Below are 102,844 nucleotides of genomic sequence, written 5' to 3' on the forward strand. Positions count from 1 at the left end.
ACGTTTTTCTCATTCCTCCTTGTCAAGCCAAAATAAACTATAAAATGATAGTAACACAGTACATTGTAATATTCACTTTTTCCACGGTATCATGTCATTGTAAATTACTTATGTGAATTTGTAGTGGCGTGCGACTTTCAAACCGGAGGTCACGGGTTCGAACCCCGGCCCGTGCAAGTGAGTTTTTGTAAGTAGGGACCTTTTTTAACTTTTCGTATTATTGAAATAAAATATTTTATTCAAACAAACTTAATAATATAATAATTAAAACGAATAATATCAATTAGTTTTTAATATTTATTCAATTATTTTAAATTATTTGAGCATGAAACATACTAGATTTATTTTTATCATTACAATAGAAAAAAAGCAAAAAATATATTCTTATAGATATTTTATTTTCAAACAAAAATAAAGCAAAAAGTTACGGTTAGATTCTGATGGCTAAATACCAAACAGCTACCGATACATTTCAATATCTGTCGAAATTTCCTAACCCGTTGTAACTGACAAAGAGTATAGATTTCGACGTAGCATGACGTAGCCTAGCAAACACGCACACATGCGTAACGTATAGGCCTGTAAGAAGGCACCATCATAGGTTTACCTCCGATTCCGTTACTACTCAATGGAGTTACGACTCAACGTTTATTGGATATTAAAATTTTACGTAATTCGGAGAGCGGCGCGAAGTGACATAGGTCTTACCTCTTTGAGGCACGACGGCCATCTAACATTACTGGCATAAAGGATGCATTTATGACTTTGACGCATGACAGAATGAGAAACCGAACTGCGTAAAATGGGCGTTTGCTGTTGAATTCATAAAATCAAAAATCGATAATAAATCCATCGGTAAAGGATAATAAGTTAATATTTAGTTCTTTGAAAGTTAAGACGAGATGAAAACCTTTGCTGTAAGGTGGGTTGTGCTGGATATGGATGTGTTTTCTAGTTGCACGAAGCTAAAACCGAAAAATGAACACGTAAGTTTGGATTTATTTTCTATCGAGAAAATTTTAAGCATTCGTGTTTCGACTACTACGAAATCTCTTATCATATAGTCAAGAAACATATATCCGAAAATCACTACTGTTTGTTTCCGGGGCTAGCCACTGCCACCTTTCTAAGATCCTGTTATTTTTCGATGCACGGCCTTAAGTCTTAAGCTATTTGGAGTTCAAGCTTATTTGGTTATTAAATACCTTACGTAACGAAAGGTCCAATGTAAAGTAACCCCTGACTGGATCAACAATTAAAGTTCGTATCTTTACCTACCTATTACACACTGTCTATGGTAAATTTGAACCCTATAATTACTTATTAATTTAAATTTTATTGCAAATAAAATATTAAGTACAAATTTGTATACCCTATCTCAATTTACTGTTGAAAGAGACCCAAATAAATATAACTAAATAAAACATTAAATATATAAAAAAACTCAAAATACATTAACTCTTATACTGACTAAACTCTCTCATATAACAAAAAGGCAAGGCTACAAGTCATTTAACAAATGTTTGTATTTCATTTCATAACTATATATTTATTAAAATTTTACATAAGTATGTATAAGCTTTAACAATACATGCCTAGTCTAACATCGGCACGCTACTCGCTCTTAATATCATGGCAAAAAAAATACATACAGTCATATTTAAAAATTACAAAATATTAAGCGTCGAAACCAATACTTATAGTAGGGTTTGTTACAGAATTGATGTAGTACATACCTTATCCTTTGCCATCGTATTTTATCGGAAACGTTCGTATTCTATTTGTCATGCTACTTCAGTCAACATCACTACTTTATATTCTAAGACTGACTGAAATAGCATTACACGTTCATGCGTTTCCGCGAAAATACCATGGTAAAGGATTATGCACTACATCTTCAGTCGTATACCTCAAAATAATTAATTCCTTGCGTTTTATCGGGAACAAAATACCTACGCATTTTGTTGTAGCATGTTAATTACATCGGTAGTATATTTTGTTACTTGTTTTTAATTTCTTCATTATATCCTGCCACCCTGCCCGTTTATCTGGAAGAGATTGTTTATATCAGTAAGACCGCCTGTTGCCACCTTTATTTACATTATAAATTTGTTTTGTCCTTTTAGCCAAGCTGCACTTTTTGCCCGGTAGGAAATTTATTGTATTACCTCCACTACATTATAGCTAGCTCTAGCTATAAGGTAGCTAGCCGCTAGAACAGCCTATAAATCGCCTAATGGGCAGAGTGTTGCCAAATAATTCACACGCGAAGTGCTGTAATGGCCGAGAGAGTGCGCATAAACAATAAAAAATCGGACAAGATTGCTCCATGGTAGGGGTCGGGTTCCGTGATACCTAAAAAGTACCAGTTTCAGCTAGTCGCTGCAGGGTTTCCGAGAAGTCCTGTTAGATAGTTTGACACATTTATGTAACAACTGACACTGTGATCGATTGATCGTGCACTTGTACCTAATGTGTGTAGAAATACCAAAAAAAGGTGTGTGTGTGTCTCAACTCCGACGCACGACAGGAGTTTATTCCTTACGGGCGATTATAAAATAACAATTATAAAATGTAAAATCAAAACTCCGAAAATTTACAGTTGTTGGTAATAATAAGTACAAGTAAGTACCCAGGTATATATTTAGTTTTTTATTTTAAGATTAGTTTTACTTATTTTTAGATTTAGTTTTTAAGTTTTATTAGTATTTAGTGATTTGATACCAACATGCTATCAATCTCAGGCCGTTGATCTTGCACCACTAAACGTTCCCTGCTCCGTACACCAAAAAAAGCATCAGTTCAATTCAATTTATTCTAAAATGATAAATATGTCGGAGCGAGACACCAGAAAGACGTATTGCAGCATTACAGTTCATAGTTAGACGCCCGTATAAAGTCGATTAGCAATGTTTGGCGACGTATTATTTGCTTGTAACGAAATAATGAAGCTGCGTAGTGAGTAACGCCACCATCTATTGGCGTATTATTGAACTAAGATGACAGGTAGAAGGCTTTGGAACGTCAAGAGGTATATCTTGAGTGAACGTAGGCACGAGTGGGCATTTTTGTCGTTATTTTGGTAGACTGGTCAGGCAGGTTTACCAACTTGAATTGGAGGCGGGAGCGGTTGGCTCCGCCGCTGGAACTGGCTTCCTTCTTCTTGATCGGACCACGCTAGAGATCGGACGTTATCGTTAGCCATACCTCGTGCCTAATTCGCTACGTTCCTGAAGGCTTATACCTGAAGGATTATTCTGAAAGCTTATAGATTCTCACGTTCTTTAACCGTTTAGCTAAGTGTTTTATTCCAAGTGTTATTTTGATTTCTTATGTGCCATTAGAAGCTTACTTTTGTAAAATAAAGATTTAAACGATTTCATGTGATCTTTTTATTTTAAATCAAATCATTTTGAAATAGTGATTGGTCGTTTTGATTATTTAGTACTAAAATATAGTAGGCACTAGTATGGGTAACGAGTCTGAATGTTTATTTCATGCGTTGGTAGCATACCTACTATTTTGGCTGTGAAGTAATACATCTAGGTACTACCCCCACGCGCCCACCGCCATTAGGACCATCCTTCTCCGATAAATATAACTTTTTTTTTTGCTAAAATATTATTGTTATTGAACAACAACATAAACAACATAAAGTAACAATAAAATAACCTAAATAAAATTAAAACTACCTACAAAACTAAAACTACTACTTAAAAAAGGAAAACTAAAAATCTAAATCAGAAGAGGGCCCCTGGGGCATAGTACCAAAGATACTGGCAGCATTTCCTCGCTGAATTGCAACGCTTATTCGTTGAGCGAGGAAGCTGCCAGCTCTTTTGTCCCCAGTGACCTCAACCAGCCGTTTGGCCAAATATTTAAATACATTTAGCTCCCGGAGCCCAGGGACCGAGGGTCTCGACACCGAAAGGAACAAAGTTGTAATTGGCGTCGAGACCCCCATATTTCCGCCTCTTGAGCGTCTCGGCAGCTTCGGCAGCAGCACCCGCTTTCTTGGTAGTAAGTATATAACATTTGAGTAGATTATTTAAAAATGCGGACTCATGATTTCTAGGTTAACTGAGTTTAGGAATGTATTTGGGTACAATGAAGATAATGGAATATGTTTAGCAATACGAGTATTTCAGACCACTAGGTTGATGGTACTATGCTTTGCAGGATGCTATGATTCCATTTGGTTTTGTTAGTTATTAATGTTATGATAGAAATCCGATATTAAGTATTTAAACATCACTGCGGAACCCAGGGCCAAGTACATTACGTGAACCAATTCTAGCGAACACGTGTCTGATGGTTTTTGCAACGCGTTTTCCTATCATCCTGCTAACATTAACCGGTAACCGACCTCTTTATACACACAACAATCCTAAAGACTTAGTGGGTCTATTTTATTTTCAATTTATAGTAAATACCTACCTTTTTAATTTGTATATAGTCAAATACGAGACACGTTTATCCTACAAATTTAATTTTGATAAAATCTCAACCGCGTTATTTTCCAGCTTATTTTCAGAAAATACTCCAAATTATATTCAGGGCTCGATTCGGATTTTGAACTAGATATCTATTAGACATCACCAAGATATCTCAGTGTCAAACAAGTGTCAAAAGTGATGTTTTTGTTTGAAGAAACGTCACTTTTGACACTTGTTTGACACTGACATATATTGGTGATGTCTAATAGATATCTAATATTGGACGTATCTTAAAGTTCGAATATGGCTGTCATTTGGGTTATCTTGGCAAATGCGGGATTCGCTTATCTCACTTAACCTGTTACGGCTAAATAGGTTATGCTCTACGTGTGCTACGGCGTAGATACCGCTACGGAGCTACGCCGGTAACGGCTGCGACGCCGCAAAGGGAAGGATATATTTTATGGGCCGTGGTAACTGGAGACTGCAGGCATGGCGCGATTAAATATGACCAAACACAAATGTGGTACAGAATTTCATATCTTATATGAAATTTTGTAAAGAAATAATAAAATAAATTAATGTAGAGAACTATAGAAGAGGTACATTAAGAAATGATAGTAACATAGAAGATAAGAAGACAAAGACGTATGGAAAGAAACTGGTACAAAATGCGTCGAACAACTATGTATATGGGACAAGGGCCAGCGATGGCAATGGAAATTCATAAAAGATAATAAAATCCCGATCGAGATCTAATTACATATTAAAATCCGAATACGCCTGATGTTCTTTCCCAGCTAATTTTTAGGGTTCCGTACCTCAAAAGGAAAAAACGGAACTTATAGGATCAGTCGTGCGTCTGTCTGTATGTCCGTCTGTCACAGCCTATGTTCTCCGAAACTACTGGACCAATTAAGTTGAAATTTGGTACACATATGTAAGTTTGTGACCCAAAGACGGATATGTAACGTAAACAAATGACGCAAACAATTATTTATATTTTTTTCGAATTCCTATTTTTGAAAGAATTTATAAAATTTAATAAAATCGCCGCATTACCACCTTAAAACACATCCCGTCAGCCTAATCTTGTGTGTGTATATTTCCTCATACATTTCAATAATTCTGTTTGCGTCCATATGAACAGCTTAAACATTGTTTAATGTAAGCCGGTACAAAATACGCTTGCATTCTGGCAGTTATGAAAGTTTTGTTTGTATTCAATTCCCGCGCACGGATGTAATAAAGCGAAAAATACTTGGAGTCGTATAAAGTTTTGAGCAGTTTTCTACATACGAATTGAGTAGCTAGTATACGTCATAGACTAAGAGTACGCCACGGAAAATGGTATATGATAATGAGAGCAACGTCTCTAGTTAGTAAAAGCTAGGTGGTAAAAAAGCCGATTTCATGTTATTTTTATTTATTCCGTTACAGATAATTTTGAAACAATGTCAAGTAATGCAGAAGAATTATAAAAAAAGATCCAATATAATGCATCTTTAATTAATTATAGTTTTTCCCTAATTTTCATTTTCCTATTGAGCCGTATACTGTGCCATTTTAAAAATTACCCTGCTTCCCAGTTACTCCAATGCACCAAGAAATAAATATTGCCAACAAGAGTTTAAAAAAATGTGTTAACTAAGTAGGTACCTACAGTTGAATGTACCTACATATACTATAGATCTTTACCGTAAGGTCGGGGTACTTTAGCCCTTACAAGGTTACTTTGTCCACCCATGAAAACCCATTTACTGAAATAATATATTCTTAAAAACGACACTAGACGCTTCCACAAAAACATATTAATCACATAATGCCGTTTTTAATAGTTTATCAAAACAATAAAATAGGTTTTCATGGGTGAACAAAGTAACCTTGGGGAGCTAAAGTACCCCGACCCTACGGTATATAAATATATATTATATATTGACGATTATGTAGGTCAGGGAGGGTACAGTTTCTCGGAGGGAACAGTCGCTCGAATGAGTGCATTCGAGCGACTGTTCCACAGTGGTGCTGGAAAGGGAAAGAGCTTTATATCTGTCCTCTACGGCAATGAGAAGCGTTCGACGCGCGAACATGTATGAACTAATCCGTGAGCCGCTCTGGCGCCGTGCGGTTGTGGAATGACGTGTTCCGTTTTTTACCCGGCCGAATTTACATTTTCACGTAATTTTCACTTCGTTTTTTAACTAAACTTGTGTGAGACTCTTGATTACTGTTGTTATTGTCGAAAAGTGTGTCTAATTTACTTAGTATTGACTGATAATTCAATGCTCTAGGTCTATGCGTTTGCTTCTAGTTTGATCTTGATTCCAAAATTGCGTCAGGGTCAACAGTAGCTCGTTTCGGAGAAGTACACACTGGCTCGCGAGCCATTGTGTACGTATGAACTTATAAAAATAATACCGACAAAGTTTATTTTAATAAAAGTCGAATAAAATATTGTTGTTAATTGTTCTTAGAACTTCCAAATTAAAACCAAATGACTGCTAATAAAATAAAAGTGAAAACTTGTACCTACCTATTTACAGAATGCCGCGACGAAATAGATCGCCCTCAGTGCCCAGGAAAATAGGCAACCATACGGCGGAGGAGATCAAAGCAGGGCGGCGGAGGAAAAAAAACCTGATACGAAGTGGTACATCCATTAAGCAAGCTGCTAAAACTACTGGAATTCCATTTACAACATTAAAATCGTAGCCACTGTGTACTGCATACAGGCAACTGTTAGAGCAACTGTGTACTAGGGGGTACTAGTCACTGTGTACCTATAGTAGTACACAGTGGCTAGATTCCCATTTTTTTAAAAAAGGTCGTTATCTCTTTTTTGGTGAAAGTAATTGGAAATCTATTTACTACATATAAAAGTTAAATAATGAACGCTACTTTGTGCCTACAAAAATATTTCAGGCACTAAATACTTTTCATGCTATAGCCCGTTGAAAATATCCTAGCGACTGTACCCTCCTTGACATCTTTAGTTTTGTTGTCCAGTTTCGCCAACATTTTCGTCGCTAAATATGTCTAAAGAATCCACCTTCTGCGCCAAATTTTTGAAATTCGCGATTTTCTACTGACTTATTCCTTCGATCACTAACCCCGAAGATCCATCTCTGTAAACCTACTTAGCGGTATTCACCGCATGCTCTGTTTGCAGCCTCGCACTTCGCCGATAAAAGCCTCTTTGTGAAGCCACACGGCCCGGAATAACTCTTTCAGCTACGAGTGATATGCGTTTCAGGTGGTAGTCTAGGTGCTGATTTTAGCAGATTTGAGGTTAGGACTTAGTTTTTAATTTATTTCCTTACTCAATGAAGATATCATTGCTTGATGTGATAACCTTTTGGTTATAATTGTTACAAATGTTTTAGTTAAAATTGACTAAATAACAAACATCTATTTAATAACGCAACGCGCAATGCACATTGCATACAGACACAACTAGAGTACTGAATTTCACTGTACATCCAGCATCAGATAAATAGTGACGGCCAAAGTAGCCAAATAATATCGGAACACATCCAAAATTTGATAACAAAGGTGTGTTACGATATATTTGCTACATTGGCCATCTTTTTGATACTAACTGTATTTTTGTGTCTGTGTACTTAAATAGTTTACGTTCGTTCGCATGCTAACCGACATATATACAAACTTTGATCACTGCACGACCAGAACATGCAGCAAAGGGAACGTGGACGACCATACAGTAGTATAATAGGATTAATTTGGAAAAATATACTCGAGAGCAGCTTACCTGCTATATACAATTATATATCGTTCGTCGGAAGACTGGCTACACGCTGAGGGTGCACCAGCTACAGTCGCGTCACTATATGCACTTCAGTTCATTTGTGGTGCGCGTGCCGCGGCCGCTGCAGGACACCATCGCAAGCGCGGACTTCTGGCCGAAGGGTGTGGTATTTCGGCGGTTCCGGGGCAATCTGCCGAACCCTACGCCGAGTCAGACGACGCTACGGAGCCACGCTGTTACGTCGTCGCCCAAATCCAATATTTAGTTAATTTCATTTTTATGTATATTGTTTTTCTTTGTGTCTTTTCTTTTATATTTTGTAGTTTCACAGTGCCTTGGTTTTATACTGTAATGCTGTGTTACTTATTTGATAAATAAATTAATAAATAAATAAATATCGTAAATGTATTCTATGAAAGAGATCTAAATCACCTTACATCACATCGGACCTAACCAAACATGACTAACATGCGAAAGTAAATACTCTACAAATGACGCCCTAGTCTATCAAGCCCAAGCCAGCCGATTTGCTTGAGAAATGTACCCGACTCAATAGCATTTCAAACTCCTTTGTGAAGCTCGAATGCTTCAAGTATTCAGTTGTTGTAACTAGTAAAGATTCCACGGCGGCTGCCACTACGTGCTTTATTAAACAAGACGTCGTTGGAAGTGTTGGAACACTATTTCCAGAGACATTGAAAACAGTGTTTGCATTTCGCTGCATTGAAGGATAAAATGCAATTTCCACGATGCAACAGTTTTTGTTTAATACCAGGCGTGTCTCACTCCACGATTTCGTCGCTTTGCTACAGGTAGCTAAAAGTACATCCGTTCGGCCCCAATTTTGGGGAAAGCCATAAGCCGCGCGTGGCGCTGTCGCCACCTAGCGGCCATATCTGTGCTGATCGTAACAGACGCGTTTTGTTAGAGAGTGGGTCTTCTGTACTTAGTACTATTATTTATTCTGTTTTAATACTTGAAATTGTAAGGAAGCATAATTGCATTTACGGTTACGGGACCGGGTATAATTTATTTTATTTTATTTTATTTTGGGTAGTTCCATTTCATAACTTTGACGATAAAGAGGAAAATCCACCTCACCCCGTAGTGCCTCGTATTTGGGGTGAGAGGGGTTTTCATACAAAGGTGATTTTGGAAGATTGTTGGACCGATTTTTTTTTATTATGCGTATTACTATAGCTCCATTTTAAATTGGAATACATTCTTTTTGTAGCAGTAGCCTTAAAATCCCTTCTCACCCTCCTCTCAAACCTTCTCTCCCCATTCATAACCCATCTCTTCCCGGGAAACCTACTCACCCCGTTTTACGGTAACATAAAACAAACAAAGAAGAGATCTAGAAATAATACATTAGCAACAGTTAACAAATAAATTGCTTAATTAGTTGTATAAATAAAGAGAGGTGTCAAAATAGTTATAGTTTGGTCCAGAATTTCATAAAATATTCAGTGTCAATAAGAAGGATTTAAACTATATCAGTATTATGGTGGGTAAACAACAAAAATATGTTTGATTGTACATTCTTTTTAAATGTATGAATAGAACACCCTCCATTCAACGGGTGATAAATTGTTTGTTATTATCTAATTGTATCCGTGTGCTGACTGTTGATTCTCTCCACGTGTTCATTTAAAGCACAATGTTTAGTCGCATACTTACACGGAAGTAGGTATGTTTGCGGTTGCTTCAAAGAGTTTTCACCGAAAAGTGGAGCTCCACGGGGCTACATTACGCCTTTGCACATGAATAATATTCTGCAGGTAATACGTCTATTATTCATCCTTTCACGCCTTTATATTTATTTTCTTCTGAAAAGAGCAACAGAATTTTAGCACATTGAGGAAGAATGCTTGGAAGCGTATCAAATAACCCGTGTCTATTTTAAACGTAACTTTAAATTTCCTAGCGGTAAAATATAATTAGTAGATTTACTTCGAAATAAAAAGTTCGTTGCAATAAAAACCTCCGCATACTCGGCGAAGCGAACCTGTGATTTACGCGGCTATCACACTGATGCGTGATGCCAATTCGCACGTCGCTCCAATGTATGAGCGTGACATCGCTATGCTGGTATGTAATGTGAAGACCACGGTAAGGTGTAAAGTGTAACCCTATGTGTGTGTATGTTTGTGTGTACGGTAAGTTATAATGTGTTGCCAATCTCTTTGTTTGGCTGTAACTGTAACTTTATTTGCACAAATAATCTTGAGCTAAATTCAAATATAAATCGTAGGTAAATACACACATATTTGTACAAATACCTGTACCTATCTCTCAAAAAACACCGCTCTAAAACAAGACTTTCAACATGTAAATGAAAACGAAAACGTGTATTACGCTGTACCGCTAGCACCTCTCAGGCGGGAATGGCCGTATAATTACGATCCCAAAAAATATACTTAGCTCTAATGGAAACACGAAGCTAAAAACCTCTAAGCACATGGCAGTGTTAACGTGTAAACTTGAATGATAAATGTCGGTCCGTGCGCGCCGGTACACGGTTCGGCTTTTAGCGGCTGTCCACCTGGTGGCGAGGTTATGACGCATTGCCCGCTTTCATTATGAAAGAAAACACTCTAACTTTTAATGCGGCCGGACTTCGGGCCACTAAATTATTATAGCACAGTTTTGGAGGAACACTTATAAAGTTATTGCCGTAAATTTTCGATTTAGTAACTAATTTTTGTGTTCGGAAATGTGGATACAGAGAAGCAACGAAATAGGCAAGCTTTGAAGGACCGATCACTTGCACATAGCTATCACTACACCAGCTGTGGTCAGATCTGATCTGAAGGGCAAGTACTTAATATTTAGTTACTAAACAAATCGAGACAGAAACACAAATATTTTTATATTTGAATTTATATATTTTATAATTGAATATCTTCCTTGTCGTAACCTCATGGCTGAGAGACGTGACGATTGTGGGCACTCTTCACCAGTGCTCTCCACGCCGCTCTGTCCTGGGCCCCGTGCATGCTAGCCTGCAGTGTGGCGTTTGTCACCAACGTTATTCTGTCCGCCCAACGTGTGGACATACGTCCATCCCTACGCTTCCTTGCCATGCGGACAGTCATAATGAGCTTTTCCAAGCTATCTGGCCCTGTCCTGCTCAGATGGCCGAATAAAAACTATTTATTGAGTACTATTCAAATATTTACCAAAATAAGTGGATCCATTTATTCGTCAGAGCTTAACATAATAAATCAACGCTTCATGGTTATTCAATTCGCATGGTAATAAATTTCACCGGCGAATCCTGCAAACAAAACTCGCTCCTCAATTGTTCGTAGTTGCCGCGTTGTTCGCGATGTTCATTTGAAGTGAACAATGTGTGACAACGACAGTCGCGATCCCGTTGTCTTCCATTCGTTCCTTTCCTTCCATTCCTTCGTTCATCGCAGTAACGAGTGCCAGCTTTATTGTGTTCTTACTTTGTTCCGACGAGAAACGGACGGTGACGTTTAACTAAATGCCAATAGCGATGCGAACAATAAATAACTTTGCATGTCTGCGATTTGAGATGACGGTTCGAACTCCTCAATAGTGTTGATATAGGTAGTTCCTATTTTTTGATATATATACTAATTCGTTATTTTTAAGTTATCCACAATTAACGCATCGAGCGCGTACGTCTGTCTAGCAGCGGCCTGCAATTCATGAATCGGAATAATATAAAATAACTATGTAGGCACTTATTTTCTATTTCTAATAGATCTTCGTGTAGGTACCTATATACAAAATATTTGTTGACATAAAAATTGTCAGATGTGAATTCTACTCGCTCATTTCAAACATAATCATGTACCTACACAAAGATTACGCATCCGCTTGCATGCTGACATCGACAAAACCATAGTGAATGGACAAAAGTAACTCATTACTTACATTACAGCATTGCTAGGTATGCTTGCGGTTAAAGTAATTAGACGAAAAATGTAATTCAAAAATAATAATTAAGTAGGAAACTACAAGCAAAATGCAAAGAAAAAAACGAATATATCAGTACCTATACCTACTTAGTTGTTTAATTGTGTAGGTTACAGTCAACAATACTTACTATATATACGCTTAGCATCTTTGCATACAAACTTCTATACATCGGGGGTAACTTTTCTCTGCCACTGACTGTACATAAATAATTTATCAGTATATCAATTAATAATTTAGGTTGACTTTAGGCTTATAAGAATCGTCTCGATGGGTCGATTTTGGTTAAAAAATATTATTGATTCTGAGTATAGTCAATGATAAATATTTAATAAAAAAAAACTTTCTCTTTGGCGAGTTGATAGCGAGTCACATACAAAGCAAAGTTCACAATGCGTCGGTAGTGTTTGCAGTTCTGATAATGGCGTGCTAAGCGAGCACCGTTTCCGGCCGAGGCGCGAGGCAGACAACCTTCATTTCCGGTGAATCCTTTACCCCAGGCCCGATGGTAATCTGTTCGCTCGCCTTATCTCATCGCTCTGAGATAGGCAGGATGTGGTTCGATAGGATAAGCTTTGTGCTTTCAATTAGAGGTGCCACGAATATTCGGCAACTATTCGGTATTCGGCCTATTCGGCCACTTTGCCGAATATTCCGTATCCGACCGAATGTTGCCTACTATTCGGCCGAATACCGAATATCTGTTGCACCTACTTAAAAAGAAAAATTACACAATAAAAATAACCAAAAACTATGTAGGTATATTTAGAATGTGTTCTTGTAAAGTTGTTAAATACGAAGAGGAAATGTCCTCATTTTGTTTGTAAATCAAGCAAGGAAAGTGCCCGTTATCTATCTTTTGAAATACTAAACTGATTTTGGTAAATCCACTTACACCAAGTTTTAATAAACGCGTACGGTTTGACTTCTGACTATGGTCACATTAGACAACACCTATATCGTCTCAGATTTTTGATTTCCATGATAGTACATATGTAAACCTTCAAAATTGCTGTCAGACAATTTAACTATTGGAAAACTTAGTTCTTGCTACTTTGAACCTTATAGGTAATAGTTTGCCACAACATTGAGAAACTAAGTTTGAGTCCGATATCGCGCACCTCCGTCAGGTGTAAGTGGTGTAACGTAAGACTTCACATCTACACTATATATTGTAGTTGTAGGTACATACCTACACACCTACCTATTTGCTATACAGATACAGATAGAATGCTTAATTTTAATTACCTACTAATATGCCAGCTTATGTTGATCTATATCAGCGGTTCTCAATCTTTTTTTTTGACGGAACCCTTTTGGAAAGCGAAATACTTGATGGAACCCTACAATAAAACAATAGTTTTTAGAAGTGTATTTTTTTATTAATAAGCATAATAATTATGCTTATTTTATTATTCTAAATTATTCTAAATTCTTGCGGAACCCCTGCAGGGGTGTCGCGGAACCCTAGGGTTCCGCGGAACACACTTTGAGAATGGCTGATCTATATATAGTCTGAAGCTTAAATAAAAAAAACATACTATTATCATATCACCTATTATCCTCCAATTATATAAAGCCTGACCAGTAATATATGATCACGTGCCATGTTGCGGAATTTCATTGGAACGATTTTTTTTATACTATACTGAATGTCACCATAAGAAGGAGGTGTCGGGCTTTAAATAAATACCAATTTCGCTTACTAACTTTTGTCACTGAAATTACCAAACCTAACTTCAACTTCTTCAACTTCAACATTTATTCAGCAAATAGGCCACAAGGGCACTTTTACACGTCAACATTGAATTTACATAAAAGCAAAATAATAATAATTATACATCAACAATTATTAAATACAACTACAACTACCAAATCAAACTAACGTAATACAATTACATAGAGATGTATAAGGTCTCTTAATGTCGAATTACATAAAAAAACTATAATAATAATATTAAAATAAAAACAAAACAGATACATGGAAAAAAAAATCTAAACTTATTTAGAGGTGTAAATGTCTCTAAGTGTCAGAACTAAAAAATAACATAGTTTATCAAATTATCCTTAGAGATGTATAGGGTCTCCAAGAGTCACAATCCTGTATGATTAACACATTACGAGAAAAAAAAAAACATACGAGAACCGAATGAGGCGTCTCACTGCAATTAAATTAAAAAATAAAGTTACTAAATATATTCGTGTTAGCTTAAACAGACCCGTCTCCACAAACAGCACCCGTTCACGAGTACGACGCGTATCTCAGTCATCGCCTCCCTCAACCTTCATTCGGGAAAGTGGCGACCCGATCAACGACGCCACCGTAAGCAAAGACTTTTAAGCGAGCATGACATGTTCAAGCTACCGGCCTATATTAATATTAAAATAGTGATAACACTTAGCTGTGAGACACAGCATTTTGTGCTCGTATGTTACATAAAAGACGGTATAGCTTCACATAATTACTAGCCTAAATTGACTTAGAGATGTAAAGGTCTCTAAGTGTCCGAATCATTAAAAATATAAGTATGTACAATAAAATAAAAATAATAAAATGAATAAATACTTAGGGATGTAAAGGTCTCCAAGTGTCAGAATCATTAAAAATAAAATAAATAATTACTTAGAGATGTATATGGTCTCCAAGTGTCCAAAACTAAAATTAAATTAAACAATATAATCAAGCGAGAACATGATTGTCTCATGTGTCAATTCTACTGGACACTAGCATATTTAATTTACAATGAAAAAACAATATTTATTGAACTCTTATCATACTATCGAAATCAAGCTACAGGCTTAAAGGCATCTCTATCGTGTATAAAATCATTTACAGTGTAGTACGCCTTACTTAACAAGGAGCGCTTAATGTGTGACTTAAATTTGGTAAGTGGTAAATTCGCTATGTCAGTAGGGACTTTGTTATAAAAACGTGTACAGTTCCCGACGAAAGACGTACTAACCTTACGGAGGCGGTGGGCGGGCACAGCAAGTTTATGTTTGTTTCTAGTGTTATAGTTATGGATGTCACTGTTAAGCTTGAATTCGTGGATGTTTTTCCGAACATACATAATATTCTCAAGTATGTATTGAGATGCAATGGTAAGAATGTTAACCTCTTTGAATTTCTCTCTCAGAGATACTCGAGCGCCCAGTCCATAGATGGAACGTACAGCTCGTTTTTGCAGCACAAATATTGTCTGAATGTCTGCCGCTTTTCCCCACAACAGAATTCCATACGACATAACACTATGGAAATAACTAAAGTATACCAGCCTGGCCGTCTCTACGTTTGTTAGCTGTCTGATTCTCCTCACTGCATAGGCTGCTGAACTGAGTTTGCCGGCTAGAGTGGCTATATGTGCATGCCATTGCAGTTTTGAGTCTAAAGTGACTCCCAGGAAAACAGTTCGATCTTCAAATTCCAGCGTATCACCTTTTATTTTAATCTTGCTGTTAGTTACCTGCTTGACGTTAGGTAGCGTAAACTTGATGCATTTGGTTTTCTTGGCGTTCAAAAGCAAATTGTTTGCCGTAAACCAGTTTACTACGGTAGATAGCGCTTCATTAATGCTATCGAAGCTATTTTCCTTTCTGTCCACTTTAAATATAAGGGAAGTGTCATCTGCGAATAACACTATATCATGTCTATCTTGCACAACTTTTGGTAAATCATTAATGTATACCAAAAACAGGAAGGGACCAAGAATTGAACCTTGAGGCACTCCGAGGGCTACCGGGGACCCCGCTGATTGAGCTCCATTAACACTCTTATTAATTACGCACAATCGAATGCTCTTCCCAGTAGAATACAACTTTATCATCATGTGAAGTAGGTATAACTTTGCGCTCTGCACTTCCTTTCAAACAGATTTTAAATAACAGTGAAATCACACACACGTTGGTATCACATTCAATTTCACGATTTATAAATATTTAAATAGAGACGTTCATAAAAAACCGGCCAAGTGCGAGTCGGACTCGCGCACGGAGGGTTCCGCACCATCAACAATAAATAGAGCAAAACAAGCAAAAAAACGGTCACCCATCCAAGTACTGACCCCGCCCGACGTTGCTTAACTTCAGTCAAAAATCACGTTTGTTGTATGGGAGCCCCACTTAAATCTTTATTTTATTCTGTTTTTAGTATTTGTTGTTATAGCGGCAACAGAAATACATCATCTGTGAAAATTTCAACTGTCTAGCTATCACGGTTCGTGAGATACAGCCTGGTGACAGACGGACGGACGGACGGACGGACAGACGGACGGACAGCGGAATCTTAGTAATAGGGTCCCGTTTTTACCCTTTGGGTACGCAACCCTAAAAAACACCCGCATGATTTAGTCCTTTATAACACATAAAGCGCTATCACAGTCTGAAAGCTGAGATATGAATTAATGTACACATTCTAACGTAACATTAAACCCGCTCTCTGTTTACTGCCGACACACAGGTTGAATATTTAAAATATACCCGATTCTATGCAAATTTCATATTATCTCGTCTCACTGTTGCTGCTATCTTATTAATAAACTTATTAACACAGCTATTTCAAGCTGAACCTCCTATCTGTCGCGAACCTTGGAATAATTTAAAGCGGTTCGTACAGGCAGCTTCCAAAGTAGCGTAAGCGAACTGTACGGATTTATCTCTAATTGGAAAATTACCTACCTACTCCAGGGTGGCAGATACTTTTGACATTGTTTCGTCCGCTATTATTGATGCTGACTGTATCATGTCGTGTGGCAATGTTTTTACGTCATGCTCTCTGGTAATCCCCCATTTTTTTATCATATGAGGATAGTACACACACAAACTAGTACTAAGAAAAGTGTCGTAACACTTTCAATACATGGGTGTTGTGTGGGCTAATAATAATTAGTCCAGTAAAAAAAACGCTAATTACATACTCGTACTATCCTAACTAATAGCTATACATAATTAAGCTTCTTAACCTTTATCGAAGAAAGTTCTCCTTGTTTGTTTTAGAATACCTATTGGTTAGGATATATAGCTTTAATTCGTTTGTTTATGCTATACCATCAATAATTTCTATTATGTATAGCGAGTTTTATAGCAATAACCGCTGCCAAATCCAACAGAAGACGTGTAAACAAACACATAATACTAATAGTGTTGTAAACAAATTAAAGAAGCGACTGACGCGGACGGTTAAAGTTATCGGTTCATTTGCATAAACTTACGGGTTAGCTTCGGAGATTTTACTACCATCGCTTGCCTAGGCATAGGGTTAGGGATGGTATCGATGATGGATAGTATCAAGAGCATTAGAGCTGTAAAATTTAACCCAGATTATTATTCTCAATGTAGTCCGCTCCTATAATACAAATGTCTTTAAAATCCACAATCCATCAAGCCAGATTTTTAGTTCAAAAGCAGTGGAACGTCTCCGCTGCTTTTGAACCTAGGTAGTCAGCAATCGCCTTCATTAACTCTTTTATTTATCTCAAATTCAAAGCAATATTAATTGGATTCAAAGAAACTTAAAATATGTTACCTACCTAAAAACCCACCGTTATCATCATGAGAAATGATAATAACATCGCTGTGTTGAGTTTTCCGGGTATTAAAATTTGATATATTTGTATCAAACGTAACGGTAGATCGTAATATAGTTGGCCTGAGACAAAGACTCGTTTACGCTCAGTAACCGATTGGAATTGAAAGCCTGAAACTAATATTGAAACTTAGTGGACCGCCTGACCTTTGAGTCGCAAGTATGACAGTGCAACTTGCAAGTAACTTGTGACTGGCGTGACACTTGCTGTCTTGTTTGAAACTGCACCTGGCGTTAGTGACCTGCACAAATCGAGATCGACATTATTCTATACAATGTGTTTGGAGGCTATCCCAAAGGACTTTAATTGTAAAGGACCCTACAGATGTAGTGCATAATCCTTTGCCATCGCAGTTTCTCTGAAACGTTCGTATTTGTCATGACTGAAATAGCATAACACGTTCTTGCGTTTCCGTGAAAATACGATGATAAAAGATTATGCTCTACATCTTTAGTGAAATTCCAAAGGGGGGTGAAAGGGTCGAAGATCTAAATATAATATGATGAATACGATGATAAATTATGGTACAACATTGCATAAAATATAGACAATAACGTTTAGTTGCAGAAACGACAATCTACGGACCGATTAACGTAAGTCATTAATCTCATTAGGGGATCATCATCCATTAATTACGTCACACGAATTTCTAGGTTTTTTGACCCCTCCCCCCCTCCTTGATACACTTGGTCACATTTGGCAAACCCCTCCCCCCTAGTGCCTAACATTTTTTCTACGAAATCGCCAAATCGAATTAAGTAAGTACCTAAGTATTATTAATATTTTATCAAAATATTTTTGACGATATAAATATTAGTAATTTTATAACCCAAAACTGCTTAGGAAAGAAAATTAAACGAATAAAAACGATTATCGTTTTAAAAACTTGTTATTTAAATGTACAGCGAATAAAATAATTTAAATAAATTTTCGGTTACTGATGAAGTTAAAGTGACGTCACAAAGTTTGTGTCTCCCCCCTCCCCCATGTCACAATATGTCACATTTTCTTGACCCCCTCCCTCCCCCTAAACGTGTGATGTAATTAATGGATGACCCCTTATAGAACAAATAAATTTGCCATTCAATAAAATATTAGCGGATACGTTTACACAGGGTTAAGTCGAACGATATTAACCATAAAAATCTGCCCGAGTCCCGTTGTACAATTTAATAATGCATATAAATCTGGCTCTTTTGATTTCCATTGTATCACATCTCTATAATAATCTTATTACGAACAGGTATACATATTTATTTAAGGATTTTAAGGCCTTAGGTAATATAGGTATTTTGAGGCTTAGGTAATATTAATACATTTTCGGAAAAGAAAGCAGTACGGATATGATGGTCGTTCTTGTCTACGTGACAGCGTGATAAAACGGTGTCCGTCACTTTCTTTCCCACGGTGTTAAACAGTGACAGTTATTTTATCACGTGGATAAAGATGGATAAAGCTATCCATAATAGGCTGGCTGAATTGAAATATATCGTACAGTTTTAGTGTTTCTTGAAATTATGCTTTATAAGAAACAATATGCATAAAGAATGTGTAATGGAAAATTATTTAGTACTATTTTATATTTAATAATAATAAATAATGTAACGTTGAGTAATTCCTTAGTTAATCTCTGCTTTAAGTTCAGTGCACCTATTACAATTAGATAATAGAAATCTTAATAAAACATCAATTTACCTCACCGTCAACCAACCGTATTATTTAGAGCCGGGACGGCGCCATTTTATTCCCGACAAATCTAATAGCACTTTTTTCTACTCGTCGACTGCAATGCTTGAATTAAGACTTCGTATACCAAAGTGAAATCGCATACTTTTTTCACTATGGGACCCCAACTCAACTATAACATTCATTTCGATACTGTTTAGGCAACTATAATATTCATTTCGATACAGTTTAGTCAACTATAATGAAATTGACCAATCGAAAGCGCGGAGCAAGTACCAGAGCCTCATGAGTTACGAGAAGGTGTCGTTGACCAACCGGCCGGGGGCGCGGGGCGCGGGGGCCGGGTCGCGTACGAGTATGAAAGTATCGCGGCTGCTCGCGCATCTTAGCTGTATACTTTTGGTTTTTTTACCTACATTATATGATTCTTCTCCTAGTTTTAAGTATTTTTTTTGTTGACTCGTAGAAAAAGTATTGTATACAATAGTGATATAATCAAGCTTTTCAGCAAGCTTCGTTGCCTAAACACGGTACTCGACTGAAAAGCTCTCCATCATATCACGATTGTATAAAATACTATAGTGTGACTTTATAGGCCTGCGTAATACCTAAAGCATTAAAGAACAAACTACGAGTTCCAAAGTTGGCAAGTAGGTACGGCTGCGAAATGCTTTACATGGGCCATGATTGCAGGCGGAGTTGGAAACTGCTTTCCCGTTGAAACGCGGTGAAAGAAGGAGTTTAACTTTGGCGCATTCAACGCTGTCTAGCTGTGCAGCTTGAATGTATGAACCGTTATGACATACAGAAAGTTCTGCAAAAGTGCTGCGGAGCGGCAAAATAGGTGCCGTGACTAGCATCACAGATACTTTGGTTCTGTTCCTTTAAAATACATTTTTTAAACTACTGAAAAAAGTAGTCGACGGCCTAGCTGAAAACTTTAATACCAACCTGTTTTGCGAAAAATGCTTCAGCATTCGAATATTCAAACAAGCTCAAGCGAGCTTTAATTCTAACTGTACCGAAGTTTTTACTAATTCGCCTTGCCGTTATTCGTTTTTTTATTACTTTGAGTAATTTTACGACTAAACACAGAAAGTAATAACAAAGTAAATGTTCTTGTAGCTTTATGCTTCATAATAAGGGATTTAAACGCAATTTCGACCTGTCACTGTTGAGTCTCTTTTAATCAGTTACGAAGGGAGGATAAAGTCATTGGAAACTCGACAGGTATAATTGGAAGTACCTACTAATACTTGCAATAAACTAGGTAGCGATTTCTTTTATGTCACATACCTATTTATTACTTGTTAAATTTTATGTAATGTTAGTAATGTTATGTAAATACTGTAAAAATCATTTCCAAGTTTCACATGCCAAACGGCAGAATATAGTATATAAGTGCATGCGCTGTATATGTATTCAAGTGAATAAATCATTCATTCATTCATTCTTTCATTATATACATAAATTGGGTCTTTAAATTTATTATGTACTTCTAGTACAACCAGTAGTCAGTAGAATCATAAATACAGCAGATACAAGATCGAAAGCAGAAACTCAGCATATAGGCACAGAATAAATAATAGTACTAAGTACAGAAGACTCACTCTCTAACAAAACGCGTCTGTTACGATCAGCACAGATATGGCCGCTAGGTGGCGACAGCGCCACGCGCGGCTTATGGCTTTCCCCACAATCGGGGCCGAACGGATGTACTTTTAGCTACCTGTAGCAAAGCGACGAAATCGCGGAGTGAGACACGCCTGATATAGGTGACATTCAGATTGCGACTGGTACATCGTTGCAACAGTGGGAAATAAACGATTTCACTGTAAATTTGCTTTATAAAATGTATTTCTGTCGTTGCCGCATTTCTGTCTCGATTAGAACATTCCATTGGCCACTAATTTTATCAAGTAGTTTGACAGTGACATCGCCCGTTTAGGCGGTACTACTAGTCGCAGTACTAGTACTAGTAATTCGCAATCCGAATGTAACCTTATTGACAACAGTTGATAATTTCTGTCGACACCGTGTCGACCGGAAACGACGTTGATAACACAGCGGAATGTGCCACTTCCGGTGCGGGAGAGACACCTTCCTGTGCTTCCGGTCACGCCGCTATCTACGCCGTGGAGCCAGTCTTCAGTGTCAGTTTGTTAGTTTTTTCTCTTTCAAGTAGAAGTACGATTAAGTACTTAAGTAAACTGCGACATAAACTTTTTTCGCAAATGGTTATTGTAGGAAGTTACTTAACTATAATCAAATTGCTATTATTAAAGAAAAATATTTTATTATGAAAAATTATATAAATTGTAGTCCAATAAAAAAAGATTTAGATTTTTTTGCCATTAGTTTCACTTAAGTATATCATATCAATAATATTATTTTAGATTTAAGCTAGTCTTTAATTTCTTTTAGTAATGCCACTGTACATATATCTTGTTTGTAAATAATAGTTGTGGTTTATATTTTTATAAGATTTGTTTTGACAACAAAATACTGTTGATAATATTATTTAGGTTTGACTGGTATTTGAAACCAACATGTCAGAGCACGTAAAATGACACTTTTTCTGACAATATCTGATACCACGACCAGATGTATGTTATCATTCGTAAAGATGAAGAACGCAAAATCCAATACGATTCCGATACTAGTAGTAGGCAGGCAGACATTCTATCACGATGCGTATGATTAAGGTTTGCAATCCGGATCCGAAATGTATGAAATTATCCGGATCTGGATCCGGATCCGCGGATCTTTCCATACATTTCAGATCCGTCGTGCAAACCCTACGTATGATGGACGTTGTTATCGGTGTGACGTAAAATTGTGGGTTATTCCCACTAGTTACCACCAAGTTGTTACCAGTGGTAAATACTGGGAATTTTTATCCCACCTTTTAGCACTGGTAACTACTGGGAAAAATAATTCCCAGTAGTTACCACCAACATTTTGTTAGAGTTAATAAATACAAATAAAAACAGTATAAATAGTATAGTATATAGAGTGATTTTGAATTACCTAATAAAATCACTTGAAAAATAATCTAAATGGATTATTAAATTTATCCTTACATATATTTTAGTTTTTGTACTAGTACCGGTTAAACTGTTTCAATAGTTTTGGTCACTTTTAAGGCAGTTTACTAAAACTCTAATTGATTTATAATTATATATTAAATCACTCTATATTTATACTATACTATTTTTATACTGGTTTTATTAGTATTTAACTCTAACAATATTTTGGTGGTAACTACTGGGAATTATGTTTCCCAGTAGTTACCAGTGGTAAAAGGTGGGAAGAAAATTCCCAGTAGTTACCACTGGTAACAACTTGGTGGTAACTAGTGGGAATAACCCAAAATTGTCTGTGTAGACCGAGTTGCTTCACGCGGCAATTTTAATAATTACACGCCGCAACGCCTCGGGCGAGGCACACAGGCCGAGCTGCCACCCGCGGCAGTTTCTTCGCGAAACGGCTGGTTCTGTGCAAATACAAAAATATATTTCCCAAAAATGCGGATGAAATCGGTGGCAATCAAATTACCGTCAGTGGATGTGAAATCGGTTGAATCATCTGATTATTACAAAACTCGAATATTTATATAGCTACGTAAGTAATTTGCATAAATGGTTGCAGCTTAAATATTCTAGGAACGCGTACTAACCAAATCCTAGTAGCAATTATTAAATAATTGGAATTAAGACAGCGTATTTCTGTTCAAACAGTCAAATTGTAGGTACGAGTATTACCTACTCGTATTTTATAGCATTGCATTAACCTTTGTTTTGCACACGAATAGTGTAAAATTAATTGCTAATTATCTAAATTTTCCATTTGTAACGTTTTGTAACCTAATTAATAATTTTCAGTACCCTGTAGTAGCGAAATTCGTGGAATTTACTCGCAAATAATAATGATTGTCCCGAAAATGCGAATACTAAAAGCGAATACCTACAAGCCTTGTTCAAATTAATTTGATAATTTATTGGAATGTATACAAAAAATAATAATAAAATAACTGCCCGGCGAGCTGTTGGGGAGTAACGACCCCACGGACCCGAGTGCTCCAGAGAGTCGGTCAGGGTCTCCGTCTCCGGCGTGTCTTCGTCGGTCGGAGTGGACCCCAAGGGGACCCGTTGGACTCTCGGCTCTGGCTTGCCTTAATTGGCCGTCCAGAGAGGAGTCGTTAGAGCTATATGCTCCAGGGGTGGAAGTGAAATTTGCGTAAGCGCGAGTTGGCACAGTGGCTGTTTACAGTCACTGGGTAGAAAGCGGTGTACACCTCTCGACACCCCTGAGACGCTCACACCGATGTTGCCCCTGGTCGTCTTCGCGACGGCAGTTTCAGGGGCCCATCTAGTGCGCGGCAAGTCACCACCTGCCTCGATAACTTGTGTAAACCTTGTTATGGCAGGTGTCCGTACATCTTTGCAATAGCCCAGTCTCATAGTCCACCCAAACTTCAATCCATAGACCGGTATTCTGTTCACTTTTTTTTTTCTACAATAGTCCCAATGCCTGCTGAGACCGGTTCATGGGTGTCTATTGTTGCACCTGTAAACGGGTCCCAGCAGGCGTTCTACATGACATTAAAGCTCTCCAAAGGGCCTCTACGTGTTGGATCTATATCCCCACGCAAGCCTATCAAAAGACCGGGATTTATAGACCCGTGATCCCAAAAAAGGAGATACAAATAACTGCATCAATACACTGCATGTTTGTTGCAGACAGTTTTAGTTAAATCAAGAGCAAATTGCTACGTTGTAGTAGAGGAAAGCAAGATTCTTTTCACACCTCCTATTCAGAAAAGAGCTTTTTCTTCCCTGATAAGAGGGATCAAAGTGGCACTTTTCCTCCCTGCTAGGAGGGATCAAAGTAACACTTTTCTGTTCTAGCATACTATTTTTACATTTTTTTGCACATTGTGTCAACACTAAGATTTTTTTATTTTCCTCATAGTTGATGTGAAAAGCAGTATGTGTCACACGGTATCAAAATTATTTCGTCTTGGGCGTTAACACTTGAATCCCTCATTACGCTCAGGATTCTACTTTAGAATCCCTCACTACGTTCGGGATTCTATTGTAGGATCCATCGCTTCATTCAGGATTCAATGTACGCCCTTGACGGAAATATACCATTTTGATCCCTTGTAACACAGTAAACTACTTTTACAACACATGGGGTATATTTTGTAACAAATTGGGCCCTAATTGCCTTTGAATACAACAGCAGAGCAGAAGTAGGTACTCAAAGACAAAAGCACGGGAATTGATATTGATAGTACCGGGTACCAATACGATCCTAGATTATTATGCGGACGCATTCATACACTACTGAGCAATTACTCCGATGGATGCACGCGCGCCGGCCTGAATAATCGCGATAACTTGATAACGCGATGGCAGCCGATTATCTAGTGTAAGTACAATACTATGTTCCTACCTATCTATTTTTTCAATAATTAAAATGTAATATATATTTATATAATTTACACAGGTATTACATACAAACGAAACCTAATGTCACCTGGGGCATAGTCCCCAGGACACTAGCCGCATTTCCCCGCTGTATTGTTAGACTCAGCCTTTGGGCAAAATATGACCCTGCTCGTAGGTCGCCAGACACCCCAACAAGTTTTCGGGAAATATCCTTTATTAATGTTTTGGTGTCTGACGACCAAGGCCCAAAAGTCTCGACCGCAAGTGCCGCAAATTCGTAATTATTTTTCAGAAATGCGTATTTGCGTCACTTGGCAGTCTGGGCGTCGTCAGCCGCTGCACCTGGCCTTCTGGCAGAGCGCCGGACATGGGACGGGGCCAGTGTGTCTACACAAGTCACGTCCCATGCCAAGGGACGTCCCAGAAACCAAGGCACGAGCGTACATCCGTCGGGTCTCTTACCGTCCGCCGCGGATAGACCTACTGGCTCCAGGGTTGCTGGTATGGAAGCCGTGCCGAGAGCCCTACGGATGAGGTCATTAAGTGTCCCTATCTATTAATTATCAATGGAAATGGGTTGAGGTAACTTATGTTACATACATCGAAAAATGAATAGTGTCGAGCCAATCCCACTGTACGTGTTGAAAACTTAGGATATTAATAAAATTGTGGCGATAACTAGAGCAGCATTAAGGAAATACTTATTTGATTTTGTAGTTAGACTTGCTTCTGTCGTTAAACTCGTTTGCCCCTTAAGGGCTTGTACACACTAGCGTGTCCATTAGTATGGAACCGCCGGGAAAACGCCGAACGGCCGCCGCTAGTGTGTAAGAGCTCACACTAGCGGCGCTAGTGTGTATATAACTCAGACAGGGAAATCATAGCATCATGTTTAAGAGACAGGCCAAGCAGGACTCGAGAAACAACCAAAAATAACTCTCAGCGTAGTATATATACCCCTAAGTAACTTTATATATCTAGTTTACGGAAAATGTACCTACAATGCTTAATGTACCTAGGTACAATTACTCATAAATATTCTATAATATGTTTACGAAATACATTCTTTGAGAAGATATGTATTTCTTTGTAGATACATAATAGCTACTTAATAGTGGTATGGCATCAGGGAAGGTTCTGATGTGCCCTAGACCATTTTGCTGTAGTCATTTTGTGAGTTTTTAAACAGTTTTAATTACAGTAAATTGAAATTGCAACAGAACCCAGTCGTCAAACTCAAATTATGTTCACTATCTCCACTCCACCTTAAACACTATAGTTACATTTACCCAGTCACAATTTTATTCTCTCTAAACAATTTTCAAACATTAAAAATAAATAAACGAGAAATAAACGGTAAACTTGCTAAATCTAAAAGAATTTACAAAATAGCATCACGTAACGGATGCAGGCTCGTAGCGTAAAAGTTTAGAGCTACATGCATTCGCTTTTAAGGCGTCGCGCCGCGCCGCTGCTGCAACCACAGGTCCGACTGCGCTTGCAATACTGATGGTCAAAGATTATATCAGTGATATCGGCCACATTCTCCTTAAGTAATTAACCTTTTTACATGCGAGAATAAAGGCCAAAATAAATATAAAATTTATTAATCAATCTGAGTCGATCAGCCAACGCGAGTAGCTCTTCGTTAAAATATAAATAAATAGGTATAGTTGGTCAAACCAATTTGTCAGTCAGTAAGAACCAGGAAAACTATACTCATCGTTTTCTTTTGCGTGCTAGTACTAGTGTATTAAGACAAAGAAAGTATGATTCTCTTGTCTATGTTTGAAAATGGTTAAATGAGAAAGTCCTTTGACAAATTATAAATAAATATGTCGAGAAACCATTTAAGATCGTAGGTATTAGGTAAGTAGGTAGCTACATACCTACGATTTAAAAAATAATTTCATTATAAACAACATAAGTAGGGAACTGATTATACATAGCACTGAAAAGTCACATATACGTTTTAAAAGGATACAGGATGTCAAAGGGGACATTTCACAGCTCCGGAAATAACCAGCACTTATTCGAACACATATGGATTAGCGTTAGTCTTTTTTCTCCGGCAGAGCGTGACCTACTAAATCTCTAGCTACTTTCCAAAAAGAAAGGAAAAAGTACATAAAGGGTGTTCAGAGGCTTTCGCGATTTATACCTAGAAAAGGGCTTTCCCTACTTACCTACCTACTCTTTTATGCCCTCTCGAGATTCGCAGCGCTTTGTGGGTAGGAAAGTGAACGGGAACATGACAGGAATGATATTTGTGAACTTAGGAAGCGATCTAAAATATACTCATTGATTGATGTTGTTTAGAATACAAAACTAATGAATACCATACATAATGACATCTATAAAAGGCACTCTGTCTGATAAACATAGTTGAAAGTAGGTATTATAATACAAATATAGTCCTATCAAATATACGGGAAACTAATTTAAAGGTTTTTGCGGAATCGAATAAATGTAGATTGTAAAGCAACTAATTAATTATCAGTGCGTCGCGCTAGGACACATTTGATTTCGGGGAAATGAACGTATACGAATCAATACCTGTTATTACAATCTAAAACATTGTTGAACAGAACTGGCCTCGATCACTGTGGTTGTAAATGTGGTTGTAGGATAATGTGCTAATCTGAATATTATGAAGATGTAATCCGCATATGAAAATGACAGCGTTGGTAGCTCAGCGAACAGCGTTGGTAGCCCAGCGGTAAGAAACGTGCGACTTTCAATTCGTAGGTCGCGGCGCGTGTTCAAACCTCAGCTCGTACCAATGAGTTTTTCGGAACTTATGTACGATATGTCATTTGATATTTTCCAATCGCTTTTCGGTGAAGGAAAACATCGTGAGGAAACCGGACTAATCCCAATAAGCCCGTTTCCCCTCTGGGTTGAAAGGTCAGATGGCAGTCACTTTCGTAAAAACTAGTGCTACGCCCATTTTCGGGATTACTTGCCAAGCGGACCCCAGGCTCCCATGAGCCGTGGCAATAAGCTGGGACAAGTGCTAGGAAGAAGAAGAGTAATCCGTTTGAAAATCAAGAGCCGCATGTAATTTGAAGTTTTCCATACACTGTTACCAAACATTGCATTCAAAAGCCTAATAGGGGTCGGGCATTGTACGGAGGTGTTTAGCGATCAAGGCCTGACGAGTGACACTCGACGGTGAATGGGGGCCATTAGAGCCGCGCTGAGTTCGCCGTTTCCTGAGGAGAGTGGGGACCAAGTCGCTCGGAATAACGCGCGTTTTATTTTGAATATAGAACGAACGCGAGTGCTTGACGTTGCGTAAGTACGGTTGCAATGTTCAACATTTTAGTACGGTTACCATCAGTTTGTCACTGACATAAACGCCGTCGAGAACGTAATTTACTTTCTATACATCCCGTTTGCACTAATATTCGAGTGCGAGCGAGATGTATAGAAAGTAAATTACGTTCTCGACGGCGTTTATGTCAGTGACAAACTGATGGTAACCGTATAGGGCTTTGTAGTACCTACTTACGGGCTTCTATTTCACCAACTTGACAATAGATGACATTTTGAATTCGCCCTACATTTTTGGCTCCACGATAGACAGTATTAGATGACTATTTAATGGCTTAGTGTCTATGCTTATCGTGTAGCGAAAAGCGCCAGACAAACGGTGAACCCGCCTAGCGGGTTGCTGGCAGATGTGTTAAACAAAACTTTTTCGTATTCATTCTCAGTAGGTAGACTCCAAAAAGTAACTGAAAAAGAAACTCATTTTTTTTAACTTAAACACAAAGTAATCCTGCATTCCGAATTTCACATAAAACCACAATACATTTTCAACTTGTACCTACATTTCAGAAGGCCGCGCTTCGAAAAACCCACCTCTTTTCATCCACACTTCAGTAATAAAAGCCACCACTTGTGCATTTTGAAAGGATGTAACTAAAGAGTGAATAAAAAGGTGGCACAGTTGGATGTTCGACCGCGGCACGCAGAGTCAGAATTTAAATTAACCACTTCATATTCCCGCTTGTTCGCTGAAACATTTATATGACCGCGAAGCGGCAGCCACGTATCATATAACGGTGTAATAACGCGAATTTCTAACGCTATGCTAATTACACATGTATCCAGGCAAATGTTGTATTAATTAATTTCAGACTTTGAACTAACTCATATTTTTTATATACATTATTTTATTTTTATGTATTAAAGAAAGGACATATTTAATATAATAAAAATGCTTCCTAATATTAACATAATTACGTGACGTAATATTAGTCAAACCCGTTCCTAAAGTGTATTAAAGTTTTAAAATCGAAAGTGACATAATTTTTGTGGAACCTTATAAAATAAATAAATATTTTTTATAGGAACTTACGCAAATCGACCTGGACCCACAGTAACCTCAATAAGGCTTGTGTTGTGGGAATTAGACGACGATATCGTAATATAACAGATAGATCTTAAATACATAGAAAATATCCACAACTCAGGAACAAATCTGTGATGAACACAAACATCACTCTGCACTCGACCTGCGACTATTATTAGGTATGCTAATATTTGCATCTGTATAATCACGTAACACCAACAGCAAATACTAACCAATTCCCAAACTAATAGCAATTCATTATCACGGCTATGCATTGCAACGCATAATCACTGTGCTCGCCTCTCCGTTTGATTAACATAAGAATATTTAAACAGTTCTCTGTAACTCTTCTAATTTCGCTTTTTAATAATTAATTCAAAAACACTATGTCAATGAGTAAAATACAGCCTATCTGCGCGTTTTGGGATGTAATACAAGTTGGGAGAGACAAGGAACAAAAGGCTTTTACAGCGACCGCTCTTTTCGAGAGGCGCCGTCGAAACATCAAAGAGATCACTTTCAAAATTGTTAATGAACTCGATCGGTAGTCGCACACCGTGTTCATTTAAATTGAAAAAGGTATTTGCGAAGAACTTCACCGGGATCTTGTGGCAGTGGCACCGTGACGATGGTATTACATATAGGTACATATCGTAAAGCGAAAGCGGAGTAATTCTGAAACACAGGAGGAACCTTTAAACTTAATCCAATTATTTGTCTATTTTTATATGAGAATATGAAAATGTCTAATTAATCAATTTCGAAAATATGTACTATGATATCTAAACACTAGTTTTATTATTCAATATCAAAGTATAGATTGTATCCTAAAGTCTCTCCGTTTTACGGTAAGAAGAACGCTAAGTTTCAGGTTTAATATGACAATTTTGATTATAGACATAATTCATCATCAAGTAACAGAAATTACAATACACAAGACAGGTTAAACGTAGTATATAAACATGTTTGTTACAAAATGACTAATGGGATTTGATGCCAATATTCAACTATTTTCAGATAGAAATGTGGCTATTTATTTTATAAATCCGAGATGATATCTAATATTTAAAACACTTTTGATAAATAAATTAACCTCTCCAGCCAGCCCTCTGATCACCAGAAGCCTTTATAAGGCGCTTTGTTAGCTCCTTATAGAGGCGACACGCGCTAGATCCCCAAGGCCCCAGGGTTTCAACTTTCAACCCCAAACGCCCCACATATGCAATTACTACGAGGGATACTTGACACACACACACATACACACACAAATTTTAATATTTAATATGTAATACGTTTATAAGTGCAGGGCATCGTATCTATACTAGCTGTCATTGCTTTGTTAGCCCAGGGCCCAGTCAATATAGAAAATTAAATAACATCCGAGATTTTCCATACTTAATGATGTCATGTCATTTTACTTGTTCATAAATTCTCATCGTTCATCGTTTGTTTTGTAAAATAATACATAGCAGCGTGTCGTAGTAGGTACTATTATTTATTCTGTGGTGTCGTGTCGTGGGTAAATACTTTCAGTAGGTACCTAAGTGTACGATGACTTGGCCGGCAAGGTGTGAGTTTCAGTGGGTATTGGATTTGTCCTCTGCCAGGAAAAACACATCTTGCCAATTATCGAGTTGACGTAAATTGCTAGATCAGCTTGAAGACTACATATTAATAACAAGTTAGACATTATTTTGTCAGTGTTAGGTACACGAGCAACAAACTAACATGGAATTAACGGTAAGTGTTAGTGTTCGCTTAATTTACGGCGTAGGGCCGAAGGCCCGAGAGAGTGGTAGACCGAAGGCGGTTCATGTACATACATACTGTACGAAACTGTGGATGTGCCGACACCTATTCGTTTTTTTAATGCTCGTGTTATTGACACTGCGTCTGAGACAATCCCGAGACATTGTGACAATCCCGGATGCTGAAATACCTATTTAGTGGCAGAGAATGAGTGACATCCATTTATACAACTACTAGTGATCCGCCCGGCTTCGTACGGGTTAACAAATTATACATAAACCTTCCTCGTGAATCACTCTATCTATTTTAAACAAACCGCATCAAAATCCGTTGCGTAATTTTAAAGATCTAAGCATACATAGGGACAGACAGACAGCTGGAAGCGACTTTGTTTTATACTATGTAATGATAGTGATTAAATACCTACTTTTAATTAGATTTGTGGTTCTAAGCAATCTAAGCGATACCTAGTACGGTAGCTAATAATATAGGTACCACATAATTTGTATATCACAAGTCAAAAAGGAATAGGTTGGTACCTACATAAAATAAAATATAATTTCCTTATTCATGAGAATCATGAGATATATGAATGGCATTTCCGTCGGTCCGTTAAATGCAATACAGTTTCAGAATTGTATACGTAAGACCATAAATTACGATTTACATTTTCATTTCAGAAATATATTGCAGTTCTCCTGCTCATAACAGTTACTGAAATTACTGCAACAAAGGATCAAAATGCAGAGGGGACTGACTCGACGAACAAACAAAACTTTAATCCATTAGCGAGTTTAGTACTAAACCAAAACAGCTCAGAGTCAACAAAAGATTTGGTACGAGTGAAGCGCCAGTACTATCCAGATCCTTATTATTACGGAAGAGGTAAGTTGTAACTGTGTTTTCGCGCGCTTTTGTTTCGTAAAATGGTGTTATACTGTAGATTAAATAGTGTGATGATAGGATGATACTGTAGTGTAGCGCATAATTATTTTCCATCGTAAATAAGTATTTTCACAGAAACGTACGAACGTGTTTTAGTTTTACTACTTCAGACTTGACTGAAGTAGCATGACAAATACGATTTTTTTCCGAGAAAATGCGAACTTGAACTGAAACGGAAAGGGCTAATGTTAATTGATAACAAGCAGAAACCTCTGCGAACGATGCTAATATTAACGATGCGATGTTATGTTATTTACGGTAGATGTCGCTAGGGTCTCCTTGACCCATATGGTGGAAAGATTTGCTGGCTATGGATGAGGTCTTGGGGGCTCAGATGGCAGAGCGCTGGAGTATATATCGATCCAAAGGCCGTGGGTTCAAGTTTCACCCAAGACAGTAATTTTTCCACTTTGAAATTTAGTTGGAACGGGCTTTTGACAGAAATGTGTTGACATTTCAGGGCCATATTACCCAATACCAATCCCAATATTTGTGGGCGGCGGCTTCGGATTTGGAGGGTTTGGCAGAGGATTTGGTGGACGGGGTATCGGCGGACGAGGGTTCGGTGGCAGAGGGTTTGGCGGAAGGGGGTTTGGAGGGAGAGGGGGATTTGGTGGTGGTCGAGGGGGTGGTGGACGGGGTTAAAATTCAAATAAATTTAACATTAAGGCATTGAGTCCGCCTCGTGTACCTTTTTATAGGTATTCAAGAAAGTTTAAAATAAATAAATATTTTTTAATAAAGTTTATCATCTCAAAACTTAATTTTCATTTTGTTTTATAATGAATTACCTAGAGGAGAAGTGGTTTTGGCTCCTACATACCACTTCTCCCCGATTTGTTCGAGTATATTGTTGCCGGTTTACATACATTATTCATACTTAAACTAAACTACACTACTGCTGCCGATCTTTATTGTTTATCCTTGTCGGCTGTCGCAGTCTCATTTTTTTAATTCCCCACCGTAAAATTATGGTTTATGGCAGGTAAAGATCGGATTTCCTAGGATAGCGGTGCCGTCATATAGCGGCCGTCTCCATACTAAATAATACGGCTAAATATGGATGTCGTAGTATTTGTATGGAGACGGCCGCTATATGACGGCACCGCGTGGCACCGCTATCCTAGGAAACCAGAGCATAACAAAAACAAATAACCCGACCAAATTACGTAGGTAGAATGTTAAAACGTGTTCTTAATTTTGTCGCATTGCGTATGTTCTGTCCCTCACGGGCGCACGCGTATTGCTCATCTATAGAAGTGGTATACGCGTGCCTCCGTGAGGGACAAAACATAGGCAATGCGACACTATGATTGGTCGAATTTATTTGTTGCCCACCATAACCCATACTAATTTATGGTGGGGAATAAAAAAAAATGTAAGACTGTGACAAGGACAAACAGTAATAGCGCTTTCGCTGCTACTCCTACTGAAAGATACATAAGACTATCCCGTTCGCTCATTTTCCCCACCCATCATGCCTTGTCCAGTTATAGTGCGTCAAGCAAATCTCGTCAGTAGCAATGTACTGCAAATTAAAGTAGGGTAACACCATGTAACACTCAAAGAGCAGAATTGCGCTAAGAAAAGCAGCAATGTACATCGAACCAAAACGTGTTTATTTTTCCTCCCTTCATACGTCAGTTCGTTCGAGTGAATTATCATAACCTCAAATTTTAGTAATGTTTACCGTAAACGAGCATGATTGTACATTGTAGGCACCTTAGCTTTGCTTGAGGTCAAGAAGAAAAAGAATTCACGATCCACATTCCACAGATAACACACATATGACACGCGATTTTGGAATTATTCGAACACAGTGTTGCTAATCCGCGATTTTTCAAATTTGCCGCCTTTTACTACTGACAAGATTTGGTTGATCCAGTATAAAATACTAGATTCATTATCTATGCATTGCGTATGTTCTGTCCCTCACGGACGCAAGCGTAGTTAGTTATAGCTCTTCTATAGGATCCTACCTCTATGCATTTACTACTTATAGCTGGTTAAGCAAATCTTGTCAGTAAAAAAGACGCGAAATTCAAATTTTCTATGGGAGATATCCCTTCGCACCTACATTTTTAAAATTTGCCGCCTTTTTCTACCGACAAGATCTGCTTGACCAAGTATATCTTGAAACCATAGAAGGTAGCATCCTATAGAAGTGGTCTACGCGTGCCTCCGTGAGGACAAAACATACGCAATGGTCGAATTTATTTGTTATGGTGGGCAACAAATAAATTCGACCAATCATCCATACTAATTCACGGTGGGAAATGAAAAAAAATGTGAGACTGTGACAAGGACAAACAATAATAGCGCTTTCGCTGCTACTCCTACTGAAAGATACATAAGTCTATCCCGTTCTGTCAGTTATCTCCACCACTCATGCCCAATCCAGTTTAATACTAGATTCATGCTTGAAACTGTAGAGAATAATGGCAACATTAAGTTATAATGTCACCATCAGACGTTTTTTTTTTTTTTTGGCGGGAACTCAAACAAGGAACTTTGAAATTTTTCGCTCCAAGTTTTAAAATTCTTGAATAATTGTGTAAATAAGTTAAATTTGTATATATTAGTGTTGATTCTGTACATAACTTTTCTGCAGATAGTTTTTAGCGATGACTGGTAACGGGGGGGGCGGGGATAACCCGCCCACCTCTCACAAGCGCTCCAAAGGCGGTGGCGATGGTCTCCAGGACGATGGCGGCGGCGGTGAGCGGTCTAATGAACAATACTTACCGTATTTTAAACCTAATTATAAAAGACTATTTCCGGAAAACTCGTTAACAACTGAGTTTAAAGTGTTTGTGGAACACATTGACTCCAAGGACAGGCTAGGGAATAAAAGCCCTATTTATTTAAACCATATATTTACTACTGGCATAAAAGGTGTGACGGCAATTCAGAGAGTAAATGCAAATAAAATTGCAGTATCTTTTAAACAGCATAACACGGCAAATAACTTTCTAAACAACTCTGCGTTTTTAGAACAACACAAAATGAAGGCATACATAAGCGCAACGCAAATTGAGAAGATTGGCATTATAAGATTTGTTCCAGCTAACATTTCAAACAAAGATCTATACAGTAAACTAAGCTCCGTTTACGAAATTATATCTGTACGACGCTTCACAAAGAAAGTAGGACAAGATCGCGTTCCACTGCAAACAGTCAGCATAACATTCTTATCCAATGTATTACCAGACAATGTGCAATATGATCTATTTTCCTATAGAGTATTCGATTATATTCCACCACTTCAACAATGTTTCAAATGTTTCAAGTTTAACCACTCTGCTAGAGTGTGCAATGGCAAGCAAAGATGTTCTATATGTTCAGGTGAACACTTTTACAAAGAATGTACCAATCCAAATGAGATCTCCTGCGTTAATTGCAGTGGTCCTCATCTGGCTATATCAAAAGAATGTCCAATTAAGATTAAAAAACTATTAGAAAAGAAAAACAAGATTACTTATGCAAGCCTAGCACAAACTAAAACACACACTGACAATGAATATCCATCCTTGCCATTGACAAAACACCAAACCAAGCCATTGCCAAAACCTGTAAATAAAAATGTAAATAATGTAAATAAAAATGTAAATAACAAACCTGCATCACAGGTTGTAAATCAGGTTCAGCCTATGGACCTCAAAGCCCAGATCCTCGGTGATAAAAATGTACTAATGGCCCTGGTACAGACACTGATCGAGCTGGGCAACAATCCTGATCCGGTGCCGATCACCACGGCATCCATAAAAGATAGGCTTATTAAAAATTTGTCTTCATAATGGACTTAAGTCCCTCTGGAGATTCTCAGTTACGTATTGCGCAGTTTAATATTCAAAGTGCCAATAGTAAAAAGCCTTTATTAATTAAATTTTTGAAAGATAAAAACATTGATATATGTTTACTCAATGAAACTTGGTTTAAAGAACATCACAATTTTAAAATTCCTGGTTATAATCTTCACTACAGACTGTCTAAAAATCCTCACAATGGTGTTGCAATTTTAATTAAACCATACTTGAAATACAATACTTTAAATACAACCTTTTATGAGGACATACAAACTATAGCTGTTTCTGTATCTACCGAACGCGGTAACCTAACTGTTCTATGCGTCTACTGTCCTCCCTCTAATGGTCACATTAGATTGAAGAGGCTGCGCAATGCTATCAGAGACCTCCCTAAACCTATCTTTATTGGCGGAGATTTTAACGCTCATCATATTGCATTTGGTTGCTTATCAACAAAGGGTCGTGGTAAAGATCTATATGATGTTATTGATGAGTGTGATTTGTGTATCCTAAATGATGGTAGTTTTACTACAGTGAACCGCCCTAGAATTAACCCTTCAGCCATTGACGTCAGCCTTACTAGTGATTGCTTGGCACCTCTTTGTGAATGGTCTGTACATGACGATTGTATGGGTAGCTACCATTTCCCCACTATAACCATAATATCTTTGACAGCTGAAAAATATCAATTCAATGCTCCTGTGGATAAATTTTTGTACAAAAGAACTGATTGGCGCAAATATAATGAACTCTCTAAGAGCATATTTGAGGATTTCTCAGTAAATGTTAATGACCCACTTGCCACTTATACAGAATTTTGCAATCGCCTTGATGCCCTTATGCATAAAATTATCCCAAAGTTTACCAAATCTACTCATTTTGCTAGCAGACCTCCTACACCTTGGTGGAACGAGATCTGTGAGCAAAGTGTTATTGCATCCTATAATGCTTTGAAGCTGTATAAAAGAGATCCTACCATAGAAAATTATATAAATTATAAAAAATTAGACGCATTGAAAAAAAGAACTATTTCAGAACAAAAGAAAATTGGTTGGAATAATTTATGCCATTCTTTTAACAGAACTACCCCTATGAGCAAGATTTGGAATATGATTAAAATGTTTAAAGGTGTCAAGTCCAATATTAGATCATACAAGGACGAATTCATCACTCCATTTTTAGATAAGTTATCAGATAATAGTAATTTAAAGGATACTAGTACCCTACCTACCTACTTTAACATTAATAATAACAATAGCAATTCAAAGTTTTTAATGGAACCATTTACATGGCATGAATTCATAACTAGTCTACGATCCAGACGTAACACAAGTCCAGGTTTAGATAATTTTCCTTATATTGTAATCAAAGAGCTTCATGTATCTGCCCAGAAGTTATTTCTTGATGTTCTTAATATATTATGGCTTAATTTAATTATTCCTGAATCCTGGAAATCACAGTGTGTTATTCCAATACTTAAACCAGATAAATCTCCAGAACAGGCTAGTTCCTATCGCCCAATCTCCTTGTCATCTTGTCTTGGTAAATTATTTGAAAACATGATTAAAGTCCGTTTAGATTGGTTTGTGGAGGCTAATGGTATCATTCCATATTTGCAGTACGGCTTTCGTCGAGGGCGAAGTTGCGCTGATAGTTTCATTTCACTCATCTCCGACCTGAAAATGTCAAATAATTTAAAGTCACACACTGTTTGTGTTTTCCTTGATGTTCAAGGAGCGTTTGATAATGTTGACCCAACCATCCTAGTCAATATTATGTCCGATGTTGGTATCCCTGGCCGACTATGTCAGTGGATATATAATTTTTTAATCAATAGAACCTTATTTGTTAAATTTAATAATATTTTACATGGGCCTCGATCAACTTCTAAAGGCACTATGCAAGGTGCCACACTTTCACCATTATTGTACAATTTGTACACATGTGAAATTTGTAAATATGTTGATACTAGTAATGTAAGTATTCTCCAATTCGCAGATGACATTGTTTTGTACAGTAGTAACCATAATTTGCAGATTGCCATAAATAACATAAATAGAGCTTTAGATCAATTAGGTGTGTATTATAACAATAGATTAAATTTAAATATAAATGCCACAAAAAGCAGCTTAATGATTTTTGGTGATGATGATCCAACTTGCAATATTATGTACAGTGGGGAGTCCATTGATAGAGTAAGATCCAAAAAATTCTTGGGTGTCATCATTGATCAAAAGCTGACCTTTGAAGAACATGTGAAATATATTTCTAAAAACAGTTTAAAAGGTATAAATGTGTTAAGATGTTTAGCTGGTGTCTCTTGGGGTGCTGATCCCAAGATTCTATCTGTTTTATATAAAGCTATAGTTAGGAGTCATTTTGATTATAGTGCTATGGCATATTTAAATAGTCCACATGCAAAAAAATTGGATATTCTGCAGAACAGGGCTCTGAGAATTATATCTGGAGCAATGTGCTCAACTCCAATAAGGGCCATGGAAGTTGAGACACATATAATGCCACTTATCTTAAGACGCCTAATGCTTGCTGAAAGATATTGCCTCAAGTTATTATATTCTAATAACACAAAATTAATAAACAAGATTTTACCTCATAGAGTTAATGTGTCTGGTTCCTTGGCAACTGGAGAGGGTCTTCTTCTTGGCAACTCTCCAATGTTGTTTCACATTTTTCTGGAAATTGAAAATAACTGTAGTAAAATTAAAAAGCAACATCCTTGGCCATGTTATTCCTCACACTACAGAAGCATTATGCAACCAATTAAAATACTAGACTCTGTTAAAAGTAATGAAGACATGTTACAATTCCTTTCGGATAATAATTACTACACTATTTATACTGATGGAAGCAAAGGTGTGGATCATGTGCGTAGTGCAATTTATGATCCTCAATGTAAATTTTCTCAGAGCTTTCTTCTGCAGAAAGTATGTACCATATTTACTGCAGAGGCATATGCAGTCTATCAGGCCCTTCTGCGAATTGGTAATGTAGATAATTGTAAATATTTTCTAATAATAAGTGATTCTTTAAGTTTGCTTCAAGGGTTGGAACATTTGAAAATTCGTTTTAAAACTAATTTTATTTTATATGCAATTAAAGAATTGTTATTTAAGTGTCATCTTAAAGGAGTAGAAGTTTCATTTATGTGGGTTCCTTCTCACAAAGGAATCACTGGCAATGAAACAGCAGACAATGTTGCCTTCAAAGGCATAAATGCACTTGACGTTAGCGAGGCAATGTATATTCCCATGTCCGATTACTTGTCTTGTATAAATCTATCTGTAAATATGTTATGGGAACAAATGTGGAGTAAAGATCAAGACCAAGGAAAAGGAAGATGGTACGGAAGCATTCAGGAAAATCTGCCTACAAGACCATGGTATAATAACCTGCAAAAAGCCAGTCGAGATTTTATCACTACTATAAACCGGTTGCGCTACGGACACAATGCTGCACCATCACACCTTGCCAGACTTGGATTGATACAAAACAATATCTGTACTTTCTGTGAAGCTGAAGAAGGAACCGTTAACCACCTTATATTTAAGTGTCAGAAATTTCTTATTGACAGATTAGTGCTTGCCAGTGAACTAAATGAAGTGTTTAAAAATAATAGTGATTTTTCCTCCCGCCCGCCGCCGCTTAATAATCTACTAAAAGACAGTCAAACATATCAACCAATATACAAATACATTAAAAACACAGTGTTAAAACTTTAATAGTAGTGCAGTGTAATTAAAATAAAGACTTGGCTTAAAGGTCTCGTAACCAGGCCATAAAATCCAAAAAAAAAAAAAAAAAAAAATCACCATCAGACCTGAACTGTCAATGTCATTCAAAGATTAGCTTTGATTGAATGTGCACTGTGCAGGGTTTGACTTTGGAATACATTAGATTAATCATTAATGCACATATAATGATAATTTAATTTACATTAAACATTGATTAAGACAATTGAAGTTCATTTGTCAAGTGATCTAATAACAGAAAGGTGCTCCCAGCGGCTTCAGTCACTCTGCAACCGGTAAATAGGAGGCCATACAATGCTGTACCCATTTTCATAGAAGAGAGACCAAGCAACATTTGAAAATTAAAAGAAGTGATCGAGTATAAACTAGAAGAACTTTAATGAAGGTTGGTATACTAGTTTTAGGGCCACGGAGAGCATTATGGTAATTAGATACTCATTAGTAAGGTTGCCATTGAACGTAATAATCATAAATTATTCATTAACCGCAAGATTGCAGCACGTAACTAACATTCCACTATCCGGTTTCCAGATCTCAAAATGGACGGCACATACGACGAAATCATCTCCGATAATCCATTCTTTGTTGAACTGAAAAACGAATACGCAAACTTGTTTCAGCACTGTATAACACAGTCATGGATTATTTGCGTGCCTAGAATAGGAAGTTTGAACACTCGGGTCTTCACAGTGGAAGACTTCTGTGCCCATATTTTGGTTCCAAGCGAAGAACTTCCAGAGACACACTATAGCACTCTGAAAGAGAAACAAGTGACTGTCACCAACAAGGTCATCACCCTAGAAGTGACTAAAGCTCTTCCTTTACAGAGCCACATATTGTTTGAAGAAACGTTTTACACAGAAGACTTCTTTAAATACAAGGTTTGGTGTATAGAAAGCCCACTAGAACCAACTACAGCAAGTGATGACAATGCAATTGCTAAGGAATATTTAACATCAATAAATAACTGCATTGATTTACTGTGGACTCAAGCCGCAGGTCGGCAAGTGTTAGACCAAATAGAACAGAATGTACAGCAATTCATAAAGAAACATCCAACTTTGCCTGTAGCTATTGCACCTCTTCGAGATTTGGTGAGTGAGCTATACACCCAGTGCCTTCAAACAGTACTACAAAATCGTAGGATTAGAGAGAAATCTAAATCATGTAAGCAGATACTAGAAAATGTCAAACTCGCTGTTGAATGCTACATGCAACATTTGTTATTCAACCATTTGTTCAAACCTATTTGTACATGTTGTGCTTATGAGGACTCACATCTAAACAAGAAAATAAGAAATATGAGTGACATACAACTGAGGGATTTAGACATCAATAAAGACTTGTACCCTGCCGTACCAAAAGCAAAGCAGATTCTTTCAAAAATTGACTCTTATAATACTGTGTTGGAAAAGATTTTGTGTGTTAAACAGGCTCTCAATGCAATCAACAAGAAAGATAGTAGTAACAATGTTGTACTTCTAACTGCAGATGACATGTTACCTGTTTTTGTATTTCTCGTTATAAAATCAGGTTTGCCAAACTGGTATAGTCAGCTGATGTACATGAAAGAGTTCCGGTTTAGCGGCATTGGCAAAGGGGACGGTGATGAGGGTGCCTTCCTTATAACCACTTTAGAAGCTGTTATAGAACACATTCAGTCAGGAGCCTTAGGAGGCCCACCAGACCCTGAAGCCTATTACTATGAAAGCAATCTTACAGAGGATAACCTTAAGGATGGGAAACCTAGAAGAGGAAGCTTAACAGAATCAATTTCAACATCAGATACTACTGGTGGGGATGAAACATTAGAATACATATTTGAACTCATCAAAATAAATCATGCAGATCAAATAAGAGTCATATTGGAAAGGAATGAGAAAAATCTACAAAAGCTGCACAGGAATGAAAACAGTGTTTTCAACAAAATGTTAGAGACTGACTTTAGCAGTGAGGAGGATAGTGATGCTGATAATGAAGTTGATGAAACACAAGTTTACCAAAAACTTTGTCACCCATTATGCAGTTGTAAGAAATGTTGCCACAAATTATCTAAAAGGTTGTTGAAATCTTCACCTACTGTTACATCTAGAGATAGCCATGGCCTGACCCCTTTACATGTAGCCTGCATTCATGGAAAGGCAGCAGTGGTTGAGCTATTAATTGAAATGAATGCAGAGGTTAATGCTACAGATCTCAATGAATGCACGCCACTTCACTATGCTGCATCTAGAGGGCACCAGAATGCTTTGCTGTTGCTAGTTCATTCAGGTGCCAATGTGAATCAAGCTAACATAGACAAAAATACGCCACTGCATTTGGCTGTTAACAATGGCCACATAAACTGTGTGAAAGCTTTAATATACTTTTCTGAGCACAGCAGGAAGAAGATTAACGTAAACTGTGCTAGTCAAAATGGCAACACACCTTTGCATCTTGCGTCAAAGTGGGGTTACGAAGGCATAGCTAAGCTTCTCATAGAAAATGGTGCAGAGCCATCCTTGCAGAATCGCTTTAACAAAACAGCCTTTGATTATGCACATAACCTGAGGATACTTAAAGTTTTAAAAACTTGTACTCCTAGCTTGTATGAATACATACACATAAGCAGCCCCAACATAAAACCACTGGAATGTAAACCTGACCATGAGATAAATAAGAAATTAACTACTGTGAATAATAATCAATCTGATCATGCATCAAAGACGGTTCAAAATCTTAAAACACTTGAGAAAATATCAAAAGCCATTTCATATGCTGATGTAAAGCTGGCTTGTTTCTACATGAATATTAACTATGAGGATTATACAGACAACAATAGTAATGTTGCTATCAGTATCACCAATGCAGCATTTTGCCATCCGCTATGCGAGTGTGAAAACTGTAAAACTAAGACTTCACCAGCAAAATCCTTGTATGACGTAAATTTTGCAGACTCAAATGGATTTACTGCGCTCCATCATGCTGCTCGCTGTGGATTAGACGAACTTTGCGACATATTGATCCTAAACAATGCCAATGTAAACTGTGCCAATAAGAAAGGTCAGACGCCTCTGCACTTAGCAGCTTTAAACAATAAGATCATAGTGATCCGTACACTCCTCAATAACGGCGCGAACGTGAATGCCACCGACTGGACTGGCAACACTCCGTTGCATGACGCTAGCCACCAGGGGAACATTGGTGCTGTCAAAGTTCTCATCAGCTTTAATCCTGATGTATCAATATGCAACCGTTCTGAGAAAACTGCCTTGGACACTGCCAAAGAGAAAGTCTATCTTACTATTATTGATTTGATTGAGAAGTATGCTAAAACTTAAGACTTGAATAACTCTTAGTAATGAGGGTGAAATATGTAGACGTAATTAACTATCAACTTTTTAGGATGTAGAATATGTTAAATGACATGACATTGTATGAAAGAACATGAAAATATCAATTTAAAATCATTGTTGGCTTGTCCTTGTTTTATTATTATGTATTTGCTTTATGAATTATGATTTTATTTGTAATCGAAACATTTACCCTGCATTGCTTGCACAAATGGGTTTTTTGTGCCATACCGCCAGCAGTTTTTCGCCATTTTATTGTTTAAGACTGATTTTACTTATTACTACTTACTAAGTTTAAAAAAGTGTTTGTCTCTATACAATGACGAATTTTTCTACTTGATGACTGACAATAATCTAGGTCGTGTTTTTAGGATAGATGTAATTTAGAAATAAGACAAATGGGCTTAAAAAAATCTTGTTAGTTATATTTAATTTTAAACTTCATGTTATAAACATACAAACATTGAGCTTATTTATATACATTTTCACACTCATGTGTTAAATTTACATTCGTTCGCTGCCACTTATAAAACCAATGTAAGTTAAAAAAATCTCATGAATGATTGAACTGGATGTAGCATATAACAAATAATTAATTTACCTAGGCCTACCATATATGCACTGAATTAAGGAGTCATTGTCTTGTGGCTGATGTTAATAAGTTAAAAACAACTTTTTAAAGTAGTTTCACTACTATAGGGTTCATGATGTTAGCCGCGATAGCTAGACGCCAGAGCGCCTACCTCGAACCACGTTCGACGTGTTGCCTCTCTGTCGCACTTGTAATTTCGTACGTAAATGTGACAGGGAGGTAACACGTCGAACGTGGTTCGCGGTAGGCCCTCAGTTCGAATGCGGCCTTCACCACATTTTCATGTCTCAACATGGTCTCAACTTATTAACATCATTCACCGAAAATAAATATTTTTGTCTATATTTAAAAAAAAAATTATGCATTATTTGATTTGTTATTATAATACAGGAACATTATTCACTATGTTAAACTAAATAAAAACATTTTTTATACATTATTTATATCGAGCCTTACTGATTTCCATACCTACCGTAATAAATGTACCTATATAGCACCTCGGCCGGTATGTACATACTTTAAGTAAAAAAACTAGATTGTACATCCTTATGTATTAAAATAGGTGTGATTTCACCTATTTACACCCAAATATTTAACAATTAACCAAATATTACGTTAAAGCCTGACCAGTATTATATAATCATTGTCAAGAGGGCGCTGTTATTCCCATGGGTGACAGTTCAGTATAGTATGAAAAAATTAGTTCCATTTAAATTCCGCAACATGGCACCGGATCATATATTCCTGGTCAGTCTTTACCTTCGATTTGAACAATAAGGTTCACCTTGTACTAATACTAAATTTAGTTTTTCGATTTCGTTTTAAAGGATTAGTGCAAAGTTCACAAATAGTCAAGCTATAAACAATAATCTTCAACATATTCCCATAAACATTCACACACACTCACACATCATGACTTGCATATAACCTATAAATAAAACAAATTAAAAAATACATATTAGGAATGTTTGTCAAAAGACAGGAAAATGTGTAGATAATTTCATTAACTTAAGCAATAATAGTAATAACAAAGAATTTGACTGGACACGTTTCATGAAAACTTGCAAACTGTAATAAAAGTCGTATTTCCAATAAATTTTAAGAGGTTTCCGCTGAGGTATATGCATGGTATATTACAAGTAACCAGGGGCCCGTTTCTCAAAAGCTTGTTACTTGTAATACAAGCGGATGTCACTTTACGACAGCTTAAATTGCTAGAAAGGGACTTCCACTTGTATTACAAGTTACAAGCTTTTGAGAAACGGGCACCAGCTGTCATAAAATGGGCCTCGTACCGTACAATAATTAAAATTATACAATTGGGCAATCATTCCAGTTCAATAAAACTCAAAAGGTAGATAGACTGTCTAAGAGACGCATAATCAAGCCAGTCCAGTAATCCAGTCAAGTCTATGAAAAATAATTTAATTTAGAAAACATAATATTCATAAAGTATGTTTCTATCCCAGATACTAAAATGACTATTCTATTAATTATTATTTCAAAGGAGATCTAATAATATTTTTACACTCAAATAATATCTACTTACTGCAACAGACACTAAACAAATATCCAGACATACGAGGGGTATTCAAAATATTCTCGGTATGAGAATGAAAACAAACAAGTACGAAAAGTTTGATATTTTTATTTTTCAATATACTCCCCCCCTATGTTCATACACTTAAAAGATCGATCAATTATTTTTTTTAATCCCTCGTAAAAATATTTTTTATCTTTCGTGTAAAAATGCTCCTCCACTGCCGCCTTCAATGCTTCATCGTCAGAAAATTTATTTCCACGCAGATCCTTTTTAAGATTGGGGAGCAAAAAGAAGTCGCTGGGGGCTAAGTCCGGACTATACGGTGGGTGAGTAACAGTTTTAAACCCACGTTCAACAATAGCTGCCTTGGCAATATGAGCAGTATGGACGGGGGCGTTGTCATGCAGAAGCAGAATACCTTTGGTTAACTTTCCTCGCCTCTTTTCTTTAATTACATCCTTTAATTGACGTAGAATGTTAGCGTAGTACTGTCCTGTGATATTTACACCTTTTTCTTTATAATCGATTAGTAATACTCCTTCACAATCCCAAAATATCGTGGCCATGACCTTGCCAGCTGAAGGGATGACCTTCAACTTCTTGGGATGAGCTGAACCCTTAATGTGCCACTGCATGGACTCTTGTTTACTCTCTGGGTCATAATGATGAACCCAGGTTTCATCTCCAGTAACTATTCTTTGCAGCACCTCATCAGGATTTTCACCGCACAGGTCAATAAAATCGGAACAACAAGCTACACGCATGTCTTTTTGAAGCCGAGTCAGCATTCGCGGAACCCATCTTGCACTTACTTTTAACATATTAAGATGGTCATGTATAATATCATGTACGGTACCAATAGAGAGATTGGTTACTTGTGCTATAGATTTTACCTTCACTCGACCATCTTCCAATATAAGTTTTTCCACTTTATCAATATTTTCTTGTGAAGTAGCTACTACAGGCCGGCCAGGTCTAGGGTCATCTTCAATACTCTCCCTTCCGCGTTTAAACTCGCTTGACCACTTTTGAATGGTAGATAAAGAAGGAGCAGACTCACGGTAAACACAATCCATTTCCTCTTTTATGGTTTTTTGATTTTTACCCTGTTTTGTCAAGAATTTTATCACGCATCGATGTTCTAATTTAGTTAACATTGTCAATTCGCACAGGATGTTCATGTTTGTTCAGCAATTGCAGAAAAACAAAAGACTATCTCGGTTCGAATTATACTTTTTTTTAATGTCAATGAATAAACCTTAGCGGCCAGTAACGAAAGAAATTTTAGAAGAGGTCGTAAGATATCAATACCGAGAATATTTTGAACGCCCCTCGTATTTTCCGGTACCATAGGTAGAAGCTTAACTATACTGAAGACCAAAGAGTATTAAATCACTACGTTTTACTGAAGACATGCTAAAAGTTATGGAATGTCATGTCATTATAATATCTAGGTTATAAACAGACTAATAGTGTTGCCATAACCGGATTCTAGTACTGTTACAGACAGCTTCTGACCAAAAGCAATACCTTTAGTACTTTAGTGTCTATTCCCATTTTGGTCCCTAATACTCGTATCATCCATTTTCAATCCTCTGTCACTGAATAAAATCTAAAAACCTTAAATTAAGTCACAGGAGATCTTACCACACTATTTATAATTTCTTACTTACAATATATTAAAATCCTCTTCATAAATAAATCAATCACATTAGTAGTTTATTTGTGCTAAATATATATAAATAAGTATTACTGGGGCGGCAAGCTCCATACGGGCATTTCCTCTCTCTTCTTTTCTTTTTTCTTGTAATGCCTGTCTCTTAACCGGACATCGTCCTGTTTCCTATAATCACTGCTCCTCCAGTCGACTATTTTTCTCGGGGAACCTTCTTTCCTGTCTTTGCTTTCGTCAAAGTACACTTTGCTTTTAACGAACAGTTCATTAGTTTCTGGGTCACAGAGGGCGGGGGGGAGGTCGTGTTCGTCCAGTTCGGCCACGTCCGTTCTGCTAAAGGTGTAGGAATGGGGGTAGTAGTCCTGGAGGATGTCCTCCTGCCGGAACCGCTGCATCTGGATCCAGACGTGGGGCAGGAGCAGCGGGAACCTCTGGAGCCAGTACGTGACGAAGCCGTCCGGCAATTTGCCAAGGCTTTCTCTTATTTCGGGCTCTAGCTCTCGGTAATGGTGTTTCTGGAAAAGAAAGATTATAGTATTTTATGCAACCGTTGTTTAAGAGGGGTCAAAAAAGGCGAGTGGCGTGAGTAACAATTTGAGGCGAAGCCGAAAATTGTTAATAAAGACGCCACGAGTATTTTTTGACTCGGTTAAACAACGTTGCATACAATACTTTTTCTATGACCAAGCACTTACTTTGAAATAAAATTGTAGAAACAAATATTTTTAATTTAAGAAGTAGCAAAAATGGAGGGTACGGGCGGGAAAAGAATGAATGAATGAATGAAAAAAAAACATGTCTAAGGTTCACTTATTTGTCAGAGCTGACATTTAAAATAAGGTTGGCAACACTGTATTTCATTTAATATTTTTTAAGTGGTCATTACACGAAGTATTGTAAAATCGCTAAAAAGATACTGCGTGTATGCACAAATTCTTTTTTGGGGAATAGACTAAAGAGTTGTCTTGACAACTATAAGGTAGGGTTTTAAAAGTGTGTGCGCGACCCTTTAAATGACAAATAAAAGTACGGGAGTAGAAAAAATATAATTAAGGTTTGGAGTCTGTTAGGTCGGGGACTTATTTAGTTGATATATACACAGGTTTTTAGCCATAAATACACCGCCGGGCCGATATACTTATTTGGCCACTTCGGCCGTCACTATATATTCGATGCCGACTGGACGGGATTTAATCGTAGATGACGAGTCGTTCCTCATGCCCGGGGCAGGGTGTACCGGTACCTTGTTCCGTATGGCGCGCAGCAGATGCGCGACGCGGTCGCCGCGGTAGGTGCGGCGCGCGCGCAGGTCGGCGGCCACGCGGCCGCACACGCGCGCGCGCCAGTCCCCGCGCACCACGCGCCCCGCGCCCAACTCCAGCGGGTGCGCCGGCGCCGATGGACCGAGGCTCTCCACGTGGTCACTCACGTCCTGACATCATTGTTATTGTTATAGTTTGTAGCTTTCTAATAGACCCCGAAGGCTAATCCTATTGTCTATTGTTCAGTAAAACCGCACGTGCTACTTACCTGCAAAAAAGGGTCTAATTATTCTATTTGGCACCTGAGCGCGGGCTAGTCCAACGCTCAAAAAACCAGTGTAGGTGCGCTCTCCGATAACGCGCCTTTGTTACGCATCTCGATGACACATTTTAGACTGGTTCTGTAGCGTTCGACTCACCGGCACTCAGTAACCGAAGTACCGATTTTTTATGCAGGTGGTTGTGGCACGTGGCACGAGCGGTTTTTCTTAACAATAGACAATAGGATTAGCCTTCGGGGTCTATTAGAAAGCTACAAACTATACACGTTAACCTTTATACGAGCTGACGGTTTAAAAATAATGTACGTAGGATCGGTTGCACCAAACCGTCTGTCCCCATGAAAATATTCGCTAAATTTTATTGTATGGTAGTTTCGTAGCCTCTGCCGAGTTATGTTGATCAATTTGACGATTGGGGTTGGTGCAACTGGCCGATACTTACTGAAATTAGAACACATAATTGAATTATGATCGTCAACTTGCTTCTGCTAGATAAAAGTTATTACGAGTGCAAATACGTATTTCGAAAGTTTTTTTTTACATAAGTAGCGATAAACAAAATTTTAAGGCTTCCCAAGCTTAGGCTCCCTTATTCGAATATCAAACGTCTAAATTAAAGCCTTAAATGAAGCCTCATATCGAAATAAAACAACAGATACCTGTAAGAAGTTAAGTATAGACTGTTTCCCCCAGAACATCGGGTACTTGAGCACGGACTCGCACGGCGGGCGAGCGTGCGGCCGCGCGGAGATCATCGCGCGAATCAGGATTTTAGTGACCAACACCTCTTCATTCGGCAACACTTTACTGTAAAAATATATATAAATTACCAATTTTGCTAATTATAGAGCAGATGTGGTCGACTCTTTCCTACGAAATTACATACTAAACTCGCAAAATCGATCAAAGCTTCGTCACCAGCGAATCAATATTTTCTTTTCACTCGTCATTGATTCGTTCGTTCGATGGGATACGATAACTACAATAAATAGTTGATCCACACAATTTCACTTGCACATAATATGCTAAAAGTAACACTCTAAATGGACTCTATGTGTTTGCAATAAGGTTAACGAATGGAAACATTGCGGAGAATGGCAAGTACTTACTCTAGCTGTTCCAAATTATAATCTCCAGTGAGTATATTGGCCTGTCGCCTCAGCACGTCGCCGAAAGGATGCTGTCCCTGGGACAACACGTAGTAAAACACGCAGCCCAGAGAGAAAATGTCGACCGACGTTGTCTGCAAAAAAGTCAGATTTAAACGAATAATTCCTAAGTGGGAAGAAAACAATTCTAGCAGTATCTAGTAGTCAACTTTGGTCAAATTCAACTTAGCAATTTGTCAGACAGTCAACTTAATATATCTCTCTCTCATCTCAGTTTTACGGTTCGCACGGGCATCCCCTTTTGTTAGATCGTAATAACTATTTCTGTTAATATCCAGCCAGTACCACTGGGGCTAATGCAGTGTATTATCCGGCCTAAGGAACTCTCCGCGCGAGCTCGGATTTATGACTACGAATCTCGTCCCGCCGGCGGTACAAAAGCCAGCCAGTTGGTTGCCACACGCGATAACGCATGCACGTCACCGCGCGCTCCGCGCGTATTTTTACGACAGCTATAAGCTATACGTAGGTACTATTTAATCAAAATTAAAGTTGTAGGAATTTTAGGTAATATTTTTACGAGACATTGATAGTTCGATATCTAACTAAGACACCAAAATATTTGAAATAAGCGTAGGCAACCCTAGAGTTGTGTCGCCGCGCGCGGTGCGGGGAGCGGCGCGTTGAAGGTCACTCCATTGTATTTTTGTGTAGGTATCAAAACGGTAGGTATAGCTGGTCAACCAAATCTTGTCAGTAAAAAAAGGCGCGAAATTCAAATTTTCTATGGGACGATATCCCATCGCGCCTACATTTTTCAAATTTGCCGCCTGTTTCTACTGTCAAGATCTGGTTGACCAAGTATATATGCGTTTTCTTCGAGAGATAAGTATCTGTTCGTAGGAACTATTATATAATCTGTGGTATTAACCTGTCGAATCCCACGATATGACGTCACCCATAAGCGTTCTGGCTCATATATAAGCCACTGGGAGCTGACAGAAATCTGTCAGCTCCCACGGCTCATATATGAGCCAGAACGCTTATGGTGACGTCATATCGTGGGATTCGACAGGTTAAGTGTGACAGGTGTATATGATATTACCGTTCGTTCGCCGTTGATCATCTCTGGCGCTATCCAACCGTCAGTGCCGGTGACGCCGGAGCGGCGCGAGAAGCTGGCGCGCCCAATGTTCAGCTTCTTCGAGAGGCCGAAATCGGAGATCATGGCGCGCACCTCGCCGGCGCCGGTCGGCATCGAGAGGAGCACGTTGTGCGGCTTTATGTCCCTGTGGACTGGAAGAAAGCGTTGAACGACCTTATATGTGACGTTATCTATGAAAAGGGACCTTATTGTCGACGGCGCTTACGCCATTATCAACGATGCTCTGATATAAATACAATGCCGCGCGACGCTGAGCGGCGTAAGCGCCATCGACAATAAGGTCCCTTTTCATAGATAATGCCCCATATAAACATTACAGAATAATCTTACACAAGGCACAAATGAAAATTACAATGCATGAAAGCGTTATACGACAAAATAGACTAGATAGTGACTTTTATCTCTGTGTACTGATTTTCTTTTCCGCACCAATTGTAAGTTTCTGTTTGGCCCAATGGTTGACTGGTAGAGAATGCCTTATGGCATTAAGTCCGCCATTTGTACTTTCTTGTATTGTGCAATAAAGGTTAAATAAATAAATAATAAAATAAGTATATCACGCGCGAGATCGATCGAAAATTATCTTTTTCTAACTGAATAAATTAGTATAGGAGGAAGTGGGTAGCGGCATCTACTATATTAGCTTTGTGTGTGTGAAAACTATCAACTTATTGCTATTTATGACTTCCAAAATTAAAATGCGTTTATTATGCTTTAACCACTGGAGTTTCGCGGACTAGTTATCGCGCTACACACTTAATAAAACAAAGCATAATCGAAGACTTTTTAGAAAAAAGATAACACCAACCTATATCCATAGAGTGTAAATGCGCGAGCCCCATAGTGGCTTGCCGCAGAACTTCCACGGAGTCTATCCTGCAGTGATCTAACTTCCTCTCCACGTAATCTTGCAAAGTCGCCGAGCACAGCTCGAGCGCTATGTACCTGTAATCAAACGTGACTGTGAGATAATTGAAATGGTACAACAGCTTTTTAGGGTGACCTTCCATCGGATATGTGTACGGTAGCGGGGCAGTGCTCGAGGTATACCCAGCTAAAGGAATAATTGATATTCCAAGCCTCGCTTTTCTAATTTCTTCTTACAACTTTTTTACCGCATCTATTTTACACCCAATAGTAAACCTTATTTCAACACAATCACTGCCGTTTTAGTAGCGCCACGCTCGTATCCGATCCCAGCGTTTTCCCGCTTTCCGTTTTGTAGAGGAGATCGAGTACTAACAGAGACCCCGCCGAAAGGGTTCCCGGCACTGTGTTAATGCATGACGTTTCCATTTCAGACGGCAGCCTTCGTCGGCCATTTAATTGCTAACCTTACCCAAATTTTTGACTGCCACAGTACAACGTTTAGGTTCAAAATTGTAATGTCTCACCTGAACTGCTTGTCGCGCTCGGTGCAGTAGTACCGCACCACGTGCGCGTGCGCGTCCGACTCGCGCAGCAGCGCCACCTCGCGGTCGGCGAACGTGAAACACTCTGGCAGGAGACGCTTCACGGCTACCGCTCGCTTGTCAAAAGTTCCCCTAGAAATACATAAATTTAAGTATATTTTTAATCCTATCCGATCACCTTTTGAGAAAGCGCAAAAGGTTTGGGAAATATTAAAATATTACACTCTGCGTACTCGTGTCTGTGGAGTCCATCCAGATTCGTTTGGTGAACCGAGAGGTGAAACTAGGACTTGACAGAGCACCTAGCCCTACCTACCTAATTTATTAATACGATTTCAGAAGCTTGGCTGCAGGTCTCGGGCTTTTCGCCGTTCGTTCGTCGTTTGATCGTTCAACTGTTGGGAGCCTAGGTCTAAGGACTGTTATCGTAAATAGTGTAAATACCAGTTGTAATCTACGGTTAACATATCGTTTAAAATTTTAAAGCGGTCGGTAAACCCTCAAAGCGGTCACCCATCTGACCTAACCGCCATTGCTTAATACAGCGCAAAGAGCAACATTAAACATTGTTTCACACCGTCAAACACCGGTCTGGCCTAGTGGGTAGTAACCCTGCCTGTGGAGCCGGGGTCCTGGGTTCGAATTCCAGTAAGGGCATTTATTTGTGTGATGAGCACAGATATTTGTTCCCGAGTCATGGTTGTTTTCTATGTATTTAAGTATTTGCATATTATATCTATCGTTGTCTGAGTATCCACAACACAAGCCTTCTTGAGCTTACCGTGGGGCTTAGTCAATTTGCGTAAAAATGGCCATTAATATTTATTATTATTTGTTTATTTATTATTTAAAAATCACGTTGTTCACCACGCGGGAAACTCCGCGCTCATTATCTTTGTGACGCCGTAAGAAATGCCTGATTGATAATTGATTTTATGCCGATTTCCATTTCGTTCTATAGCTTGGAAGTATTGGAACAGTGTTTTGTTACTGTTTCCTTCTGCACTGATAATGTTTTATCAAAGATAGTCTAGCCGTAGCGGACGGATTAATCGCATTAACCTATTTTAATTACCAGCAAGTAATTAACTGGCATGGCATATTGATTTTGCATGTGGCTTATCAGATGTAATGCTAGTAGGTAGTCAGGAATTTGATAAACGTCAAAAAAATTATAACTAGGGCACAACCGTCATACCTTTCTTTAGACGGCATTAAGGCTTCAATTGATTTAAAGGTTAAAGCCTGTCAAAGAAAGAAAACGTTCAAAATTGGATAGGAAATACAATCCGGTTGCCCAATTTCTTGTCGGAATAAGTATATGACTGAAAATCGTACATAAAAGACCTTATGGGCAGAGATCGGACAAATTTGCGACATTGCTCGCAATAATGTGGACATGACTCCAAAATTGATTAAATAATTAATCATTTAATTAATTTCTTACCTGAGGTTTAATTTTGATTCCTAATCAATAAATAGCACTTAAATATATTTTTGATATAAAAAAATAAGTACCTACAGAAAATTTGGAAAACATACTGATTATTTTTTTAAATAATTTTACATTATAAGAACTCTTTGTGTTATTTATTATCAATAAATAGCACTTAAATATATTTTTGATATAAAAAAATAAGTACCTACAGAAAATTTGGAAATCATACTGATTATTTTTTTAAATAAATTTACATTATAAGAACTCTTTGTGTTATTTATTGATTAGGAATCAAAATTAAACCTCAGGTAAGAAATTAATTAAATGATTAATTATTTAATCAATTTTCGAGTCATGTCCACATTATTGCGAGCAATGTCGCAAATTTGTCCGATCTCTGCTTATGGGACATTAGAACTACAGAACTGACCTGTACACGAAGGTACCCTCGCAGCCCTTGCCCAGCACGTGGTCGGTGCGGAAGGTGATCCGGCCGATCTTGACCTCGCCGGCGCCCAGCTCCTCCAGCTGGCCCGTCACCTCGCCACTTGAGGATGTGGAGTAGTTGGAACCGCGAGAACCACCTTGGGACAGCTGTTGGAATTCGCGGGCCTGAGGACAAACAGGAATTTAGTCATTGCAAAGAGAATTTGAAATAGAGGCGGATTGTCACAGTAAAGTATGCAGCCACAGTAATCTTCTGTCGAAAGCTCGCAGTAAATGTACTACGGCTACATAATTTACCATGACAGTAACTCTCTATACGCTCTATTCTCTTTGGTCATTGGGGATCTTAGACTAGAGCTTGATCTAGTATAGCCAGAATGAAAGTTATCGCACTTGTTAAGTTCTCTTGAATTTGTTTGTCGACATTCTATTCCCAAAGAAGTAAATCCCTTTAGTATTTGAAAGAGTCTGATGATTATGACATGGTATAAAATAAAATTTAAAACTATCTCTGATCATAAAATTCAGGTAACCAATGTGCAATTACAAGATTTATTATTCCAAATATCACATTTCTAGGAGGCATAGTTATAATAATTTATTTTATTAGTGTTAAAAATAGACAATGTACCTATAGATAAACTGGTTACACGTTAACTCATTATAATAGTTATTTTTACGATTACTGTAGTAGTTAATATTACATCATGTAAAATAACCTGTGTAAAATAAACGCGAATAAATCCCCCTATTATTTATATCCTCGTCGAAATTACCCGCTAGTCTCAATCTCAACCTTGATATGCGCGCCGAATAGAGCGGGAATACTGGGGAATCAATTCATTTCGTCTATACGTTGGTATGTAACCAACAACAACGTTATATTTTTATTAATTCTTATGAACTCTAGATATGGTGTCATTCAATGGACTAGTTCGATAACTCGAGTTTTTCCTTTGAAAATACGTGTTATTTTAAAAGATAAGCATGCTACACTTTACGTTAAATTCGACTTTATTTCATAAAGCTGACAGTTAGATAAGCTAAATTGTTAACAAACTATTGATACTTATGTTATGAATATTATTACACAACAAAATTAAATATATAGGAAAAATATGTTCACAGTTAACACAGTGGGTCCACCAAAGCAAAATTATTAATAACGTGTGTGCAAACCAGTAAATTAAGTGACGCTTATTATTACGTAAAGGCGATAGCAGCCATCGATAATCGAAAAATAAACTTTATTCTTCAGTTGATAGAGCACGCAATCAAATGGCAAGCCAATAAATGTAGTATGAAGCGTATAACATATACGTATGCATTCCTGCTAGGTTTAAGGTTAGCTTCATACCTAACTGCGAATATACCTAGGTGATAATACAAACTTATCTTGTAATATAAATAGGAATTCCGGAATTCCCAACCGCTTGGCAACCAAAACATAAAACTCCTGATAACTTTTGGAGATACATATACCAAGAACTCGGATAATATGGATCGTTAACTTAAGAAACTTTGATATGTGCCTATCTACATGTCTACTGCCAAATAAAATGAAGTAAAATGTGGCTTTCCTTTTGCTTCATGTGATATAAGAACCATAAGGACCCTTCTGTGTTTGAAAGCCTCAAATATGTAATATGCAAATATAGAATATCTTTTTGAAGGGGAATTTATTGAAACTTTTTTTCGTTTGTCGATTTACTATAATGAGGTTATTTTCTTTCTAAACCAGCCGTGCATGGTTAGCGACTTATGAAATAAGTTTAAAAGATAGAAAAATGGTGTAAAATGTAAATAAAAAATGTAGCACGCGTGAATTTTAATCATTCCATCTGGGCAAACAATCGCACATAATGGCCAACTAACCGATTGGTAAACAAACATCTGTGGAGAATGCGTGTGAATGTCAACTCGTAACTTTCGTTTGAAATTCAATCGTAACTTCATCAGAATAGAGTTCATAATGCATTTTACTTTTTATCACAATCGTTCGAGATTTCTAAGAGACGTAGTGCGTACTTCATTTTTGTCAACATCCTAATGTTAAGTTTATCAGATGGCGATATTGGTAATACACCAATCATTTGCGAATATCAGATTTTTATCTACAAAGTAATCATAACATACCTGATACCGGAGATACCAAAACATGGTGATGACTAGTCCAACCAAGATGATAAGCGCCACTTTAAGCGCCTTGTTCTCTTGCTGGTGAAGCCATATAAAGCCTCGCTTGTACCACAAGTCAGGCCTAAAATTGAACGTAAACCCTTCGAATAAGTCTTCAGTTTGAACAGACACAGACACTTGCATAGAATTTTCATTTGTTTCATTTTCCACGTCATTTTCAGCGTCTGATATTTTGCCGTTTATCAACTTTATTGCATCATTGTCGTTTTTGAACAAAAAGTTTGTGTTTGGTAATGCGGGCGACCAGGCTGTTGTCAATTCTGGCACTTTATAGTGTCCAAGCAGTAAGTATGGCGCTGAAACGTGCACGTTAAAATCGTTTAATTTGTAATGTACATTTTTAACTGGCTCGTAATGTTTCTCTGTGTTTTTGTTATCCGTGGCCGTGGGTCCTTCGAGGAGCAATGGTTGCGTTTGTGCCGTAGATATAGTGATGGTGTTTTTGTCAACTAAAGACGACAAAGCGTATAGGCCGTGGTTGTGCTCGCCGACGTACAATGTTGGGCTGAAATAAAATAGGATTATACAATACACACAACAATACTTTCTAAAGGCCACCGTAAAAGCATATATAACAGAACACAGTTAAAAGGAAAAACTTTATTCGTTATCGGTAAGAGCAATTTCTAATTGTTCGTTTATGCTAATGCGACTCTATTTTAATGCCATGAGGGCTGAAAATACCAAGCTTTCGCTTTTTGCAACTGCACATTTATGTTATTTGCTGCGTATATATTATATTATTTTTAATAGTACTTAATTATGGTATTGTGGTCACGGTTCGCAGCACGCGTCATAATAACAATTGTACACAAAGAGATAATCATATTGATATAATAGTTATATTACCGTTGTTAACCTTTTCGACGCCGTGTCAAACACAAAAGCTGTCTCTCAGACGCCACGTCACCGTAGTGTCAAAACTGAAATTGAACTTTATGCATATGCACCTAGGTTTATGTTGCTCTGTGGCCTTATGACCGAGTAATACGTCTTTGGCGTTGGACCTGCGGTGCGTATATATCGGTCATTGGCGTCCAAAAGGTTAAACGGTGAAGTACTTACTACAATTCAATATTAGAATTCTTTATCCCCTGTCCATTGCTAAGAGTTGTGGCATCCTCCATGATATGGTCAAGCGTGTCATCGCCAATCGAGTTGAAAGGCACGGAGATGAGTCCTTCTCTGTCTAGCAGGTACGCGGCGACCACGGGCGTCTCGAAGTGGTGCGACCACACCAGGTCACCGGTTTTGCGGTCGAAGGACATCACGCGACCGTTGGATGTCGACGTGAAGTGGATTATTCCTAAAATTGATTATAAATGACTACTTAATGAAATGTTATTCTGAATTACTTTTTACGTAGTACTTATCGGCTTTCATGCATCCATGTGATACGTGTAGCATAGGTTTTTATAAAAAAGGCAAGCTTCTATATTTATTGTACTTTTTTCTAACAATATTACCTAGTTTCTATGGCCAACTCCCAGTTCAAGATTAAAACAGCTTAGTGACACTATAATATCGATTGTCGTCTCATACGTCGATATACTATGTAATATAACTTGTCGGACGACATTATGAATACCTACACATAATTTCAGCTACATGAAATACTCGGTAATTTCATTTACCTACAATAAAAATAACTTCAATAAATAACAAGTTGTAACAAATGGATTAGAAAAGGCCTACGCGATAAAGAACCGAACATCGTGTGAATATCGTGATGCGGGCTAACTAGGTTCATTGAACGCGTATTAATCTGGCTGGTAAATATTTGCACTCAGGTATGGTGTAACAAACTTTTTCCTTGCCTGATCTATATCTGAATACAAAGATGTAGTGGATGTGGTGCTACAGCTGCCTTCATTTCCATCACAATTGGCGTCCTATGCATCTTTAGTTGACTTTTTCTGAAGTGTTTGCTAATTTTCCACGCGATGGATGATATAAGCTCAAAGACACTTTCGTCACAAAGCAGTAGCTTGAAGATTTTTGCGCTGGCGTTGTTTATATGTGTATCTAAACAATCCTGCGCAACCGGATCACCATAGTTTAACTTGAAACATTATATGCGAACATATTTATGTGTCTAATTAATTAGGATGGTGGATCTTAATACCTATGTACCTACCTACTCAAAAACCACCTAAAACCAAAGTCTTATTCGGATGGTAAATCAAGCATACATATCTTAAAAATAACTAAATCATTTTGCGAACAATAATCTGGTGAGCCACGTTAGAATTATAGCATATATCATGTATATCTCACTATTCACTCAAACGTAATTGTGAGTCTTGCACCATCGGCGTTGCTTTAGCTCATTCGCTTTTTAAACTGGATTTTCTATATTTACAACGAGACTGTATTTACTATTTAGTTTACTCATGTACCTTATAGTTCAAAGAACCTGAAGTATCACAGAGAAATATTTGCAGAAAGTTCTTTCTCCACAGCGGGCTACTGACAATATTAGGTATTCAGTATGTTTGAAAAAGCAGCGCAATCAATTTTAGAGTTCTATTCTAAAGAAGTCATTTTTACCGTTATACCGTTAGGTACGCGTGGCGGACGATTGATTGAATATACCTAAAGTTCAATCAAAAACGGAAGATTCCGATTGAATATAGCTAAATTTGAATAAAAATATAAGTAATTGACATTAACATACATCGTAGTTTTTACAGATGCAATGCACCTTACGCACACATTGTTTGTGTTAATTTCACGCTGCTTGTTTTGGAATATATAATGATTTATTTATTTATTGAATTAAAATGTTGAGCGTCGCAAGAAGGCGTCATGCGGTTATTTTTATTCTTTACCTAATGCTATAGTTACCTAAACCAGTTACTGAAAAACCATGCCCCTTGACAAACCAGTATCAAACAATTTCGGTACTTCTAATATGTTAGAAGTATCAAAACGGTAGGCCCTATCGTCATAAAATATGTCATAACTAGGCCGAAAACAAATCTGATATTAAACTGAGCGCGCGATGTTGGTCCCACGCGGTCCGGGTAACAAGTGTCCACTTCGTCGCTTTTCAACATCTTATCGTAGAAAACTAATTAACTCACCGTAATCATTAATCATCTCCTTGCCCATGGCGAGCGACGAGTAGTCGAAGAAGGTAACATTCCACTTCTGATCTTCATGCTTCGAATCATGCATCAGTATGTTATACTCTGTGCGCGCGACGTAGATACCCCGCTTTTTGTCCGGAAAACACGTGTCCGCTTCGTCGCTATTGAAAATCTTTGCCTTATCGAAACCTAAAAAATACGAAGTTTGTTACAACCGACTTTTCATTGTCAATCTCTCTCTCACTCTCATTTTCTAGCTATAGTTCCCACTGCCTGCAATATTAATTATAAACATGGTGCCCGTATCGTCCACGACAACAGATTATAGTAGTAGTCACAACTAGTAGGACCGGCAATAGGATCGCGGCAAAATAAGATGCTGCAGCACATGTACTTGTTGAAAGTTGAGAGGTTTTATCCACCTATGGACGTGTTATTGAGCTACGTAAAATAAGAAATTTCGGTGAGATAAGGAAAGAACTCCTCAGTAACTTTTTTAAAAATTTCCGATAATGACGACATTCCTGTGAATCCTGCCATTTAATTTTACCTGAAACATGTTCCCGTGAACCGGTCAATGGATCAAGAATGAACCACGTATCACTCTTCTTCCCCGTATAGAGGATGCCCTCTGTAGACCTGCAGGGGGCGTTGGCCACGAGCTCCGGTATCGTCAGGGGCAGTTTCTTGAGCATCTGCTGGTCGCCCCGCGGCCCGTACATGTACAGGAAGCCGTGGCGGGGATCCGGCAGGAACTGGGGCATGAGGCTGTCATGCTGGTTGGGGACTTTTACGACTGGTTCTGTAACAAGGAATAGCGATTAACTCTTTGACCGACGAAGACGGCCACAGACGCGCACGGTGTCAATTACTACTATAACTTGTACTATTATATGTATAGGTAATATAGCAAGTTCGCGCATTCCATTAAGGTTTACATGGCCCGTTTTAGAATAAGTATAGGTGTAAAAACTATATAAACGCAGGCAGCGTGAAATCGGTAACGTTTCTTTTATTCGAACTGTACCTATGTAAAAAAAGAACATATACTAACGGTATCGCTAACTGTTAGCTTACAGGTACCTACTACCAGTGAGAACTTTTTCTAAGAGCACCCTCTAAGAAAAACCTCGTCCATTATTAGATTGCGTCATGTGTTTTTCAGTAAGTGCTGTTTAATTCTGGCTATGCTTAAAACAGAAATGTACAGCTTGCATTTTAACTATCAATGTAAGAAAAGACTTAAGCGACACGACTGACGTCATATGTACTTATTTCACTTAGCACACATAGTACGTAACTACATTTGAACTCTCTTTCAATTATATTCCTTATTTCCATAAAATAAGGTACACAATTGAATGGGTTTTCGCGTGTAGATACGTACTACAGACATTGCTAAGGAGCTAAGAACAAAATTATGACAAAGAGGTACGTGACCCCGCTTACATAATCTTAGCTAGCAACATATTTAAATTATGAAATGCATCAAACATACCCAAAAATGTCGCGATAACTACAATGTCGTATATGACAGAGTAATTTATCGATCGACCAAATGGCCCCACGGAAAAAATGGTTACAAAAAACGTTATCTAAAATCAACATAAGTGAACATGCGGCATTGACTCATAATGATCCATATTTGATTACCAATAGTAGAAACTATAAAACAGACTGCCACATGCTCATATTATTAAAATGAGTTAAGATAACATTTTAATAGTAAAACAAATGCATTCAACAAGAGTTTGGGTAACTATAACCCAACTATGGATTTTAAATAAGTCACCTCCTTTTTGGAAGTCGCTTAAGATTGACACCTAGGTCCTAGGTATGTCACCCGTATCATAACTTCGTATAAGGAATATAGAAAGCAAAGATTTCAAAAGTAAGATTAACGCCAAGCGAACATGCGTAACAAATGTGCGTAAACGCCATTTGCGCACCAATTTTCTGGCCCACTTCGTAATGTTCAAAAAGTCCGTCTTTACGAAGTAATATATACCTAAGTCAATAATAGAAAGACGAATCAATTACACTTCATTCATCGAAATCGGCTTAGTAGTTTCGACTCTATATTGGGTTATACGATACAAGCAAACTACCTAACGTATTAAGATATGTAGGTATGTAGGTACCTATCTAGTTCTACCTACCTAGACTAGGTATTATAAATAAAAGCCTCTTTTTGACTTTAATGTATTAGTTGAGTAAAATTTTTGTGGTATAAAAATGGAAAATGTATAACATTTGGGGTCTAATAATGTTTGTAAACAGATTACCATCAAAGATATCAGAAGGTTTTTACTTCTTCTGGTTTTTGCTGTGTTAGTGATTAGTGATAACTTGTTATCTAATAGTAATTATAAATGACCTAAAATTATGTTATCTGTTTGTTGTTTATTCGTTTTATTACCATGTGTGGTATTACTTTATGATAAAATATGATTTTTATTGATTTCGGTAAAGATTAAGGAAACAATTAATGTACTATGTATAGTAAATTTGAGTTACCATTATTTTTGACTCTATTTGACATTTGTATTTTTTTCCTAACCACAATTGATCGTTAGGACATTCAATTGAGCGTCATGAAGGCTTGAACTCACTACCTACCTCAGCTATTTTTTTCGCTTTCAAGAGTTAACACCGGGTACACGGGAATCTCATAGTTATATTGTTAGAGGACTCAGACAGATGAAATTGCTATTTTATTCCAAGGTGTGAACACGTGCAAACAAACAATCAACAATACACAGTTTTGTAAGCACTACTCATTGCTCAATACATGCAATAGGGGACAAACAAGGAGGCAAGAGTTTTTTTTTAATCTGTATGAATTGTTGTTATCTAAGAATTAAAAACAAGCTTGCTTAACTTGTCTACAGGTTTATTTTCACATATTTAACATTGAAAATTATTAGAAAGTCAAGTGTTGGAATAAAATTCAAATAATAATACAACTAATTGTAAATCAGCAAACAGATACTAAAACATATTGTTGACCCAGGTGTGCTAAGCATGACAACAATGGAAGCTACTATTTTGTCTGATGTTTTTATAAATTTTTTAATCTTCTCTTCTGGAACTTACTACAAATTGTATCAGTTTCATTGATTACACAAGTACCATGATACTTTTTAATCAACTTAAAAACCATGATTGGATTATAGTAAATAAGTAGTAACAAATAGCTTTCATTCTAAAATAGCTCTTAATGCTATGACATAAGAGCACTGATTGCAACAATGTTCAAACAAATAAACTTCTATGTATTATACTCAAATTTCCTGCAATTGCTGAAAGATATAATTTAGTATTTGTGACTTATATATATTATATTGCTGTGAACATTTGACTAAAATTTATATGGTTATTATTTATTCACTAATTAATTAATCTTTAATCACACCCACAGTGGTAATGCAAAAATGAAATTTAATTAATTGAATAGACAGTTATAATTCCTTTACTATCAAATTAAAAAAAAACCCTTTGCAAAGATTTTAAACCTTTTTATGTCAATATTAATATACATAAATGCATTTTTGTCATTATTTCTTCAATTATTATATACTACCCACCTGCCCTGGCTTCGCACGGTTTAAAAAATTATACATAAACCTTCCTCTAGAATCATTCTATCTATTTAAAAAAAAACGCATCAAAATCCGTTGCGTAGTTTTAAAGATCTAAGCATACATAGGGACAGACAGACAGCAGAAAGCGACTTTGTTTTATACTATGTAGTGAAGTGATTTAGTGTTAGATAATGAATATTCTGTAGTTGGAATTTCATTAATGATTTTTTATAGCTCCTTGTCTTTGCTATGGTTCATAAAACATGATGAAATAAGAAAGCAATTCCGACTAAAGAAGTGTATAAATATTCTATACTGTGATTACTTTTAGCCATACCATCTTTGAGCTTCCAAATAATATTTCCAGAGTGGGGCTCCACGGCCACCATGCCGCCTCCTAACGTAGCGAACAACAGGGGCCGGTCATCCCGCGCTCGCGACAACTCAGTGCTCTCCTGCAAAACATACACTAATCACAATCGCCACACTATTATTCAGAATATAGCTATTTCAGAGGTATGTAATTACTAAATACTTCAAGTAGTGGCAAGTAATCAATGCGATGCACTTGGCAACTCTCACGAACCTTCGATTCCTTGTCCACTATAGATCCGAGGCCGTAAGACCCGAACACAAACAGTGTTATAAACAACAAGCTCTTCATCTTTTTCTATTTCAATACACCTTAGTAAACACAAATAGTAAAATCACATTATTTTAGACAAAAACAATGAAACAATGCTGATACAAAAGAAAATATTTGTCATGTACATGTTTTGGCCACAAGTTCGACGGATATTATGTACTTTTGACATTGACAGTATGACAGCAATCGTCGTGAAGTGAACGAATGAACCACAGACTAATAAGAGATACTACGTATCAGACGCACAACTGTCATAGAGCTATTTTGGCCAATAGCAGACCGTAAGATCATGTTGGAATTGATCGGAGTTTCTTTTTTTTTTTTTATTGGAGTGTGTGAATATGTGGGCAAAGGGGCTAATGTAAAGAGCTTCTCTAGGTAGTAGTACCAGTTTTTAAAATTATTTTTAAAACCTAAACAGAAATACATGACACTTACCTTGCACAGTAATGTGCAAGGAGTAAAGTCATGTATTTCTGTTTAGGTCATGGGCATGTCATGGGAAATGAAATTTAGAAATAAAACAACATTATAGATAGTTATTTTTGTTTATTTTTTAACCTTTTTCTGTACTTTATTAATGCTTTTTTCTGAGTTAATGGTAAAGATTTTCGTAAACGACAAATATCTGTGCCTTTTAATATTTTGTTAATTATATTACACCAGTTAAATATTGAAAATTTCACACTGACCGTTAGTGACATATCAAGCACAACTTCTTTGTGAGTTGCGCATTTTAGAAAGTCAAATGAATACTTGGAGAGGATATGCCCTTTAATTTTTTCTGAAATATTGTTTATGTGGGGCTTCTTCTCCAGGTATTCATTTGTTTCCTTCACAATATCCCCAAACATCCTCACGACATACTCTGACGGGTACGATAGTCTTTTATTCTTTATAGAATTATATTCTCTTTCACTGATCCAACCGTGACAAGATCCTTCTTGCGGTGCGGTTAGATCAGTGAAACAGTTTTTGCATTTAATTTTTTGCAATATTTTCCTGACTACCCATCCCGCAGTGTATGCTCGTGAGTGCACATTCAAGCGCTCACGGTGAACTTGTGCTTGCATGCCTTCTAAATCGCAATCAATAGTTGTGTTGTCAAGAGGATTACTGATCTCTGCTTCCTTACATTCTTTAGGCTCGAACATTTTTTTGATATTTAATAATTGGGAACCAGAATCCTCTTCACAGTTAAATCCCGCCGAGTGAAATTTGATAAATCTTGTAATCAACAATGATTTGAACGTGTTTATAAAGCTGTGGCAAGTGGGATCATTGTTGCGGTAATTATACGCTCGTACCTGACCGAAAAAATTTTCAATGGGGTCTGAGTTAAAATACCTTGGTCGCATTATTTTAATATTTTTGTTTTTGAAAAACTGCCACAGCCTTATATAACTTTTTAAAGTTATAATCCAGTTTTTCACCGAAGGCACAGATACTTCACCTCTTCGTTCATCAATAAACCTTATTGTCTCTAATTTTTTTATAGCTTGACGCCAAAATTCATGGTGTTGAGACCCATCTGTCACCGCCTTCTTCAAAGATTTGCCACCTGCTTCTTTGTCATTAAGTGTGGCCCCGTTGCAGGAATCGAATAATTCGTCAAAAAATGACACCGCCTTTGATGTATTTTTTATCGTGTCACTCACTTTCCTGCCGTCCGAGTAATGGGCTGCAAAAAAAAAATAACGACAAATAAAAATTAAGTAATGGCCTGTATTATGTCACACAATGACGAAAACCAATGAAAAAATATATAAGAATGTCACGCGTAACGTAAGACATTAAGAGGAAAGGGGACGATCACTTCTCCAAACAAACGTAGTCCTCATTTTCCTCGCTTGATATTGACATTTTAGAAAATATTTTTTATATAATTTGATGTATTTTAAACACAGCTCTGCTCGCTCATTTGTTTTTTTTTTAATATCGATTTTTTAATAATTATAAGTTATAGGAGCGTAAAACGAATTTCATACAAATTATTAAAAGCTCCTAAAACCTATAATAATTTAAAAATCTAAAAACGAGCGGACATAAATGTGGTTGATATACATCAAGTTGTGTCAACACATTTTCAATAATGTTAATATTTTGAAAAGAAAGTGAGGACTACTAACGTATGGAAAGGCGGTTTCTTCTTAATTACTCATATCGGGGTCCATGTTGAGATGAATATTTGTTCCATAGTTGCAATAAAGAATATTATTTTTCCGTTAAACTAAAAAAAACAACATAATAAAACTTACTAAACATACTACACTACACTAACTTATGCTACAGGTAAAAAAATTGCCCTAGATCGCCGTCAACGTGCAGGGTGCCCAGCAGGCTGGCCGCGTTGCCTCGCTGTATAGCGATACTAATTCGCTGTGCAAAGTAGTGGCCAGCCCTCTGGTCGCCCGAGGCCTCTATTTGGCGCGTCGATAATTATTTGTACAGCCGACGCGCGCTTGGCCCCCATGGCCCCAAGGTTTCTACGCCAAACGCCGCAAATATGTAGCTGGTTCCTAGTGCGGCATATTTGCGGCGCTTGAGGCCTTCGGCCGAGGATGCCGCAGCGCATGTTTATTTTCCGTTTATTTATTTACTTTCTTAAGCCAAATTATTGTTTAAAAATTGTATGTCAGGCATGCGATACTAGAGTACATTATAGATATAAAGAGTGGGAAACTCACAAAATTTAGATGTATACGATAAGGCGGCCGCCATGGTGTTGCTGAGGACTCGTGTGCAAGTCTTAACCTGAAAATATTAAATCGAGAATTAATATTTATATTTGACGACTTTGTTTTATACTATGTACTGATGAGCGATGACTTACAATATATACACGACTGTCGCGGAACCTATCCATCCTTCTTAACCGGAAGGTGAATGCAAACAGTATCCATGTATATATTCATACATATATGGGGCATTATCTATGAAAAGGGACCTTATTGTCGATGGCGCTTACTCCGCACAGCGTCGCGCGGCATTGTATTTATATCGGAGCATCATTAATAATGGCGTAAGCGCCATCGACAATGGTCCATTTTGATAGATAACGTCACATATATTGGGAATATTATAGTGATTTTAAAGAAGTAACAAAGTATAGTTACCTTCATTTTATTAATTTTATCGGGAATGACATGTGTGTCATTGAGTTTATGTAGCAGCCGGCTCTCGGCATGCTCACAGTCCGTCTGGTATACGTCGACGATGTCGCTCCACTTGCACACGCTTCCTTCAAATTTCATATTTTTTGTTAAGAAGTTATTTCTAATTCCCTTTATTAGATGAGGTGGATCATAAATAACATTTATATCGTGCCCTTTGAGTGTTATGACATCATCTGAAAACATAAAAAACAGCATTATAATAAGAATCGTTTCTTGTAGCGAATAATGTAGTGCAATTAATTGATCGAGTAAGATGGGTAAAATCTATGACAATTTCGTGTGTCGAATTTAACTGGTAAACGAGATGGCGCTGTACAGCTCGATACATTTTGCGGTAATCTCTGATTGTCAGACTCAGAAGTTGACGTTTGACAATTCAGTGACCGCAAAATATATGGCGCAGTACAGCAGATCCAGTGGCGAAGCGTGAACTAATCTAGCCGTGGGCGAAACCACAAATGCGAGGCCGTTTTCAATGTGTATTCCCATGGTAATAAAAAGATTGGCTTTGCGAGGCCCCTCTAAGTGCGAGGCCGTGGGCGAGGGCCCTATTCGCCCACGCCTAGCTACGCCACTGAGCAGATCTGTTTTGGATGTGGGGAACGTATTTTTCTTAGACTTTACCTCTCTATTACAGTCAATTCTCTTTGGTAGTTACCTGCCTACCTACCTAGTTAATTGTAGTAGTAAAACAATAATTATCATACACTAAAGAAAAAGTGACCAAGTCCACCAATGGCAGAGGTGGGAATCGAACCCGTGTCTTCATCTTACGCGGCTAACGTCCTGACCACTAGACCACCCGGCCACGGCGGTGTTCGTCCCAAATTCTCTAATAATTACAATCTAATAATTTGTTTTACTTTATATATAGTAGTGTGACTACTTAAAAGCACAAATCAAAAAATATTTCATAAAATAATTTGATTTGTTTCTGAGTTGGAGCTTTTATTCAACTTGCAATGTACCTATGTATGTAACTATGTTAAGGTACGGGTCAAATCCTGCAAGTTACATTTTTCCCACTTCCCAACTTCCAATGAAGCTGAAAATTTGCATACATATGTAAGTCTGGTGACAATGCAATATTATGGTACCATCTAGCTGATCTGATGATGGAGACAGGAGGTGGCCATAGGAACTCTGTGATGAAACAACGCAACCTAACTGTGTTTGGGTTTTTTTTAGAAATGTCTCGATGAGTATGTATTAGTTGCCTGTGGAAAGAAAAGTACAGTCAGCGATAAAAGCTTGTACCAAAAATGAAATTTTTGCCAAACTTATTTTTAAATAATAAAATTAATAAATTTAAACTTACCAGTCGGATTTCCAGCTTTAATCTGGTCGCTGCGTGTTTCTTCCATAAGGCCCTTCAAGGCTGATTGGAATGATTGGCCCTGATCGGAGATAACCGCAACGGGTATCAGGCCCGTGTCTATCACGGCACCAATCAACGTTTTTAATATCACCCGTAACTCTTCATTTTTTGTCGCTCCTTCACAAAAATAGTAGGCCACAGGCTGTTGCCACTTGTGTATGGCACCTCTCACCATAAAGGCTAATGCATGATCTGCGAAATTGTTCGTTTTCTTATTGAGGTGGACAAATCCATTGATGTGGTCCATTCCTTTTTGATAGTCCAATCCAGGTTCAAGTTTAACTTCGTCAAAAATAATGGAACAGTATTTTTTGTTTTCGGTCCAGTTTTTTACCTGAAATTGAATAAATTATTGTAACAAAAACTATATCAAGCTCGACTAAGTTTGCCATAAACATTGTGACCAAAATTAAAATTATTTAATAATTACCTGATCCTTAATTGCATCAAAAATTTGAACATTGATCCCCGGCTGCACATTTAGAGTTGATGTCAGTTTGTTCAAAGTATTTCTTGAGGGCAAAATAAATATTTGCTGCAGAAATCTATATCCCTTTGGACTTTGTTTCATGATTGCCAGCGAAATCATTTTTTCTTCATCTGTGAAACGCCTGCCTTTTCGTTTCTTATTACTTTGCGTTATTTGCATCCATATCATTTTTTTTGCCAAAGGATTTAAATTGGCAGCTAATTTTTCAAAACATTGTGTTTTTGAAAATTTCATGGCCCTCTTGGCTCTTTTCATAAAATCCAACTGCTTCTTAGATTTTTTATATTCGTCGTATATTCTGCGACAGTAAGGTGGTAAGTCTGCCACTCTAGGAATAATTCTCTTCCGTTGTTCGGGCTGGGACTCGGTACCTTTGGTTGCATTATGTTTACGTTTCCTGTTAGAAACTCCTCGACACTCGTTTTCTGAAGCAAAATAGTAACTTTAGTAATGCATTTTAGGTAAAAAACTTACCTAACTAAAGCCCCTTTGGTTCTATTCGTAAGTATAGATATGTAGGTAATGTGTTTTGATAGACGTTTCATATTTGTATTATGACGTATAGGTTGCAGATTCATTATTTATTCAGCTATGAAGTTAGATAAACAAACCCGTTATCAATGTTGTACGTTGCCTTTAGTACAAAACTTTGGCTTAACTAACATGAAATCATATTTTCAGTATAACTGGGCTCAATAGTCCGCAATGTAACTAAATTCGTATGTATTCATTCGTTTGTATTTGAGTATTTGTATGTATTCGTATTAACCACCTAAGTGCGAAATTAGTATTTTTTGCTTCAAGTACAGTGGGCCAAGAAAGTGGTCTACCAGTTTTGACAAAAGTTTTTGCAAGATCTAACGTTGCTAAGGTTGACAATTGTCACCGACATAATGTCAAATCGACCTTGTTGTCTCATGACGTTCAAACGAACCTCAACCGTAGGGTGGTAGACCACATTTTTGGCCGACTGTACCTACATACCTACAAAAAAGCGTCAAATGCAATGTTACACAATAAGCTTCAAAATAAATTGCTAGATATAAAATAATTTTATTTATTGCACCCAATTTTCTAAGTTATGCGATTTCTGTAACTCATTGTGTATTGAGGAGAGTTTAGACAGAAATGAAACGAGACACTGAAAATATAATTGAACTGTTCGATATCAAAATTAATTCCCTCGTCTCATTGTAAGATAGGTAACTAACTAACCCACGCTAACTCAATTCGGTTAATGGACTTTTATGAGATAGCATAATTATTTTAATAACAATTACCTGATACAGAAGTGTGGTCTGGTTGATCTGGGGTTTCTTTGAGAACTGCTGAAAGTGGCTTCGGTGTCGAGCCTGCAATAAAGTAAACATGGGTCTTCATATTCAAAGGACTAACACACTTACAGACAGTTACTTTCGGGGATTAAATCTTGTACTTGTAACTTAAAAAACTTAACCATATATTTGTCAGCGTCCAGTGTTGAGTTAACATTTGGCGTAGCTTTCATAATTTAAATGTCAATGCAGTAATGTGCAAACATAGATCCAGCATAATTTGTTTGACGCAAAAAGAGAGGTGTTGTGTGTTGTGTTACGCTAATGTCTGTCTGTATGCTCTGTAACGGATGGATCGACTTCGACGGTTTTTACGTGAAAGCAAGCTTCCTTGCAAAGGGTTTTAGCTATGTTTGATAAAAATCGATCCAGCCTTTTGAAGATTACCACCTCTTTTCCGAAATAATGTAAGTAAGGCATTTTTGACATATAGCGTAGGGGTATTATTTAATTTTAATAGTTTTGTGTACCTGACACTGAAGGCTGACATGATAAGTTTTGGATTTCCTGAAGAACAAGCCGTCGCTCCAGTGATAGTGATGAACCTGTAATCAAATCAAAATTGTGTCTTTTAAAGAAAGATTGGCTCTGAAAACGATATACAATTTAATTATTTGACTGTAGGTAGGTATCATAAAATATTGAGCTCAATGCACACACACGGCGGCAGCGTGCGTGCGCCGACGTCAGCGGGCGGCGGGCGGCGCGGCGGGTCCCACGTAGTCTGTATGAAGGTCCATAATAAAATACAACGCAAATGACACGCCCGCTCACCGCTCAGGCCCGCGCAGCGCGCACGCACGCTGTCGCCGTGGGTGTGCATTGAGCTGAGCTTTATGTTAAGGCCCCAGTACACAATGGGCCATCGCCGGCCACTCCGAGGGACGCATTTATGCGTTAGAGGGAGCAAGTGATATTGCTATCTCATTCTACCGCATGGCTGCATCCCTTGGAGTGGCCGGCGATGGCCCATTGTGTACCGAGGCCTTTAAGGTTTTCATATTAATTTAATAACTACGACGTAAAACAATTATCTAATGTTTCCCACACATAGATACCACATTTTTTTTATTTACAAAACAAGATACGAGTTTTTTTTTCAAAATAATGCCGATACTTATGTTATATTTTCATGTTAGGTACATAAACGGCGAAGCGCTGGTGGCCTAGCGGTAAAGGCGTGCGACTTTTGGTCCGCAGCTTGCAGGTTCTAACCTGGTTTGTACCAATGAGTTTTTCGGCACTTACCTATATGTATATACGAAATGTCATTTGATATTTACCAATTGGTTTTCAGTAAAGGAAAACAACGCTAGGAAGCTGAACTAATCTGAATTATAAGACCCTTTGGGTTGGAAGGTCTGACGGCAGTCGCTTTCGTAAAAACTAGTGCCCACGCCAATTCGTGTGATTAGTTGCCATTGTTGCCAAGCGGACCCCAGGCTCTTATGAGCCGTGGCAACAAGCCGAGACAACACGAGAAAGATGACATAAATGTTCATGCCAAGTTTCATGAAATTTCAGCATTTTGTTTTAAATTTTAATATGAAAGCGTAACTTCTACTGTATGAGAGAGGCCTTATGGCGGCGGTCTCTTATTGTGACTCTTAAACGAAAAAGAAAACAAAAAATAGTCGTTACCTGATGCAATAGGTTGCTCTGGTACTATCTGTGGATCTGGCACACCTGGTGGTTGCTGCAGTGATGAGCCTAAATAAAAAGTTTATGTTTTAAAAAATGTGTCTTCTAACCAAACAGATAAATATTGGGTTTTTATATTAGCCGGAGAGCTAGCCACGGCAATAGGTATGCAATTTATAGAGCAACAAAATCCCTCTAGTTAGTATGCCATACTATCATTATTAATTAATCCGGGCGCCTGGCAGCTGTCTAGCGATGGGTGTGGGAATGGATGGGCAAAAAAGTGGTTGTAAAATCAATTGAAGGTGTGCAATTTATAGAGCTCTGTGTTTGGTGTGATATAATAGCTAATTGTGTATTTAATTCAAATATAACAATGCCAGGCGTTTTATTTGGGGGAAAAGTAGTGCCAGGTGATAAAAATCGATAAAAATACACAATTACTTGTGCGCCTGTAGGAAGATCACGAGCAAATTGCACCTGACTCACAATCTATGCATAAAGCAATTGTGAGTACTTCCTGCATGCGCACAAAGTGATTGTGTATTTTCATCACCTGGCACTACTTTTCCTCCAAATAAAACGCCTGGCATTGTTATATTTGAATTAAATACATAATTAGCTATTATATCACACCAAACACAGAGCTCTATAAATTGCACACCTTCAATTGATTTTACAACCACTTTGTTGCCCATCCACTCCCACACCCACCGCTAGACAGCTGCCAGGCGCCCGGATTAATTAATAATGATTAATGATAGTATGGCATACTAACTAGAGGGATTTCGTTGGTCTATAAATTGCATACCTATTTACGTGGCTAGCTCTTAGACCATATTATTTTACCACTAAAGACACATCTAAAAATAATTACCTGAGACAATAGGCTGCTTCTCTTGTAGAATTTGTGGATCCAACACAGCTGGTGGTTGCTCCTGTGATGAGCCTGTAATAAATAAATAAACTAAATACCAGGACATCCAAACTACAACAATGGCAACATTTATTTTATTATCATCTTAATGTGACAATATCAGTACATATTCTTTTCTTTTTTTGACTGACTCAATAGTTTACCAATGTAGACTTTACTTCAATGCAACAAGGTTTACAAATGGTTAGTTAACATTGATACTATAACTACATTCTTACACTGACAATGAACTTAATCCCAGGGTAGGCTTAATAACTCCCCATGACTCAGTAACAAAATATTTGTGGCCCTCACATAAATAAATGCTCTTATGGGATTCGAACCAGATGGTCAGCGTCACAAGTAGGGTCACAGGGCAGGTTCTCTACTAAAGCTCTATTATATAGCATTTTCTATTAGAATAATTAAATTAAGCAAAATTATGGATAGTTAGCTACCAGCAATTTCTGAAGAGCTGACTTTAGAGTAGGTGTGATCTTCATGCTGGTGACGTCTATCATAGCAATGATCAAACGTTACATGCTCTGAAAAAAAAAACATAAAATATTAATATTGCTGCTGTATCAGGATCTAAGTCTTTATCACTGGAAACAACGATATGCATATAGTGATCTCGACCTGACAGCTTATAGTAAATAAATAAATAATAATAATAATAAATAACCTGTAAGTTGTAAGTGTTTTTTATATTTCACTTTTATATTCATATTATAAAGAACCTAATCTAAGAAATTAAATGAATAAAGATTAATAATAAATAAAAATTGCTCAAGAAGGCTTGTGTTGTGGGTACTCAGACAACAATGTAGGTACCTATATATTATATAATATGTAAATACTAATACACATATAAAACACCCATGACAGGAACAAATATCGGTGCTCATCACACAAATAAATGCCTTACCAGGATTTGAACCTGGGACCATCAGTCACTACCCCCTAGTATTGGAACGAGTATGAGTATAAAGAACCTGTGAAAGCGGGCTTTTACTCCAGCGTTGCACAACACTGATTGCATATTCAGTAGCATATCATACCATGGGTATATTCAGTGTTGACTAAAACCCCCTCAACTCTACATTAAAGATATTTAATATGATTTCATTACCTTTTTACAGATAATAAACTACAGTGACAATTGTAATCACATATTAAACAAGTACCATATGTTTCAGTCAATTTTGTAAAATAAATCTATTAGAACTATCTTTGGCTCTTTAAAGACCAAAAGTTTAATTTAATCACCACCACCACTTAACTATTTTTACTTTGCTTAAGCATGGTGTTTTTTCATGAGCATATTATAATTATTTGCTAGAGCTACAGCAATAAAAGTAACAAAAGGTACTTAATCACAAAAATACCACATGTTTCTAGTAGTGAATGTATTAATTTTTCTATGTATGTAATAACTCTGTACAATATTTTTATATTAATGATATTGGAGTTTTAATTTAAAAGAAATCTATCAAAACTAACTCTGACTTTAGCTCTCCAAAAAATAAGAGTTTAGTAGTTTATTTTAGTTAAATTTAATTACCTTGTTCTATTATAAACTCAACATTAAGTTTTATAACTTTGCTTAAGAACTTTCATTAGCATGGTATTTTTATAAGATCTCATTAGCATGGCCAGAGCTACAAAATTAAATTATTCGAAAACTACACGAGTAATAAAGGGCATTAAAACTTACCAGTTAGATCGGCTTCCTGTGGGAGGCTCGGTACACCACTTTCGATCTCTTCTTGAGAGAACAAAGTGGGATAGCCACCGAGTTGTATCCGGTTCTTGCGTGTGATGAATCTACGTTCAAAGTGTTTATGGCATACAAACACTTTACGTAGTTCCTGGATACTCAGGTTAAAAAGCCGATCACTTTTAATGCACTGCAACCACTTTTGGAGTCCTATCTCCGATGCAGGAAACTGGTGCAATTTAACGTCCTGTCGTATACTTGCACAGTTATCAACACAGCACTTGCGCGACATATTAATAGTTATTAAACATAACTACTGTCCCACAATTATTACTGATTTAACTTGAGAGGATAAGCTCGGATATAAATCAACGATACTTCACTCGACCAAGGCTAAAACAGTAATGTTGTAATGGCGTCAACATGTATTCAAAAACTAGCGGCAAGCATAAAATTGACAGGTGGGGTGGGGAGGCTTGGGGGCAAGGGGAGCGGAAGAAATGTCAAATGTGATTCTAACAGATCTAACGCCACAGATAACTAAGGCTAGAATTTGATGTTTGAAGATTATAGCCCGTGGAATGAACTGTGAGTGAACAAATGGTTATTCGACAAAAGTTAGTCCTCGTGCACATGATTGGAGTTCATACGATTTATAGTCTGGCAAACACAACTTGTCAGTCAGTAAGATAAGAACCAGGAAAATAATACTGATCCCTTTCTTGTGGGTGCTAGTGCTAGTATCGGAAAAAGACAGCATGATTCTCTCGATTTATGTTTGAAATGAGACAGTCCTGGGCCAAACCAAAATAATTTTCGAATTTAATTTAGCCTTTTAATTTAATATGGTAACTTGTCGAATATATATTCATGACTTTATTTGAATGGAGGATTTGGAATAGACACGATTGACTTGACACGAACTCATCAAAAACAAGCTGATTTGATTTGACGTTTTGTTTGTCTCGCGTCAAGTCGTCACGTCATGAACAGAAACAATTTTTCAATAAGCGAGTGATAAAAATTGTGTTAAAGAAATTTCACGGACTTTGTATTATATAAATTACCTAAGATGTGCCCACTATGAACTGAAATGAGTCCCTTTGCTAGTACGAAGTGAATGTGGTGCTGAATTATCTTTAAATATGGAACTGTCGGGTTCGGGTATGTGTTAAAATGTATTCAAATTTAAGTATAATTCAATAGTTTAGTTTGCATTCAGTCTGGTAGACAAGACTCGGCCTATTTATATTCTTGCGCAACAGTTATTCCCCGTACCGGTGTTTATCAGTAAACACTGACCATTTTTTGTTTCTTTGACAACGAGAGCGATAACAAACTCCGTGCGCTACGCACTTGAGAGTTAGTTTTGTGTTATTATTAAGTTTGTGACGTTAACTCCTGCGTGTAATAAATTGTAGTGTAACTGCAATAGTTTAGTCACTAATTGCACATGTGTATGTATACATTACTATATTGTGTGCCTTTGTGTGTGTAGTGTGCGTAAAAATAATGAACAATTTATTTCAGGGAAATCCCCAAACGCCTCGTTGTCCTTTAGATACAATGCTAACAATGAGGAACTGGAAGAGTTATACCACATGTGTGATGATGATCCCCCTACACCCCAAAATGACCCTCCAAGTAGTCAGAACGAAACCGCGAGTCCGAAAAAAGCGGATAAAAGCTCATCTATACTAGACAAATATTTCAAATCAATGAGAACTGAAAAACCGTCAGATAAAGAAAATGATGATCCAAAATCTGAGCCCAAACCTGCAGAGGACACTAAACCAGCAGTTCCTCCCAAAGAAGTAACATCATCTCCTATGAAAGAGTATTTAAACCGTTTAGGCAAGAGGACTACTACTTCGGAAGGCTCCATTGATGCTAAGGAAAGCTCCAATGAAACGTGGAAGATCTTCCATGACTTTAAGTTCAAAATAGCACAAGCCGTTGAGGATATTAAAACTCGTTCTGTAGAAGGTAAGGATTGTGGTATCTTATTTGTACAATAATAAATTGTGGGTCTTGTGTTGTCTAATCAGTGTATAATCTATTCATAGAAACAAAAGAAAAATCAGTGCCAAGAGAGAATTCTACGTCAGATTCAGAAGAAAACTCTGCCATCAAAGACTCTGATCAACAAAGCATTGGAGATACTGACAACCAGGTAAGTCTAGTCATCTAGTGCTAAAGTTTACTAATTTTTATATTTATTTAGGAACGATTATTTACATTATCCTTACAACCATAATATTAGCTTTATAACTTTAAATCTTAATATTTTTTTCGAATTAGATCTTGAATTTTATTATCATGCTGCGAAAAGTTTAGTTTTGGTTTAATCCCGTTCCATTTTTGAGATCTATATGAACTTGAAGATTTAACAAATTAAATTTGTCAGCTGTAATCATCCAATCCTAAGGAACACATAATAACCATGACACTTTAAATAAATTATATTGCTGCAGCAATTACTGACTGACAAGAAATGTGATACTTCGCATTATTACATGCTCTTGAGATAACCTCTTGTAACTTAAGAAGTCTATTATGATTGAGTAAAGATGTACCTATTAGGGTTTTCCTCATAAGACTATAGGGTTTTACTCACCACAATGATTTATACATAGGGCTGGCACTTGCATTTTTCTTAAAATTTCCAGGTTTTCCAGCTTGCGTCTGTATTAGTTTCAATTTAAATTGAATGTACTAACTAAAATAATTTTAGTGGACATACAGTACATTTTAGACCACACTAATAAGCTTGCTATGATGAAATCTTATTACCCTGTGAACACTACGCCTATTATCATGCGCGGCGCGTCATCGTGAACCTTGTTGCAATGCATGAAGGTTGATATTGGACAGTAGCCGCGCGCATCAATTGATGGTTTTGATGGCCGTCTAAGTATTAATATTTTATTTTACCATTTTAACTTTGCCTACCTATATTTTGCTAGGTTAAGCTAGGTTTTGTCGTGAGGCATGAAAGGCCAAAATGTTTCATACAGCCACAGTTGAAAATTTGTATTCAAAAGAATATTTATACCAGGTTTTTAGTTACTCAAATTGACGAAATAATGAAGACTGGGCTATCTGTCTGTATCTGTAGCTAGAATAAAAATCCACAAAATTATGTCTTCTTATGTGAAAATTTCCACTTCTTATGTTTATGACACTCACCATATGTTCCCATCAGGTATCATCTCTTCACAGTAGCATTCAGAATCTGTCGGAAATCACGCAGCCGGTCACGGCCAAGCCTACCGACCGTGAGTCGAGTCTTCCTTTAGAAAAAAATAATTCCGAATCCAGTGAGGATACACATAAGAACTTAGGTAAGTGCTGCCTGGTCACATTTGGGAAAATATAAACATTATAAATTCCTTTTATTCAAACGAGCCTGCAAAATGTTCAACAAAACTTAAGGTTTTGAAAGTTCTATTTCAACCCTCAACCCACCACAGCATATAAAAATTGTTGTCGACCGCTATTTTATAGTTTATAAATTATTTATCAACTGATTCTGAAAATAAGGAAAATATATTCGTAAAAAATATAACGTTTCCTGTCGCGCAGCCAAGCCATATTTGGAAACTTTATCCTTAATCCTAATAATAATAAAATAATAATTTGATCCTATATACGTCCCACTGCTGGGCACAGGCCTCCTCTCATGTGCGAGAGGGCTTGGGCTATAGTCCCCACGCTAGCCCAATGTGGATTGGGGACTTCACATACACCTTTGAATTTCTTCGCAGATGTATGCAGGTTTCCTCACGATGTTTTCCTTCGCCGAAAAGCTAGTGGTAAATATCAAATGATATTTTGTACATAAGTTCCGAAAACTCATTGGTACGAGCCAGGATTTGAACCCGCGACCTCCGGATTGAAGTCGGACGTCATATCCACTTGGCCACCACCGCTGTCCTATCATATAATAACCAATTTATTTCTAGCCAGTGAATCAGAAAACGGTACGGGAGATTTACTAGACGACAGCAGTATGTTAGAAGTGGAGTCTGGTGTTGAAGCCCTGGAGGACACCAACATCGACGCGCTCGGAGATGTCAACCTGTACAAGGACTCTGGGGACAAGGACCCTCCCGTCCTGAACATCCTCCCATGTACCGTACAGAGGTCAATCACCCCCACAAATTTCGGATCCCCACCAAGCAAAAATAATATAACAACAGAAACTCCTAGGCACTACTTCTTTAATTTCACAATGTATATTCTTACTTTTTTACTAATTGTTAACTACCTTCTATTCCCTAACTCCCACGCCTGGAATGGGTTCCTGCTCGGCGTATGGACGTTTACGTTTGCAAGCAATTTGAAGCAATGGTTTCTAGCCACTTATTTTAGCACTGACAAGGAGCCTAGAGCGAGCTTTTTTCAGTTTAAGCGCAGCAGTGCTGTACCGTACACGTACAGTATTCCTAATGTTAAGGAGCATAGGCCAATAAAGAAACATGAGGTATGTATCAGTTAAATGTGTAGTTCTTGGAAAAGGGATCAAGCGGCAGTTTTACGCCTTTATTAACGATACTGATGCATTAACACATTTAGTGCCGAAAACCCGACTACCGGGTATTTTATCATTTAGTTCCCAGGCCGGACGACCCTATAGTCGGGATCGTGGTACTACACCTTTAGGTATATGAAGAAATTTGTGTGGCCTGGCGCGGATGTCTTGTTTGGTTGCGTGGCAATGAATGTGTTAAGGTCCCTTTTTCTTGAAATTAGCACAAAGTATTTGTAGATAAAAGTTATTGATTTCTAAACCATGTTGTGATTTCCAGGGGTGGATAAACCATTATAGGTTTCATGAGTATGATGCTTACACGTATCACATCAACAAAACAACAACCGCATTTATGAAATTAGAAGGTAAATGTACAATCTAAACATACATATAAATGCAGCCATGCACTCCCATTAACTTGATTGATTTTTTTTTTTAATTATTATATAAAACCTCCGTAAGTATACAGACACACAAAGTACTATCCTTATTCTCTAGTGTGTAGATATATCTATAATTATTATTTTGGCCGCATCGTCGGCTAATTTTAAATACTAACTTTATCTTTACAGACATTTATATCTCATGATAATTAGCAGTGAACGACCTTTTATTTACTTTTTGTTTTAGGCTGCAATTTAAGGATATCTTACACAAAGACGAAAATAGCGAAAAGAGCGCTGTGGGACGAAAAAATAGATAAAGTTGTTTTCTACCAGCATAGATTGTATAATTTAACTGGAGCTAAAGTATTCCTGTTGCCAAATGGACTTGTCAGCAAAAGGTATGGAAAACATTTTATCATTGTTTCCCTTTGTTACTTTTTGTATCTAGATTTTGCAACATTGCGTAAGGGGATATACATATAGGTATGCCTTGATGCACTCATAATTTTGACTTTGCCGTAATCGCGTAAAAAAATTAAACATAAAAATACATCGTCAGCATCACATACAAACGCTTCATAAGTTATAGGTTAAGTTAAGATCTCTTGATCACCTTGAAACAGTAGTCGTAATAGTCATACGACGACGCAGAAAGTGCGTCAATGTATAACAATAACTTGTGCATTAGTAGGTATACCTAAGTTATTGCTAGCAATGCATATTTCAATTTAATGTGACAACTTAATTATTTAGTAGGTAGACAGCGTAATTAGGTAAAAAGAGTGCACATATTTGCATAAAAAAAACTGTCGTGTTATCAAAAAGTATTAGTATTTATTTCATGAGGTAGTCCTTGGCATTGAAAGATTTTAATTGAATATGCCATTAATGTTTTAAATGTAGGAAAATGACCGTAAATTGGAATTAGATTAAACGTGCAAATACGACTATCATCATCATATTAGCCGGAATTCGTTCACTGCTGGACATAAGACTTCTCCTGAATAATCCTGATGGTTCTGATCTCCACAAAGTGTGCGCTATCCTTAGTTCCTCACCCAAACGGTTAGCCTAGAATTGAATTGCTTTGTGGCCACCTTTATTTCCTTTCATCGAAAACCAGTCTAGTATTTGTCTATTACCCTAATTTCGAACAAATAAAATAATCAATACAATTACGCCTAGTGAGGTCATTAAACAAAGCACTAAATCTCACGATAAGCCGGACGGTGTTACATTGCCCGAATAGTTAGCCAAGCTAACCTTCGTTCGCGTCGCTCGACCGGCAACTGGGTCAGCATTTAAACAGTCATATATACGTAGTCTATCTTCTAACAAAGCCGCGCGGAAGAAACAAATGACGATCCTCGCACACTACAGTCGCCATCAGATATATTGGAGCAGCCAAGATGCTCAAAAATATCTGAACTTGCACTTTAGCATAGAGGCTCTGTTCAGATATTTGTGAACACCTCGGCTGATCTGATATATCTGATGGAGACTGTACAACGACGACTGTGCGTATCTTTGTGTACCTATATTTGGAAGTTGAATGTTTTTTTTTATGTTTGGAGATACTGTCATTGTATCTATGTATACTGTGCTTCGATGGCATCGCTGGACCGTCAATTGGGTTAATAACCTCTTCCGTAACACTGCACGAATTATTTTAGTTTTTATTTCGAATGACTAACTAATCTACTATTCTGACGCATGCGTTAGGTACCGTAATATGTGTAACGATGTTTGGAATTTCACGGTCACGAAAATTTATATATTGCCTAAGTGATTTCGTGTTTATTTACCTTAATGAACAGATTAATATGACATGATTTAAATATCGCACATAATATTAAGCATATATGTAGGTATTAAATAAGTGTATTAATTAATTTCAGACAATGGAGCAAAAAATATCCAATATGTATCATACTAAATGAAAATGAGACTATACAAGTACTCGAGAAGGAAAATCTGCCTGACAAAAAACCTGGCGAAGCGCCAGAGAGTAAGAAGAAAGAACAAGAGTCAGAAACCACCGAAACTAATACCAGCCCGGAAAAGAAAAAGAGATTTGTATGGAGAAAAAAAGAAAAAAGGCAAGTTTATTTATGTAGTGTATAAACTTATCGACGTAGAATCATTGACGTACCTATATCTCAGGACGGGCCTTACGTGCACTAAAAATGCTACTAGGTTCAGCGGTGTCACTTACGAATTCGAGCCAATCGTGCAATTTAACGCAACCAGTTGCGACCAATCGCGCGCGAGATGCGAATTCATCAACCAATCGCGTTGTAGCGGTGTCACACCGCTGCACTGGCCCCATTCATGCCCAATTTTTATTGCCCGTAAGGCCAGTCCTGAGATATACGTCAATGCGTAGAATCGGATTACACAGATTACGCTTGATAGGTATTTCAAAGTTTATTCGGTACCTGCTGACACCGGGTCACGTAGTCGGTTCGAATCAAAACAAATAGGCGCACCCACATCTAGCGAAGGCGCCGCCACGCCACGCTAGTTTGCTGAAGATTGCACTTTTTATGCCAGCTTTACATGAGTTGCGCAAATCAAGCACTAATTTTTTTTTTTTTAATAGTCTAGGCGTACCTCAAAGCAAGCGAACATGCGCGCACCACCATACGGTCCGGGTCCGGTCCGGGCATAGAGCCTTTTGTATGGTGACACCATAATGTTCAAGACACTAAACTGCTTTGGCTGAATGATTTTTTTTCCACGTTCGTACAATATTAAAATAAATAAATACAATACAACTGTAACCAAGGCGTAACGATAAAATGTCGCTAATACTCTTAGCAACGATCACACATTTAGTTTCCTAGATATGTTTTTTAATTTTTCATATATACAATTGTATTTTTAGCCTTTCACAAGATGGTGAGACGCCTGGGAGAGAAGGTCTACGACATCGGCTCGTCAGAAAAATGCATCGAGGTATGGCGTACCAGATTAATAATTATCCCTCCTAGTTAAAACTATAACCGTAATGTAAATTATTATCAAGATCACATAACGTTTTAAATATTTAACTATTAAAAAGTGTTAAGTCCCAAAGACCTGATTGCAATGGGTGCCACATTTCTCAGTCGATCTAAAGCTGTTTTATGTCTGTAGCGGACGTAGCGGTTTAAGGCCCATTTAAAAATAAAAAGGAACTTGGACTTAGGCTTTTCTAAATCTAATTTCCGATCCTATTTTCTCATACCTTAGAATAATTTAATTTTCTATTTTAATACTACACTCTCATTCACTAGTTTTTCATTGCCACAGACAAAAAACCGGATAACGTGTCCACCACCACAGAGCCAGACAGCCAAACGGAAAAGACTTTACAAGAGGAACTGAACGACGAGGACCTGACTAGTGCGCCCGCCAACGGCAAAGACGAAGTCCTCGACGAAGATTTGGACGAGACCGAGATCTCCCGACTGAAGGAGTTTTTGGACGAAACTGTAAGTCACTCAATTCAACTTATCTATTCCTTGCTTTGTGTGTACAATAGTAGTTTATGCAACAGTGATATAATAAGGGTTCTTAAAATTCAAGGGTCGAAGTTACAAAACGAGACGTAGTCGAGTTTTGTAAAAAAAGACCCGAGAATTTTAAGAACCAATTATGAGCTGTTGCATACATTACTTTTTCTATGACAGCTGCAGCAAAAAAAAAAAAAAAAAAAAAAAAAAAAAAAAAAAAAAAAAAAAAAAAAAAAAAAAAAGAGTTATTATTAAAAAAAAGAGTTATTATTTAAAAAAAATTGAGTTATTATTTAAAAAAAAAAAGAGTTATTATTGTAAATGAAAACATACCTCTTTCAATCAAGATGATCGGAACTTGTATCTTTAAAAAAAATAAAGCAGTTGTATTATACTCATAAGATGACTGCTAGCAGTCATCTTATGAGCCTATAGACAAAGCATTCAAATGACATTGCTTTAGATATCACTGTCAGTCATTTAATTGACACATTTAAGTGCTGGAGTAGAAAAAAGGTCTTATGTACTCGTAGAAATCTTTATATCTGAGGGTATTGTAATACATCTAAGAGCTAAGAACTAAAGTACCTATACACAATAACATTGAATAAGTCTACGTCACTTGGTTAGTTGGGACGTCACTCACAACTAGTCTGTCAGTTAAATTATGACGTGCAATTGAAACTGCGGTAAGTTAAAGGAAAAATCCCGGAAACTGGATATTTCATTTCCAAACAAAAATATGAGAAACGTCCTATTTTTTCCCATTTGAATTATTTCGTGTTTTAGAATTCATCCGTCGGGACCTCAGTAAGCGTACGTACTCGTTATAACTTCATTCACTTTTTCTAGGCAGTTAGGTATAGGTGGTATGTGTGGGTCAAAAGACTTAAAAGTATCAAATTGTACTCATATATTGCTACACTTCAGGTTTTTTTATTTTATTTAATCGTATGGCATTACATTATAAGAGATACAGAGAAATCATAAATCTAACTCCAGAGAATTAATCCACTTGATAGCTTCGTCGTTCAGTTTTATCAGGTTTTCCGGGGGGCCTCGGTTATCGAGTAGATGGGATACACTTCAGGTATTGCTTACTTTTGACTTTTGAGTAACTATTGCCATGTTGGTTTAGGAGCCAGAGACTGTAGAGGGCGCTGCGGAGGGGGAGTGGAGCCTGCACGTGAAGCACTCCAAAGACAAGCACTCGCGGCTGTTCCTGTTCGCGAGGACAGGTCGCGACAAGCTCGAGTGGTGGGTATTTTGAAGTGAAAACTTCTTTAGCGGCGCTGTGCACTTTTTGAGGTGGGGAAAAAATGTTAAACTCGAGACAGATCACGTGACCCTAAGACGTAAGATGTCATTGAGTTTTCACTTCTGTCGGCACTCCCGGAGTGCAACCCGTTGTTTTTTTTTTTTTACTTTACTAACATCCTCGTACCGTACTAGATAAGGAGCGTTATTTCGTCTAGTTATCGTATTATTTTCTTATCTATGGAACATTTTACTAATATTTTTTAACGTTATTTAGTCTATTTGTCATATTTTTTTCTCATCTATGGAACGTTTTTCTAATAATTTTTGAGTTTAATTGAATAATGAGAAACTATCAGTTAAAGGGTGCAAAATAAAATTGAAAATCCAAATAATGTTGCATTATAGTTCGTTTTTTTTAGCATTATTAGAAAGAACTTGCAAGAAGGTAAGCGATCATGACATGTCTTTTAATTGAAAAACGCTTTTAAAAAATCAAAATCTATTACTTATGAAAGCAGAAGAATATAAATGATCGTACTAGATTCATAATTGTTACATATTTGCCGTAACTTATTTTAAAAATGTGTTTTTCAATTAAAAGACACATCAAGATTGTTTACCTAATTTCTAATGCTAAAAAAAACGAACTATAGTTAACTATATTTTTTTATTAACACTATCGACAGGTTCCGACGAATACACCAGGCTATAGCGGAGGCGAATCCGTCGCTCGAGTCTTCCGTCGCCGAGGACAAGAGTACGAGCGATCTCGCGCCCGACACCAAGGAAGGCATAGAGATGGCCGTCTACAAAGTTTCTGAGAAAGACGCTGTCTCCTTCCCGAAACCCAATGTAAGTAGGAGAATACTACTTACAGTTCTTGAAGTATACACACGGCTATAGCGAAGGCATATCCGTCGCTCGATTCTTCCGTCCCTCGATTCTTCCGTCGCCGAAGATAAGAGTTCCAGCGACACCGAGGGCATAGATAAGGACTCCGTCTTTTTCCCGAACCCCAATGTAAGTAACAGCTAACAGTTCGAAGCTGTATACGGCTATAGCAAGGATGAGTCCGTAGGCCAAGTCTTCCGTCACCGAGTTCGAAACCGTCCTCTGTTTGACAGAGACAACACTAGTTTTAAACTAGAGATGCAACGGATAGTTGTTTGGCCGGATACCGGATACCGGATATCCGGCCTAGACACTGGCCGAATATCCGGTATCCGGCCGCCGGATATTCGGCCGGCGGAACTTTATCTATATTCTGAGTTTTGCAGGTGCGCGTCGTGCAGGTTTCGACCTGTTTCGTAGTGAACGTTCGCGCGGACACATTTCTAGGATCGTAACGAGTTTTATCACTTTTATGGCTCCTCTACACGATGGGCCAGCACCGGCCACTTCAAGGGACGCAGCCATGTGGTAGAATGAGATAGCAATATCACTTGCTCCCTCTAACGCATAAATGCGTCCCTTGGAGTGGCCGGCGCTGGCCCATCGTGTAGAGGAGCCATTAAAAGAATAAACTGATTCGATTATGACCGTGACTGTTTTTTAGATTCCATTTTTTACCCCAAAATGTGTTAATTTTACTATCCGGTATCCGGCCGGATAGTAGGTCACTATCCGGTATCCGGCCGGATACTAAAATAACGGCCGGATACCGGATAGTAACCGGATATCCGGTGCATCTCTATTTTAAACCCAAATTACTAACGCTAGTCATTATAAGCCAAGCAAACCTAACCTAACTTAACTTTTACAGCACCTAATACTTGCTTCCCGGTTTTTAACAAATACTTTAAACATATACTGTTTATATACCTGTGAGTTCCTGTAATTGGCTTCCTGTTTTTAATCTTGTTGTCTATTGTAAGTTTTGAAGCTGTTGGTTCTCCCTAACATAAATAAATATCCATAAACTACACAGAACCTAATTCGGATGATGTGATGAATTCGGAAACGAGTTGGTAAACAAAGGACTTTAGTTATAATTTATCTGTAAGAAATGTTGTGACTGATGTGTTTTGTTTCAGAACAAAGCTAATCCAGTGCCGTCGGAAATACCTACTAACGTTACGGATTGGAGCTCGTATGAGAAAACGTTTTGGCCTTATCTAATAAAAATCATGCAGGTAAGTGATTTATTGGCTGCAATTTGCAAATATGTATTAATTCAAATTGTCTTCATCACATTGTATTTGTAAAGTAGATCTACTCTCCCTTCTCTCTCTCCCTATCTTGTTTTATCAAACAGTGCTGCCTTATGTATCTTATTGGGATGAGAGGAATGGAAATTCGATTCGGCTTCATTAAGCTAGTAATCCCCTATTTATGAAAAAAGGATCTGACTCGTGTTAGTAAATGTTTCACGCTCTCAAAACTCAGTATTTTTTAAGTCACATAGTAGCGTAACGTTTGAAAAACTATTCCCACACCAGATAGCCGAATGTCCAAATGAAATGAGAAAATGTAGTGATTTATTCTACATACTTTAAAAAAAAAGTATTTTATCTCTCCCTAACTTTCCTTCATATTTCCACGACGCTACCACTGTCTAATCTCGTAGTAATAAAGTGTCCCTTATTAGTATTTGAACTTAGACAAAAATCCCATCCAATCTCTCAGACGCACGAGGAAAGTACGAGGCAGAAGGTCGACACCGGGGTCACCTGCGATCTCGACCCCACGCCGGTAGAGGCCAAAAACAAAACCAAGAAGAAACGAAAAACCGATGTTAGTACCCAACGTATCCATATCTATCCTATTCCAATTTTTCTTTCTACCTTTGTCCTTCTTATGTACGAGTAGACATAGAAGCGAAATCGGTTAGGACCGATCTCATTTTAACAGAATAATCGAAACTCTCTTCACTCCACTTTTCTACTCGAAAGATACAGGGGATGGCCATAAGTGTCTATTTGTAGGTGTAGGCAGGCGAGTCTCACTCCGCGATTTCGTCGCTTTGCTACAGGTAGCTAAGAGTACATCCGTTCGGCCCCAATTTTGGGGAAAGCCATAAGCCGCGCGTGGCGCTGTCGCCACCTAGCGGCCATATCTGTGCTGATCGTAACAGACGCGTTTTGTTAGAGAGTGAGTCTAGATAGTAAATAAGCAATTTATCACAATAATGTGGATATTAAAATAAAATACGAAATGTTACAAAAATACAGAACCTGAAAGTTTCAAAATTTAAGTTTTTTTTTAACTTCCAAAAACGATAAAAGTAAGGATACCATTCGATTCCTTACATTTTATCCAAAAAAATATTGTATAGCAACTATATACATAAACGCAATATTTCACGGACAAAAACGCAATTTTCTTAATTTTGTCCATACTACAAGATGGGATCTCAGGGACCTTAACGTCACGTTCACTTGTCTTTTTGTAAGGAGTGTTTCGCGAGTGAAGTGCGACTGTCGAACTTTGACTATAATTTCTGACTTTTGTGTTGCTTTAATGCAATGGGTCCCATATAGACATTTGATCCTAAAAACAAACCCGATCGATTGATATCATAAATGAAAATTAGTCATGTAGCCATGGTATAATAATATACTCCGCCTGGTACTCTCTTCCGAGATTCGCAAATGACCTAACTGTCACTTGCCTACGTCATCATGCTGTTTACAGGTTCTCAAACTTTAAAATGTGGGAGAATTTTAACCAACGGTGAAAATTATTTTAACGGCATTAATTTGAAGTTATTCATGTAGAAACATAGTAAAATAAAACAAATCTATACTGCACTTTTCACTCCTACTCTTACAGTTCCGAATAGAGCAGCCAACCATTTTCGTAACAAAACATTAATTACCAAGCTTACGACGTGCAAAGTTTGGAAAACACTGCGACTGCTGACACTGAGCGAGAAGGAAATAACAATTAACACGCGTTCGACAAGGATGACGGTCAGGGACAAAATGGCGGATTGTCAAATGTGACAGCGCTATCCTGTGTTGCCAGTAGTAGTAAACAGAATTACCCGAACGTCTGAAATTTCTTTCGTGAATCGGAAGATATTGCTAACGAATAATTAAAAATGACGTGTTATTGTAAAATTGAAGATAAAATACATATAAATGAAAATTATAAAATTATAAAGAAATATTTTAACTTATTAACCATAGATATAATGTACCCATGTAACATGTTATGTTGAAAGAAAGTGGCAATGTTATTGTGACGTAGGCAAGTGACACTCTGGGAATAGAAGACCATGTTTTATTAGACCATGTCATGTAGCCTATTTGCATAGTACCTTCTTCACGATGTTACACAAGTGAGATTATCCAAATATTGAACCTTATTACCGATTACACAGTGTTTATATTCCCTTGCAGCCTAAATCAGCTCCGTCCGTGTGCGAGTGCCGAGTGCTGCCCGCCGAGGTGTCGTGGGTGAACACGGTGCTCGCGCGAGTCATGTACGACGTCATGAGGGACCCGCACATCATGATGCGGGTGCAGAATAGGATACAGAGGAAACTTAACACACTTAAAGTGAGTCATTTTGATAAAGTGAGTGATACAGTAAGCTTTACTAGATACCTGACACATCACATACAATACAACTTATTTAATAGGGAATATTTCGCGAAAGTCTGCGTAATACTGTTTATTGCAGTAATACTCCCTATTTTTGGAAAAAAGATTTAAAAAAGCTGACTGATTTTTTTTGCATATCTCCTGAATAGTATACTTTTTCTACTCCCGTACTTTTATTTGTCATTTAAAGGGTCGTGCACACATCTTTAAAACCCTATCTTAAAGTTGTCAAGACAAGTCTTTAGTCTATTCCCTAAAAAAGCATTTGTGCATACACGCAGTATCTTTTTGGCTCTTTTACAATACTTCGTGTAATGGCCACTTAAAAAATACATTGTTGCCAACCTTATAGTCATAACACACTGTCGCACCGCAACGCGACCTTGGTTCGTCGCACCCATAAGTGAGAGCGAGAAAGAAATATATCTTTCTCGCTCTCGCTTATGGGTGTGAATGTCATATCTGGCAAATAAGTGAACCATAGCATAGAGAAAAAAATACATAGAGTGCTCACTCCATACATCAGTTTTAGTACCAAAAAGACTATTAGCATCTAGCATCGAGTAGCGGAACTATCAGTACTGCTACTTGACAATAGATGTAGCACCGACGGGAAAGTCTTATCTCAACAGCACAGCTAGATGTAGACACTGAAATTAATAGTCTGAACTGATGTATGGAGTAAGCACTCTTGTCTTACTTATTTCTCTATGACCATAGACATGTTTTTTTTAATTTCATTCATTCTTTTCCCGCTCGTACCCTCCATTCTTTTCTACTTCTTGAATATTGTGAATCTTGAATATGAATACTATTGTGCCTGTCGAATGAAAACTTAACTTTTGTGTTAAAAAACAGTGTGTCTTTCAAGTTAAAATGGATGAAGACAAAAACTTAGTGTCTACGCCTGAAGAAATATCAGTAATAGCACAAGAATCACTAAAAACAGGTAGATACCGTAGGTAGAAGTCCACTAGATGACATGAAAAATATTTGTTGAATTGACAATTTTATTTCAAAGTAAGTGTTTGGTCGTAGAAAAAGTATTGTATGCAACGTTGTTTAACTGAGTCAAAAACTACTCGTGGCGTCTTTATTAACAATTTTCGGCTTCGTCTCAAATTGTTACTCACGCCACTCGCCTTTTTTGACCCCTCTTAAACAACGGTTGCATAAAATACTATTATATGTCTGGGAAACCATTCCCCTCCTGTCTGTTAAAGACTATTAGTATACGTCTCAATACGTGTAGATGTTTTCAATTTCACACGCGTTATGCTGATTGATGGTCAACGGTTGATTTTTTTTAGAAATAGAAATATATTTATGTGCGTGAAATGTGATACAACATATTAGATGTTTATATTTTTATATATATTTTCAGCACATCTCGCCGACAAAAAAAAATTCTAATTATTATTTTTTTGCTAAATTTTCACTTAAACATCTAATTAAACGTTATGGGAAAAGTCTCCAAGCGTCATCGCCTCAATCATCACCCGTTATACAGTATATCGTTCATTCTGCACCATAATGTTTCTTCCTTCAGCTACCATCGTTCATGTCGCCGCTGGTGGTGACGGAGCTGTCACTGGCGGGCGCGTGTCCGCTCGTAGAGCGTGTGAGCGGCGCGGCGTGGGACGAGCGCGGCGTGTGGCTGGACGCAGACCTGCGGTACGACGGTGGCGCCACCATCACCATCCTCACCAACATCAACCTCATGAAGCTCAAGGAGAAGAGTGAGTCATGACTATTGTTCTTGTATCAGCTACCATCGTTCATGTCGCCGCTGGTGGTGACGGAGCTGTCGCTGGCGGGCGCGTGTCCGCTCGTAGAGCGTGTGAGCGGCGCGGCGTGGGACGAGCGCGGCGTGTGGCTGGACGCAGACCTGCGGTACGACGGTGGCGCCACCATCACCATCCTCACCAACACCAACCTCATGAAGCTCAAGGAGAAGAGTGAGTAACTTGGAGGATATAATCAAACAGAGACGCCATGTCTGTAATTTTCTGTACAAAACAGTCTGCCGATTTTTGCGGGGGAGGGGAACGTCAAATGTATGCGTAACGTAAAAATAACCATGTCAGATAAACGTCAGTCCATACATTGTGTATGACCGTTGGCCGCCTATTTTCGACAGAGGGGAAAGCCTGTTAATGGCTACTCCGTTTAGTTGTATCCTCCAAGGTGAGTAATGACTATCTCCCACTCACTCGACAACCACTCAACCGAGTCCGTCAGTCTAAACTGCTGTTCACTCAACAACCAGCCAACCGAGTTTGTCAATAAAGGTCTGGCGAATGCGCTTTTAGCTCGCATGAACAATTTGCAAAAGGATCGCTTACTAAATTTCGTAGAAAGGCCATTCGCCATTGGATCATTCGCCGGTATCGGATGCAGTTTATTTTAAATCGCTTTCAAATCATCTGAAGTGAGAACCAGATTACCAGACCCTTAAAAAATCTGTCATTATTAGTGCTGGGCTTGTTTTTCGCAATGATACTAGATGTGTAGTATACTAGGGATAGACCGAAGCGAAAGCGATAGTTTTAGTTATTTAAACCGACCCTTCTGAGCTTGTCATAATAACCCTGTATATGTGTGACGTAGGCATACGATAAGTACAATAGGGAATATTACGCGAAAGTGCGTAGGGGGTGCCACTCCCAAAATAAGTCACAATCTAAGGGTCTACCGCAAACGAGAGAGTCGAAATTATGTTATCTAACCTCTCTATCACTCTTACATATTCTAGCGATAAAGAGGCAGATAGCTGAGTTTCGATTTCACGGTAGGCCCTTTGTAAACAAACCGCCTTGATATATCAATGTCATATTTGATTGTCTATGAAAACTTGTTTTTTTTTTTTTTGCATTAGAAATAAGGTAAACAATCTTGATTTATTTATTTAAACTTTATTGCACAAAATATATACAACAATGTACAAATGGCGGACTTAATGCCAAATGGCATTCTCTACCAGTCAACCATAGGGCCAAACAGAGATACCTTCAATTGGTGCAGAGAGAGAAAATATATTGAGTGAGTTAAAAAAAAAAGCAAACTATACTTATAAATTACATAAATAAATAAAATATATATAAACTACCACATATTTATAAAATACATACTATAAATATAATAATGATGGATATTATTCGAACTCTTGCTTTAGCAAATGCTTACGTAACATCCGCTTGAAAGAAAACTTACTAGTAGCTTGTCTAATATTTAGAGGGAGTGAATTCCAAAGACGGCTAGCCTGGACGGCGAAAGAATGAGTCATGAAACCAGTACGGTGAGAAGGTATGGCCAGTTTGAGAATGCGGGAGGTACGCAGCTCACATCCTGGGCGCGGAGTGTCGAACACGAATTTACTTTTGAGATATCCTGGAGCAGTAGGCTCAAACAGGATCGAAAATAGGACACAAAGGATCCGGAAGGACCTACGACGACGGATGGAAAGCCAGTTGAGCTGCCGGCGGTAAAAGGAGACATGATCGTATTTACGAAGACCAAATATAAATCTAATGCAGTTATTGAGAAGACGGTCTAGTTTATTAAGCGATTCCTGAGTGACATTAGTGGTGCACACATCCCCGTAATCTATTATTGATGAATCTATCTTGATGTGTCTTTTAATTGAATTACACATTTTAAATACGGTAAATATGTAACAGTTATGAATCTAATACGATCTTTTATAGTCTTCTGCTTTCATAAGTTATTGATTTTTAAAAAGTGTTTTTCAATTAAAAGACATGTCAAAATCGCTTACCTTCTTTCAAGTTCTTTCTAATGCTAAAAAAAAACGAACTATAGTGCTGCACTCTGGCGGCAAAACATTACAGTAATACTCCCTATTAGGTCCCTTATTTTTTACCTTCCCCTTGTTTTATTTTAAAGGGTTTACCTTTGATGTTTTTTTTTTCAGACCTAACATTGGAAGAAAAGCTCTTGCTTACAGAAGAGCACGTAGTGGAGAACGATCTTATAATTTCGGGGGCCGGAATGTTCTCCGAAAAGCAGCTACGGGTAAGTAATCTCATTCGGTTTATAGCGACTGAATACACAAAGTTTAGTTCAGTTTAACTAAAAAGTATATGTTCAATAAAAAAAACCCTCAATATTTACCTACTGGTTTATAAAACTGGTCACTTAATTAATTTTATTTCATAATGCATAAATAAGTATCTTTCTTTCCTGAGTCGAAATGAAAAGTAAAGTATTTAACTCGGGTAAAAGCGTCCATTTTACCTCCAGTATCTTCGTGCGAGTGCAAAAAATATTTAGGTAACGATGGGTTAATCAGTAAAAAATCCATACTCATACAATAAACTTCATCAATCTGCTATCCGGGCCCAACTTTTGCAGCCCAATCATCACTATTCATAAACGCTTGTCAAGTCTAACTAGCCTTTGATAATCGTTTGTCCTTAACCGTCATTTTGACATTTATGTTTGTCAGAAAGGGACGTAATTGTATAAAGGATTGCAAAGTTTTATGAATAAGGGGGTACGCACTACGCCTTGTATAACTGAAGGCCGATGTTGTGTGTGCAGAAACGCAAGCCCGCCATATTCGACAGCGAGGTGGAAGACTCGGCGGAATCTTCCAGTGACGACGAGAGCCCGCCCGTGCAGCCCGTCGACAGCAACGAGGCGATACAAACGCAGGAACTGTAAGCTATGTCTCATCCATGAATCTAGTATAACTGGATTGGGCATGAGTGGTGGGGATAACTGACAGAACGGGATAGTCTTATGTATCTTTCAGTAGGAGTAGAAACGAAAGCGCTATTATTGTTTGTCCTTGTCACAGTCTCACATCTTGTTTTATTCCCCACCGTAAATTGACCACCGTGATTGGTCGAATTCATTTGTTGCCCACCATAACAAATAAATTCGACCAATCATAGCGTCGCAATGCAACGTTATGATTGGTCGAATTTATATGTTTTGTCCCTCACGGAGGCACGCGTAGACCACTTCTATAGGATGCTGCCTTCTATGGTCTCATCGCATACCCCGGCCGGCGAGAGCAAAAATGCGTTGACAGCTTAATAGTGCGAGGACACACACTTTGGTCGATGTCGATAAAAACAACACGATGTACTGGACCACCGTTATGATATGCAGAAGTATTAATTATTGTTGTAAACAAAATTAAAACCAAGTGTTTGTATTTATTCAGTTTAAAATTGTTTTAGGGTTATTCTTAGAAACGCGTGGAGGTATCAAGTTGAAATAAATAACAAATACTAATGGCTCAGTTTAAAAAAAAATTGTGCTTAATTAAAAGTCGACTATTCTATCGACATCCATATGTCGATAGAATAGTCGATATTTAATTAAGCACTAGGAGCAGACGCATTTTTGCTCTCGCCGGCCGGGGTATGCTCATCAGATCCTTTACTACGATTCCCACCGAACGGACGGAGTCGGAGCGCATTTCACGTTTGTACGGACGCAAGCCGGTCGGCTCCTCGCGGACGCGGACGGCTCCGGACGGACTCCATCGCTTCTGGACATTGAATATGCGCTCCGGCACGGCCCGACTCTAGCCGGACGGTGGGAATCGTACATTTCTTGCGTTGGTCGCCCAGAAATTAAAAATTGCCAAGGTGGAGTTTTAAGGTTATAAATTGTATAGAGGTAACACCTATCAGCGTGCAGCGTACCACTCGTGTTTGAAAAATACTATATTTTTGCAAGAAATTCAAAATTCAAAAATTCCAAATATATTTATTTCATGAAATACAGAAGTATCAATAAAAGCAGTGCAGTGATCCCCACACTAGGCACAGCCTGTATCGTCGGAATCTTAAATCGCCTTTGAGATGTGAAAAATTGCTAGTTATACACCTCGAGACTTCAAGACTAGAAATAAGCACTAACTCACAACTCTACTTATAATATAGAACAGTCGCTTCTTGCGTAGTTAATAAGTTTTATTACTAATTCAACTAGTGTACAAGATAGGGCGCGCGGCTATAAAGGCTAGGTTCCTTTGAGCGTTGTGGTCAGGTTATCATATTTACCAACTTATTACAGCTATCATTTATCGCTAACTGTAACTTAATAATACTTACTTGACTATTTAATGTTACAATAAATTTCTTTTACGCACGAACGCTCAAAGAAGATTGACGTATCTGATAGACTTAGTTTTTATAATAAAATAATTATAATTATGTTCTTACAGTGCATCGGCGACGCCAGAGAGCGGTTCGTCGAAAAAGAAGTTCCTGAGAATGGTTGATAAGATATCTACAAATAAATACTTTCAGCAGGTTAGTACCACACTGTTGACTAGCCAATCATAACTCTTACTGCAACGAGATAAGACCTATGTGGCCTCTGGTTTTCTGTGGACATCATAAAATACCTTTAATTTAAATCCTTATTTTCTTACATGACCCTTCATATTTAAACCTTCCAATTCTTAAAAGCTGTATGATGAAATCTTCAGTAAAAGTACGCAAATCGTTAACTTTTATACTTTCCATAGGTAAACACTCCTTTTTTCCGGAACGTTTTTGACCGTCATCATAATTCAATAAATTAACTACTTTACACTAAACATGTGCTCATAAAAAATTGTACACTCCCGGGTAGGTATTAAAGTCCATATTTGCTTGCAGGTAACCGACTTCAAATACGTGAAACGAGCTATGGAGGGCCTGTCGAACACGGACATCAAGCTACAAGTGGAGATCCAAGGGTTAGAGGGGCGGCTAGCTCTGAACCTGCCGCCGCCGCCACACGACAGATTGTGGCTTGGGTACGTCTTTGTGATGGTCTTTTTAATCACCTATAGGTAGGGTACAGAAAAAATAGTCAATAGTAATGTACTAATAATAAACACTAACGGCGTTATTCATAAACGTCTGCTAAGTTAATCAGCCTTCGATCGACACGGGCTTCCGACACGTCGGAAGGGATAGGCCCAAGCGATATCTTGACATTCAAATCATTCTGCCATTTTTCGCGGGGGGGAACGTGCACACAGTCGCACTTCTCACACACTTACATAAAAAATCCAATCCGTAATGACGACACAAATACATAGAAAATGACACCCTACACAGACAAATCTTGCACACCTCGATCTGTTTTTGTGTACGGACGAATCACAGGTGTCACAACACGCACACTAACACATTTTCGTTAAAGAATTTTATTGTTTTCTGAGAGATGAGAAGTCGGATTTGTCGCTCGACCGATCCGCAATTTGTACTGGGCGAGCAAAATCGATAAATCCAGCAATTACATAAGACTAAAATATAATAATTGTGTTTAAATGTAATTAAACGTATGACGTAAAAAAATATTAAATGTGACATGTAACACCTTCTTTTTGTAAATTTGATGTCCCCGACCTCTTTTTACAACAAAAAAACCGAGCAATTAGGCATTTTTTCTGCTGCTGTGTTCACTCGCGCGACTGGACTCGGTCTAGTTAAAAATCCGAACGCAACTAGTTTTATTACCCGCGCTAGTTCAGTTGATCTTGTACCTAGGCAGAGGGGAAATAGTGCGAATGCCGCGTTGTCCCTTCCGTGTTGATCGAAGTAATCAGCTGATGATCGTCGTTTGTCCCTTTCTATGGCATAACGACAGATATGGACAAACGGCCGTTTATGACTAACGCCATAAATCAATAATTAATAGGTAGCATGTAACTTTTTAGTGTTCCGTACAAAACTTTGTTCACGGGACACTTTTTTTTCTATCAGTTTGAAACATAAAGCTTTCTGATTATTTTAACGATTAGTTAGTTGACTTACATGGTTGGTCTTATCTTATGGTTGGTTGAGTAGTTGTCGAGAACGACAGAACTTAAACTTAACTCTTTAAGCGCCATGCCTATCGTGTGCTGCGCCCCATCGTGAACCTTGTTGGAATACACGAAAGTTGATACTGGGTTGTAGCCGTAGCGTCAGATGACGTCTTTGGTGGTCAAAGGGTTAACGACCATTCGTAGAATCCGGCCACGGTAAGCTTACATCGACGTGGTACTCTTGGCAGTGACAAAGCATGGCCGTGCCACGTAAAACTTGGCAGGTGACTTAGCGAGGAAGGACCCTATAGTTCGTTTTTTTTAGCATTAGAATGAAGATAAGCGATCTTGAGATGTCTTTTAATTGAAAAACGCTTTTTAAAAACCAGTAACTATTACTTATAAAAGCAGAAGAATATAAATGATCGTATTAGATTCATAATTGTTACATATTTGCCATTATTTATTTTTAAAACGTGTTTTTCAATAAAAAGACACGTCAAGATTGTTTACCTTATTTCTAATGCTAAAAAAACGAACTATAATGGTACGTTTTTTACGCAGTTATACCAAGAAGGAATGTTATGTTCCAGTTTCCGCACGAACCCGCAGCTGGTGCTGAAGGCGCGGCCGGCGGTGGGCGCGCGCACGCTCCGCTTCGCGCACATCTCCAACTGGATCGAGCACAAGCTCAGCAAGGAGTTCGAGAAGGTGCTCGTGCTGCCCAACATGGAGGACATCGCCGTCGACGTCATGACCCCCACGCCGGCATTCGCTGAACACACTTAGGATCCCTGGTGCGTATACAACGAGTATCACGTGCAACATTGTGGCTAAAGCTTTGGATTCCTCCGAAAACGGTGCCGTCATACTACGGCCGCTATATAGCGTTGACTGACGTCACTAGAACGTTGTCTATGTAAACAAGATGGCGCGGTTTCCTAGACGGCGTTACGTTACGTTGATTGTCAACGTAACGTAAGATGACGGCCGTCATGACGGTGTCGACAGTTTCGTGAACGTTTTATTAGATAGCGGTGACGCCGTTTTGAATAAATGACACGAGATTTAAATAAATGATTCCGTACTACGATTATTTTCCTCTTCTGATGATATTTCATCCTCCAAGTAAATTATAGATGATCAAGCAAATCTTGTCAGTAGGAAAAGGTGCGAAATTCAAATTTTCTATGGGACGTTATCCCATCGCGCCTACATTTTTCAAATTTGCCGCTTTGACCTTGGTGGATGACGGTGTGTTATGACGCCGTGATACTTTCCACATGTCGCCACCGTAAAGACTGCCGTCTTTAGCGGCCGCTATATGACGGCCGTCATATGACGGCACCGTTTTCGGAGGAATCCAAAGCTTTACGTGACGACAGTACCGTTTTTAAATCAGCTTGTTATTTCTAACTTCAATCCTACAAGAAAAAATCGTACTTCCATCTCAAAGCACGCACTTACTACCCCTCTGGTGTTGCTGGTTACCATGGTCGACGGTAATCGCTTATCATCAGGCGATTGGTCTGCTCGTTTCCTATATCTTATCCTCGTGCCGCCCACCATACAAAATTATAGCCAAGGAAGTTAGAACCTTGTTGTATTTTAAATTAGGTTGAATTTCATTTTTTCGAAAATTTTACGAGGCAAATGAAATGCTACCTACTTTGTTTTTAATTATGGTTGATATTCCATCGAAACTGAATGTATATCCTAATGTACATTGGGCGGCACGAGGATAAAAAAGACACACAGCAAAGGACGTCATGTGCAGTATAAAGGGCTTCTCGGTACCTAAAGTCACGTCCAAGGTGGTCCACTTCTAAGTGTCGGTTACACTAAACCGTTAAAACATTCGCTAATATTTATTTTATGGCTCAATAGTTCACTGCCGATTTACGTTGATCAGTCCACTTTGTGGTTGGTACAACTGGCCCTAGTTAGCTCAAATCATGGAACATACTTCGGTACATATACCTTCTAATTGTCCGATATAAAGAATATATCGAGCCAGCCCCGAATTGGCACTATGCTGGTGCATTTCTAGTAACCATTTATATGTAGTTCATGTTCCCGAACACTGTCTCATATATCCGACGCCGGCAGTTAAAGGGTTAATAGCATGATATATACATTTTAGTGCCAAAAGCGCGCTTAGAGCAGAATGAATAAAGGAAGTGTGCAATGCCAAGACACATTTATTTTTTCTTATATTTACACTATTAGAATTATAAAGGTCTTAATTACAAATTAAAGAAAATATTTTTTTTACTTTATTGCTTTGAATTAAATTTCGTAGTTAGGATTTTTATATTGCGAACGATATTGAATAGTACCGCTCTGATACCATTATTTTGCCATAGCTTGGCACTGACTGATCATTTGTACAGTCACCTGCAATAATATTATGTGACTCTGAAGGCCGCAAACATATGTGACACGCTCTTATGGCTCTACAAATAAGATCGTGTCAGATATTTTTGCGGCATTCGTTGTGTAACATATTATTGCAGGCGACTGTACTATTACAGAGTTTTTAAAGTAAGATCTTTCATACCACGCGTTTTACAATCTTCCTAATATAAAATAGTTGAATTATAAACTTTTTCGTCTATGGCATTGCTGTGGGTTTTGTATTTGGTTACTCAGGTTTAGGTATGTGGTTGAGATTACGGCGCGGCGTAGGAAATAGTAGCTGAGGCCTTTAGCAAAATGTTACTTTCTTCGCTCAAATAATGAATAGAGAGTTTTTTCATATGCTGAGCAAATGTTATTGTTATCAAAATAGGTAATAATTTTATAATTGTGCATTTTATATACACTCTGTCACCTTCGGAACATATACTCGTAGTGTATGAAATGCTGATTTAGATTATGATATACATATTTTGATTATAACTTTATCCTGGGTCGTGAAAGCGAGAAATACATACCGCATAATAATGAGGGCCGAAGCTATTTAGAAGAACTTAGACCGTATCAGAAACAATATTGTACTGTTTATACTAATTTAGCACAAGCGTTAGTTATGTTGAATGCTTCGTTTTAACATAAATGAGCCTAAATAAATTATTTATTTCACCTGTGTATTTAGATTTTTATACGCTTTCTATAATACTTTAGCTGTGATGTAATTAATGCTTAGAAATGAACACAAACTCTGTACTGAAACACGATTTCCGTGATATTTGTGACATTCTCTTGCAAAAGGTTATTAACTGTTGCCAATAAGGCGTTATTGCCATCAGTATGCGTAAAAATGTACCCTTGACGATAAACATCATTTTTCTTTGAGATCGATTCATTTCTGACAATATGTATTATGCAAATATCTAAAACCAGAATGTAAATAATATTAGATATTCCGGGGGAAGTGCATTTATACCCTGATCCTAGTTTGATAAGTCAGAATCTGTTCCAGAGTATTATTTTCCTATGACTGGAGGTCTAGTGATACTTATTTAGACTTGACGGGAGCAACCGTCGTCGAGCTTCCTCGGTACTAATTATTATTCTGACAATAATCCGTTATTTGCACTCGAAATTATATAAATATTCATATATGAGAAATGTAGATAGTGCGACCCTGTCACTATCAAAATTTCCTCTATTTTTACTGGTATTTTATAGTGGATCCTATATTTTTGTAGTCGATAGGTACTATGATAAAAACCGTTGCGTTGCATGCATTTCACGTGCTTAGTCGAAAGCATTTATTAGTTTGCTTTTTCTTAAAAGTTCTAACTGGTTAGTTAAAAAAGTAATTACCTAGTCATTTCCCGTTTAATAAAATACGTACGTCGAATATTTCAACATAACAATTTTACTGTTCATTATTTGGCATCTTGTACGGCCTATGTCAATAAAAGGTCGATGCAAATAAAAAGTAACACCTTATACTTTGCAACTTACAATGAAAGTACTGGCAGTGACCAGTGGTTCATTGCATTTGCTTCGCATGGATATGTCACCGTAAAATTGTAAACACTCGTCAGTTTATAATCTCGCTAGTTAAATTATAAACTGACGGTAGAGAGGTTATAATCTAACCTAACCTACGTTAGATTGTAAACTAACGGGTTCACAATCTTACGGTGTCAGATATATCGCACAACTCATCAATGGCTAAAAATTAAGCACACTAAATACGCCGTTTTTTTTAAATATTATTTTTATTTTAGCATCAGTATTTCATATCTAAGGCCGTATTATATAGGAAACTGGTAGGTGTGGTACTATTTTTTTTATACGGTCATGGTTTGAATGAGCAGACAAATTATACAATGGGGTAACATCGGCTAGTATTACATCATTAGCACATGATCTTATTTTAAGGTTTTTTTTTACATTTTAGTCACATGAGTTATTGTAACAAAAAGTAAAAACATGCGTAATGCTAAAATTATGCATTTGATGTTGCTTTCTAAACAAAAAAATATTAATTTGTCTGATAAAATGTAGTACATATGTAGTTTGAAAAATACCCGCTGTAGGGTTTATTATATGTGATGTGGAATATATGGGAAAGTTGAGATTATGAAAGTAACCACAAAAGGCTGAAGGTAACTTGCTCACGAAAGCATTTTTTTCCGTGAATGTGTTAGGATTAGCCTCTTTAAGTGAGTTCTACGGTGTTTTGAGCGAATTTATGGTCGGTTTATTTATAAATAAAATAGATACTAGCCCGTGCGCCTTACTCGACTAATTAGTAGGGTGTATATCATGCCATCAAAACAATAAACACTTTGTTGTAATAGGGTTCAGCCGTATGTTATAGCGAGACAAGGGGGGAAGACGGTCTTGGGCTTGTGTTTAAGGTGTCTCCAAATTAAGATATGACGCTTAATTATATTCCAAGCTTCACATAGCCGCTCCCTCGCCACTTGTAGGGCGACCTTCAAGTAGGTACTTACCTAAATATTTGAATACTTTTATAATTTATTCTTGTGAAAACGACATTGTATCGTACTAAATGGGGTCTACCCAAGTTCTTATGAATTTTTCGATAATATATTTAATGTTTCACGTTTTTACATAAATAAGAACTAGCTTATATTCTACGTAAGCCAACATCTACGTATTAATTTTAAAAGACACTACGTTCTACATATCACAGTTGTAAGTCATGTACCTGTTTCAAAAACATACTGCTACAACTACATGACCATGGTATATTTATTTAACATAGTAATTTACTCCGAACCAGTTTTTAATTTTATTTGTAAATATATAATATCGAATTTATGTTTGTCGGGCACTTTTTGAATAGCGTCTATTGTAATTAGTTACTGTTTATTTCAGAGGTCGATGCGGCCAAATCCGTATACGAACAATTATTTTATTTTCTTGTACCATAAGTGCGCAATCGTTGCTTTATCGATGAAGTGTCAGTACACTTTTTGAAAACTCTGTCATGTACGGAATTTCCCGCATACGGATTTGGCCGCATTGATCATACTCGAAGGAAATGTTTTCGTTTTTCTCTTTGTTTATCTGTGATCACATAGTGATTTCTATTTTCGCAGTGTTTGTATACCAAAAAAAAAGAGTAATTTTCCATGTATATAGTCTATGAAATTATTAAAGTGTTTATGTGATATATAGTTAAGAGTTAAACCGTGCCGAGTAGTTTTTCTATGTGGTATCAGTTGTGATTTTTCAATAAATGATTTAATACATGAAAATATTTTTTTTTCATTCTTCGATAACCTTTGAGATGTGGGACGTGAGGGACTTATAAAAAGAAACGAGCATATCTTTAAAATCTTATATTCAACAGTTTTTCCTTATTTTACAACATATAGTTCAGGGGTTCCCAAACTTTGCGCCGCGGCGCTCTGGGGCGCCATAGACAGTGGAGAGGGGTGCCGTGAGGCAATCCTCCCCACATGTTACATACCTATTCTATTTCGAATAGCCTAGCTAGGTTAGGGCGGGCGCCCTCGCCGAAATTTTAAACTTGCAAGTGCGTCGCGGACTGTAAAAGATTGGGAACCCCTGATATAGTTCATAAACATAATAATATCAAACTCTTTATAATTTCTATGTACAATAGGCACTTCTCAATACATTCGTTGTAAACTATATCACAAATCAAAACTATACTTACGAATTGTACAAATTTAAAATTAATAGGTATTCACATTTCGTATTCTATATAATATAATATTGTACATACTATGTATATGATATATATTAGCAAAAACTATTACATCTGGAATAAAAAATACTTAATTTTTTGCTGGAAGCACTGAAGCGAGGTGAGGCTACAAAGCAATATTGTTTATTTTTCAATTTGACATTCGTTACGTAAGGGAGATTTAGGTAGTGTTTAAAGTTTTTTTTTTGAGGTTCTAAATAAATTGTGCAAGGGTTTTGTATGTTTAGTTTTTATACTTCACAGACTATTTGATGGAATTTTACTACTGACAGAAATTTTGAATTATTATTTCGTATCAATAAATCCCATGCTCAGTTTGTTCAGAATCTCGAAATTATAGAGTGTTTTTTACAACGTGTTTCACATGCTACTTTCTCCCATATTTTTATTTGAATTCTTACTTGCATACGTACAGTCAGCTGCAGAGATAACTGACGCTCCTGCATATAAATTTGTGTGCAGAGGGGGTCAACTACCTCTGCAGCTGACTGAACTATACTTGTTTGCGTCAAGTCAAACATTAGTTAGTACAACATTTCTTCATTAAACATGCCTCTTTCTATCATACTATATACAAGTTGAGATCAACCTTACATCTATTCTGAAATCTTACAGATTTGGCACGCTTGACCACATTTTGAATGTTAAACCTATTTCACGCGATATCTAAAATAGCAATAGTGTTTTGACTTTTGATGTAATTATATCGCTTGTAATTTGTACAGTCAAGGAATT

At 37.5% G+C, this 102,844-nt stretch overlaps 5 protein-coding genes across 5 annotated transcripts; 3 read left to right on the top strand and 2 right to left on the bottom strand.

Moving 5' to 3' along the window:
• The first annotated feature begins 30,806 nt into the window (after nt 1–30,806).
• Nucleotides 30,807–32,576, top strand: LOC134650835 (H/ACA ribonucleoprotein complex subunit 1-like). Its single transcript, XM_063505767.1, has 3 exons — nt 30,807–30,977; nt 31,667–31,871; nt 32,392–32,576. Exons 1-3 carry the CDS (start codon nt 30,966–30,968, stop codon nt 32,574–32,576), a joined length of 402 nt encoding a protein of 133 aa, XP_063361837.1. The 5' UTR covers nt 30,807–30,965.
• A 7,100-nt stretch (nt 32,577–39,676) lies between these two features.
• Nucleotides 39,677–42,838, top strand: LOC134651088 (ankyrin repeat domain-containing protein 27-like). Its single transcript, XM_063506080.1, has 2 exons — nt 39,677–39,892; nt 40,039–42,838. The coding sequence occupies exon 2, from the start codon at nt 40,047–40,049 to the stop codon at nt 42,825–42,827; it is 2,781 nt and encodes a 926-aa protein (XP_063362150.1). The 5' UTR covers nt 39,677–39,892; nt 40,039–40,046; the 3' UTR covers nt 42,828–42,838.
• A 3,851-nt stretch (nt 42,839–46,689) lies between these two features.
• LOC134651089 (serine/threonine-protein kinase/endoribonuclease IRE1) lies at nt 46,690–63,450 on the bottom strand. The gene is made up of 14 exons (XM_063506081.1): nt 63,225–63,450; nt 62,976–63,093; nt 59,605–59,856; nt 59,049–59,243; nt 57,028–57,268; nt 55,900–56,467; nt 53,747–53,928; nt 51,861–52,010; nt 51,275–51,411; nt 50,407–50,597; nt 49,302–49,435; nt 48,852–48,999; nt 47,893–48,081; nt 46,690–47,164 (listed from the first exon to the last, which is right to left on the bottom strand). The coding sequence occupies exons 1-14, from the start codon at nt 63,300–63,302 to the stop codon at nt 46,724–46,726; spliced, it is 3,024 nt and encodes a 1,007-aa protein (XP_063362151.1). The 5' UTR covers nt 63,303–63,450; the 3' UTR covers nt 46,690–46,723.
• Nucleotides 63,451–63,690: 240 nt separating this feature from the next.
• On the bottom strand, nt 63,691–68,705 carry LOC134650836 (uncharacterized). The gene is made up of 6 exons (XM_063505768.1): nt 68,269–68,705; nt 67,779–68,172; nt 66,401–66,633; nt 65,972–66,038; nt 63,858–64,965; nt 63,691–63,697 (listed from the first exon to the last, which is right to left on the bottom strand). Exons 1-6 carry the CDS (start codon nt 68,581–68,583, stop codon nt 63,691–63,693), a joined length of 2,124 nt encoding a protein of 707 aa, XP_063361838.1. The 5' UTR covers nt 68,584–68,705.
• A 6,215-nt stretch (nt 68,706–74,920) lies between these two features.
• Nucleotides 74,921–96,755, top strand: LOC134651090 (testis-expressed protein 2). The gene is made up of 21 exons (XM_063506082.1): nt 74,921–75,103; nt 75,470–75,925; nt 76,006–76,112; nt 77,145–77,283; nt 77,905–78,425; nt 78,751–78,838; nt 79,104–79,257; nt 80,758–80,958; nt 81,747–81,817; nt 82,154–82,335; nt 83,495–83,613; nt 84,303–84,468; nt 85,650–85,748; nt 86,242–86,349; nt 87,960–88,118; nt 89,713–89,902; nt 92,098–92,198; nt 92,727–92,845; nt 94,369–94,456; nt 94,808–94,947; nt 96,540–96,755. Exons 1-21 carry the CDS (start codon nt 75,085–75,087, stop codon nt 96,733–96,735), a joined length of 3,423 nt encoding a protein of 1,140 aa, XP_063362152.1. The 5' UTR covers nt 74,921–75,084; the 3' UTR covers nt 96,736–96,755.
• The last annotated feature ends 6,089 nt before the right edge of the window (nt 96,756–102,844 follow it).

Source organism: Cydia amplana, chromosome 9, assembly GCF_948474715.1.
Source record: "Cydia amplana chromosome 9, ilCydAmpl1.1, whole genome shotgun sequence".
Classification (NCBI taxonomy): Eukaryota; Metazoa; Arthropoda; class Insecta; order Lepidoptera; family Tortricidae; genus Cydia; species Cydia amplana.

Excerpts from the sequence above, each read along its gene's own strand:
- LOC134650835 (XM_063505767.1), top strand. Across the intron at positions 31,872-32,391 it reads TCCTTATTATTACGGAAGAG|GGCCATATTACCCAATACCA; the intron begins GTAAGTTGTAAC and ends TTGACATTTCAG.
- LOC134651088 (XM_063506080.1), top strand. The coding sequence starts at position 40,047 with ATGGACGGCACATACGACGAAATCATCTCCGATAATCCATTCTTTGTT.
- LOC134651089 (XM_063506081.1), bottom strand. The coding sequence starts at position 63,302 with ATGAAGAGCTTGTTGTTTATAACACTGTTTGTGTTCGGGTCTTACGGC. Across the intron at positions 49,436-50,406 it reads TGATCAACGGCGAACGAACG|ACAACGTCGGTCGACATTTT; the intron begins GTAATATCATAT and ends ACTTTTTTGCAG. Across the intron at positions 47,165-47,892 it reads TGCGCGCCATACGGAACAAG|AAACACCATTACCGAGAGCT; the intron begins GTACCGGTACAC and ends TTTCTTTTCCAG.
- LOC134650836 (XM_063505768.1), bottom strand. The coding sequence starts at position 68,583 with ATGAAAAGAGCCAAGAGGGCCATGAAATTTTCAAAAACACAATGTTTT. Across the intron at positions 68,173-68,268 it reads TTGATGCAATTAAGGATCAG|GTAAAAAACTGGACCGAAAA; the intron begins GTAATTATTAAA and ends ATTCAATTTCAG. Across the intron at positions 66,039-66,400 it reads ATAAAATTAATAAAATGAAG|GTTAAGACTTGCACACGAGT; the intron begins GTAACTATACTT and ends TAATATTTTCAG.
- LOC134651090 (XM_063506082.1), top strand. Across the intron at positions 94,457-94,807 it reads CAAATAAATACTTTCAGCAG|GTAACCGACTTCAAATACGT; the intron begins GTTAGTACCACA and ends ATTTGCTTGCAG. Across the intron at positions 94,948-96,539 it reads CACGACAGATTGTGGCTTGG|TTTCCGCACGAACCCGCAGC; the intron begins GTACGTCTTTGT and ends GTTATGTTCCAG.